General features: G+C 43.5%; 1 protein-coding gene across 2 annotated transcripts; it reads left to right on the forward strand.

Annotated features, from left to right (window-relative positions):
- Positions 1 to 11,896: 11,896 nt before the first annotated feature.
- Positions 11,897 to 101,434, forward strand: RFX4 (regulatory factor X4). Of its 2 annotated transcripts, none has more exons than XM_063133428.1 (18): positions 11,897 to 12,085; positions 43,343 to 43,429; positions 50,799 to 50,859; positions 58,228 to 58,351; positions 68,795 to 68,856; positions 71,863 to 72,076; positions 74,143 to 74,220; positions 75,984 to 76,147; positions 78,221 to 78,321; positions 81,074 to 81,132; positions 82,783 to 82,927; positions 84,171 to 84,265; positions 85,736 to 85,853; positions 87,653 to 87,772; positions 88,879 to 89,040; positions 91,942 to 92,104; positions 94,500 to 94,638; positions 101,113 to 101,434. In XM_063133428.1, exons 1-18 carry the CDS (start codon positions 12,043 to 12,045, stop codon positions 101,383 to 101,385), a joined length of 2,208 nt encoding a protein of 735 aa, XP_062989498.1. In that variant the 5' UTR covers positions 11,897 to 12,042; the 3' UTR covers positions 101,386 to 101,434. The 2 variants fall into 2 exon arrangements, with proteins under 2 accessions (XP_062989498.1, XP_062989499.1); XM_063133429.1 differs by having other exon boundaries at positions 91,990 to 92,104.
- Positions 101,435 to 102,335: the final 901 nt, after the last annotated feature.

Raw genomic sequence — 102,335 nt, forward strand, 5'->3', positions numbered from 1 at the left:
TGCTGCTAATATAAATTACATTGCATTAATGTAAATGACCCTCGGGCCTGACACCAATTTACAAATTGCCAATATCCGATGGATAATGGAGAAAGCCAGGGAGTTCCAGAAAAACATCTATTTCTGTTTTATTGACTATTCTAAAGCCTTTGACTGTGTGGATCATAACAAACTGTGGCAAGTTCTTGGTGGTACGGGGATACCAAGTCATCTTGTCCGCCTCCTGAGGAATCTGTATAACGAACAAGTAGCAACGGTAAGAACAGACCACGGAACAACGGACTGGTTTAAGATTGGGAAAGGAGTACGGCAGGGCTGTATACTCTCACCTTATCTATTTAACTTGTATGCAGAACACATCATGCGACGTGCTGGGCTTGACGAATCCAAGGCTGGAGTTAAAATTGCAGGAAGAAACATTAACAACCTCAGATATGCAGATGACACCACTTTGATGGCTGAAAGCGAGGAGGAGCTGAGGGGCCTTATGACAAAGGTGAAAGAAGAAAGTGCAAAAGCTGGGTTGCAGTTAAACCTCAAAAAAACCAAGATTATGGCAACCAGCTTGATTGACAACTGGCAAATAGAGGGAGAAAACGTGGAGGCAGTGACAGACTTTGTATTTCTGGGCGCAAAGATTACTGCAGATGCTGACTGCAGACAGGAAATCAGAAGACGTTTACTTCTTGGGAGGAGAGCAATGACAAATCTTGATAAAATAGTTAAGAGCAGAGACACCACACTGACAACAAAGGTCCGCATTGTTAAAGCAATGGTATTCCCCGTAGTAACCTATGGCTGCGAGAGCTGGACCATAAGGAAGGCTGAGCGAAGGAAGATAGACGCTTTTGAACTGGGGTGTTGGAGGAAAATTCTGAGAGTGCCTTGGACTGCAAGAAGATCAAACCAGTCCATACTCCAGGAAATAAAGCCAGACTGCTCACTTGAGGGAATGGTATTAAAGGCAAAACTGAAGTACTTTGGCCACATAATGAGAAGACAGGATACCCTGGAGAAGAGGCTGATGCTAGGGAAAGTGGAAGGCAAAAGGAAGAGGGGCCGACCAAGGGCAAGATGGATGGATGATATTCTGGAGGGGACAGACTTGACCTTGGGGGAGCTAGGGGTGGCAATGGCTGGCAGAAAGCTCTGGCGTGGGCTGGTCCATGAAGTCACGAAGAGTCTGAAATGACTGAACGAATAAACAACAACAGTGTCAAATGGGATCCTGCACATAGTGAGCTTTGTAATAGGACTGGACAATATTTTTACAGTCGCCACTTTAATGAGAAAAGCAACGATTCATCCACACTTGTCCCATTCAGAATGGGTGCTATAAATGCTGTTCCTGTGGCATAGTAGATAAAATGCATTGGCAGAAGCAGCAAAACTCAGCATGCTGCCTGTGGTGGAGAGGATGTCCACACAGAAGTAGGAAACTGATGCCCAACACCACCATTGGCTGGGCAGAGCGTCCTGCACAATGAGTGTAACAACAAAAAGGGAGCTCTGGGTGCTGTGCAGGATCTGGTTGAATGGGAAGAGTTTGCCATTGAGTGGGAATGATGGGAGTTGCATTGGGGGGTGCTGATGCCAGTGGGGTGGTGTATCTGCTCTGGGTTTCAGTCAAAGCCAATTCAGCCTGTCTTCCTCAGGCTGAAGTGAAGTAACTCCTTCAACCTTTCCTCATAGGTCTTGAGACCCCTCAATGTCTTTATCACCCTCCTCTGGAAACATTCTAGTTTCTTGATATATATAACTGCAGCGCCCAGAAATGGATCCAGATGAATCCTGACCAAAACAGAATAGGACAATACTGTTACTTCTCATGATCTGGGCACCATCCATCTATTGATGATGGAAAGACAGGTTGCTTACCTGTAACTGTAGTTCTTCTAGTGGTCATCTGTGCATTCACACATATGGGGCTCTGTGCCTGCACGGAGCTCGTTTCGGAAACTTCTATAGCTGAGGCAAACAGTTTTGGCGGGAACCCCTCCCCCCACCATCAATTGACTCTGGGTCCCCGCCCTTCTCAGTTCCTTGAGACCGAATTGCTGGCCTCTTAACCAGGAGAGAAAACACTTGGTATCGATGGCACATTAATATCAACACCAAAGTGGGGACGGTGGGTGGGTTGTGTGAATGCACAGATGACCACTTGAAGAACTACAGTTACAGGTAAGCAACCTGTCTTTCTTCTTCGTGGTCTCTGTGCATCACACATATGGGCGATTAACAAGCTTACTCCCTGATGGAGGGTAGGTGCAGCTCAATGTGCCATCTCAAGACAGAAGACAGAACTGCTTGCCTGAAATTGCAGTTTGTCCTGGTACAAACATCCAGACAGTAGTGTAGCCGCTCTACATAAGTCCAGGATCAACAGTCACTTGCCTCAGACTGTCAATGTTGAGGCAGTGAGTACCGAATGGGGTGTTACAAGACGATTGAGTTGTAAGCCCTCCAACTCGTAGGGCAGTTTAATAGCATTCACAATCCACACCACATGTTTGTGACAACAGTGATTGTCCTCATTTAATGACAACGTAACAGGAAAATGGTATTTTAGTCTTACAAAATTTGTCCAATGCAGCCTTGCAAAACAAGAGCTTGCCTTACCTCCCTTACCAACCTGCCCGGTCACTGAGGTCATCTGAGGGCCTGCTCCTGGTGGTTCCACCTAGATCCATCCTCTGATTGGAATCCACCAGGGGAAGAGCCTTCAGCGTGGTGGCGCCCCTCCTGTGAAATTCCCTGCCTCTGGAGGTCAGGCAGGCTCCAACCTTGTACTCCTTTCGGTGCCTCCTGAAAACATCTTTATTCCAAGAAGCCTTTCTTTAACATGCAGCCTTGGGTTTCTGTGTTGTTGTTTTTTGCTTCTTTTTAAATTTTGTTTTAACTGTTTTATTCTGCTTTTATTTTCATTTTTACCTTGTACACAGCTCCGAAATTTTTCAATGGGGAGCGGTATATAAATACTCTAAATAAATAAATAAATAAATAAATAAATAAATAAATAAATAAACTTTCACTGGAGTTGAAGGAAACCGGCAGAAGGTAGTAACTGAAAAAGAACCTTCCAAAAATGTAACCTGAAATCCAAGGTTGCCATTGGCTCAGATGGGTTTGATGTCCAGAGGGTGTAGCAAGACAGAAACTGCATGCTGGAATGAAACTTGGGCTCAGATAAAGCATCTGATACAGACGTATCGACGACTATTTCAGCCCTAGCATATAAGGAGTGTAAAGGTAAGTACATCCTTCAGGGTTGCTGAATGAGGTTGGAAGTCCTGAAGATCCGAGTATTTAGGGAAAAAACAAAACAAAATTCCATTTCATGGTAGATGATTTTTCTGTTGCCAGCTTACAGGCTGGGCGTGATATAGAATTGATCTCCTGTCAAAATTCATCATGGTATCAAGATTCTTCATGCGATGAGTCTTAGCATTTGTCGATCAAGATGTAAGGAAAAGAGGCTCAGTACTGATGGGAGTCGGAGGACCCTACTCTGTGATATCTTCAGAAGTAGAGTGAGGCATGGTTGTCTCAGCCACCGAGGGCTGACTATGATGTAGTCTGTGTTGACCAGATGATTTTTATTTATTTATTTAATTAATTTAATATATATATATATATATATATATATATATATATATATATATATATAATTTATTTATAGCGGTACTCATGAAATGAGAGGGGAAACGAGAGGAACAGGTAAATAGAGTCCTGGTCCACTCAATCTGGAATGCATCTCCTAGGGATTTTTTCTGATCTCTGCTCTCAAAAAAAACAGGTGACTAATCGTATTGTGAGGTGTCGCCAGAAGTCATAGAATCATAGAATAGCAGAGTTGGAAGGGGCCTACAAGGCCATCGAGTCCAACCCCCTGCTCAATGCAGGAATCCACCCTAAAGCATCCCTGACAGATGCTTGTCCAGCTGCCTCTTGAATGCCTCTAGTGTGGGGGAGCCCACAACCTCCCTAGGTAACTGATTCCATCTCCTATCTCTGGAGTCCCATATTCCTGAAAAAAACTGAGATAGAACCAACAAATTTGACTGCCACCTGTGTGTGTCCTTCTGAAGTCTGTTGAATGATTCCGCTAGACACTTGCCTCGTTCAGCCAAGTGTAGGACCGAAGCAAGATTCCCCTGCCGATGGTCCCATCGGAATCTTCATTGTCATTAGGGTAGATCCAGAAGAGTGGGTTATTCCTTCCTTGTTTATATACCACAACACACTGTGTTGTCTGTAAAAACTCATACTCTGTGGCCCGTCAGGTAGGTCTTAAAAGACTGGAGTGCCTTTTTTTTTAACCATGCAATATGGAATAGTTATAGTCGGAGTGAGTCTGGATTGCTCTGTGGTTACTATGAGGTCCAGAGAGGATTAGTCCCACTGCCTTCGATAGCATCTTCTAAGATGCTACTAGAAGCCAGTTGTCTAAATATGGGTAGACTTTCACCCTGTGCAGGCAAATATTTTGCAAATATTCAGGGGGCTGTGTTTAGGTCCAATGGAAGCACCCAAATTGGAACATATCGGTACCGATGATAAACCCAAGGTATCTCTGGTGAGTGTTCTGAATGGCTATATGGAAGTATGCATACTTTATGTGTATGGGGCAAAACATACTCCGTTCTGAGGAGCAGCATTAAGAAGGACAGTGTGTCATCTGTAATTTGCTGGTTCTGATGCAGGAAACGAGATGAGCATTGAGACTGTACAATCCTTCACCATCGAATGGTAGGTCCTCAATCTAGTTCACAGAGTGAGACCTGCTAATCATAGGTATGCATGCGAAGCGCCAGAGCGCACACCATCGCTCTCAACTCACAGCGAAGTGACGGGTCATGTAAAGTTGCTGACAAGAGGAAAAGTTGTTATCTGGACATCATAACTAGATAGTGTATGACTCTGGGGCCCAAAGCAGATGAATATGTTCGGTGGCCTGGTAGGTCCAACATATATGTTCTGAAAACTCCCCTTGGGATAACTGAACTAATATAGAATTGGAACATGGGTGCATAAAGAAAAAACCCAATGTCCATTACTGGACCTTATGTAAAGATTCTGCACTTTCCAATGTCAGAGCCATCAAAGAAGGGGCCTTCCAGGAATTTTTAACTGTCAGAAGCAGTGTTGGGAGGAAAATATCGACACTGGAGTTGGCTTCTCAGTACATACAGCATGAGATACAAAATCCTGCACTTTATTTACTTAGTTATGTGTCTCAATACCAAGCCTGGTCGTCCTCAATGACCGGGAAGTGGTATAAGTCCTCCAAAGGAGGTTCTGCCCTGTGTAGGTGATGCAGAAGAGAGCAATGTTGAGACCAACTGATAGTCCTCATCTTCCCCAAGTTGATCTCCTGATGCCCCATGGAATGGGGGTGGAATGGGGAAGAGCTAAGTAATTGTACTGATGCATTGTGGCTGTAACAGCTGAGCCGTGTGTATAGGTCGCAATGACAGCGATCTTGGCTGTACATGTCCCCATCATGGTACTGATGCCAGTATCCATGCTTGTATGGTATTCTCAGGAGACGTAGCCCATTTGACATTATGTCCCCTCCTCTCACAAGGGGGGGGGGCAAAAATGATGATGTCAGACATCATGGTAATAAAACTCTCTCCATTGAACGCAGAGCACTCAGAGCGTAGAGACTTTGCAGGGAGACCTTGAAATTGGTGGTTAGCCTGCAAGGGATATACTGCCTGACGTGGTGGACAGATGTCCATTGGCTTTAGAGGGGAGAGATATCACATCTCACCCTCTGACATTGAAGCTGCATGCAAGATGCCACTCTTGGTACCAAAGAAGCTGTACCAAAGAAGCTATTAATGTTATTGCCAATCTCAGTATCAAGGGTTCTAGCCTTAGTACTGAAGAAACCAGTTATGTTACTGTCAGTCTCAGTACCAAGAGTTCCAGCCTCGGTACCGAAGAAGCCAGTTATGTTACTGTCAGTCTCAGTACCAAGAGTTCCAGCCTCGGTACCGAAGAAGCCAGTTATATTACTATCAGTTTCAGTACCAAGAGTTCCAGCCTTGGTACCAAAGAAGCCAGTTATGTTATTGCCACTCTTGGTATCAAGAGTTCAGCTTCGGTACCGAAGAAGCCAGTTATACTATTGCCAGCCTTGGTACCAAGAAGCCAGTTATGTTATTGCCACTCTTGATATCAAGAGTTCCAGCCTCTGTACCAAAGAAGCTAGTTAAGTTATTGCCACTCTTGGTATCAAGAGTTCCAGCCTCTGTACCGAAGAAGCCAGTTATGTTATTGCCACTCTTGGTATCAAGAGTTCCAGCCTTGGTACTGAAGAAGCTACTTAAGTTATTGCCACTCTTGGTATCAAGAGTTCCAGCCTTGGTACCAAAGAAGCTACTTAAGTTATTGCCAGTCTCGGTATTGAGAGTTCTAGCCTTGGTACCGAAGAAGCCAGTTATGTTATTGCCACCCGTGGGCACTCTAACAGTAGTGGTTAGATCTGGCTTCGATACAGTAGCCTCGGCATGAGGCTTTTGTTGTTGTATGTCCCAAAGGCTTAAGTGACCTTAAGTGACCTGGCCTTCCTAGATATCTCTTTTGCTGCATAAGCAGCTAGAGAGCGTCCAGATTTCTGGAAGATTGGAACGACACATGGATAGAGTCGGGGTCCAAGGACACTGAGGGGACATAAGAAGCCTCTGCCACAATCGGCTACATAAAGCACATCAGAGAGTCCATGGCTTCTAGAGCTTTTCTCCGCAGAAATGCCCCAAGCAATCAGTCTCAGAAGCCTTAAGTGATCCAGCCTTCTTAGATATCTCTTTTGCTGCAAATACAGCTAGAGAGCGTCCAGTATTTGAAGAATGGAATGACCCATGGTTAGAGTCAGGGTCCAAGGACACTGAGGGGTCATAGGTTGAGGAGCTTCCGCTATGATTGGCTGCATCAATTGCTTTGAAGAATCTGTGGCTTCCAGAGCATTTCTCCTCAGAATCGCCCCAAGCGATCAGTCCCAGAAGGCTTAAGTGATCCGGCCTTCTTAGATATCTCTTTTGCTGCAGATACAGCTAGAGAGCATCCAGTATTTGAAGATCGGAATGACCCATGGCTAGAGTCAGGGTCCAAGGATGCCGAGGGGACATAGGTTGAGGAGCCTCTGCCATGAGTGGCTGCATCAATTGCTCTGAAGAATCCGTGGTTTCTAAAGCATTTTTCCTCAGAATCGCCATTATGTGCTTAGCCCTCAAAAAGGCTTAAGTGACAAGTCTCAATAATGCGAGCCTCTTCCAAACAAATCGGAGAAAATATCTGTCTTTTGGGGAAGTTTGCTGACACATCTTCAGGAAAACGAAAGTAAAAGAAAAAAGGCCTTAACAGCCATGCAATCCCTCCGTGATGCGATCCCAGGTCGCTGGAGGGTAAAATAGCAAAAGATACTAACAATAATAAATTAGACTTACCAAAAACTGAAAACAAACTAAAAAGAACTAAAAACCTCAGCACTCTAAAGTGTTCTCCTACGAGAAAGACAAAAGTTCCCAACAAGACATCCTTTCAGCAAGGCGGTTGAAAGAGAACTGAGGAGAAGGGCAGGGACCCAGAGTCAGTTGATGGTGGGGGGAGGGGTTCCCACCAAAACTGTTTGCCTCAGCTATAGAAGTTTCCGAAACGAGCTCCGTGCAGGCACAGAGACCCATATGCGTGATGCACAGAGACCACAAAGAAGAATCTAGAATTGCCTTAGAACCACAGTGCAGCAGTATCAGATGACCCCCACAGGAAAACACTTGCACGCCTCTCCAGAGGAATTTAAGCGAAAGGTCTATATTTGCTGTAGGTGGGGCAGGGGAGGGCCATAGTTCAGTAGTTGCGCATGAGTTTTGCATGCAAAGGTCCCAGATTCAATCCCTTCTATTTCCAGGTGAAGCTAAGCAAGACCTCTGCCTGGAACCCTGGACAGCTCTTACCAGCCAGTGTAGACCAGGGATTAGGAACTACTTCCACACTGAAATCCAAACTCACTTTTGGAGAACCTCTTAGGAGCCGCATTCCAAGGGTGGGTGGGGCCCAAGGCAAACAAAGTGGGTCTGAAAAAGACGGGGCCAGAAATGCAAAACCTACGGCCATATTGTCATTTAATGCTCTTATTGCCAGTAACTAAGCTGTAGGAGAGGCATTTTAGCCTATTAGAATGGGGGAGGGGGACTGCACAAAATCTGGGGAGTGGAAGGGTGTGTGACCAACTGGGGAAACATAGACAGCCAGATCTGGGCCCCAGGAATGGATGTGGCCCCAAGGCCTGAGGTTCCCCACCCCTGGTGTAGACAATATTTATTTACATGACATTTGTATACTGCTGAAACCAGATCCAGATCTGCTTTTCTGACTGGAGAGGAACAGAAGCCCCTCCCTCCACAGCCAGCACAGAACCCAAGGAGAAGGGGGCGGAGTCAAGGAGGAGAAGCCGGGGGGGGGGGGCAGGGAGGAAGCCTCCAAGGGTAGCATCTGGCCCACCAATGTAAGTTCCCCATCCTTGCTATATCCACTTACCTGAAAATAAGCCCCATTGAAATCAGTGTGAGTTCATTTTAAGCAGTCATGTAGAGGGTTGCACTACTAGTGTCTTATTTTTATTTGAACGTGTTTCTGTTCTTTCATTGTTTCAATTTCTTATGAGCATTGGAGGCTGTGACTCTGATGCCAGTGCGGCAGTCCGATCTGTAAATCAACTATCCAAGGTGTGGAGAGAGTTCTGACTGAAACCCAGAGCGGATTCACCAACTCACTGACATTGGAGCCAACAGCCTCCACTAGCTGTTGCACTCGTGTCCTGCTTGTGGGTCCCTGGTTCAACAGCTGGTCGGCCACTGCGTGAACAGAATGCTGGACTGGAGGTCTGATGGCTCTTCTGGTGTTCTTATGTTTTACTGTCCAGCAGCCTTCTCCAACTTGGTTGCTCTCAAGATGCATTGGATTATATCCCCCAACATCCTCAACCAGTATGACCATCGTGCTGCCTGGGGATTATGGGAAATGTAGTCTGACACATCTGAAGGGCAAGCAGGTTGGGAAAGGCGGCTGCACACTGGAGTACCCATAAAATATACACGCAATGTCTTGGGAATTTAGAGCCAGTGTGGTGTACTGGCTAAAGTGTCAGACTTGGAATCAGGAGATCTGTGTTCTAGTCCCCACTCAGCCATGGAAACTCACTGGGTGACTTTGGGGCAGTCACAGCCTCTCAGCCCAACCCCTCACAGGGTTGATGTGAGGATAAAATGAAGAAGAGGAGGAGGATTATGTATGCCACCTTGGGTTCCTTGGAGGAAAACAGGAGAGATAAAAATGTTATAAATCATCATCATCATCATCTCCAACGCTCTTTCTCCTCCTATGGTTTGTCCTGAATCCCTTCCTGTTTAAGCCCTGATCTCCAGTTTTTATCCACCTGTCTTACTGGGCCAGTGCCTGTGTGAGTTAGGCTGAGATTATAGAGGGCACCTTAGATGAATTTTGTCCACCAGCCCAGGCAGCTGCTAGCCCTCCGGATAGACCTAAGCGATGCTTCTGGTTTTTGAGTAAGCTTATCCAACAGGAGCTCCTGGGAACATTCAGCATCTACTTCCACCTTGATCTCAAGTGTTTTCTATCTCTGCTCTGTGATATTAGACTCCAGGGCCTCTCTCTCTCTCTCTCTCTCTCTCTCTCTCTCTCTCTCTCTCTCTCTCTCTCTCTCTCTCTCTCTCTCTCTCTCTCTCTCACACACACACACACACACACACACACACACACACACACATCACCCCCCCCTGCATTTTTAAAACCACCTCATTGGGATTTATTACCCAGACATCCCCTCTCAGTCTTTCTTCCAACTTCAGTTTTCCTACTTAACTTTGTATCCCATCCCCCGTGTCTTTGATCTGCACATTTTCTTGGGCCCCCCTTCTTCTTCTTCTTCTTCTTCTTCTTCTTCTTCTTCTTCTTCTTCTTCTTCTTCTTCTTCTTCTTCTTCTTCTTCTTCTTCTTCTTCTTCTCCTCCTCTTCCTCTTCCTCTTCCTCTTCCTCCTCCCCCATCCACCCTCTCCCTTTCACTCCTTTAAGTTTAAACAAACAAACAAATAAATAAATGGGGGGGGAACCAGTTGGCCACTCAAAATTACAGCAAGATTTTAATTGGGTGGGGGCAGGAACGTGTTGTAAATTTGCTAGGAACATTTCTGGATCCCTCTGAGGGTTTTCATATGTTGTATTAAGGCAGTACTGGGGGGTGGATGGCGTGTGTAGCGCTGTTTTTAGGGAAAGGGGAGGGGGAGAGAGAGAGAGAGAGAGAGAGAGTCTGGGGAAGGGAGAGGGGAGCACTCCCCCCCCTTTTCTTTTTTTTAAAGCACGTTGGCTCTGTCCATGGTCAAAGTAATTCAGCCGTAATCCCCCTTTCTCTTCCTCCCCTGGCGCTCTATTCATATTCTAATCACAGCTTTTCCTTCTCCAAAACCAGCCACTTTATCAGAGCCCCGGCTTTGCTCGGCGACTTACTTCCCCTCGCAGCACACAGAGCCGCCTTCGGGGAGGGGGGGGGGGGACCGCACAAACTTTTCCGCCAATCTTTGGCTCTCTCTTCTCTCTCTCTCTCCCCCCCCCCCGCCCCGCAATCCCAACACACACACACACCCCAATAACTCCTTACACGCTTCTCTGTCCGCCTCCATCTCCCGCACTTGCGAAGACGCCTGCAGAAAGTCTTCGGGAAAAGCCAAGGCGACCTTGCTCTGCCCGCCCGCCCGCTTTCTTCTTCCCGTCACTCGCGCCTTCCCCACGACTTCGAAAATCCTCTTGGAGATTATAGATCAGGCATCTTCCGTCTTCTCCCTTGCATCCCCCTTTTCCTACCACAGAAAGGAGGACCAAAAGAAGACACCCATCTATAAAAGATAGGCCCTTTTCGGGCGTCTTCACACGTTAGGCAGCAGCGAAACTCGAGTTTGCCCACCGACACAGGAAGCCACAGGCGATCTTTGCTCCCTGACAAGTGCATTGGCCTGATCCAGATGTTTGTGAACACGTTTGTGGATTCACGTTGGACATTTTTAGGTGTATACTTTAATATGTGCGTGGGCGTGCATAGATTCTTAGGTGCACGTCTAAAAACACCACGTGTGAATCCACTGGAACATATGCAGGAGGGAGAGGGGGAAAGAAGGGGGACCCCCTGCCCCAGAACGAACAGAGCTTCTAATACTCCCTGAGTTCTCCCCCAGGAGAGGGGGGAGGGGGAGGGGGGAAGAGGTCCGAGATGGCCTTTACATGCGCCCAGGAGTGCCCTAGAGAAGGAGCTCTAAGCCCATTTTGATCCCAGGCTGTAACCAGCCAAGAGCTGGCTGGGCGGCTGGCTGGGTGGTGGGAGAGGAGGGGGCGCCTCTGGGTGGGACTTCGCCCAAGACAAACGCTCCCTAATGGCAAGTGGGGAGGGGGAGGCAGCCGGGGGAGCGGGGGGAAATGTGGGCCTTGCGTAGATCTGAAGTCTCTCTCTCCCCCCCCCCACCCCTTTTGCTGGAGGAGCGCTTTTCTTATTCAAAATAGTGGCACAATGGGGTTCGCATTGAGCCTTGCCACATCCCCATCTGACTAGCAGCCATTCATCAGGCTGGTCGGCCTATCAATGACATTTCTCCCATCAGGGCTCCTATAAAATGACGCTTTTTCCCATGAAACATCCGCAAACATTTTGACGGCTCTGGCGTTGCCCTGCTGGATTTACTGAGGATCTCTCTCTCTTTCTCTCTCTTCTCCTCCTCCTCCCCCTTCCTTCTCTCTCTCTCTCTCTCTCTCTCCTCTCTCTCTCTCTTTTTTCTCGCTTTCTCCCCCCCACCTCTAACCTCCCCCCCCCACAGACCCTCACACACAGAGACCAGGCGTCCATCCCCCTCTTTCTTCTGCCTGCCCCTCTGAGCAAAGGGGGAACTCCAAAACCACCATCACCACTACCGCCACCACCACCCACTCCTACCCGAGGCTTTGGGGGGCTCCCGCACTGTCCATGGGAACAGCATGCATTGTGGGTTGCTGGAGGAACCTGACATGGATTCCACAGGTCAGTCCGAGCCGTCGGGGCGCCAAGAAAGCGCCACTGCTTTGGGCTACACTTGGCAAGGAGGGGACCAGGGTGTGTTCGTGTGGGTGTTTGGGGGGGGGGGGCGCCCCACGGGAAACCAGTGGCGCTCTTTCTTTCCTGGGGGCCGCGGGATCCCCCCACCCGCCCACCAAGGGCTGGCCCCAGCTTGGGCTGAGTCGTGTGTGGACGGGGACTGCGTGGCTGCACAACCCTGACCTGTCACTCGAGGCGGGGCGAGGGCTTGGACGGCCGGCCCCGATCCTCGGCACGTGGACCCAGGACGAGACCGACGGGGCTGACTTCCTCCCGAGGAAGGCGCCTGGGTTTGCAGCCGCCCTTCCCCACGTCCAAGTGGCGCGGATCGGGCTAGACAGCGCGCCCTCTTCGAACCCCTCAAAACCACTTTCAGGCTTCGAGCAGTTCAGGAGCGATTTTCTTGCGACGGCCTTCACGAGGCGGACCGGCCCGCGGGCTTGATTTGGACTCGGGGACGGGGGTGGCTGGGTTAGAATCGAGCCCGCGAGGGGAACTTGGCGGGGTGATTTGGTTTTAGGGGTGTTCGCTGCTGTTGCCGCTCCGGAGCCTTGCGTCGGGGCGCTTGGAGGACAGCTGTGGGCAGAGAGACCTGAGTGGACCGGGGGCTTCCTAGGCGGTTCCGTCCGGCTTCAGGCGTCTGGCTCAAGGCAGCCGTGTGTGCGGTTCTGGCCCGTTTAGCAGCTGATCGCCTTCTGGCCCGGAGGCCAGGGCTCGCTTGGGCCACAGCGCCCGGAGATCGCGGCCCTCCGCCTCTTGCCGTCCTCGGCCGGAGAAGGCTTTTCAGGCTGCGGCTCAGCTAGTCACGGGTGATTTTTAGTACAATTCGTAAATGCAAGCGGTCCTTTCTGGCCCAAGTCTCCCTTTCGGTTTCTGGACTGCCACTACCAGCTGTCGAGCAGTTACTTGGAAGTAAGCCCTCTTCAGTTATTGCTGTGGGGTCTTCCTTCCAGGTAAGTCTGCTCCGAATTTCAGTCTTAGTACCGCTCGTCGCCATTTACAGCGCACTCCTATTACTCGAGAGTAAGCCCCATGCAACTCGGCGGGGCTGACTTCTGAGTAAACGTGTATGGGATGGCACTGTTTGCTGCTATAGTTCGGAGTTCCGTCCTCTTCCCTTCCTCTGCGCCCCTCGAATTCTGTTTACAGTATCAAGATCAATAGATAGATAAAGAGAGCTAGAAGTTGTAGCCAGAATCCCCGTGTAAACGGGCCTAATCGCGCCGATGATGCTGGCATCTGGCACCAGGATCCGGAGTTCCTTTCTCGACTAGAGCCACGCGGTGAAGCCACCTGTGTCCCGGCCGGCTGCAAGGCTCGAGGCGACTTGGCTCCCACGGGGAGAGACATCACTTCTGGCCGCTCCGGGTCTCTGGGACGGACGCGCAACTGTGAAAGCCAAAGAAGCGAGGTCCCCGCTGAAAACTCAGCAGGTGCTTCCTGGCCAGAGAGATGGGGGCGGCGAGGGCCTCTCTTTTGCCTTAAACTTGGGTTGGGGGCGGGGGAGAATCTACCTGGGGGAGGGGGTACTTTTCCTCCTTTGTCGTTTCAGCACCACCACCATCACTACCACCCTAAACTGGTTTTCTTTGGGTTGTTTCCTTGGGAGGAAATGGATTTCTTCTGCTAGAGGTGTTTCGAGGAGCACAGCTTTCCAGAAACGCTGAAGTTTAAAGTTAGGGCCCAAGGTGAACTTTGGAAAGAAAAAGACGAGGAAAGTGACCGGAGAGGGGGCAAGGGGCGGGGGGGGAAGGGAGAGAAACGAACAGAGTTTGCAGTAGTCAGGTGGCTGGCTAGGAAACGCGGCTGCTTTGGCCACCCCGCCTAGGCCCGAGCGCGCGGCTTGTTGGCGGCGAGGTCAAGTGAAGCCGGAGGTGAAGGATCGGGCCCGCCGGGCAAGCCAGGCCGAGCCGGCAGCCCAAAGGCTTCTCCCGCCCTCCACCCGCGAGGAGGAAGTTTTCGCCGATGGAAGTTAGCCGGGATCTCTCTGTGTCTCTCTGATTTGGGAGCCCTTCGGGCGTAAAGACGCAGCCGCGATCGACGCGGCGGAGCTGAGCGGGGGTCGGATTCCGATGGAGCTCTCGGCGAAGCGCGAGAGGAAGGAAAACGAAAGGAAGGCTTCCCCCGTCCATTTGGGCGTGGTGGCCCCGGACATTTCGGTTCCGCAACGTTTAGGCGGGGGCGGGGAAGTCTAGGAGTGAGGGAGATAACATAATGATATGGCCAAACGTGCCTTCTACACCTATCATCATCATCATCATCATCATCATCATCATCATCATCATCATCATCACTCCTTTCTCGCTTGTGGTAAGAGATGGACATGACGGGCTTTGCCAAGTCAAGTTGTCTTAATGATGATGATGATGATAAATAATAGAATTCTGGTCAACCCACTGGGTGCGAGAAGAGAGAAGGGAGGAAGCTACGGTGTCCACGGAGGGCCTCCCCCCACTCTTCCAATGGCCAGGCCTCTGCTGGTTTTCTTGGGCCTCCTCTTCTCCGCTGAGAAATCCGCCCGGCAGGCAGGCAGGCTGGGCTTTCCAGGGCGCGATGCGAAGGCAAACCGCCCGCCCTGCATTCTCCCGCGGCATCGTCGGGGCAGGACTTCGGAGCCGGCGCGCAGGACCCCTCTCGGCCCAAGGGGCAACAGGGCCTCCAAAGGCCGCAGGGCTGGCTTCGCCCGCGTGGGCTCCGCGAAGCGAGGCGTCTTAGCATCGAAAGGAGGGCGGGCCGGGGAGGGGGGTTAAACCGTCAAGTCCAGGAGTTTTGAAATGACCCGGTGTGCCACGATCGAATAAGATGCCGTCTTTATTCTGAAGTACCCAGGACGGAGATTGGGAAGGAGCGGGGGGGGGGGGGGAGGTGTTGAGCCACTGAAAGTCTTTCTGTAAATCTTCCCTCCCCCCCGGCAAAACTAAAATTCCTCTCCCCCCCCCCCTCTCCTCGCCTTGGTGCTCGCTGGGCCGAGTCTTCCAGGGTAAGGCAGGCGATATGATCAGCCTTCTGCACCTTGCTTCGGCGAGTGTGGCGACGCCCATTGAATTCACTGGACCGCTGCTTTGCTCTTAAGGGACCCACGAGACCTCTGTGCCAAATTCCCCCAACCGAGCCGGGCTGCTGCGGCTGCTGTTGTGACCCTCAAAGTCAAAACAGGGAGGGGGGGGGAAGCAATCCAGGCCGGCTCTCTGAGAGATGGCAACGGGATTGATTAAGATAATATTAATCAGAAACCCCTTTCGCCTTGCTTAGCAGATGGCAGGGAAAGTGGGGCTTTTGGCGCGGCCCCATTCAGACACCTTCACCTCCTTTTCAGAGGACTTAATCCAATTAGGCTGCCCTCGGAGTTTCAGTTGTTATGTAAAGAATCCTTTTGCGTTTGGGGAGAAATATAGCTTCATTGGAAGCGAATGGTGATGAAGGGGAGGGGGGGAAAGAAATTTTATTTTTTCCTTGCATTTACATCTACCCCCACATATTTTTTATATATAAATAAATAAAATAGCGTAATGGGGAAATCAGCCGAAATAATGAACTAGAAATGTCCCTCGTTTACAGCACCTTTTGCATTACTTTTATAGCCACTTTTGCTCTAGGCATCTGCAACTTTCAGCCGGTTGCAAAGGGTGTGTTTGTGCGGGTTATTAAAATAGAATAAACCACCTGTGGCTTTAAAGAAAATGTTTCTTTAAACAAACTCTCTCTAAGCTCTCTAAAATTTCAGAAAGATGCTGAGAGAAGTTAACAAAACTTTGGTCACCGTCATCCTGTGTATGTCCTGTGGATGTCTACGTTCAATGAGACTTACTCCCAGGTATGTGCGCACAGGATATCACGCCTAAATCGGTATAAAACCAGGAGGCAACAGGTCGGAAGAGACGGCTGTCCAGCTCAGATGGATCAGGGGCTACTTTGAAATATGCAGATGGATTTGTATCTCGCTTTTAATTTTTAGGTTAGGGGTCCCTTTTTTTGTTTGGGATGGGTGGGTGGGGGGTTGTAAGGTTACAAACTTAAAATAAGGAGAAGGCAGGGAGCATCGATCCACATGCCCAGGCAGGTCCCTAAATTACTTCTCTGCCAAAGAAATTGTGGGAAAGGGAAGCGGAATCGATTTCTGTCGAACAGCGGGGAGCTGGGAGCTGAAGTCTAATTGAAATGGGCAAGTGGCGGGACTGAGCCAGGCAGCCGAACTGGTGGCCCTTGGCCCTACAGTGCTTCTGCAGCTCATCCACAGGATCCGGAAGCAAAAGAAAGCAGATCTACACCAAGAGGATATAACGTTTTGAAAACTGTATATGGGGTGTGTCCTGGGCCCCAACAGTTGCCACTACTGTTATAAACCATTTTAAAGCAGTAGTGTGGATCTTGCCCTGGAGGCAAATTTCTCCTAGTTTGATCGATTTGCCCCAAAACCTGTTTCGAACCCTGAGCTATGCACTGGAATGTGTGGGGTAGAAATGAAGGCAAATGTTCCCACTCAGTAATAAAATCAAGCCCCCAAACATCTGTGATTAGAAATCGAGGCCTCCAGGGTCAGTAGAGCAGTTAAGGGTGTAATCCTATGCATGTTTAGATGGGGGGTGGGGGAGTCCTGCAACTCCCAGTATTCCCCAGCCCTTGGGGTTGTAGGACTTCTTTCTGTCTAACCATGCAGAGAACTACCATAAGTAATTTTGGATGCTGGAATTAATGGTGTAATGGGCGTGATGGTGGTTGTTCTTTAGATGAGAATGTACTATGTCTTATTTGACTTCCAAATTTGGGAAGCAAGCCCTGTGGTGTTTGGGGGGCCCTCCTGATCATGCTGCTGAATGGGGTCTGGACTTTGGACCCAAGATCCTACCCTGACAGTGCCAGCCACTGTCAGTGCTTGAACCTCGACACCCACCTTTTTAAGCAGTGGAGGCTGGTGGCTCTGATATCAGTGGGGTGGTGAAACTGCTCCGGGTTTCAATCAGAACCAGTCAGAACTCTAAAAGAGCTATCCAAGGTACAGAGCTCCTTTAGAGTCTTGACTGGTTCTGACTGAAACCCAGAATGGATTTGCTGCCCCACTGACATTGGAGCCACCAGCCCCCACTGTTTTTGAGGCATTATGTTCTTGTAACGTAAAGCAGGCACTCCTGATGGTTCTGGATGGACCGGTGGTCTATTTGGCATCCACTTGGCTCCCTCCCTGTGGAACTCCCTGCCTGTTGATATCGAGCTGGGCACCGGCATTTTGTTTTCAGCGCCTCCTGAAGACATGTTTTTATTTCAACAAGCCTTCTCTGATTGACCAACCATGGTGTTATTGACATAATGTGATTTAAAATATCTTAATTCTGCATTTTGATCCTTATTACTGATCGGGTGTCTTGTTAGATATAGAAAGGATTATAAATCCTGTAAATAAATAACCTGTCATACGCTGAGGTTAGCAGCTTAGTTCTCTTTAATTGATCCCTTTTTCTTTCCCTTGTCCTCACCCAAACGTCTCTCTCTCTCTCTCTCTCTTGGCTAAAGAAAGTTAGAAAATTAGCAAAACCCAGCAAACAGCCAGCTTGGAGGTGGTGTTCATTCATTTCTTGACTTTCTAACTGGGGGTAAGATGAAGGCATTATGCCCCATTCAAAAATGAACCCCTCCATACCTCTTTGTTTTAATGGACAATGGAACAAATGGAAAACGAAGTGTGTGTGTGTGTGTGTGTCTGGAAGGGTGGGGAGTTGTTTATAGCCCTAATTAGCAAGCTGGTCCACCTCCCCAAAGAGGGAGCCATGATAATTAAAAAAGGATCTTAGCCAGTCAACCAGCCCAGCATGGACAGGCAAGTCATCTTTTCTCACGCTCTGCACCCTACCTCCATGCCGGCACAAATTTCATCCACTCCTCTGGCCAAACCTTTAACCTGTCAGATAAACCTGGCAGAGCCCAATGCCTTTACAACGTTATGGCAAATATCTCCTTCCCTTCGTTTAGGATATTGTCACTCTCTCTCTGTGTGTGTATAAATTCAGTGGCCCTGATAATAGAAAGAAAGCAGGGGAATGCATCTCTAGCTTGCACTCTGAAGATCGCTTTATGACATCTGCAAGGAAAGGGAATGGGGGGGTGCCCTGTTCCGGGTGTGTGTGTGTCGAGAATCTTGGTGGGGTTAATATGGGCTGCTTTAACAGCCCCAGGCATGGCCAAAGAGGCCATGGAGACTGGGAGGCCTGTAATTGTTTTACAACACAGGGATATATCCTGTGACCCAGGATTCATCTTTGCCAGGCCATGCTTCCTTTACGTCTGCTAAACTTTGCTTGGGCCGCAACTGAAGGGCCATGACTCGGGTATTCAACCCTGAGAGCAGCTGTGTTTGAAGAGCTCAGAAACTAAGAAAGCCGCGGTACCTTTCCGCAACCTTTAATGCTAGCTCTCCATGAAAAGGAAGGGGATCTTCTTTAACGAAGGGAGAGTGTGTATAATTTACAGGCCAATCCCTGCTAAGAAGGTGCCTTTATATATATATATATATATATATATATATATATATATATATTCTTTATATGTTTAATCCGCCCAATAGCAAGCATTCTGTAGGTGGATTACAAACAGTTAAAAGAATATCCAAAATCATAATGTTTAAAATACCCATTCTTTACCTCCCCACCCACCCCGGCTATGCCCAAGAATGGCAATTTTGTCAGCAACCTATATATGAACAGAAAGATGGACCTTTCTAAATGGTGAAATATTTGGATAATTTAATCCAAGGTGGAGTTTCTCCATCATCTTCCCCACTCCAGGCTGCTGGTTGGAGGCAAAAAGTATAAATGGCAATTCTAAATTCATGTCCTTTTGTGAGAGCTGGATCTTTTGGGCCTTCTTATTTCAGATCATTTCAGGACAAATGCTGGTCCTCCCCTCCTTTCTTTGTTTCTTTCATTGAAAAGTTTAACTATTTAAGGTCCACAGTGAGGAAAAGCTTGTTGTTAAAGAAGTTGTTGCTTTGCACTTGTGGCAAAAACATGAGAGTTGGGTAGGATCTACACTACGGCTTCCTAACAGTTTATGGCAGCATTGACAACTGTTGGGGCTCATGACACATCCCATATGTCATTTTCAAACCGCTTTCAAAGTGTTATATCCTACTTGATGTAGATCTAGCTTTGGTCATTTTGCATCACCAGCAGCCCTGGTTTCATCTTGACTGATTCTGTATTTTCTGTCATGTGTTTCCGTGTAGGTATTGTACAGATCATGTGTGCAGAATTGATAAATGAACAAGAGCATAGCTGCAAAACCATATAATGTTGGTTTATGTGTTCTTGAGGCTGATATACTGTTTTTTTTACCAATTTGACAGAGGACAGGGTCAGCACCTGTTGTGTGGGCCTGCTTAAATTGGTTTGAGTGATTCCCATTGATTTCCTGTCTGCAATGGCACCAATACAACTCCACTACTATGTGTGTTTGGTCAGAGGGTGGGTTGCAATCTCTTGATTATGTTTAAAGAGGGTATTCTCAAATGGGATTGGAGGTGGTGAGGCACTACTAGGGAGAGGAGGACAGGGCTCCTGTATCTTTCACAGTTTTCTAGAAAAAGGAATTTCAGCAGGTGTCATTTGTATGCATGCAGCACCTGGTGAAATTCCCTCTTCATCATAATAGTTAAAGGTGCAGGAGCTATACTAGAGTGACCAGATACAAAAGAGGGCAGGGCTCCTGAAACTTTAACTGTTGTGATGAAGAGGGAAGTTCACCAGGTGCTGCAGGCATAGAAATGACACCTGCTGAACTTCCCTTTTCTACATAACTGTTAAAGATACAGGAAACTGTCCTCCTTTTCATATGGTCACCCTAGGTACTACAAAATACTTTGCCTTCTGCCACTTGCCAGGTTTGTTTCCCCCCCCCCCCCCCTTAAGTTGCAATTTGTATTTGCACGGATTTTGTTACATGTGTTCTTATCTAAATGGTAGGGGAAGAAGCAAATAGGTTATGATTAAGAGAAACATTTGGCTCTGAAATCACGGCCAATCCAATAATAATAATAATAATAATAATAATAATAATAATAATAATAATAATAATAATAATAATAATTTATTTGTTACCCGCTTCTTTCTCTGGATCGAGGCAGGGTACAACACTAATAAAAACACCATGAAATACATACAACTAATTCAAACGTTTAAAACCAGTGCATCATTAAAAGCAGCACACCATTAAAAAAGTCATCTTAAAATTCAACTGGGTAGGCCTGCCAGAAGAGATCAGTCTTTTCAGAATATCCAGTGGAGCCAGTAGAAACGTTGTCCCCAGCGCCAGCCCTACCATTGGGCAGAGTGAGGTGACAGCCTCAGAAAGCTAATTTTGGTTGCCCGGAAAGGGCAGCAACTTGTTAGTTATGTAATTCATTATGATTGTATTTTTACTGCCGAGTTTTGGGGGTGGAGGAGGCCGTTGTGGGATTTGGGGCTTCAGGTACTTTTACCAGCCTTGGGTATTGCATGCCATGACTGGGGCTGGGGGGTGGGAGGGATGTTGAGATTTACTTTTCAACCTGAAGCAGCAAAATGTCTTGGGACGACCCTGTTTGTCCCAATGAGTTCTGGAAACAGCGGCTGACCTGTCAGTCTGATTCTGTTGTGCCAGCTCCTTTATGTAGAGTTCCCATTCATAGTGTTTGGAACCATTCTTATTTATTGTTATAATTTATTAAAAGTATTTATAAATTGCTTTTTTGCCCCCTAGGGCCCACAAAGCAATGTACTATTTAATACAATATGAACAAAGCAAAATAAAGGCAAAAATAAAACTTTCTTTTAAATTAGGCCGTTCTAAATTAGGCCATGATGCAGAATGGAGTGGTTCTGTATTGTACCCACTTGAAGAGTTGCAGCTGATGGTGGTGTGTGTTACAGTATATTTTGAAAGCTTCTGCATGTAATATACTAGAACATCGGGGAAAAGACTTAGCATAGCCCTCTCACCCATGGAGGCTGGTGGCTCCGATGTCAGTGAGGTGGCAAATCCACTCCAGGTTTCAGTCAGAACCAGCCGGAAGCCCCTTGGAAAACTTGTTTAGCATTCTGACTGATCCTGAATGAAAACTGGAGCACATTCACTGCCCCACTAACATCAAAACCACTAGCCTCCACTGCCTCTCATTAATGTGGCATGCAAGAAAACTTTTAAAAAATGTGTCAGAGCACTCAAAAATGTGATTTCCCCTCTCACACACACACCCTGCAGTCTGAAGTAGTACCATTCAGAATTCTACCACCTCATAACATAAAGAATGGTGCCAGAACTCACGTGACCGTTGACTAGTGTTGGCTTAGAATTTCATTTGATTAGGGATATACAAGAACTTAGCCAATTTCACAAATTTCTCCATAAATGAAATGGAAAGAACTTGAGATTTTTTAAAAAAAATGTTGGAAGACAGCAAAATGGGCAGATTTGTCCATCCAGGCAGAGATGTTTATGATGCTGAATTAGGGTGGCCACCATTTTCTTCTGACATCTTTAATAATTCTGTGGCAGACAGATTTGGCATGGCCCTTTCCATGTTAGGAATAGCTGTTCCGTATTGAATTTGGCCAGTGCAGATGGGTGAGAATTACATTCAGTTGATTGTTTGTTAAGAACTTATTAAAATTTGAGAGTTACTTCATGAATGGGATGGAAAGAGTTTGAGATTAATACACACACACACACACACACACACAGAAACACAATGTTGGAGTAAGCGAAACTGACAGATCCAGCTATACTTACATTCGACTTGGAAGCCAGCCATACCACCTGTAGATCTAGGCTGCTTTTTGCCTTACCAACAAGCGATGATGGCATTTGCATAAGCGACATCAATTTTTTTCGTTTTCTTTTTTTACGCTTTCTGCATATGAGAATGGGCAGCCCCCACTGCGGGGAAAAGTTTGAGTTCCAAGCTCCTTTGTCATTGCTGGATGGTAATGTATAAAGTGGCCCTTGGAAGCAAAGGAGAAATTGGTCTTTGTCATGAATGTGTCATTAAAATAGGCTCCAAGTCAAATTAAGCCCTGCTTCTGGATTTCAGTGACGCCCAATTCATATGACGGCTGTCTTTTTTCCCTTCATTGCTGACAAGATTATTCCCGTTGCCATTAATATTTTGCTGTGTTAGAACTGGAGCTGAAGCTAACTGAGTTGACATCATGCACATGATGGCACAGTTCATCTGAGTGCTTTATTATCAAAATTCATGCAATTCTACAGGGGATTGCAAAGGAGCTGTGCTTCTGGAAAACCAAAAGACTGTCCCTTTGCTAGAGAATTTAGTGTGAGTCCACCTAATTTCGTGCTTTTGAACTGAAACTCCATTATCCATTGAAATTTGTACTTCTCTGAATTTTGTGATGGAGTTTTCTAGTAAAAAAAATTCATACAAAAATGTGTATCTTAGCAGAAATACACACAAAAATGCATATATTTTTGAAAATAATATTCAGAAATGCATTATATTATTATTATTATTATTTATTTATATAGCACCATCAATGTACATAGTGCTGTACAGAGTAAAACAGTAAATAGCAAGACCCTGCCGCATAGGCTTACATTCTAATAAAATCATAATAAAACAATAAGGAGGGGAAGAGAATGCAAACAGGCACAGGGTAGGGTAAACAGGCACTGGGTAGGGTAAAACTAACAGTATAAAGTCAGAACAAAATCAGGTTTTAAAAGCTTTAGGAAAAAGAAAAGTTTTTAGCTGAGCTTTAAAAGCTGAGGTTGAACTTGTAGTTCTCAAATGTTCTGGAAGAGCGTTCCAGGCATAAGGGGCAGCAGAAGAAAATGGATGAAGCCGAGCAAGGGAAGTAGAGGCCCTTGGGCAGGCGAGAAACATGGCATCAGAGGAGCGAAGAGCACGAGCGGGGCAATAGTGTGAGATGAGAGAGGAGAGATAGGAAGGAGATTATTAGATATTATAATATAATTCTAATATTAGAATTATTTCCAAAAATATGCATATTAGGCAAGATTGAATACAAAAATGTATGTATTAGGAATATGTACAAAAATGTATATGAATTTACACGAGCGCTTAAAAAACAAAATCTCAAAGTTTGCTACAAACCAAGCTTAACTTTGGGGAAATGCTCAAAGTTTGCCAAGTTTTCCAAAGTTAAGTTTGGAAAAATAAGAACTGAGAGACATCAAAAGTGACAGATTCATTCATCCCTACTCTTCACCAGAAGCAATATCAGCACAGCAAATCAGCCTTGATTTCATTGAAATGAGGATCTAGTTCACAGAGACACTTTGGGGACATGTTTAACTTGTACTTGCATTTTTGAATGGGCGTATGGTGAAGATACTGTATGGTTCTTATGAATGTATTACAGTGACTGGATTTGCACAATCACTGCAGCCCATCAAGGCTTATTTGAGCCATGGTGGGTTGTGGCATGTACCAGTGACCATTTTAAATATTTAACTCCCAGCGGGAGGTTGCCATGGGTTGTTGTGTCACCCAAACAAGGGGGCAGGGCTTGTTTGATGGTTAAACAACCCTTAAATAATCCTACAACAAAACATGGGTTATTTGAGGCTTGTGTAATCCTCAAACAACCGCTAGTGGCCAGGTTCCTATAACACAAGAAACCATGGCAATCCCCCACCAAGGGTTCTATATTAAAAATGGCCACGGGTACACACTGCAACCCACTACAGCTTAGGTAAGCCATGGTGGGCTGCAGTGATTGTTCAAACTGGCTAAAAACCTGGTTTTTTTCTGTTTTAAAAAAATCTGATAGGATGTGTGGTGGTGGGTGAGCCCATTGTATTTTGGATCCTTTCCCAAAACCTTCCTATACCTAGATCTTTCAAAATATTGACTTGACGAAGGAGATGGAAGACTGTCACGAACGTTTTCTGTGTCTTATGAACGTCCAGGAGTCAGATGGCTTACTGCTACTGCAGATTCCCTCACAGACAGCTAGAGAAAAAGTTTACAAGGAAGCGTAAGTGCGGGAAAGGTTTCCATAGCCACAGCCCTGCTCCTATTAGTGGCATCTCCATGGTGATAGCAGGGAGTTGTATTTTGGGGGTGGGTATGAAGGGAAACAGCTGCTTGTAATTGTGGGTGGGAAGAAAGCAAAATATTATGAGTTTGCAGTTGTGCTTTAAACAGAGATTGGACGCAGGGGCACCAGGGGAGCGGCTGTGAGCCCACAACAAAGGGGGAAGGAGGGAGTAGAAGGCGCAAAGATCCAATGGAGCATGCGTTGTCCTCCCTCCGTGGACAATACGGGAGCCCCTGCCGCTTGCTGTGAAATAAAACCATCCAGAAGAGAAGAGAAGAAACCCTGCTGAACAGGTCCCAACAAATCATTCTTAATCACTCATTAACAATCCTGTCCAAACAAACTTGGGAAGGGCCCTGCATCATTCCTCCGGCCACCTCAGAGCGCAATATACACTCAGGCCAAATTATGACTCGTGTAGCTCGTTTCTTTTCATACATCCTCATGCTGTAGGTTTTATGTCCCAAAGCCCTTTTCCTCGAAATACTCACTGCTTTCTCTGTAGTTTAGCGAAGCTTAGTAAAGTTTCCGTTTATCGGGTCCCACTGAAAGAGGTTTAAAATGACAGGCAGTTTGACGGGGGAGGGGGGATGCGATATGCACTTATCTTTTAATAAGTCCCATCGAACTCAATGGGCTTCTGAACAGGCATGCCTTGGATTGTGCTGCTAGCTGCATTTAAAACAAGCCATGCTCATTACTTATCAAAGCACTGGGACACGGTTGATATTAACGGTGTCTGGTTTCTCTTAATCTACAATGTTGTAGATTAAGTGAAAGTTATCCTGCTAATATGAGAGGCACAATTTTGGATTTTAGTTAGAGACAGACAGACAAGATTCAGAGGAAGTTGTTTGTGGTTTTTTTAAAGCTTGTCTCTGGCATAATTTGCTACATCTTTATAGTTCTTCTTATTTAGAAAAAACTGAGAGTCTCCCAATTTGGGGGGAATTAAAAAGTTCAGGATTCAATGCAACCTTATTTACTATTCTGGGCTATTTGACTGGTATGAGTTTAATTATGTTTATGGGCCTTCTTTGTTAATATTCTTCTTTATGGATGTAATCTGGAAGTGAATTGATGCATTTACTTGGAATGAAGTAATCAAAGAATAACCTTAACTCAGTATAATATATTTTTTAAAAATATTAGAAATAATAATATAATAATATCATTTACTACTTCGTTCCATACCATCCTAGTCATTATGTCTATTTATTATGTCCTTTCATACATTCCCAGTCCTTTTGTTGATGCAAAGAAGCAATCTCAGTTTCAAATTGTTATACAATTTTGTAGCAGTGCCTGCTTAGTTCGAAGAATGAGATGATTTTATTGACTGCCCTAGTGCTTTGCAAGTAGCTTTTACTAGGCATGATTTCTGGCTGTATTCCTCTCACAAAGATAATATAATCTAGATATGTCATGACTATCTGGAATGTTTCATCTTACTGGCAGTAATTGCATATTGCTAAAACTGTCCTAAGTCTTGTTTTAGGAGTGCATCATGTTTGAACTCATCTTTACCATTCACCAGAATGCCAATGACGGCACATGTGTGGAAAAAAGACCACCCCTTTGCCACTTCTGTGCCCTTATTGGCAGTCCCTTCGAAGGCAGCATCAGATTGGTTCAACTGTCTGATACTCAAAAATTAAGAAGAAACATTTGTGGGGCAGCCGCCGCAGCTGACTGCTGTGTCATTTCCTTTTACTAGAGAGTCAAAAGGAAGAGGAGGAGCTGCAACTGTGCCTGGTACTCCCCACCCCCAGTAAAAATGGAAGGAGGGCTGGCAGGGCATAGGAAGTGGGGGCGTGTGAGAAGCAACTAGTCTGCAGTCTTCACAAACCTAGAAACTCCTCTGAACATTCTGATACAAAATTTAATAGATTCAGAATTAAGAGGATCATCTTGAACCCAGATAGCATCATCATATGGATTTGTGTCTTCTAGTAGAAACAACAATAATAATACCTTCTCTTGATCTTGAAAGACAGTAAAGTAGAATTAGCACTTTCTTCCTCCTTGGAGTAAGATCTATAGTTTCTGTAGCTAGCACAAACTTATTGAAATATGGTTTCCAGTGTTCCTAACAGAGTGGAAGATACCCTAACCCTCCCCCAAATGCCCAAATGCCCTCAAAATGCCATTTTCATGCTTTAGGCTATGGGGGAAATGTGCATTTTAGGCCAGTGTTGTTGTTTTTTACATATGTTTCGATGACCAAATTTACATAAAATTCTGGAAAGTAAAATAAAACCCGGTCCACAAGTCCATGGAATCCATGCGACTCAGAAAAAGCTGGTACAATGTATAATCTGCAGGTCATAGAAATCCGAACTCATTTGATTCTGTTGCGGATTTCTCTAACATTCCTAATGTCAATATCAACCTTTCTCCCAGGGAAAATAGCAGCTTGGATGGGAAGTGGGGAGCGGTTCACTGAGAATATGCTACATGAGGTAGGGATTAATGTCCCGTTCTCCATATGCCATGGTCCTGATCCCAATTCTCTCCCTGGCACCTGGGTCTGTTGTTTTGTTTTTAAAGTAAAAAACATTTTAAATGCATGCATGCATTCAATATATCACGCAATTTGGCCCTAAGAAGTAGATCCTTGAAAATTGCTTAGGGTCATCCACAGCAAATCCACAGTATTAACTTTTCAGCGACCTTTATCCCAACAAGCATTGCAAGACACCACCACCCTTTTCTCTCTCTCCATGCCTCTCTTTCTTCAACCTTCCTCATCCTGGTGCCCTACAGATGTTTTGTACTTCAACTCCCATCATTACTGATCCTTGGCCATGCTGATGGGAGTTGAAGTTCAAAACATCTAGAGGGCACTAGGTTGGGGAAGGGGACAACATAGGGTTGGCCCTTGTTTCCCTAATAATACTCTTAGGTTAGAAAGGCTTCTTGTGTTGGCAAGAAGTTAGTTTTCCAGGGGAATTGGACTATTATGAAGAAAGCACGGCTTTCAGCCCAGCACTCCAGCCTATCAAGATCACTTTGAAGTTTGTTTCTGTCTTCCAGGGTATTAGCTATCCCACCCAATTTTGTGTCATCTGCAAATTTGATCAGCGTTCCCTGCACCTCCTCGTCCAAATCATTAATAAAAATGTTGAAGAGCACTGGGCCCAGGACTGAGCCCTGCGGCACCCTTTAACGTGTTTAGTTCAACCATAAGCCATGAATCACCGTAGGTTTGGCTACTGATACACACTTACCAGGGAATAAATCCAATTGAGCTCAATGGTATAATAGCGGGGCATTATTTTTCTTGAAGATCTTCTACCCATGGTTTGGGAATCCATAGGTTGCTATGCTCACCAGTGCTGCAGTTATGGGGCAGGAGGAGACATTACTGGTTTCTGTCCAGATGTTGGTTGAGGTGCTGCTTCTAAAGTTGCTCAGACTGAAGGACCATCACCCTCTCTGGCCCTGATAGGGCTGGTGCTATGGCACAGGGAAGAAAAGGCACCAGCAGGAAGGTACCGACATCTTGCTGCTGAGTCCCTGGACTGAAGCCAGCTGTGCCTTACAATTGCTTCCCTTTGTGTTGCATTTTTCATACGTTACGTTGTTTATTAACATTTATATGCTACATTTATTATATACTTACTTGCTAAAAAAAAAAAAAAGCCACCAAGGCTATGAACAACAATTGTAAACATTAAAACATGGTCGTATGACCCAACATTACAGGTCATGTTTTGTTAAATTCATTCTGTCTGTGTTTTGCAGATTGACAGGCATCTTTCATTCCGTTATCCATTCATTGCTGGAATCAGATTTTTTTTTTTAACCAGAATGCGCATTTGCGCTAATGTGAATTGGTGCTCATGCGAATGAGCACAAATCCCTTCTCCCCAAATGTGCAAAACCAATCTGCAAGTCTGGAATCTACATGTTTCAGGAAGGGTCAGTCCACTGTGGGATCCGCAGGTCAGATTAATAGAAATTCGAACTCACCTGATTTTCTCCGTCATCCCTTCCGAACATAAGCAGAAGAGGAAGCTTTGGAAGGGTGCCAGTTTGCAAATGAAAGAAGCTGCCTTATATTCATACTATTTTCATGGTTAACACACATACAGTGAGTACACATTGGGCATGAGAGAGCAGTGGCAAGACTCATGCTTCATGTGTTCAAGTGCTTAATAATTGCTCCGTAATACAAAACTGGAACCAGCCCTCTCCCAGTCTCCTGCCAACTCTGCCCAGTTAAAGCAATGCTTCTCTCTGCTGATTTTTCTCTTTCACATCCCCCAAAATAATCTTCCCCGATGTGGTAACCTCCAGATGTGTTGGACTACAACTCCCAACATCCCCCAGCCAGCATGGTCCTTGGCCATGGCTGAGGAAGGCTGATTCTACAGGATAATATGGTGTCAATGGGTTCCTACTTTCCTTGTCATTATGTGAGTATAGTTGCAATCCTATGGTCCCTGGGAGAAGTCCCCAGGGTCCTTAGGATGTTTTGGATCTTCCTTTCTGAGGGGGGTGGGGAGAGAAGCCAGCTGATGGAGGGGGAGATCTAACCTCAGAACCGCACCCCCCCCAGCTGCTAGAGACACCTCCCCAACTCTTGTCTCCCTGAAATCAGAGCTCTGACATCAGTAGTTGGGGAGATCATTCCATAATTGGGGGGGGGGCACCAATGAGAAGGCCCTCCTGACGTGAGTCTGGCAGAGCTTTAGATATGGTAGATCTTCAGCCTTTGGTTGTCCTCTAATCTACTATGCCCAAGCACTTTTCCGCTAATGTAGTTTGGCCTTCAGCAATAGACTAATTTTAATTGTTTACCTTAACATAACCTAATATTCCCAAAGTGTTGATTTAGGTGCTGAAGAAAGTTCAGGGTCACTTTAAAAGAGTGGTGCTATGTAGGCCTACTCAGAAGTAATTCTCATTGAGTTTCATGTAAGTAGGCATATAATTGCACACTTAAAGTGGGACAGGCCATAGTTCAGTGTGATGGAGCACATGCTTTGCATGCTGAAGGTCCCAGGTTCAATCTCCAGTTTCTCCAGGTAGGAGAAGAAAAGGAATCCCACCTGAAACCTGGGAGAGCCACTGCCAGTCAGTCCCAAATGAGCCCACAGGTCCAAAAAGATTGTCCTAAATGTGGATGTAAGTGGGGGTGGGTGGGTGACCTTCACCAAGGCAGCCCAATGAAGACTGAGTGTGCTCAGCAGCCACGGAATGTTGGCCAACTATTGAAAAGGGGGAAATGGGTGGGAGGAGGAATGGGAGGAGGTATCCTGAACAAGCGCTCTCCACACTGCAACATTTTGTTGCAGGTCCCCCTTGTCATTTCCCCAGGACCAAAATAGCTTCCAAAAAGTAAGCAAGCTGTTCTCCGAACCTGTTTCTTTCTGACTAAAATTGGCCCTAGCCGCTTAGTCCAACAAAGCTTTAGCTGACTAATCTGCCCATTCAAATTTCATGCCTAAAAAAAAGAAAAGGAAAAGAAAGCGATGCAACTCAGGCTAATTACAGAGAGCCAAATATGGAGGTCTCTTGCTCATGATCCACTTTCAGTAGGCAGAAGCTGGCTCCAGAGCCGTTGTCATCCTTCCTTGAGACAAGTGCTGATGGGCTGCTATTGAATGAATGCATGAACAAGGTCAGTACTTCATGCGAGATATTACATTAATTTTTTTTAAAAAAAATCCCCCCATATCTGTATGAACAGCGAAGTATTGTTCGTCTTCTGACTGCTTCCCACTTCTCTTTCCATTTGCCTGTACCAAATTGGAACACCATCAGATTTGACCCTGAAACCCAGAGCAGCTGAGTAAACTGGCGATTAAAATTGTAGTTGGGACAAGAGCTGGTATAATGGATGTTTTGTGGCTGAGCGATTTGATAGATAACGGGGTGGGGGTGGGGGGAGGCAGTGTAATTGGTAATAATTACAGCAATTGAGCCTTATGGACTGCTTTCCAATACATACATCGGGCCAAAACAGACATTACATTACACCTATGTCTAGCAGCTATATCTTTTTAAAAAAGTGTTTACTATTATGAAGTTGCAGGGGCCTGGTGTGGATCTTAAAAGCCCCCCTAGCCCCCCCCACTGGGGTCCTGATCCAGATCGGGCCCTCTGTGCCTACTCAGGAGTATTGTGCGTGAATGGATGCACATGGCCAAAAAGCGTTCTTTCTCAAAAAATCTCACTGAGAATCTGTCTGCCTACCCATGTGTTTTCACTCACTCTCTTCTTGGTGGAATAGAAGGCAGAATTATGTAATGCATTCCCAGAATGCATTGCCAGCATGACAGTTCAAAACAAAGTTGTCTTGTACAGTGCAGACAATGTGTCTCGAAAGAAAGATTATCTTACATTGTCTGCAGTAGGATTCATTTATATTGTTTTTGTATATACTGTCTGTGGTTTTTATATCTTTTACATTTTTAATGTTTTAGTGTTTTAATCTTTTATAAACTGCACAGAGAACTCACCTCATTGAGACATACAATGTGGGCATGTCCGGTAGTGAGTTCTATTTTGGTTGGAAGTCATTGCTTGTATAAATTTTGTTCTTGAAAAAATTGTGATAATTGCAGATATTCATGCACTTTTCAATTACGTTCCTACAGCGACTAATGGCTAGAAAGCAAAAGTGGAACTTACACTTGCAAAGAGACTCATACTTTAAGCCTGGAAGGATAAACACCCACTACCTATCATTTAATGGTCTGACGATCTTACCAATCTTGCTACATTTGAATCTCTCTCCTGCAGCTATTGATTTAATATGGATGCTTATGTAGATACACAGACTATTGATATTACTGTATGTATTTGAAACAGAAGTGTCCATTCTTCCCTCTCCTTCGCTCTCTCCTTTTTATTAATGGTGTTGCGAATGATTATTGTGAATGGTTGTGCTTTTATGCCATGTTCTTTCTTTTCTCTTTTTGTTGATGGTTTCAACGCCCCTTTCTCTGGTATAATGGCAAAAGAAACTCTTTTTTTTGTAAAGCACCTCTAACTTTGGTCACCAGGCTTCTTTTGCGGCCGCTCCTGCAGCTTCCTCTAATGTGGTGCCCTCCAGATATTTTGCACTACCATTCCCACCGACCCCAATTTTTGTGCATGCTGGCTGGGGATGATGAGGATTGTAGTCCATATCATCTGGAGGGCACCAGAAACAATCAGATATAAAAGAAAGTAACAGCACAGCTTTCCCCAATGCGGCACAGCATTACATCGGGGAAGGCTAGACTACTAGTTTCATCACACCAGGGTTATACTGTGCAATCACTGCGAATTGCGTGCAAATGACTCCAAAGTTTTCCAGTTTATAATCTGCTTTGACTGTGAAGTACTCCCATTGATCCTGCTTTAATTGTGCTTCATATATAAAAGAACTGACCTATTTTAATACCTCTTTAGGAGCGAATCTTTTGTTGTTCTCCGAGTGGCCACTGGGGGCGCAGGAGGATGATTTGATATGTTTAAAGTACAAATTAAACAAATGCTTACATCTGCGTAAGTTTTAAAGATAAAGACATCAAAATTGGCACAGTAACAGATATTAAGGAGGGCTTTAAGCACACCAAATTTGAATCAGATTGGGTCATCCGTTTATTTTTTAAATGATTTTTTTACATTTCTCCCCCTTAAACTCTTTCCTGGTATGCAAAGGATCTTAGGAGCGCTACCGCCCGGGGTGTGATTTAGCTTTATGCTATGGGGATAATTGGAGGGAAACGGGTACGTGGGATGAAGCCCTACTACTCTGTTTATGCCAAATTTCTGGCACTCCCTGTAATGTAAACAAATGGGGGCATGTGCTAAGATGGGAGGAAGAGACTTCCAACTCCTTCCTTTGCCAACACAGCTCACCCGCAGGTCTCCACTGGTGGGTTTCTCTAGGGCCTAATCTACACCTGCCATTTATCCCAGAGTGGTCACAAGGTTGTCCCTGTGTGTCCAAATGACACACAGCTGATCCTGGGGTGAACCAGGGATGAGCACTCAGTTCTCCTGGGATAGCTGGGACTGTTTTTTCCCCATTTTTTTCCGCTGTCTTGGGACCACCCCAAGCTCCGTGGGTAGTATGGCTCTCCCTCCCGGGGTCCTCCTTCTTCCCCACAAGTAGCAGGACTCAGGAAACAGGCATGGAGCTGTGCAAGGGAGTCCACGGGCATCAGGGGTGAGGGGGAGAGCATTTTCGGCATCTTTGGGATGGCGCTTGGCGTCTTCCAATGCCAAGTTTGTTGTGTGTGTTTTTAAAAAATTTCTCAGCCTTGCGCAGGGTAATGCCTGCGCAATTTACTTCCGGGACAACTCACTGGCATGTGTCCCCTGAGGGATAATCCCGGAAGTGGAAAACTCTGTGATTGTCCCTCCCCACTCCTCAAAGGGCTGCAGGTGTAGATGAGCCCTAGGAATAAGCTCAGCGCATGTTCAGAACTAATGTTCATTTCTCATTAGAATGAGAACACCGGTCGAAGCATGATGTTCTAATTTAAGAAAAGCATCTGCATTTGTTTGTTTGTCTTGCCTGAATTGCCTTTGATGATAGCTCTCTCCATCTACTGGGTAGGCTGTCAGCTGTGCCAAGATCCAGCTACATCCATTTAGATAGGAACAATTAGTATCATTTCTCGCAAAAAGCTGCAGGAATCCTTTCTTATATTTACTTTCTTTTTTCATTGCGTCATCAAAATCCTGATGCAAAGATGGGCAGCCTGCTTAGGGATGATCTCTTAGAAACTCTCTTCTACATTAGCTGAAAATAAATGCTTAAAATAACAAAACAAAACAAAAAGAAGAAGAAAAGAGAAATGGGAGTTCCATCAACAGCAGAGTTTTGGCTGACAGTTGTATGGCCGGGCTTTACAAACTCTGTCTCTGCACTGCTGTCCTCAGTCTGATGGAGACAATAAACAGGCCTCTCATAACCTAAACTTTAAATTAAAAAATGGTGGTGGGTAAGGGCAACAAAATGCTTTCATTGCTGGGTGGCGATCTGGGGAGCTGAATTTTAATCACATGGGTGGCACAGCCTGCTCACCTCTCTCTCTTTCTCCCTCTTTGTTGGATCATTTCCATTTTGAGCTCAGTACACAGACCATCTATTGAGCAAGTCGTATTCAGCGGCAAGTATTATTCAAGACTAGATGCTTGTTTTGTTGAATCTAAAAGGGGGAAAAGTAAGAAGACTCCCTTCTTCCCTTTTTATGTTCTCTAGGCTGTCTTGCACTTCTCTCAGAGAAGAACTGAGCACCACAGTTTGAGAAACGTTAGCGTAGAGCCTTTTCAAAGGGGTTGAAAGGATGGTGCATGGCAGGAGGGGGCGGGGTAGATGGTGGGTGGACAGAGAATTGGACAAGAGAAGGAACTGCGTTGTCACTTTTGCTAGAATCCTTAATATTTATATATTGGAAAAGATGGAGAGTCTACAGTTTTTCTGTAATAGATGGAATTGCGTCTATATGGCGGTTGCTTTTTATAATAGACCTTTTGGGCATAACAACCTGTTGTGTGGACTGACCAGAGTGGCACTACAGTTTTCCCCATGTTCCCTCAAGCCAACGGCAGGATCTACACTATTGCTTTAAAATGGATCATAACAGTTTTGACATGCTCCATATACACTTTTCAAACCATTTTCAATGTGTTATATCCTGCTTGGTGTAGATCTGGCCAATAACAGGAATATTTGCAGGGCCCCTACAAGACATTTGCTGCCTGAGGTGAAACAGCAAATGGTGTCCCCTGCTCCCGCCAGTCAAGGTGCTTAGTACAATAGACTAGATAAGCTATTTTGGAACCTGAGACAGAAAATCCCACAAGCACCACCCCTCTCTCTGGTAGTAAAATAACAACAACAACAACAACAACAACAACACTAATAATTTGCTGTCTTTTCATGACTCCCAAAATCAGCTGCCTAAGGAAACCACCTCACTCACTCTGCTTAATGGTAGGACCATCCTGAGTCTATAAAGACAAAAACCATGGTGAAAAGATGTGCTGAGGTGCTGAATGCTACTTGCTTGCCAGGTGGATGTTTTTGGCAGCCTAAGCTACCCTGATTTCCATGAGGTGTAACTAGTTACTTTATCTACAAACTTTCCTCCCAACCTGCTATCCACCAGATGGTTTTTGGACTCCAACCCCCCCATACATGATCATGGCTGGCTGGGGATGATGGGAGTTGTGGTCCAAAACACTTGGAGGGCATCAAGTTGAGGAAGGCTGATCTAGACCCTCTGACTGTCACAAATCTGAGCCCACAAGAGTGTTTTTTGATTAGTTGCCACGGAGTTGCATCATGTGAGGAAAACATAACATTAGAACTGATAATTCCTGTGAATTTTTCAGGGAGAAATTGTGAGAATTTAAGATAAGAATTTAATTTATTATAATGGCCTACTGAGGCTTATTGACTGTTCCATAAATTCTTGGCCCGAGGCCTACAGAGGCCTTCATACTTTTTAATACTTTTTAATAGGCCTCTCTTCAGCCTGACTTTGTGGGCCAAACCTGAAATATCTCATGTCCACAGGATGGCATTTTAAACAGATCCTATGAGGAGATGCTGAAATCTAGAAAGTTGTGGAACTTTTATGTGCATACAGGTGTATGGCTTTAGATTTTTTGGCTCCACTCAGATCCAGGAGCTTTTGGCATGTATTATATGGCTAAATTTTCTCAGGATGAATTGGTGAGCAGAATTCAGTAGGAAGCTGTGATCCTGCCCATGAAACTATTACCTATTTTCTGCCCATACTGTTCTGTTCACTAAGTGCTGTGTGAATTCTGCAACTACCCTGCCAAATTTAGTACTGGGTGAAGTATTCAACCTTCTAAGAATTTCAGCACATTTACAGTTTTTAAGACTGGTGAAATCTCAGAAAGCAGGGGAATACTAGAGTCTTGTGGCACCTTCAAGACTGATAGACTTATTATGGCATAAGCATTTGTGAACTAGAGCCCACCACCTGATAACTCTAGGCCAGATCTACAGCTTGTGTCAAATCATTACAAAGATAGAATAAAAAGCAGGATATAACACTATGAAAGCACTATATGGAATGTGGCTTGTGCCCCAACAGTTATCAATGCACTTCAATACCGCTATAAAGCAGTAGTGTAGATCTAGAGCTCCATCACACCAGCATTTTATCGCACTCTCATCACGCCTGGTTTATGGTTTTGCAACGCAGTACTCACATGACATTGTCACTATCCTGCACTCATCTCATGTGTTCCCCTCCCTTTTCCATCTTATTTTAGAGTGGGGAAAGTCTGGTTTATTTCCTCCATGTGGGATTAAAGTTGAGATTAAACTACCTGAGCTGGTCGAATAGGCTTTTGCTGTGCCAAAATGCTTACAGGTCCCTCCCCTGTGCATTGGCATATCCCTTCAATGAACTCTTTACTTTGGATCGCTGGATCCAGAACCAAAGACATGGAACAATTCTCAGGTACAGAGGGAAAATAGAAAGAAAAGGCTCTTGTTAAAGCCAATTTGGCAAGCATCCATATTACTTATTCCTGCACATTCACCCCTCCCTCAAAAAAAAAAAAAAGAAATAAAACAATTTTATAGTCCCACACAGCTCTGCATCAGCAAAGTAAAGGATAAAACTTCCCTCCGTAAATGCACAGGGGTGGAGTAATGGAGAATCAGATCTCTCTCTCTCTCTCTCTCTCTCTCTCTCTGTGTTTATGGGGAGGAGGAATGGTTTGAAAGGGGAAAATATATTAAAAATCCTAAAAAAAATTAACCAATAAAGGGATTGGCTTCAAACATGGCAAGCCTAAAGCCCTACTTAAGAGCAACCATGCTGCTAAGTTTCATCTCTTTATCTTTAAAAATGAGGGAGCTGTAAGCATTTTGGTTAATTCCAATAGGCTACAATGAAGCGGTTACCCGAAAATACGGAGGTGGCCACGCCACGTCCATCACAACATCCATCAAGGACAAGAACCAATGAACTGGAGGGGGAAGGAGAAGTGGTGTGGTGGAGTGGGAGAGTGAATAAGCCACGAGATGAAATAGTGCAACAACATACGCAAGTGAAAGTGACCAGTGCTTGCTGTGCTAATGAAAAGGAGGTCAAAATCACGGATGCATATCAGGAAAAAAAGTAGGTGTTATGGAGCTCCTAGTCTTAGTTGCAGCAGGCCGGCATGGCTAGCTGTCTGGAAATAGAAACCGAAGAGATGGTCAAAATGAAGCTTTAATGTTTAAGTCACAGAAGCAGAATGAATTGTGTGAAATTAGCAAATATGTGCAAATTGTCTTACTACGCTTAATTTGCATATGCCACAGAACATTATTATTTATTGTTCTTTTGAAATATTTCTCATGTGAAAACGTATCCCAGCAGTGTACCACAATAAAAACCATTATACAAATATCGAATGTAAAGATACAGAAATAACGAAAGCATGCTAAATTATAATTGAGTACTTCGGTCACATGGCTGCAAAACTTTATTCTATTTTTTCCCCTTTATAGCATATCTTAAGCATATTCTTCTTTCTTTGTTTGAATTATACGCCCATGTCATTACTGTGCCAATCGGCTTTGTCTTTGGGCTCTGTGATGCACACATCAGAGAAAAGAAATGCACCACGTGAACCTCTAGTGAACCTTTCTGCCTTGTTTGCTGACAGTGACAGATAGTGTATCCAGTCCATTCAGACTTGTGTTTTAGGACTGTTCCTGCCTCCTTAACAGAGTTGATATATTTCCTCGGTGGAGGACTCCTGTGCCTTTAAGCATTTTGGAGGGCTGCTTTGCTATGCAATGCTGCAGTGTTCAGAAGGAGGCAACAGGTGGCAATTAACCCTGTAACCTTGGCAACCATGGTTGTTATAATTAGCAGGGGGTGGAAGAGCAGAGAATGTGTTGGCTGAGGGGCAAGAAAGGGGAGGCCCAAAGAACTACACTGTGAGGAGGAATAAGTTGGCCCCATATATGGGATGGAGGCTTCCCATGCAAGCATGGCCACTGAGTGGGAACATGGCTTGGCAACCCTTAAAAGAGCACATAGCATAACGTTTCAACAGGTGTTGTAGCCAGAGAAGCTCCATCTTTTCAGTTTTCCATTCTGTTTCAACAATATAGGGCCTCTGTTCCATACTGGATGCAGCAGGGTTATTCCTTCATATCTTAGAGAGGGCCAGTTGTCATGGGGACCTAAAGTATGAATTCTGGGGAAAATGGAATCTTTTGTAACCCCAAGCCGTGGCCTAGGCCTGTAGCCAATGACTAGTTCTCCCAAACATAGGGTGACCATATGAAAAGGAGGACAGGGCTCCTGTATCTTTAACAGTCGTATTGAAAAAGGAATTTCAGCAGGTGCCATTTGTATGCATGCAGCACCTGGTGAAATTCCCTCTTCATCACAACAGTTAAAGCTGCAGGAACCCTGCCCTCTTTTGTACCTGGTCACTCTAGTATAGCTCCTGCACCTTTAACTGTTATGATGAAGAGGGAATTTCACCAGGTGCTGCATGCATACAAATGGCACCTGCTGAAATTCCCTTTTCTATACAACTGTGAACGATACAGGAGCCCTGTCCTCCTTTTCATATGGTCACCCTACCCAAACAGTAAATGAGGGGGTAAATCCATACCTGCCTGGGCTGCAATACTTCAGGCTGCAGGTGTGGATTCATATGACGGAATGGCCCTCCATGATGGAAAATAATTCCAGCATCTAGAATGCTAGCACATCAGGGAGAAGGGGTCCAGCCCTAGCCTTCTGTCTTGATTAACTGCTTTTCCATGTGGAAGTATGGATGGAGGGACTGGAGGAGCATTCAGTCCTGTGAGACTCCACTTGTAGCCTAAAAGTGATACAGCCCAGACACAAGTTTATGAGCTAGGAACCAAGGAAGCTGCTAGCCCAGTATTGTTGACATCAACATGTAACAGCTCTCTGGGGTTTTAGGTGGGACTTTTTCCAGCCCTACATGGAGAAGCTGGGGATTGAACCTTGGACTTTCTTAATGCAAAGCATGTGCTCTACCACTGAGCTACAGTCCATCCCCAAGACACCATGTCTTATGCTGGTTTCCCGTCAACCTCCCCATCCCACCCTGCTACACTCCAGGCTATTTGCTGGAGTCCTGGTGAGTTTTTGTTTTGTTTTGTTTTACACAAAAAGGCAGACATATAGTAATCCAAGAGGTGTACTTTTCAGCAGGAAACTCATGTGAAGACTAGATATAGACCAGGAGCATGTATATTCCAGATAAGGAGCCAATGTGGTTGCTTTTCCTTCAAAATAAAAATGGCCCTCTGCCAGGTGCCTTATCTGAGGAAGGCTCAGAAGGTGGCAACAAAGAAGAGGGCCTTCTCAGTGGTGGCCCCCGAATTATGGAATGAACTCCTTGATGAGGCCTGCCTGCTGGCAACATAGTTATTTTTTTGGCACCAGGTTAAGACTTTCCTTTGCACTCAGAGATTTGGCAGCATATAATAAGGTTTTAAATAGGTCCTAGATTTTTATTATTGTTGTTTAAAATTATTTTAGATATATGTGTGTCTCTGTGTGGGCTGTTTATATGTTTGTATGTAAATGGTTTTTATAATGTCTTTTTAAGTTTTTGAATCTTGTAAACTGCCTAGAGAACTTTGGCTATAGGGTGGTATAGAAATGAAATGAAATTAATAACATAATATAACATAATGTGTCATCTGGCCATTAGATCCCTACAGTAAAGAGGAAATGACCCCTTTCATAGCGTCTCATCAGCCTTTCAGGAGAAGTTCTTCTCCACATTTCAGTGGAATTGCACAAAGAAGCACATTCCCTCTTATCACACGGGAATGAAGGAGCTGTGAGTTGCATATTTCCAGAGATATCAACTCCATCTTTTGCACATTACCGTGGAAGTACAAAAGGAGGCATCTGAATTCACTTATGCTTCCCATTCTGATCCTTCTTGTACCATCTGAAAGAGACTCAGAGCAATGTTCTGAGGAACTACCTTCAGTCATTAGTCTGCCTCAGGAGGAAAGGTGACCATGGAAAAATCTTCAAGAGGTGATTGGCTGTAGCAACCTGGTGCCCTCAAGATGTTTTGGACTTCAACTCCCATGAATCCCAGGCAGCATAGCCAATGGTCAGGAATATGGGGGTTGTAGTCCAAAACATCAGTTGGATACCAAGTGGAGAGAGTTGGTTGGAATGTTTTAACTCCAGTTGCAGCTGTTTGCTATGTGTGCTTCTGAATTTGCTGCTGATGTGTGCAAATTTTGTATAGAATACTGAAGTTTGTCTACATAATGTGTGTTGGAATTGGGAACTTAGTTTCATGACTCTTCCAATGAATACGGAAGTTTAAAATGATGAAAAAATAGTATTGTGAGAGATGAGATAAGGTGACAATAAAAGAATATAGACATATATGTAAAAATGCTTTCTGGTCTTAGAGAAATTAGTATCAAAGATAGTATCATATTTCTAGACCTCTTGGAAATCATTGGCTCATCTAGTTTATTTCTTACGATACTGTGCACCTCTTGCTCACTTGGTTTAAAGGAGGAGTTCCCAGCCAAACTGACTGCTGTCCCTTTCCACAATGAGCCTTTTGTTAATGATGGTGTTCTTCCTAGAATAGTCGGACTGTTCCATGTCATCACACCATTTTAGCCTATCAGAGGCTTCACTACCTCAAGCATAGTACAATATAGACTGATTACTAGAAAATCCAACCATATGGAATTTAAAAGAAAAGAAGTTGTTAAAATCTGCCTGTCTGCTTGTGTGAGTGAGTGAACAAGAGAGAAAGAGAGGATAGATAGATAGATACTCATTTGAAATATAGGTTTCAAAGTATCAACAGTCATTTTTATTTATTTATTTATTTATTTATTTAGTGCATTTCTAATCTTCACCAAAACTAATGTTCTCTGGGAGGATTACAATCAGTTAAACAATCAAAATGCCATTTTAAGAACATAAGAAGAGCCATGCTGGATCAGACCAAGGGTCCATCTAGCCCAGCACTCTGTTCTCACAGTGGCCAACCAGCCATCGGCTAGGGATGAACAACCAGGACATGGTGCAACATGGTTTCGAAGCCCCCATTTTCCTAGCTGACAAAAGCCCCCTGGACTTGTTCCTCCTCCTTCTCCTCCATCTACTTGTTCACTTGCCTCTCATAGAATCATAGAATAGCAGAGTTGGAAGGGGCCTATAAGGCCATTGTGGGAGAGCCCACAGCCTCCCTAGGTAACTGGTTCCATTCACTCTGGCTCAGACAGTGGTGAAAAGGAGGAGCAGTAGAGGCTACTGCCCATTTGCTCCTTGGATCTCTGGCCTGTCAAGCAAGCAAGTGGTAGCAATGATGAGAAAAAGGATAAGGAGCAATAGCAGCTGGTGATAATAATGGTGAGGAAATAGCCTCACTGAGGGCTCTTAAAAAACTGAACTCCAAAAGGAAGTTCAAACTGAGTCTGAAGCTCAAAATTAACCTGAATCTCCCATTCCTGCCTTATAATGAGGAAACACTTTGAGGGTTTGGGGGGGGGGGAAGTGATCATCCACAGCTTGTGACATTAACCAGTCAATATCTTAGAAGTCTCTAGAGATGGCAGAATGCAGGGCCTTGGAATAGTCAATAGGGAAGCTCCTTGTAGGAGAGCCTTCCTCTTGTTCAAGATGTAATTTTTGCCATAGCAGAAAAGGCCCTCCTCATGGTAGCCACCCACCTCACATCCTTTGACAGGCACTCACAGAGAAGGAGCCCTGATCTTAGGCTCCAGGCAGTTACATATGGGTGGAGGTGATCCTTCAGATAATCTGGCCTCAAGCCATTTAGGGCTTTGAATGTTGACATTACAGCCAGAGAAGCATCATTCACATCTTTGTACCAGGCAGGCTGGATTGCTGCTGAATGAACAAAGGCTAGACTCCTATGCTGATTACCTGGAAGTAAATCCCTCGGACATCAGTGAGTACACATGCATAGGACTGGACTATATCTCATTCCAAGGCTGGAAACCTTCAGGGCTGTACTGGCCAAGCACAGTGCATGGCTAGGTCACGGATGCTCAGGACCACAGACAGCTCACTGTGGGCCTGATGATTATGGTTACCATTCAGGTGCTCCAGGAATAGTGTACTCTAGTCCAAATTGTGAGTTTAAATAGACCTTAGAAATAGATTGGGGTTAGATTTGAGGGGACCCTGGCAAAGGGTCCTCTGGGGGGGTCAATACCACCCTGGTGCCCCCCGAGGTGAGCTTAAGAAAGGCATGAGGGTGGGTGGTGGTGAGAACTGCCGTCTTCACTTCTCTGGAATGCCTCTGAGCCCCGCTACATCAGAAGCCAGAAAAATTCTGCCTACAATTGCTTCACTTTCTTCATAGTGCTTTGCTGAGCACAGACACCTAAGTTTAGAAAAATAATGAAAGGGATGATGAGGATTGGTGTCAGCCACAGTGGGGCCCTAAAGTTTGCCCATCATGCTGAGTGCTGGTGCCAGACTTGGGAGCCCTACATTAAGCTGGGTATCTCAAGGTCCTCCCCCTGAGATGGAGATTGCTTGGGCCTATAGAGGCTGTACCCTATCTAGAGGTGCTGGTCAAAGCAGAGCTGGGGGGGACTTCCTGCTGCCCATGGACATGATCATCACAGATTGCAGATGGCTCTGGTGTTGAGTCCTCTGAGTCATAGGAAGGGGGGATATCTCCTTATTCAGAGCAGATGGAGGGTGTAGCTGGGCCCTGGAGTCCCCTCTGGCAGGACGGCCGGTTTGAGGCCCAAGCATGTTTAGACAGTGATGAGTAAAAGCAGCTTGCATTCTGCAAGCATACTTCTGGCTAGTTCTGGCTGCAAATACTCCCCCCCCCCCAATTCGTATTCAAGCCTAATGAAAGAGTGCAAAGGGAAAGCAGAACTCCCAAAGCCCAACTTCCTCTCCCTTGTGAGCTGCCCATACATCAATCTTTCAGCTGGAATGCTGGCTGCTATCATGATGTAAATTTTATGTGTCATGTTTTGAATGTTACACCCCATTTAACACCTTTCTTTTCCTTTTAGCAATCCTGTCCCTTGGATCACATTTCTGCTAAATTCCAGCTTCCTTGCTAGGGCTGGAGTGCCACATAACAATTTCTAGAGAGAAATGTACAGATGTTCTATTTAGTCATCATAGGGTCTTATTCCATGCATGTATCAAATAACTTTTAGGTACCCTAACAATTCAAAGGGCCAATCTTACCATTGGGCTGAGTGAAGCAGCTGTCTCATGTAGCTGATTTAAGTGTCATGAAAAGGCAGCAAATGTTAGTTATTTAATTTATTATTACTGTATTTTTTATAGAGGGAAGGGGAGAGGTGCCTGTGAGATTTTCTGTAAAAAATAACTTGGTTGATCTTGGGTATAGAATCATAGAATCACAGAATAGCAGAGTTGGAAGGGGCCTATAAGGCCATCGAGTCCAACCCCCTGCTCAATGCAGGAATCCACCCTAAAGCATCCCTGACAAATGGTTGGTTGTCCAGCTGCCTCTTGAATGCCTCTAGTATAGAATCATAGAATAGCATGATCTACCTTGATGTGTGTGTGTGTGTGTGTATTTCAGGCAGCAAAATGTCTTGGACTGAAGGTATTTAATTAATTATTACTGTATTTTTATTGCCAGGTTTGGGAAGGGGTGCCTGTGAGATTTTCTGCCAAAATAACTTGGCTAGCATTGGGTACTCTCTACCTTGATGTGTGTGTGGGGGGAGGAGTTGGGGTTCAAGTAGCAAAAGGTATTGTACTGATCCTGCTGATACCCCACCCCCGGTGAATGAGTCAGTTCCAGATGGTTTTATATCCATAATAGTATGTCAGATTACCATGTTTTACAATGCCAAACCAAAATATTCTTTAGAAAAAGTTTGGCCTAAGAATTTTCATATACACAGACTAGAAAACTATTTTGTAGATTTTCATTTGCTGCTACTAAGTAAGTCATCTTATATTTTCACTATGATCTTCTGATGCAGGTCACTATTATTATTTGCTGAGGAGAAACTGAGGCTGAGAACAACCAATTTGCCTAGGAAGTAACTAGGACTAGGGCAAGTGTATGACTTGAACCCAGCTTCATTTACTGTAGAAATCTGATGAAAGAATATCCAAATTTTAAAAACTTTTAAATTTTTATTTTGCAGAGAGTTGGATTGAAAGATGCCTCAGTGAAAGTGAAAACAAACGTTATTCCAGTCATACATCCCTGGGGAATGTGTCTAATGATGAAAGTAAGTATACACCGTTTTCTGTAGAGGATCTTAGCTTACCATTACTAGAAAGTACCTTTGGGCAATATAATCTTAAACTGTTCCCAGAATAGAGGGGCATCCACCACCCACTCACACATCCAAGCAGGGCTATAGCTAGAGAGCCAATGACAGCAGAAGCTGCCGAAAGTACAATTTTATTTATTTTAATATAGTTATACAATGTATAAGCTGCCCTATAATTGAAATTCTCTGAATAGCTTTCAGGCTTTCAGGATGAGATTGCCCTCTCTATCCTTCCTTTCCAGGGTTGCCTGTAGACCATTCTCAACTTCTCCCACAGGCTGAACAGGTTTATGAAATGGCTGGCAAACGGAATGTTTGTTGATTGAAATAACAGGATGTTCACTTAAAATCCAGAGGTGGGAAAAATACGGTATTCTAGAACTGTAATTGTAATTTTTGCTCAAAATCTGAAGGAGGGGCATGCACAAATATTTAAAAATAGGGCCCAGAAACTACACATAGGAAATGAAGAATTGTACGTATCTACTTACAATCTGATGTCCACGTAGCACAAGTAGAGAACAGGTGAACCTCAGTTAAAGGTGCCTGCAGAACAATTGCCCATAATAACTCCAGGAAAGAACAAACTTAAATCAGACTGATCAGGAAAAATGTCTTTCCAACTCCCACATACTTTCACCTGCCAGACAGATCCCATTCATGAGCAGAACAAAACCTCTTCATCTAGGTTACGTAACTGCAGGTACCCACACTCATAGATATTAAGAAACCATTTACGTTAACAGTTGTGGTTAACATATCAAATTGCAAAGTGTACACACAATGGTCTTGGTAAAATTAAGCCCATGAAATATATAAGATATGCATTTACTCAGGGGAGCAGCTTGCTGTGGTTGACTCAGAAGCCCCAGCCATTCGTTCCACATATCTTTCTCCCCACCCATTTATTTTCATGAAATGTCCATATTTGTGTGGAAAGCAGTGGCCTGCCTACTCTGGTTTTTTTATTCATAAACTATTTGGCTTTTAGGCTACCCCCCGCCCCGGCCAAATGTTACTTCAGTTGTGGAATCCTACCTAGTCTTCCTTTCTGTGACAGAGGGCCATATTAGGGCAATGGGCCTTCAGAACCATCATTCAAAATTCCCTCAACATTGTCTATGTATTATACATGGTAAAACAAAAGCTGTGTTTTGTAAGATGGCATTTAGTCATATCATGTAGTAAAATGACAGAGAATTAAATTTAGTAAGTTCCTTTATGACAGAAGACCATAGCTACCCTTGAATCTTGGTTCTTGTTAGAATTTCTTTCTATCTATCTTTTTTCTTTCTTTCTTTTTCTTTTTTTTTACCTCAGAGTTACTTAGGTATCAGAGGCATTAGTAAAATCATACCTATGTCAAGATGGATGTTCACAGAGCAGCATGTAAACTTTTGAGCTCCACAGAATACTTTATCAGGCTGGATGTAAAATTATTATTAATAATAATAATTAATTAATTTCATTTATATACCACCCAATAGCTGAAGCTGTTGGGCGATTCACAACTATATAAAGATAAAACAGCATAAAAGAGAATTAAATACAAAATTTAAAACAATTTAAGCAGCTAAAAACAATTACAGCAAAAATTCTAAACGTGTTCAAATAGCTAGGATAGATACTGCATCATATGTCATTAAATGCCTGGAAGTAGAGGACAGTCTTAATCTTGCACTAAAGAGATGACAGTGTTGACGCCAGGCCGGCCTCAGTGGAGATGCCATTCTATAGTTACCTTCCAATATAGGTAACAAAGAGCATCATCAGAAGGGGGGAAATCACATTTCCCTACTGTCACTTTGCCTCCTGCTTCTGCCCCACAATAGGGACAAACAACTTCCTCTTTCTTTACCGGAGGAAGAAAGAGGAAGCAAACAACGGCAACGTGGCCCATTCAGTGGGCATTTTGATCACACTACTTCTCCTGCACACAGCAGGAAATGGCAGCAAGTTTTGTTACAGCCCCATAGATCGGATTTTCTGGGTCTTTTTTGCAATGGAAAAATTAGAAGGAGCGAGAAATGCATAGGAGGCAGACGGAGTTGTGGAAAGGACCCCCGAAAATCCATGAGTGGCCAGTAATGAGTGTGCTATAAAAGCTTCATCTGATGATGCTCAAGGAAGTTTCTTAGTGAGGGCTGAGTATTAAATGGTAGTGCACAGTTAGGATGGTAATGGATGAAAAATGTGATCCGTAGTTACTGAAAACTACTACTAGCAATTCCATTATTTGAAGCAGAAGGGATATCTTTAAGGCTGTTCCATTTTATAATAGCTCTGAGTTTGACAACAAGCCCTCTGAGGTGCTATATTGGGATGTGTTTTTCCTCCGTATAGCTGTATGCCTCTGTCTTCAGTGAAAGTATGTGGGTATGAAATAAAAGAGACCTCCTCTTGTTGACTGTGATTTATCATGCGATTTTATTGTTGTATTTTTAAATTTTTCATTATGAGCTACCTGGTGGGCTGTCAGGCAAGATATAAATGTAAAAAAAAGAAGACAAAAAAGTAGCTTAAAACATGTTCATCAGGACCCTGACATGGGCATTTTGGAGGCACAGGAGCACAACAATGAAAATACTATTTAAACCTCAGTAGGTGGTGATGAGTATGATAGCTTCATCCCACGTACCTGTTTCCCTTGAATTATCCCCTACAGTGCTAAGCTGTCGGTGTTGTTGTTGTTGTTGCTAGCTAAATCACACCCCGGGTGGCAGCGCTCCTAAGATCCTTTGCATACCAGGAAATGGGTTTAAGGGGGGGAAAGTAAAAAATCATAAAAAATCAATGGATGACTCAATCTGATTCAAATTTGCTATGCTTAAAGCTCTCCTTAATATCTATTACTGTGCCAATTTTGATGTATTTATCTTTAAAATTTACGCAGATGTAAGCATTTCTTTAATTTTTCTTTAAACATATCAAATCCTGCTCCTGTACCCCCAGTGGCCACTCAGAAAACAACAAATGATTTGCTCCAAAAGTAGTACCAAAATAGGTCAGGTCTTTTGCCTTTGAAGCACAATTAAAGCAGGATGCATGGGAGTACTTCACAGTCAAAGCAGATTATAAACTGGTAAACTTCAGAGTACTTCACAATAAAAGCAGATTATAAACTGGAAAACTTCAGAGTTCTTTGCACGCAATTTGCAGTGATTGCACAGTATAACCCTGGTGTAATAAAGCTCTGAATCTTCTTAGCAGTAATATGGCGTGAGATTTATGGGTGGGTGTATATGTGTGTTTTACACTTTAGCTTGATTTCATAGCTCTTGTTTCTTTATAACATAATCCTGTGTATGTTTTTTCAGAAAAAAGTCCAACTGAATTCAATAGGGCTTCCTCAGAAGTCAGTGAGCATAGGATTGCAGCCTTAAATGTGTGGGTTTCAAGTTGAGGTTATATTTGCGGTGCAGCTAGTCAAAATCCAGGTCCCCCACAGCCCAAATGTTAGGGGGCAAATGACCACCCAGAGAGTTGCACTTGATGAAGGTATCAGGGTAGCAGACACAAATTCCATTTTATTCCTGAAGACATGATGTTGCTATGATTTAAGTGAGGTTAAAATGCAAAATGGAGCATGATCAGGGAATCATTTAAAAACAAAAATCAGGGCTTGCTAGTTGTAGAGCATGGGATCGTGTTGACAGAGGCTGGGAAGATAATAGCTAGATCTGTACTTCCCAACTGAGGTAGTACACAATGCTGGGTCTAAAATTGCCTATCTGTCCTTCTGGGCGAGGCAAAATATTAAGAGAAAATAGATAAACCAAAAATCTCAGGCTCTTACATGTGCTTTTGGCAACAGTCTCAAGGGCCAATTCCATGTTTGTACATCACTTGATAATTTATTGCTGAATGTGTGTATTCTATTAAAAAGCAATGTCTCTCAGGCAATTTAAAAGTGATATAAAATTTTTGTCTGTGGTGCTTTCTTTGTGATGGCTCATTCACAGAGAGAAGTAAGCCTATATGCACCAGTTGTTGGGGAACATGGGTGGGAGGGTGTTGCTGCACCTGTGTTCTGCTTGTGGTTCCTGTCTGACAGCAGGTTGGCCACTGTGTGAACAGAGAGCTGGACTAGATGGACCCTTGGTCTGACCCAGCAGGGCTCTTCTTATGTTCTTAGAAGTCAAACGTAGCAGGCTGCAGCCCTCCAAAATAATCTTTGTTAAGTTTCTTTTTTATGAGGAAAGATTACAGTCATTGGGGCTTATTTAATTTAGAAAAAAAATCCTATGCAAGTTTAGACAGAAAAAAGGCCTACAACTCCCAGCATGCCCCCCAGGCTTGGGCATAATAGAAGGTTGTATAATTATGCATGGTATGAAGAAAAGTAAATAATTTTTCTCCCTCTCTCATAATACCAGAACTCAGGGTCATCTAAAGTGGCAGGAGATTGAGGACAGACAACACTTAAACTTCTTCACACAGTGCATAATTAATTGATGGAACTCTTTGCCACAAGTTGTGGACATGGTCACCAACTTAATGGTTTTAAAGGGGGATTAGACAACTTAATAGAGTTTAAGTCTATCATGATTAGCAACTAGTCATGATGGCTGGCTCCTCCTTCCAGGATCAGAGTCAGCAGGCCACTGAATACCAGCTGCAAGGAAACATCAACAGGAGAGAGCTATTGTCTTCATGTAGACTTTCAAATGTCAGTTGGTTGTCAGTAGATGTAAATGCAAATTTTGTAGATGTAAATTTTGAACTGCAGATGCTCATCCTGACAGCCTCCATAACCAGGTCCTCAAGGAGAGTACAAAATTGCAGACAGCTGTGTTGATCCATATCAACAAACCAATTCTAGCCATTTTCATCTCCACCAGGAACATGTCTCTTGTAAAGCCAATGGTTCTTCATTGCCCATTCAAGACAAGGCCATCCCAAAACACTTTGCATTACAACAGGGCACATATATTGTTAAGAACATAAGAAGGGCCATGCTGGATCAGACCAAGGGCCCATCTGGTCCAGCACACTGTGTTCACACAGTGGCTGCCCAGCTGTCGGCCAGGGACTCAGAAAGCAGGACGTGGTACAACAGCACCCTCCCACCCATGTTCCCCACCAACTGGTGCACACAGGCTTACTGCCTCGGATACTGGAGGTAGCACATATCCATCAGGGCTAGTAGCCATTGATAGAGCTCTCCTGTTGCTGGGAAAATCCATCCCCTGCCCACCACCTCCCCCAGCTACTGTGGGGATTGCTGCTAGCCTCAGAGGGCACAGAGGAATCTGGGGATAGGTGAGTGGAAGATGAGGCAGTGTCCCTGCCAATAAAAAAATGTGCCAGCATTGCCTCTCCGTGAGCTCTGGCTCTGCAACACCACTGCTGGTTAGCCACTGTGCGGAAAAGAATAATGTTCTAGATAAATTGTTGGTTGGATCTAGCACATTTTTTCTTATGTTATTTTTAATAAGAAGGTAAGTAATCAAGTAGGGCATGTGAAGCTTCCCCCTACCCCAGCTGGTTCTTCCCCTCCCTGCCCTGTCTGTTATTGTGATTTTAGATTTTAAGCCATATGGCAGATTGTCTTGTTTTGTTTTATTTTGTACAGCACCATGAACATTGATGGCGCTTTATAAATCAATCAATAAATCAATAACAACAACAACACTGCAGTAATAACAGCAATAATTAGAACACCCAGCCCTATTTTTTTCTTCTTCATATCTTTGCACTGAATGTAGAGGTTCTCCCATAATAGCCATTTTAAAAATATCTCAAACAAATGCTGGGCTAATATTTGGTCACAAGTCATCTCTGTAGTTACTTCCTGGGTGCCTTTGAATTGCTGAACTGATGTCAGTCCTGGTGTTATGTGGTGATAAAGGCTTAATACTTCTACCATGTTGAAGCAACTGGATCTGGGTTGTGGGCTTGTATGACAGTTCATCTCAGCCCTGTTAAGAAGCTCCTTTGCAATTTTATTTTATTTATTATTTATTTGTTACATTTATGTCTCACCTTTCCTCCAAGGAGCCCAAAGTGGCATACATGATCCTCCTCTTTTCCATTTTATCCTCACAAAACCCTGTGTGGTATGTTAGGCTAAGAGTTGGTGACTGGCCCAAAGTCACCCAGTGAGCTGCATGGCTAAGTGGTGACCAGAACCTGGGTCTCCCAAGTCCCAGTCCAACGCTCTAACCGCTGTGCCACAGTGGCTCTCTTCTGATCCATTCTTCTGCTTTGTTCACCTGACAACTAGCCACACTGGCTGTATATGGGTAACCAGATTCAGCCTATTGGTTTCTTGGGGTGATGTCAAGACTTCTGTTCAGCTGATGTCAACTCACTGTCCTTTGTGATATCATTGGCTCAGTAGTCTGAGCTGAGGTGGTGGTGCTGGACTTTGAAAAAGAATTTTAGCTATATAGTTGCAGTTTGGTATATGTTAATGACAAAGCTGCAGGCTGTTGATGTTGCCCTGGCCTCCGCAATGGCTGTGAATGGAAAAGGGGAAGGGGATCAGATGCATAAATCAGACCCAGGTAACAACCCCCCTGCCCATTCTATCCCTTTACCTTATCTCTCACTATAGTTTTGTTGTGAGGAAGGAAGTGGGGCAGTGTTTGTTCATCAGATACATCCTTAGGCTTGGTAGGCCTCAGAAGGAGGACAGTTCCATCACCACCAACCCCTGAGCATCTGACCCACGCACAGGCCATAGCTAGATGGGGCAAAATCCCGGGGCGATGCCCAGGATCATATCTGTGCATCCACATGACGCACAGGGGATCCTGGGATCAGGGAAGGATGATCCCTCCCTTGCCCTGGGATCCGCCTTCACCTCAATCCTCTCCGCCACGCTCCGCCGGCCCCCCAATCCTCTTCGCCTCCGCCTTAAGGGCAGGCGAAGCCCCCCGCTCCGCTCCTGCTTCTCCGGTCCGATTAGAAGCGGAGCACATCCCTAATATAAACGCAATAATAAATACATAAATAAATAAAATCATGTGGATTCCACAGTCACCAGGGGTGCTTCCTGACAGAGGGGTCCTAGTGCTGCCAGTTAGGAGACATTGTGCAACTGTTCCATCTTTTCTTACTTAACAGATTTTCTGCAGTGAGAAGAAAGATGAAAGAAGCAGTGGGAAAACACGGGAGGGTTACAGGTGGAAGATGTCGTCATCTAGACCCCTTGTAAAATTCTGTATGTAAGGCAAGGCAGTGGCACATTAAAAGCCTCATCTGGAAGCAACCCAGGCAAAGTTTGAGCTGATTCCAGTGGAATTCCCACATCCCCTTGTCCAAGTGCTTTAGCAGTTCAGCTGAAAGTATGTCCCCATATATTGTTTTCTCTCAACAGATGAGGAGAAAGAGAATAACAGAGCATCCAAACCACATTCTACTCCAGCTACACTGCAATGGTAAGATTCAGTTTTTTGAAAGAATTTTTTTAAAGGAGAGTTATATCAATATCCTTTAGTATTTTCAGGCTACCCATGCTTATACTGAAAGAAGCAAACACATGAAAGAGCCATAAATATATGGGAATGTTTTTAATGGTGTTGCAGTGTTCTGGATCACCAAATTGTATTAATATCCTGTCAGAATTCACTTTCTGAGGTTCTCTGATTTCTTTTTCATTTTTTTTTTATATAAATTTTTATTTTCCAATACTTAAACATACATCAATACAATTAAAAGAAAAACAACATAATACATAAACTCTAAGTAACATTTATATCATATATTCTCGCTTAATCTATTTAACATAATCATACTTAACATAAATGTGCACCCCCCACCTCGGGATCTCATTCCTGTTTCCAAAATCTCATAGTATCTTCTGCTGGTGGCTTCCCACTTCCCTTAGAAAACACAAATATTAGGAACTTTTTCCAAATTCCCTCAAAATCATTCGTTTTTGCTAAACCTCTTCTCACTTTAATATTACACGTCAGTTTATCATTAATAGCAATATCCCATACTTCTTTATACCATTCTTCAATACAATAATCACCTTGAATCTTCCAGTTCCTAGCTAGAATTAACCTTGCTGCTGTCAGCAAATTCGTTATCAATTCCTTAATTTCTTTACATTTAAAATCTTCTTGTAGTGAGAGTAATGCAACTCTTGGTGTTTGTTCTATTTTCATTCCAACAATTTCTTCAATTTCTGAGAACACCATCTTCCACAACTTTTGCACATATTTACATTCCCACCACATATGTAGATGTGTTCCTTTTTCATCACAACCTCTCCAACAATTTGCTGAATGCTGATTATTAATCTTATTTAATCTAACTGGGGTTAGGTAACACCTCCATATAATTTTATTTCTTTTTCATTTTTAAAACCTAGTTTCTGGTCCTTATGGTTATAAAGATATGTTAGGAAGTATCTGTGCAATGCCTGGTGAGATTTCAGAAGCCAGACAAGTGGCTGAATAAGATATCTATGATTTAGGACAAGCATAACACTCTGCTGCTCCCTAAGACTAGCAAAATTAGCACAAAGCAGACAACAGTAATATATATATAAATCTGTGCTAAATTATATCTATCTCTGGTAGCCACCCACTTAGAGCTTCTCTACACAAGTGATTTATTGCATATTTATGATTGGTCACTCATGGAAGTTTGTGGCACCTTTACATGACATCACCTAACTCCAGGACATCTCCTGTGCTTCCCCCTTTATCCCGCTTTCAAAAAGTTTGGAAATAAACAGTAATAAAAGTTAATGGTGCCATATCGGTAGTGTGTAATGCTGACAAAGCTCTATAATACAGCAACTAGATGGTGCTGTTTCATTATTTATTTATTTATTTAGCACCAACAATGTACTTGATGCTGTACAGAATATACAAATAAAACATTGAACACATAGAGCATTGATGAGAAAGGATGTTTTCAATTCCGAATCACGCCTTCTCTATCTAAACCTGGAAAGACTCTGGAAGAAGAAAGCTTAGTATGGGCGTGGGATCTTTGCTTAATGTATAGAGAAGCTCTTAGGGAGTGTTCCTATGGTCCCTAGACAGGATCTCTAGGGACCATAGGTTAGTGTAGATTTCCTGATCCAAGGTCAAAGTCAACCATTCTGGCTGGCCTCTAAGGTTGGGAACTCAACCTCAGAGAAGGGGGAAATGGGTGCTTTGGTAGACAGGGAGTGGAGGAGACTGGAGGGGCCAGGATTCGAGCAATCCTGAGCCTCTGCCCACCTCCTTCCCTCCCCTTCTGTAGCCCATCTAGTGAAAAATGCAGGGCTGGAGGAGAGGGAGGCAAAGATTGTCTCTGCCGCTCCTCATACCCTGCATTGGATCATCATAAGCCTTCTAGTTCAGGGGCTTACGATCATCAAGGGTGCAACCTATAGGATTGTGCCTTTAATCTCCGAAGGCAAAGACCTCGGAAGAAGCACTTAATTACTGAGGCAGCCCATGTGGTCTTCCTATAGTCCAGCCATGTTAGCTGATTGCTAATATTTTCCAAGCATTCAAATCATTGTTAGTTTTTGTTAGTTATAGCTGCTTTTCCCCCACCAGCTATTTATTTATGTATTTATTTATTTATTTTATTACATTTATAATGGGAAGCTAGTCCCATTATCCCCCACCTACGTCGGAAAAGGAGGTTTGCTCTATCTTTCCTGCAATTTAACGGTCTCTGCAGATAGTTTGTTGTTAGCCAAGAAGTCACAGCTAATTGGATCATAGAGCTCTGCTCCCAGAAGAGAACAAGCAAATGCTGGCAGTATTACCCTTTCAAACATTTTTCCAGCATCCTCAGTTGCAGAGATTAGTAAATCCCTAAACCCCTGGGATACTCTGCTCTGCCGGAATGCAGCTGCTATTTGCCGTTGCATCCCAGATATCTGAGAGAGGCAAAAAGCCAAATTATACCATCCAGGCCACTCTCCTCACCAGTGCTACTGCTTCCTGGGGGGGGGATCTACACTACAGCTTTAAAGCGCTTTAAAGTGCTTTATAACAGTTTTGACAACTGTTGGAGCCCAGGACACACTGCATATACAGTTTTCAAAACGTTTTCAAAGTGCTTTAAAGCGCTTTAAAAGCAATAGTGTAGATCCCCCGCTGCTAATTGCTCTTTCCTGCATCTCACGCCCTCTCTTTTTCTTTCCCCATACAACTCTCATTTCGGCCTGTTGCAATGGAAATTCATATTCTCCATTCAGGGCTATTTCAGATCATAGTTTTTTAAAAGGACACATTTGCATTTTGTTCCTAGTTACTCCCTGTAGTCGAGACCCAACCAGGCTCTGTAGGTGCTTGGGAATCCTTTGGACCAGAAACTCACATCTCTGGGCTGTAGGGCCTGGCGTGGATGGTGGAAGTAGGCAGGCAGGTGAAAGGGCGGCCCAACATTCCACCTGTGCCTCTCTTTTCCCCTTCCTAATTTGCCATTGTGTCCTCTTCATCCAGGCATTGCAATTCGCCTGGATGTAGAGGTGTTGTCACTGGTGTGGTGACAGCAGTTGCAAAGGAGAAAGGAGGAGGCAGAATGGTGTAGCGGTAGCTGCCATGGTGCACCTACTTGCCCATGCTGCATTTTGGGCTAGCTGCAGTGGTCACATACCTGTCCCACATTTTAAGAATGCTGGTGGAAGGCAGCAGCAGTAGCCATAGGCCCCATATCAGGCTGCACTACATTTCAAGACAAGGATGAGCGGAGCTCATGAGGCTCAAGTTAACCACATTAATGGGAGTGGGAGCAGGGGATGTGTGTGTGAGAGAGAGGGAGATTAGAAACTGAGATTTAAGCAAATGAAAGGCAAGAAAGTGGTGGTGAGGATTGCTTGTATTTGCATGTGTGAGAGGAAGAGAGAGAGAGAGAGACTACTGCTTTATAGTGCTAGTGAAGTGCATTGATAACTTTTGGAACACATTACAATTCTATACACTGCTATGGTAGTGTTATTTCCTACTTTTTATTTCACATTCTCCAAAATACCACAACAAATGTCATTGTGTGTCCTACTACGTATAAATGTGCAAGAGGGATATATTGTTACCATGATGGGATCGTAATGATATGACACAAGGTATAGATTTGTCCAGAGAGAAGGGGGTATTTCTATGTCTGTGGTTGCTTCCCTCTTTGGGGCGAGTTCCCATGCATGGATTTTGAACTGGGTACCATGGATCCACTGGATCTTGGACTTGGCTCACTTTGTGACCTTGTGTGAACTCTTCATGGGTTTTTGAGTTCTACCCAGGAATTCATTGCTTGTTCAACAAGCATCGTTTGTTTGAGTAATGCACTTTTAATTCTTGCTTGTGACATATTTAGAGACTGGAGTAGGTTAAGTTACTCTGTATTGGCCTGATATCATGCATGTATTGTTTGCTGACAGGAGTTCTGTAACTTTATGAAATAGTTGTTTGAGCTGGATTGTCGGAGTATTGACCCAGGGCTCTGCTCCTTTACCACTAGGCTCTGTAGGTCAGTTTCTGAAGAAATTATGCAACTTTTACACACTGTGGACACTTAAGATGATTGTGTGATATGCGTCTAAAGTCAATGGTATTTCCCTTTAGCAATCCATTTTAAAGATTTCCAAAAGATGAGAGAAGGCACAACAAAAATACAAAAACTGGTGAAGTGAGGCCCAATGGTATTTGGAGTTCACGTATTTTAACAGATCATATCAGAGTAGTGTAACTAATTCCATTGGAAAAGGGCAGGGAAGAGAATGCTTTAATCTAGCTCAGGCCTGCATAGCTTCTGACCCACCAAGCCAAACATAATAGCCCAGCAGTCATGTATTATGGATGACAGGTCAAAAAAGAGGGAAACGCGTTCTGAGGATGCAAAACAGCTTTATTGACAAGAAGCCTGACATGTTTCGTCTGTCCTTTATCTTAAGGCCTTCTTCAGGGGGCTGTTACATCCTGAAGAAGGCCTTAAAGTAAAGGACAGTCTGATACGTGTAGGACTTCTTGTCAATAAATCTGTTTTGCATCCTCAGAACGTGTTTCCCTCCTTTGTGATCTACTTTGGATTCTCATCTCCTTCTGGTTCTTCTAGGCGACAACCCAACATATTTTGCATTCCCAGTGCAAACAGCAAAACAGGAAGTCCCGTCTGGAGAGTTGTGTTTGCTTTGGTGGGACTCACAGGTTCTGCAGCCTAATCTAAATGGACATCTCTGCATAGAAAAGAAGGGACCGCTGTACCTGAATTTATTGAAAACATTTGTTAGTTTTATAATGTTGTGAAATATGCTTCAATGCAGTAAGGAGCTTCAAATATCATATTGCTTTTTAAGGACATTCTTCTACTTCTGATAGTAATAATTGTCCGAATTCATTACCTTTTCACAATAGAGTAGGCTAGAGCTGAATTCAAAATATGACAAAGTTCTCTCTCTCTCTCTAAAAAATAGAGAGGTAAAAATATAAAAGATATCGTGCAAGATGGGGTTTCTGATCATTAAAAAAATGTTCAGGTATAATGGAATATTGTTCAGAGTCAGACTAATGACTCTGTGAAAGAAAAGGGGGAAAGAGGAGGGAAATTCACCAGATATGATGAAGAGAAATAATTAACAGCCTTTCTTTCTATCCTGTCTTGTTCAGAGAAACTGACATGCCAATTAGCAGCTACAGCATACAAGCGAAGTCTCTGCACTTTGAAAAGGCGTTTTGTTGATGTCCATGAATTTGGGGGAAGATGCAGCAATGATATTCTTGTAGAGGGGGAAAAAGGGGAAGAATAGATGCTCCTCTTAGGAACTGATTCTATTCATCCTACCAAATATCTTATTAAAATAGTTTGCAGAGACAAATTACCATCATAACTCTAATAGCAGGGTGGGGAAATCCCAAAACAAGGTTGGCAGACATACATTAGCTTCTCTAACATAGTGTGCTGCTTACGAAAGTGTTTACGAAAGTATGTATTTGCAAATCCAGATTTGCTGAGCTAATATTATTTATAGCAATGCATTTAACAATAAGCAGAATGTGTTTCAGACCTCAGTTCAATAAGATTTTATACAACTGTTCTGAGCAAAACCATTGACATTCTTAGAACGGATCACACATTCTATTTAGGCATGCTTTGAAGTCCTATGCTAAACTGGAAATGTTAAAACAGTTGGAATGGATTAGAAAACTGGGATTCGAAGATTATGGCAACCAGCTTGATTAATAACTGGCAAATAGAGGGAGAAAACGTGGAGGCAGTGACAGACTTTGTATTTCTGGGCGCAAAGATTACTGCAGACGCTGACTGCAGACAGGAAATCAGAAGACGTTTACTTCTTGGGAGGAGAGCAATGACAAATCTCGATAAAATAGTTAAGAGCAGAGACACCACACTGACAACAAAGGTCCGCATAGTTAAAGCAATGGTATTCCCCGTAGTAACCTATGGCTGCGAGAGCTGGACCATAAGGAAAGCTGAGTGAGGGAAGATAGACGCTTTTGAACTGTCGTGCTGGAGGAAAATTCTGAGAGTGCCTTGGACTGCAAGAAGATCAAACCAGTCCATACTCCAGGAAATAAAGCCAGACTGCTCACTTGAGGGAATGGTATTAAAGGCAAAACTGAAGTACTTTGGCCACATAATGAGAAGACAGGATACCCTGGAGAAGAGGCTGATGCTAGGGAAAGTGGAAGGCAAAAGGAAGAGGGGCCGACCAAGGGCAAGATGGATGGATGATATTCTGGAGGTGACAGACTTGACCTTGGGGGAGCTAGGGGTGGCAACGGTTGGCAGAAAGCTCTGGCGTGGTCTGGTCCATGAAGTCACGAAGAGTCGGAAACGACTGAATGAATAAACAACAAAAAATTGCTAATTGGTATAAAATGTACATGCCTTGATCCAGCTATGGTGATGCACGTGTATCCTCTTGTGGGTTGGCAAACCCATATGCAATTGGATGCTTCATAAGAATGTAAAAACATAAGAAGAGCCTGCTGGATCAGACCATGGGTCCATCTAGTCCAGCATTCTGTTCACACAGTGGCCAATGAGCTATTGACCCACAAGCAGGGCACGGTGCAACAATACCCTCCCACCCATGTTCCCCTAAAACTGGTGTATATAGGCTTATTGTCTCTGATACTGGAGATAGCATACAGCCATCAGGACTAGTAGCCCTTGATAGCGTTCTCCTCCAGGAATTTATCCAACATCCTTTTAAAGCCATCCAAATTGGTGGCCATCACCACATCTTGTGGTAACAAATTCCATAGTTTTACTACATGCTGTGTGAATAAGTACATTATTATTATTATTATTATTATTATTATTATTAATAATAATAATAATAATAATAATGGTAAGTACTTCATTTTATCTGTCCTGAATCTCCCACCAATCAGTTTCATGGGATGACCCTCTGTTCTAGTATTATGGGAGAGGGAGAAAAATGTCTCCCTAAACATTTTCTTCACACCATGCATGATTTTATACACCTCTATCATATCTCCCTTTGCTTGCCTTTTCTCCAAGCTAAACAATCCAAGATGTTGTAATTTTCTCTTACAGGGGAGATGCTCCATCCTCTTGATCATTTTTATTGCATTTTTCTGCACTTTGACTTTTTCTGCACAGTTGACTTTTGTCTATATGAATAGTCAGATCGTGTATTTCAAAACAGAACAGGTGACCGAAAAATATATTTCATGTGGCTAATTTTTAAAAATAAAGTAAACAAAGTTAAAATGTAATGGTCAGCCTTTAAATTTGCAGATATGGATGTTGAAATACAGGGCAACCAACATATTTGTAGTTTCCTGTGTTTGATCATTGTTTTTAAGGCTGGAGGAGAACTATGAGATTGCAGAAGGGGTTTGCATTCCTCGAAGCGCCCTCTACATGCACTACTTGGACTTCTGTGAGAAAAATGACACACAACCCGTCAATGCTGCCAGCTTTGGAAAGGTGAGTTTAAATACCAAGACTGTCTCGCTACAAGATCTCACTCAAGCGAAGTTTTGGGATTTGCAAGATAATGGCTATAGAATAAACATTCTTTACACATATTGGCTGCCATCCAAAGAGGAAGAAGAAAACTATTGGGAGAAAACTGTGCATATGATTTATTTTGATCATTTCACTGCTGTATCTTGATTAAGTCAAAAACTTACTTTATTTTGGATTTACCTAAGGGTTGATGAAGATATTAATTATTTGTGACATTGAAAGTGTACCATAAAGAGAGTGCATGTTTCAGTCCTATGTTCTAGTTATGTTTGTTTTGAAAGGCATTCTTAGAATACTTAGTACTTCTTGTCTTTTTCTATGTATTGTTTTGAGTGCTAACTATAAAATGTCAAATATCTGGCACCAAATACTGGATATTGTACATCAGAGATCATACATCAAATGTTGAACATCAGGCACCAAATATGACATATTTGATAGACAGTCAATACTAGAATGCATAGGAATTTGTTCCAATTAGTTAGAAGTAAAATTGTAACTTGTTCATTTTAGTACATAACACGCACACACAATTTCAACAAACACAAAAGTTCCTCAACCAGCCACAATAGCCACAAGTTCTTTCTTCACCCACAATCCCCCCTTTTCCTCCCCTTCTATCCAATCCCCTGCTAAGGGAAATACTGAATCCAGTTACATTTTGAGTGTCATTACATAAGGGAAAACTGTGTTTCCTTACTGTCGCTTCTCCGCCCCTGTGCTTGTCCTTCATTACTTCCTCTTGTGACCGAAGGAGAAAGAGGAAGTAAACAAAGACCATGTGGCCCATTCATGGCGTTTTATTCATGCCGCTTTTCCTGCACAGAGCAGGAGATCGCGGCACATTTCATTTAAAAAAAAAATAAAGTCGGATTAAAAGGGGTCTATTTTGTGATGGGAAAATGAGCGGGAGGTGCGTGGGAGGCAAACGTTGTCTAAAGGATGCACCCTCATCCATAACTGGCCAGTAGCGAGTGTGCAATAAAATGCTTGTCTGATGAACCTCTTTGTGTAACAATGACCAGTGAAGTAACAGAAATATATATTTAATAAGTAAATAAACTTTCCCCTAGAATGCAGGGAAAGTTTACACATTTTAAAAGAAAACGGAACTCTCATACACACACACACACACACACACACACACACACACACACACACACCATGGATCATGCAGTTTCAGGGGATTATATCATGATAAAATCCTACCAAATTGCATGATCCATGGCTTTGATCTGCATGCTCCTAGATGGATTTTTTTGGAAATGTGTTACATAAATAAACAGCTCCCCACATGAAATAGCATGTTCTTTTCCCTGAATTTGATTGACATGTATTTATTTTTTGATTATATTTCTGTCCTGCTCTTTCTCCAAGGAGCTCAAAATAGGTTATATTAAATTTCCTTTTGGAAGGTTATGGGCTTTTTAACTGTTGTTTGAGAGGAATTTCCCTTAACATGTTGGAGGGGGTGAGGGGTTTAAGAAACATACAAGTTTTTAAGACTTCACTAAATGCTTTGGACCAACCAGCATCTTCCATCTTGATTAGAGAATGAACAGAAATGGAAATTGGTTTTGCATTTTGTACTAGAGAAGAATCTGGATGAAATAATTGGAAAGTGTAAAGTTCACAGCTCATGGGAGTATGGGGGTGACTGAAAAGGAATATACAATGAGAATGCCAGAGATAGAGAATTTTGGAATGCTTTCCACCCAGAGGCACAGCTGGTGCTGAGGTTGGCTTTATTTTGGTGCTAAGTTGTGCCTATCTCTTGCTGGACATAGCTGATAGTCACAATAGCTAAATGAAATCTTTTAAGTCCAGTGTGTTCTGATCTGTTCATATCTGATACGTTCATATCTTGCCAAAAGGCAAGAGAGGCAGCAAGCAAGGCAATCCTGTGTTTGCAGCACCACAGAGAGCTCCAAGTGTGGAAACTGCTCCTACAAGGGCTGGGGTGGACTGAAGCTTTCATGCCTGGGTTTCCCATCCACCCCTCCCAAAGTTCCATCCACTTGCACAAAGGATGCTGATTCTTAAAAGGCCAGATGCCTGGTCTGGAGACTGATAGGTCTCCTCTGCTTGGTGGTCTTCTGCTTAGTACATTTCCTGCATCACTGGGCAAGCATGGCAGTGCAGGGGGCACTTGGCTCCTCAGGTTCAGGGGATGGTAAGTGTCTCGTTTGGTGGCCTCCTGCTCAGTGGCTCTGGCTCAGTTCAGGAACCTGGTTCAGCTCTTCAACCAGAGGCTCAGCACTTCACCTGCCTCCTCCCAGCTTCAGGCCAGGCCATGATGGCACAGAGGCAGCATTTGCCTAGATATACCAGTTATTAGAAGGTAAGCAACAGTGGAGAGCTATGGCCTATATCCTGGATGTATCTGGTTGGCCATGTAGGAAACGGGATGCTAGAGTAGATGAACCTTTGGTGTGATCAGCCTACATAGCAATTGCTGCCATTATGTAAACAATCTTTCCCCAACCTGGCACCCTCCAGATGAGTTGGACTACAATTCCCATCATCCCCAACCAGATGTGTGCTGAATGGGGACAATGGGAATTGTAGTCTAACACATCTGGGGGTGCCTGGCTGGGAATGGATGATGTAAACCCTTCTTCTTCTTCTTCTTCTTCTTCTTCTTCTTCTTCTTCTTCTTCTTCTTCTTCTTCTTCTTCTAAAAATGTTCTTAGTTCTTGGAAGGCTGCCTCCTACTTTGCTGTTCAGAAATGAATATGACTATCCCATAGTCCAAAACAATTCTCCATCCTCTACATGGGCACTGGCTATTGCCACTGCTGCTTGATGGTGGCTCGCACTAAGAGGGATCCAAGTTTTATCATTCTCTGGATCTTCTCCAAGGGTGCAATTTGGTGCATATAGACATTTTGATAAAGTTCCATCGAATCACTAGGGCCTAACCTTTAACTGTTAGCTGGATTTAACATTTGATGGTTCAAGGACATCATTCTTTTCTGTTCGTTGTAGTTTATTTATTGAATCAAATTATTAAATAAAATTATATCTAAACAGTTTACAAAACCAAAAACCAACATGCTTCTTAATAAATACAAAACCTCATCAGATAAAATGTTTAAAATATTTTAAAAACAAACTTAAAAACACATTAAGTACTTCCAAAAGAGTGTAGTCGGGGTGAACTGGGATGCTTCATTTTGCTTTAGGTCTGTTGAGGAAATATCCTACTTTGGGAGTGGAGCCGTACGTTGTGAATGACAACAGCCCTCCCCCACAAAAAGCCCAGAAAATGCCTTTTTTCCCACAGCCCCTAGGAGCCCCCATCTCTGTCTGCACAAACTGAAAGAGAGAGGGGTGGGATTAATGTGTAATTAAAGAGAATTTGGAAGGCTGAGATGTTGCGGAATGTTAGATCAGTAGCTGGAACAGCATGTGGTGTTCTTTAGGTAGGCTTCATTGAATCCGTACAAAAAGAGAGAGAGAGAAAGAAAGAGAGACTGCTTGCCTGTCTACTCATTTATCAAATAGCTAGCCTGAACTTTCACAGCTCCACAAAAGTGTTTTTCTGTTTGCTGATTTTTCCCCCCTTTGCTCCAGAAATTAAACCAGAATGGCTAGTGAAATTCACGCTTCTGTGACATTCTTTTCTACATGGGCTGTTCTCGACAAGGCTCATGAACCAATACAAGTTGGTTTCCTGCTATGAAAAAAGGAGAAGAAATAAGTAGTAAAAGTGGAGGGGTAAATGGAAGTGGTATTGTGCGATGTTTTCATTTTTGCATAGAATGTTGGGTCATCAGTCATTGCATGGGCCTTTATTGATGCTGTTGTTTGTAAGAGAAAGAAAGTGATAAAAACTAAAAGATGCAAAAGATTATCTTAATCCAGTGCAGCAAGGTAAATCCCTATGTGTTTCAAACTAAATAGTTCTGCTGGGGAATTTTTAAAAAAACCTGAACAGTTTATGAAGCATGTATTGTTTGTTTGTTCTCTGTTTGAAACATGCAATGGATTCTTTTTCAAGATTGGCCCATCTTATTAAAATAATATTTTGCACCATTTGGCTTTTGCCTTTTTCTTTCTCTAGTGTTGTTGGTGTGGCCATCTTCATAGGCAGGCTTGTCACCTGTGGTAGAACTTAAGATATTCCTGCAAGTGTTCTCAGTACATTGACACTTTTCTCCTTCTGTATTTATGAACGGGGTTTTTTTATTTGAGAATGGAAAAATTCATAATCTAGGAACTAGAATAGTTACAGACCAAGTAACACAACCACCCTCTTCTCTGTAAAAAGTCTGTGCAGTTCAGCTAAATTGAATAATAGTTGCATGCATTCTACATGATTTGCATATCATGTAAATGATGCTAAGTTTTCTTTGAGTATGATTGGTGGATATTTTGCTCTAGTTATATTTATACCCCACTCTTCAGCCAAATAGATTCCTAGAGCAACTCACAAAGATCAGAAATAAGACATAAGAGAAGGTTTTCCATATTTGATACTTTCAAGTATAAAGGATTTGTGCCAAACCCTTGAAAAATCTTTCCATGCATATTTAATATTCATGATAAATGGAATCCATTTATCGACATGATTGAAAAAGAATTTAGTGATACTAAATATTCCTCATTTGGGCTTCTTTCAGCATGCCTTCCCAAGGTCTCTTGTACTATATATCTAATCTCTTCCTTGTAAGTCTTTGTTATGCTTGCCATGAGACAAAATGAAAGTTGTTATTACATTTTGTACTGTTTGCCACATGCTTATGTAAAATAATATTACATATCTGTTGTGGCTTTAATTTGAAGTTTTTTTCAGTAAAAAAAATTAAATAATAGAAGATAATCATGCAAGTGGGGAACAATGGATTTTTGTCACTTCGCTTAGAACCTTTAGCCATGATTTATCTACCACATTTTCAAGCTTATTTCGGCAGCAATTTGGGACTCTAAAAACAAACAAAAGGAGTACAAGCAGGATTCTAAGGATGCTGTTTAGCCAGAGCCATATCCAAGAGCTGTGCTTGCTGTATCAGTGCACCCAACACCCCACAAGCCAGAGGGACACAAGGGCAAAACTTCATGCTCATCAGTGTTGATTCCTAGATGGCACAGTGTCTGTAGCTGTAGTGCTGATCAAGTTATGTTAGCACTCCTTTGAACTACCTATGGTGGAGAGTTAATCTTTGAGGTACCTCCTGTTCAGCTGCCTCGGTTGGCACTGGGATGGCTGGAGAAATGACTACCTGGACATTTCCTGCTTAACAAACTCCTTGGTGTACCTGACATTCAAGATTTACCTTGCAGTGCAAGGTGGGGAAACCAGTACTCTTGATGGCTTTCTGTAAAGGTTGCTTCACATATTGTGCAATCAACTGGTATGCTTGTCCACTTTCCTGGTTCAGGAAGGCTTTGCAATGGAGTTTAGAGCTCAGAGGGTGTTGTTGCTTTAGCAATGAAGTTCAAACTAAGGGCTTATATAGGAGCTAGAGTCTCCACCCCTTCCTGGTTTTCAGCCAAGCCCTGATCTGGGAGGCTCCTTGTTTGTGCACCCCACCCTCCTCCCAAGTAGAATGACATGCAACTAGATGGGCACTTTGCTAACAGCCCTGAAGTTTCTGGCTAGCACATAATGTCCTGTGGTCCTCCTGAGAGTGATAAGGGAGGCAGCTGAGAACTGGCTGGGAATCCAGGCAACTGGCATGGTGACCTCCAGTCCTGTGGCTCTCATGTCAAGCGCCGAAGGCTTCTCAGGATCACTGGGGTGTGGGGGAGTCTGCTGGGATATTCTGCTCCCCCGATCATCCTCCAAGGAGATCCATGGTCCTAGATCTGGGAAGGGCTGAACCCTGAGAATATTACATCTATACCAATCTGCCCCAACTTGGTGCCCTTGAGATGTTTTGGACTTCAACTCCCATCAGCCCCAGCCACCATTGCCAGTGGTCCAGGATCCTGGGAGTTGTAGTCCAAAACATCTCAAGGGCATGAGGTTGGGGAAGGCTGATCTATACTATGTATATATGTAGGGATGTTTAAGAAATTAAGAGTGGTCTTGCTGGATCAAACCAAAGGTCCATCTCTTTGCTATGTGATGCTGAACTTTGGTGTGATTTGAGAAAAGAGAGGGGGGGACTTCAGTTCACTTACTTAAGATTGCTCACAATTTTATGAACTTCTATCACGTCGCCCTTTCTTAATTATATTTTTTAATAAGTGAAGCATATAACTTTCATTGTAGTACTTTCCAAGGAGCTGTTGATCATTTTCAGGATCTTGATCATTTTCTGTACTTTTTCCAGTTCTATTTTATCCTTCTTGAGATATTTATTTATTATATTTCTATACTGCCTAATAGCTTAAGATCGCTGGATGATTCAGAACAATTAAAATCATAAAATACAGCACAATAAAATGCAATATAAAAGTTTAAAAATTTAAAACTACAGTATGAAATAAAAATAAAAACCAAACTAAACACTAGCAGTGCAAAGATTTAAAATACAGGAACAAATTTAAAATAACAGATGGAGCAATTGTAACTACATGGTGTGCTAAATGTGGCTGCCCTATAGAGTTACGCAATGGTATTTTCATACTTTCAGTTTTGTTTTGTTCCTGTTTCCTTAAAAACTACCACAGCACAGTGAGCTTTCCCTATGGATTGTCTCATTCTGCCTCAAGGCCACTGGTATAGTGGTAAACTTTGAAGTGTCTGACTTTAAACAAGCATTTTATAGCACACTTGTTACTGGCAACACATGAATGTTTGCAGGTCATTCTAATGATGCTGTCAGCCTCCTGTGCATCTCCCGCTCAATATTCCCATTCTAGCACTAAAAATAAAATCTCAGAAAACCCAACACTTCTAGGATAAATTAATATTTGTTGGGCTTTCCTGCCATATGCAGGCAAAGTAGCGCTATAAAATGCCCACTAGAGGGTGCTGTCCCATTCAACTGCATTGAGGCTGTATAAGCCATGTGCTCGCTGCTCTTCCTGCTCTCTCCCTCTGTGTAATTACAGCTCATTGCAGAAACAGAAGAGATGCAGGAAGCAAAGCCACGGTAAGGTAATTACCTCCCGGTCTGAAGGAGGTCTTTGTGGGTGTGTCTCTCTCTGTGTATATATACACACACACACATACCACCCCAAGAAGAGCAATACATAATATAATACCCAATTTATTAGCATCCTCAGAACGGCAATTCCTATGTATAGTTACTTGGAAGTAAGCTCAACCCACTGATGCTTATGTCAGACTGCATAAGTTCAACTTGTAAAACTAATTGAGCTTTAACAAAAGGTCTTCAGCCAACTGAAATGCAACCTTTAACTTTTAATTAGAAATGTAAGCAATTATGCAAGGAAGTGTTACCATTTAAACTGCTAGTGTGAAGAAAGGCTGCCTTCAGAAAAAAAAGAACAGTATCAAGCCTCTGTTTGATTATTTTCCTCATTCACTGATTTCCTCTATGCTAATCTTTCAAAAGCATTAGTAAATGTTGAATACTCATTATTACCGCACTCATTCCTTGCACACGGAGGGTCAGTCAGTTACTCTGACATTTCAGCAGATGATGTCATGGTTCCTATTTTGAAGAAAAAAAGGGGGGAAGCTCCCCGGGTCCCCTTTCCGGGATGTGATGTCCTGTTCTGTGGTTCCTTCAGGCTCACAGGCAAGAACAAGACAGTAAGACCTTGGATAGCTCCAAGTGGGTCTTGCTGGCTATTCTTGCTCTCCTACTAGGACAATATGAAGATGTTGTCTCAGCAAGGAGCTAAAGCCAGCTGAAGCCTTATGTAGGCTGAAAAGACCTGTAGTCTGGCTCGATTGTTAAAGGACCCTCACCTAATTCTGTAGCTTGAGACTTCTGCAAGGTTGGGAACATGGAAATTCTGCTGGGGACACAGAATCCCAGGACAATAGTAGGGCTAGTCCTCAGGTTGATAGGGCCCTGAATTAGGCACTGACTGTGCTACCCCATGGAAGTAGCCTCATCAGAGTCCCCTGCTTGTCAGGGATAGTTTAGGCACTGCCATGGGGTCTTGTAGGGGGTTTTAAGCTAAGTTTTAATTAGAGGTAATCTTGAAGACTTTGAGTCTGTTTGGTCTGTGGAATGTTAGAATCTGTGTGAGTTGTTCTCTGTCAGTGTTCTCAGAGCAGGAATGGGGGAGTTGCCCTACTCCCGCAGCCACCTGCTTGTTTTGGCCTTGGCAGAAAAGCTTGTCTGTGAGAACTTGATAGGGAAAGGGTGGGGGTTTGCAGAAGAATCACCCAGATTGAAGCATCACCTTGGTGGGCGGAACAGTACCACCCTATTTGGACAGGGGCATTGCTGAAAGGCCAAAAGCTCCTGTCTGTCAAGTGGTCTGGACAAGGCCTACAACTCACTTTTTAAGCTGGTGCAAAGGTGAGAAGCCTTTGCTAGGAACATCGGGTCTGCATTCCTGGAAAACCTCCCTGTTTGGATACATCATTGTCTGAGTCTCTGGGGACACTCTGCACATGATCCCTCCTAAGTGGAACTTACTAAGAACTTGCCATGAAAAGTACTGTGAGGCTTGAACTCTTGTTTGCTGTGGATTGTGTCTTTGTTTGTCATCAGCTCAGTATACCGGCAGACTTGGATTGATCATTGATCAATCCCAGTCTGCCAGGACTCGTGTGGCAAGGAGTTGACTGTGCAAAAGCAGTGGCATGGAGCTCCTTGTGTTTGAGGGTTTACCTTTCCCCCAGATCTTGTTTACGTCTGACCATTTTGCCTGAAGTTACCAACATATGATCCGAGGTTGGACTAGCTCTCTTTGGGTGGACTAGCTCTCTTTGTTAGGCCTTTCAAGAATTTTCTCATTTGATTGCCTGAGGGATCATGTCAGGAATCCTCCTCCCACCTTGTCTGGATTTGGAACCCATGTATGGACTGGCCTTCCCTTGTGTTCAGAACTATGGAGATGGCAACAGGGAAACCATGTTGATGAGGATCTCGTTACAGTAGTAGTGTTTAAGTTTTGACTGTTGTGGAATTTCTTGGAGCTTTTAGCAACTGACCATCAGCTATATGATTTCTGAAGTGTGTAACCATTAAGCTTTTGCCATGGGATTTCCTGCAATAAAGAGGACTCACTGATTTGGGTGTCCCATATCAGTTTGCCAGAATGTGTGCATTCTAACAAAGAGCATTCTAACATTACAATGAAATGTAGCAAATACATATTAAAAACATAGAATATTAAAGCTACATACAGCAAACAAAAAGAGCAATAGATTAGTTAAATAAGCGTCAGCAAAACAATTGCAATTCAGCAGTTCAGAGGATCCCAAATGCCTTCTGAAATATTTTTAAAAAGAGTTTCCACCAAAATGCTCTCAGAGGGGGAGTAGCATATAAAATCCCTGGAGAAAGAGAGTTCCAGAGCTTTGGTGCCACCATGAAAAGGGCACTGTTTCAGATGACTTACCACCATATTGAAAGTCAGTGTGGTGTAATGGTTAAGAGTGTTGGACTGGGAGTCGGGAGATCTGGGTTCTAGTCCCCACTCTGCCATGGAAGCTCACTGGGTAACTTTGGGCCAGTCACACACTCTCAGCCCAACGTACCCCACAAGGTTGCTGTTGTGAGGATAACATGGAGAGGAGGATGACTATAAGCTCCATCCAACGAGCATTTTATTGCACGCTCATTACTGGGCACTCATGAAGTTTGCTCAGGTCCCTCACATGATGTGTCTGCCTCCCGTGTGTCTTCCGCCCCTTCTGACCTTCCTTGCATGACCAAAAAAAACCCTCATTAAGTCTGATAGGTTTTTTAAACTCAGAATTGCTGCTCTCTCCTGCTGTGTGCAGGAGAAGCAGCGCCATCAGAGCAGCGGACTCAATGGGCCTCGTGCTCGTTGGGTACTTCCTCTTTTGAAAGAGGAAGTAACTTGAGGGAGGAAAACATGGGTGGAGAAGCTAGGTAGGGAGTGTGTTAACCCCGGTGTGATGGAGCTTTATGTAAAGTATGCTGCCTTGGGTTCCTTGGAGGAAAAAAGGTGGGATAAAAATGCAATAAACAAACAAACAAACATATTTGAGTCAGTGAAGGGACCCAAAACAGGCTCTTTTCAGCTTATTTCAAATGGTAAAGAGACTTGAAGCAGCTCTTACTAAACAATTGGTAGTTTTTCCGCTATGCCAGTGAGTTGCCTGCTCTTACACATACTGGCCCATATTGGCAACAAGGGCTAGCTTCTTTAAGTGCTCCTGCCATGGAGTGGTGAGTCATAGAATGTGACCATAAGACTGTGATTTTACCTTTCCAAACTATTTTATTTTTGCCTCCTACTTTCCTTCCGCCCCCAAAAGCAACCCATTGTTAAATATACATGATGGGCAGAGGCCTTATTTTTAACTTGCTGACATGTGAATATTATTTGCAGATAATAAGGCAACAGTTTCCACAGTTAACCACAAGAAGACTTGGAACCAGAGGCCAGTCAAAGTAAGCAATAATGTGTGTTTCATAATCACGAAAAGGCTAAGTATGATATAGAATATTAACTGGGGGCTTTTCTGTTAAGTTGCTATTGGAAAATGCTTCTGTACGGAGACAGGAAAAAACAAGCAATTTCGATTTTCCATAGGGCCAATAAATAGTATTGGCTCTTTTGTTCCATGCAACATGTTCACCCTTCACATGTTAAGGTGAACACCCACAGGGCTTGTGCAAAACATTCACTGGCAGATTAAATAGGAGAGGGGGACTCAGTGCCTTTCCTGGAGGACGTTGGGAGGCAGCTGCAGGTGCACTGGGGTTGCTGTCTCAGCACTGTGCAAGCACCTGGCTGCTGTATAGATGGATGTGGATCAGAGGGCATCAGGAGGAGGAGGAGGATGCAGAAGCACCTGTAGTGCTACCTCAGCACTGTGTGCAAGTGTTTGGCAAATGAATTGATAGCATCAGGCACTGCTGCCAACTCATCAGCTATACACCTGTACACAGTGCTGAAGTAGCACTACAGGTGCTTCCTCCTCCTCTTCCTCCTTCTGATGCCCTCTGAAAAGGCCTGAATCCCCAACCCCTATTCAGTGACACTCAGTAGCAAAAGCTGCTAGTTCAGCAGACTGCCATGGGAACTACAGCTAGTGTATGCTTAGGACAGAAGTGCAGAACTTCATGCCGGGCGGGGGGGGGGAAGCAGATCTAAACCTCCTGGGGTCCCAAACTGCCCCCCCCGGGGGGCTCCCCAGATGGTCATGCCCCTTTTCCCTGACCACCAATAGTTTGGTAGTTGTCTGGCTTTTATGCAGCCCACCCCCAGTTCTAAAAGGTTGAAACACCTCTCCTAAGGCTCAGTTATCAGCAGTAAGCTAAAATATGCAGGTATTTTGGCCCTGCCCATTTTGTCTTTGGTCCTGCCCCTTTTGAGTGCTGACCTGTGCACCACTGGATTGTGCCCCTCAAGAGCTTCTCCAAAATGGAATTCAGCCCTTTGGCTCAAAAAAAGACTCAACATCCTTGATTTAGGATTCTGCTGTGGCCCTCAGACTGCTCTTAAAGGCAGAGAATCTAGGGTGACCATATGGAAAGGAGGACAGGGCTCCTGTATCTTTATCAGATGCATAGAAAAGGGAATTTCAGCAGGTGTCATTTGTATGCATGCAGCACCTGGTGAAATTCCCTCTTCATCACAACAGATAAAGCTGCAGGTGCCCTGCCCTCTTTTAAATCTGGTCACTCTAGTATAGCTCCTGCAGCTTTAACTGGTGTGGTGAAGAGGGAATTTCATCAAGTGCTGCATGCATGCAAACAACACCTGCTGAAATTCCCTTTCTAATACAACTGTTAAAGATACAGGAGCCCTGTCCCCCTTTCCATATGGTTACCGTAGAGAAGTAGGGCCTGTTGTTTAATGCTGCGTCCTACTCCCACAGGTGACCTGGAAGCACCATGCATTACCTTCTGGAAGTTGATGAAGACTTTCCTTTTTAGGAAGGCATTTCATGTGTAACTTGTTGTTTTACTTTGCAATCCTGTACCCACTTACCTGGGAATAAGTCCCACTGAACTCAACAGGACTTGATTCTGAGTAGACTTGCTTAGGATTGTGCTGTTAATTGATTTCTATGTATTGAATGTTTTAAATATTTTGATTGCTGTTGCATTTGTGGTTTTCTGAAGCTGGTCTTTGTGTTTTATTTTATGTTGTTGTTGTTGTTGTTGTTGTTGTTTATTCAATTTATACCCCGTCTATCTTCAAAATACCTTAGGCAGAATACAAAGTTAAAACAATTTAACAAGGTAAAATCAACCAATCAAATATCATAGGTAGCATAAAAATGTTAAAGACAATTTAAAAAGCTAAAACAATCGATACAACATAAAGCATAAAAACAATATGTAACAGTCAGCAATAAAAGTCTAAAAAGGGAAGGCCTGCCAGAATAGTAGAGTCTTTAATGCCTGCTTAAAGGCATTCAAAGAAGTCAGCAGGCACATTTCAACCGGCAGGTCACTCCACTGCTGTTGGGTGGCTGGCAGAGGAAAAGGTCCTCTGGCTTGTGACTGCCAATCTCACATTAGGCAGTCGGAGTAGATGACCCTCCAAGGACCTTAAGTGGTGGGCTGGAACATGGGGAGGAGGCGCTCGCTATGGTGCCTTGGACCTAGACCATGTGTAGGGCTTTAAACGTAAGGAGCAGCACTTTATAGTTTGCCCAGAAAGGAATTGGCAGCTAGTGTAAAGTTTTTAAAACCCGTGTTATATGGTCTCCACGGGATGTCTCGGAGACCAACCTGGCCACCATATTTCATACCAGTTTAAGTTTTAAATTGGAAGGATGATTTTAATTGGATAGTTGGAAGCTGTTTAGAACTCTTTGGAAATAAAGCTAGGTATAAACGTTTTAAAATTAAAATAAATAAAATAGTGGTCGGTCTTTCATGGCCCTTCTGCCTAGCATTGGTACAGACCATTGACTAGGGGCAAAAGGAACATAGGAACATTAGAAGCTGCCTTATACTGAGTCAGACCTTTGTCCATCTAGCCCAGTATTATCAACACTGACTGGCAGCAACGGCTCTCCAGGGTTTCAAGCAGGAAAAATTACCTGAAAATGCTGGGGACAGAACCTGCGACCTTCTGCATGCAATGCATGTGCTCTATCAGACTGAGCCACAGCCCCTCCCTGTACAGTCAATACAACTTTGCACATGACTTTGCTTATAATGAAGATCTGGGTAATGAGCTTCCTTGGGCAGCAGGTAGAAGCACTCAGCTGTGCCCCGTTCGGCAGTCCTTAGGATGTTACTTCAGCAGGACTAAGTCTTGTTAACAGCTTGGAACATCACGTTTACGTTCTGTTGCTAAATTTGCACTCATGCATTAAGTTCTAAATTGGCACAAAATCTGTTTGGTTAGCAGTTTCTCCTTTCTAGCCATACTGAGTGAATAATTTCCTTCATTGTCAAAGTAAAAAAATAAAAACGTGTGTTTTAACATTTCAGGTACCATTACTATGGCATTGCAGTAAAAGAAAGCTCCCAGTATTATGACGTGATGTATTCTAAGAAAGGAGCAGCCTGGGTCAATGAAACAGGAAAAAAAGAAGTAACCAAACAGACAGTGGCGTATTCACCACGATCCAAGCTTGGGACGTTGTTGCCAGAATTTCCAAATGTCAAAGATCTAAATCTGCCAGCCAGCTTGCCAGAGGAGAAGGTGACTCTAGTGACATATTCATTGGCTTGCCTTGCTTTTTGCTTTTTTCCTTGGCTGATGAAAGGTTGACCTAATGTACGGGGGGAAATCACCCCTTGAGGAGACTTGAGTTTAAGAATGCTCTGGCTTTATTTAGGAGGGACTTAATTGCTCACTGCACCAGAAACAAATATTTCCTCCCCTAACTTGCAACCTGTATGTGATGGCGGCTTTCTTCCCATTAAGCATGATGTAGCATAGCTGTGATTGAATCTCCCCACATTTCTTTGGTTATGAACAGCCTAAGGGGGAATGTAGATCAGGGCCACAGGACAGGGGGTTATTTATTTATTTATTTATTTATTTAGCTAGCACCAACAATGTACTTCTACCCAATGTCATTTCCCTGACTTAAATTGCTGCCCAAAGTTGCTAGTAGCTTCTGGGGAATGGGGTGGTGGTCAGGCAGACCGGGAGAAAAGTACAAGTTGGGTACATGTTTCCCACCACCACCAGCATTCTTCTCTGTGGCTTATATCAAGTTTGGGGGGTTATTTAATTTGGGAGAATCGCCCAGAGAGAGCTTCCTGCTCCTACCCCTGCACTGTGGACCTGATCTACCACCACACCTACAGCTGCTTTAATTACAGGGGGAAAAGAATGTCAGGAGACCCAAATCACAGATCTCCAATATCGTGTGTCATCAAACGAGCTTTTATCCCACACTTGCAACTGGCCAGTTACGGATCTTCACGGGCATTTTCGATGATGCAGTGATCCTGCCGCAAATCTCCTGCTCCATTTCCTGGTTTTCACATTTTAAAATAAGCCTCAGAAAATCCGAATTCTTGAAATAAGTTGGAATTTGTTGGGATTTCCTGCTGTGTGCAGAAAAGTTCTGTTATAAAGGGCGCTGTTCCAATTATTCTGTAGGGATCACGTGGTCTCTGCACATTGCCCCATGTAATTTGAGCTCATTCCTGATGCGGAAGTGAAGCAGAGAATAGAGCAACTATACATGATGGTAGGGAAACATGATTTCTGCCCCTTCTGATAATCCTCAGTTCTAGTTTGGCATGTAGGTGACTATAAAAAAGTCACTTATTTGAGGGCTAGATTATTATCTGTATTATTATTATTATTATTATTATTATTATTATTATTATTATCATCATCAGATATTTGTTTTTATCTAGAGGAGGGACAAGAGGGTTTTCACCTTTGGAGATATTTTTGCTATTTGTCCTATCCTGACTTCAAATGGAAGCCTAGGCGGCAAGAGGAGAATCTCACCCAGGCGTAATCAGTCAGACATGGTAGCAGGAAACAAGTCATATTGGCAAGAGAGATCTAAATGGGACCCAACTCAGCTCTTATGTCAGGAGCAGAGAACTGTGGTGTTCCAGATGTTGTTGGACTCCAACTCCTATCAGCCTTAGCCAACATGGCCAATGTTCAGGGATAATGGAAATTGACATCAACTGCCCTGTGGGAAGGAAGAAGGAACGAGGAAACTCCAATTGGATGGCCACCCCACACAGGGCCAATGGACATCAGATACTGACTCCTGCTCAAGTGGAGCTGGCTATGTTGTTCAATTTAGGTTTTTGATCATGAGCTTCTTGCTGTATCTGTGTTTTATAAATATTTTAAACTACTTTGAAGACTCTAGTTGACAAATGGGATATAAATCTACTAAATAAATAAATAGGAATCCAACAACAACTGGAGGACCACACGTTCTTCAACCCTGCCTCATATACTCCCTAGGCCACTGTCACACTATCGATGGAATGTGGCTTGGGGCTGCAGTTTGTATCTGGGAGCCCTAACACAAAGGTCTCTGGCTCAGTGATGTCTGGCTTAAGGTTGCTAGGATTTGGGCCCAGTGTTAGCGCCCATGCATATTGCCTTCACAGTCTGGGCCCTTCTCACTTAGCTAGCCCTTCACCCCATGTGCTAATGGTCTGGTCTCTGCTTGGAGTTTTTGGGGTCATGACAAGGTTAGATTAAAGCAAAATAAAATAAAATACCAGTGTTTTAAATTAGGTAATTCTTTTTAAAATCTTCTTTTTTCTCTCTGCCAGGTATCTACATTTATTATGATGTACAGAACACACTGTCAGAGGATACTTGACACCGTAATAAGAGCCAACTTTGATGAGGTTTGTAGAGAAACAAAGGTTTTCACAGGCAATATTTATTTATTTATTTATTTATTTATTTATTACATTTTTATACCGCCCAATAGCCAAAGCTATTGGGCGGTATAAAATAATAATAATCTGCACTGTATTGCACTTATGGGTGGTTAGTGAAGCTTCTGCTATTGATTTGCTGAGCTGTTGTGATAGTTCAGAATGTCCATTTTCTCTGGGCACTAAACCATCTGGGACCTAGATTCTATGACAAGAGGGGAGTTGTCAGTGCAGTAGGGATTAAAACCCCACCACAGGATGGTGGAGTGCCAACTAAACGTTCTTCTAACTACAAATAGCAGAGCTATGCGTGTTTGGCTTACTTACTTTAAGTGTGCACAGTCCTGATTGAAGAGGGGAGATTTAAGCTTCCTCACTCCCATTTTCAGCCCCAAATCTCCAACTCAAGGTTAAGGGGGAAAAAACAATCTCCACTGGAATCCAAGCTCTTCACTTACTCTAGAGTAAAACAGGAAGCAAAGACAAGGGGGCTGTCTTCACGGCACTGAGTTGGTGCCACTCCACTGCCAAACCCTGTAGTATCGCTGGTGCAGAGTCCTGGCAGGACATACATATGAAGGGAGGCAGTGCAGGCTTTCTGGTGGCCATTAGGCTCGCTGAGCCCACCCCCAGCTTCCGGCAATAAATGGCAGGTCGCCTTCCACCTGGGAATGTCCCTGGAACAGCGCCCGAGCGAGGGCAGATGGGGAAGAACTGCACTGACCTCACTCGGGCAGGAAAAGTCAGGGTAAATCCCTGACTTTTCTGCTCTACATCTTCAGCTCTTTGTCCTGGGGTGGCTCCAAATGGGTGGCTGCATCACATAACTAACGCAGCGTGGATTCAGAGCCACCTCGGGGCAAAGGCAACATATAGACAGCCCCGTAGTTGCTAGCTACATCTTTAAAGTAAAATCTGCTTTGGGTCTCTCTCTCTCTTTAAGCTCCATCCGCCAAGTGTTTTACTGCACTCTTGGTACTGGGCACTCAGGGATTACTCACATGATGTCGTCTGCCTCTTGCGCATCTTCTGCCCCTTCTGGCCTTTGTTGTGCCACAACACACACACACACACACACCCAGAGAAAGTCTGGTTGCTGCTCTCTCCTGAATGGGGCTAATTACTTCCTGTTTTCAGGAAGCGACGTCAGAGTGGCGACAGAGAAGGGACAGGAGCCTTGCATTTGACCTAGATGTGATGGAGCTCGATGTCTCTCTCTCTCTCCCCCCCCCCCCGCCCACCCAGTGGGTTGCTGAGGCAGGGCAAAACTGCTATCATCGGAAGTCTGAGCTGATCACTTGAAAAGAGCTCTGGAAACTAGACTGAGGGCCAGCTGCAGCCCCCGGGCATCAGACTACCTGGCCCTGCTCTATTTATTAGGCCAGGGGGTGTTGAATTCACCTCCAGGGCTGAATTCAGTTTTGGGGAAGCTCTCACCATTTCACTGGTGGGCAGGCCCAAAGACAAGAAAGGTGGGATCACAAAAGCAAACAAACCCAGCATATTTTAGCTTCAAGCTCTTATTGCCAGTAACGAAGCCAGAGGAAAGGCCTTTCAAATCTTGGGGAAGGGCTGGGGCTGGAAATGGGGCATAGCCATCTAGAGAAACACGGGGGGAGGGGTCAGGACTGGGATGCAGCGAGCCTCATTTGGCCCCTGGTTCTGATTTAGACAATAAAAATATTGCAAAAGAAATTCCATTCATTTCTAATGTCTTGGTGCACATCTAGGTTCAAAGTTTTCTTCTACACTTTTGGCAAGGGATGCCGCCTCACATGCTTCCTGTCCTGGGTTCTTCTACAGTAGTAAATATAGTTGGAGTTTGTGATTCGATATTGTATAAAGCTATTTCTGGAGTCTTGATGCCAACGGTGTTGCAGGCATTGCCTGATAGGTGAGTATGTTTTATTATCCCTGCAGGTTTGTGTTCACAAGCATCTATAAGCTTAAACAAGCCATGGAAGGGAAACTGACATTTATGAATGACGTTAGCGTGATTATTACATGCCACCATCCAAATGAGTCTGAGAGGTTGCTCCAGACAGAGATCAAAGCAAAAGTAAAGAAAAGGTGGAGCTTGTACATTCAAAGGTCAGCATAGCTGTCTAAATGCTCAGAAAAGCCCCAGGGTGGGTGTGCAGTGGCACAGCATTGATTCTATGACACCGCTGCAATTGCAAACCCACCCCGGGGCTTCCTGCCGAAGCTGTGGAGAAAAATGTCGGGGCCTTACCCTGTCAAGACAGCCCCTTGCCTCAGTCCAGAGTCACAGTGGAGGCATGGTTGGGCGGTGCCTGGTGGGAGGCGACCTGCGATTGGTCACCTTACATCAGGAAGTGGGCGGGGGCAGCTCTGGTCCCCAGATGGCCACCCAGAAACCCTGTGCTCCCTTCTCGGTGTCAGGATTACCCGATGCCACCCTGGGGGAGGAAGAGTGCAGGGCTTGAGAGGGAGGTGGCACCAATCCAGCACTTTGAAGACACACCCCAGGTTTTACAAGCAAAATGGTGATAGGGTTTAAATATTCAGTACCTTCATTTTTGCATTGCCCTCTCATTCCTGCTTTTGACTCTTCTGATACGCTATACCCTAGAACTGGAACAATTGATACTTCTCTGTCTATAAAGCAACTTTCCTTTTGATTCTTCCCTGAAATCTCTGCTCACATAGCTTCACCTCTTCCACACTCACTGTCTCCTGGTAATTAACATAAACTCTATTCCAGCTGTCCCCAACTTGGAGCCCTCCAGAAGTCTTGGACTGCAACTCATCTAATCCCCATTGGCCCTGCTGGCTGGGGATGATAAGGGTTGTAATCCAACACATCTGAAGGATGCCATCACGTTGGGGAAGGCGGCTCTACTTTGCCGTTCCTGAACATTGGCCCCTGTATTCTACTTCCACCCCTGCACTGCCCATCGAATTTGGATTGTGAGCTCTCTTGCCAGTGATGGTGGGGCCCAAACTACGTGCTGTGTGAAAATGCATGAATTGAGATGATAGTCCGATGGGCCATGTGCGACGAGGAAAAATCACTTCCGGTGCAAGTGATCAGGAACAGGGATATAGCGAGTAAGGAAAAGTTCACTTAGTTCTTTGCCCACCTGCTGTGTTTTCCTGCTCCAAATCACCTGCTCAAAGCAGCATTTCCCCTTGCCATGTTTTATCTCTGTCTTTTACATTCACATGGAGATAGATATCTCTAAGAGAAAATTCTCAGCAGCCTCACCAAAGTGCAAGTGCCTGGAATTGTGGGTGGGGCAAGATGGAGGGAAATCCATGAAAATTCATCTAAATAATATCTCTATAGTTTGTAGTGTAAAAATACCCTTTGTGCCTTGCAGGCCATATGCATTAATAGTGGAAGTGGTGGTAATGGCAGTATCTAGAGCAGCCTTCCCCAATCTGGTTCCCTCCAGATATTTTGGACTAGAACTCCCAGCATTCCTGACCATTGGCTATGCTAGCTGGGGCTGATGGGAGTTGACGTTCAAAACATCTCAAGAAAGATGTTTTACTCAGGTTGGTAAAAGCTGATCGTATATGATAGTTGTCATAAGTGAAGTTTTAAACGAGGAATTACTACTTTGTAGGATTATCACTTTCTAAACTGTGTCTGATTTCCTGTCTTACTTTACTGCCGTACTTTTAAAGATGCACAAATGGTTGTTCAATTCAGCACTTAAGCATACAGATATGTATTTTGTGTGCTTTAGTGCACAAATAAGATTCTATGTCTTAGGCGTCTGTTTTATAACACATTAGCACAATCCTGTGCATATATATTTGGAAGTAAGTCTCATTGAGTTCAGTGGGGTGAATAGGATGCAGCCTCAAAATCTACAAATTCCTCTACAGGCTAAGGGTGGGTGAGGTGGGGTGAGCCATTGGGCTTTTCTGCCTGCAGGCAAGAATGCAAAGACAGAAGCCTCAGACTACACTTCTGAAGGGGTGCTTTTCTTTCCAGTTTGACGCAGGTGATCCGCAAGTTTGCCAAACAGCTGGATGAGTGGCTAAAAGTAGCTCTCCATGACTTGCCAGAAAACCTACGAAATATCAAGTTTGAATGTACGTATTGCATAATCTCTTACTTTGGGCAGGAAAAGAATATGCTGCTATCTAATATTGGTGACACACTATGGGGTCCGGGCTCCCTGGTTTGGTTTCAGATCCTGAGTCAGACTCTGAGCCAGAACTATAAGAAGCCCAATAATTTAAGGGTGCTTTCCTATGAGTGGTGCCCTCAGGAGACTGAAGCCTCCAAACTTGGAGGCTTTCATGTATTCAATACCCTGCTGGGATGAAGCCAGCAGGGCAGAAGGAGTGGCTGAGATGATCTTTGCCTTCTCATCCTCCAATCATTGCATTTTTCGCTAGATGGGCTTTTTTGCCCATCTAGCGATGGTGCTTCAAAGGGGGAGGGCAGGCGGTTGGAAGAGGCTCAGGATATCTCATATCCTGGCTTCTTCAGTCTCCTCCCCTCCATGCCCACTGGAACACTCCCCTTTCCCCCTCTCCGAGGTTGATTTTCTGACTTTGGAGGCCAGCTGGTGCAGTTCTTTCCATGCCAACAACAGGAGTTGGATCTACGGGTCCCTCTTCTGAGGTCAGAGAACTGTCCATGTGCTCCAACCTATGGCCTTATATGGCCCATCAGAAAATGTCTAGGGGACATAGGATTGCTCCCTAATAGTAGCAACAACAGAATTACTTTTTGCTCCCTAAGTTAGTCTGCTGAAATAAAGAAAGCTTGGAGTATCCGGGAAATGACATTTATCTGAAAGGGCTGTGTGAGCTCTGTTCATTTCTGGTACTGAAAACAATTCCTGGGTCAGAGTGTGCACAGAGGCAAACTTGTTCATTAATTCTAAGTCTATGCACCAGGCTCTGGATGGTGGATCTTGGGGTTCTAGTAAAAAAACAAAGTAGACCTGAGAAGCCTCCCTACAATATTCTGTCTGTCCTTATGCCATCCCCATGAGTGCGAGTAACCTTATATCACTTGGCATAGCATTGGAAATCAGATGATGAATTAATTAATTGATAAGTCTTCTGGCTTTGTGCCACAAGCTGAACATTCTCTTCATTGATGACCTGGACATCATTTTAACAAATCCAAACCCATTAAACAACTCTTCAGACTTTGGACTTTTTAAATACAGCTTGAGGCCCTTTGCTCAGAAAAGGTGCCAGAGTTGAAAATGGAGGCAATCAAATTACCTTATCTCCACGGGAAAGAGCACTACACTCTTTCAGGCTGATTTGTAGATGCCTGCAGTGCACATCACCTATTGATAAAGCCCACTTTATTTCATGGCTCTCAATCCTTCTTTCATAAGTGCTAAATTCCACATCACAAAGTTTTAGGGGTTTTTTTTAAGGGAGAGAATGGGAGGGAGATGAAAAGGGGAAGGTTAACTCATTTAGGAAAAGGATTAAGAATTGATGAGCATGAAAAATTAAAAGCACTTTTTGTTGAGGAGACTGAGAACATAAACTACTCAATAATATTTCTGTAACTTATTTATTTATATGTCATAGGGTGCAAATAAATGAGCTTTGCGAGTGATTTTAGTAAAGAAGAATTGCACCCGGAGAAAATAACGTGGGATGTTTTCCTTTTCATTGAGTAATTCAGTACTGAGAGTTTGCCATAGCAAAAATCTATTATGATATTAGGCCAATGAATTTTATTTAGTTGCTGTTGACTTATTCAGCTGTAGATCAGTACAAATTGGTATAATATGAAACACCCCGTTCTGTTTGATTTCATCTGCAGAACTCTTGAATTCATCAAGGCCTTAAGCACCAGTAAATGTTTACTTATATGTTGCTTAAAAGAATTTGAAAAACTAATAATAGAGCTACATTACTAGGGCTTATTGCAGGCAAACTGAAAATATGGATATATGGTGACATATACATAGTAGTTGTTGGAGTGGATTTTACTGTATGCAAAATTTCTTTAACTTTATGCTTGCATATATGGGCCCACATTTCAGAATATTTGCATTATTATTATTATAGTTAGTAGCTCCAAAGCAGAGAAATGTAGGCTGCAGTCCTGTACACATTTACTTGGGAGTAAGCCTCATTGAACTCAGTGGGACACATTTCTGAGTATACCTGCATAGGATTGAGCTGTTAGTCACACTTAAAAATCATCAGGACAGGTTACTCACAACTAACTTACAGAATAAGCCTAAGTGGTGATGGTGGTGGAGAGTTACAAGGCGGACAATTCACCACTTCAAAGCTCTGCCAGAATGGGAAGGAATATGGGAGGGTAAAGTGACTTAAGGCAAAATCCTATGCACGTTTAGACAGAAAAAAGTCATATACCTCTCAGCAATCCCTAGCCATGCATAAGATTGCACCCTAAACCAGCCTCAGGGTGACAGAGTTTGTGGGCCCTATCAAGTGTCATGCCAAGGCAGTGTGGGGACTTTGGGTCAGCTGGATTTCTCTTCTCAACATTATTAATTTCAGTGGGACATCCCCCTTGCGCCATTGAAAATTAGTTGTGCTAATATGGTTTCCAAAAGCGTTCCTTAATAAAAGGTCAAAAATACCCCTTTCTCAAGACTAAGGCACATAAAATTACTAAAATATCTACAGGCTAATACAATAAATGGATATAATGATTCACATGGTCATCCAGTTGAAGACATGCTGGTGATCTGACAAAAAGGTGTGTGTGTGTTTAACAAACCTGGGATGGTGCTCACATTACCAACACAGAAAATATGATATGTTTTATTTGCTTGCCATCAAAATAATCTATCTAGTTTACTACATAAAATGCCTCCTTCTTTGGCAGTATCCAGAAGGTTTTCTCAAATTCTTCGGAGGCAGACATCATTAAACCATCTTTGCCAGGTATTTTGTTACTGTTTTGTCATCTTATGATCAATTGATTCTTCATTTTGTAGCTGCATAAATACATGTATTTTAATTGTTCCCATGTTAAACTCTTTGGGCAGTATCCAATATTGATGCTGCGCTCCAGCAATTTCTGTTGCACTAGCAGGACCCACTGTAGGCACAACAGGAATGAGGCCCTTCCAACAGCAACCCTGAAAATGAGTGAAAACACTCATTTCCTGAATGGAAGGAGTCAGCAGAAACTAGTGGTGTGGCTTGTTCCTGATTGCTACAGGATCCGCTAGCTTCCCATTCCACTAGCAGTGGGTCCTGCTAGCATGTGGGTAGCATTTCATATTGCCCTTTGCATACAATCCAAACATCAGATAAATTTGATACATTGTACATTGGTTTAAAAATGTATTCAGAGTTAGAATACTCATAAGAGGAAAGGCACATAGAGGGGCTGTTCACACAACACACTAACCCAAGTTGTTATGCAAGTTGTTATGAACCATGGGTAGTTTATTGAACCTTGGGTTATCATGTTGTCTGAACACAGCCAGGGCGGCTTGTTAACCATGCAGTGTGGCTTATTTTTTTCAAAAAGCCATCTTGAGAACCCATGGTTTGTTGTTGGGTTGTTCAGGGTGGTTTACAAGCCACACTGCATGGTTAACAAGCCGCCTTGGCTGTGTTCAGACAACACGATAAGCCAACCTGTGGAAAATGTGCTGCAGTCAGACAACAAGCTAACCCATGCTAATCAACAAACAACCCACAGTTCAAAACAACCCATACTCAACCATTGAGAGTGGGTTAATGTGTTGTGTGACAGCCTCATAGAATGTCCTACGAAATTTCTGTTATGGAGAATCTTCTCTCTTTGGCTGTGGTTGCATCCCACAGAACAAGCTGCAGTATCCTGTTGGGTCACCAGGAGTTTGGGTAGAGTATAATCTCTACAGATCTGGGCAGGGCCAGGACAAGAGCAAGAGCCATCCACAGGAACTAGAAAGAGCAATGGCTACCAAAGCTCATTTCCCCTAACTTCCCCATGTTTTCTGCTCCAGGTTAAGTAAATATTGAGGGAAATTCCCCCTCCTTTCTGATTCTTTCACATGTTCTGGGGCAGGGCCATTGTCCTGGTGCTGAACATGTGTTTCTGGTGCTGTGCAAATTAAAAGGTGCCTCACTTCCATGTGTAGGGTATGCAATGATTTTGGTTGCCTCTCTCTGCATGAAATTGAAGAGATAAATTCACGGTGTGAGGATTTTATCACTTCAGAAGCGAAGGTATGGATTATCCTTCGATGTGTCTGAACGAGTAAGGCCCCTGGCATGCACAGATCAAAGAGGAGGACTTAGACTTCTGGTGTGTGCTTGTTCTTGAACCTATGTGGCTAAAGAAAAGGCCCTTTTCTTTCCAAGCGAAAAATACCATAGAACAAGCCTAGGGAGAATAGTAACATTAGCCCCTGTGATTGGGTTCTATAATTTGTGGGGACTGATCATGGATGCCTGTATAAACCCACGACGCTTCCAGGAGAGAGCCAAGGGGACAATCAACTTAGTGGGACTTGCCAAGGGAGCGTGTAAAGGGATAAAGTCTATTTTTTAAGCTAATAAACCATAAGCTAATGACTTGTTTGGATTGGATTATAGGCATCAAGGACTGTGATCCATAGTGCAGACATTACATTCCAAATGCTGGAAGACTGGAGGAATGTTGATCTTAACAGCATTACCAAACAAACGCTGTATACCATGGAAGACTCGCGGGAGGAGCACAGGAAACTTATAATACACTGTAAGGATATAAAAACGACAGCCATGACAAAGGCAGCTCTGGGCCTCCAAATTGCTTTGACATCAGCAGGACTTCTCCTCCCCATGTTCTAATCCATTGATTAAAAGTGCAAAAGATGCCAAGGGATCTGTTAGTGGGAAAATCTTCTGGAAAGACCAGCTTGGCTTAACCCTTTCCCATCCTGCTGTTGGTCCACTCAGCATTTCTCCCCACTCCCAGCTGTTTTCCCACCTGCATGGGAAAAGATACAAGAGTGAGGCATTTAGGTATTTGCTCAAGAGGGCAGGGCTCCTGTAGCTTTAACTGTTATAATGAAGAAGGGAATTTCACCAGATGCTGCATGCATACAAATGACACCTGCTGAAATTCTCTTTTCTGTGCAACTGATAAAGATACAGGAGCTCAGTTCTCCTTTTCATATAGTCACCCTATTAATAATGAATAGCGAACTATTTCCTAAGAAGCCCTTACATTATTTATGGTACAATCCAATGCATATCTATTCATAAGTACATCCTATTAAGTTTAATGCAACTTACCCCTAAATAAGTATGCATAGAATTGCAGTCTAAATGACCTAAAAGCGATTTCTAAAAGTATTATTTATGCAACTGGAGACTGATCTACACCTTGGGTCAAATCATTACGATCCCATCATGACAACGCTATATCCCTCTTGCGCATTTATACATTGTAGGACACACAATGATATTTGTTGTGGTATTTTGGATAATGTGGAATAAAAAGCAGGAAATAACACTATGAAAGCAATATATGAAATGTGTAATGGGCCCCAACAGTTATCAGTGCACTTCAATACCACTATAAAGCTGTATCTGGTCACTCTAGTACAGCTTCTGTAGCTTTAACTGTTGTGATGAAGAGGGAATTTCACTAGGTGCTGCAACTGTTAAAGATACAGGAGCCATGTCCTCCTTTTCATATGGTCACCTTACTTATAGGCAGGCACTGCTGAAAAATGTAACTGAAAATATAGTCTTTCCCCCCATTTCAACATCTATATTTAAAAACAAACATTGATTTTAATTGGATTGACAAAGACCAAGTGGAGGGGAAGCAGATACAGCAAATGGTTTTTGATTAAATAGTTAAGCAAGTTATGCAAAGTGTTGAAGCAAACTAGGAGAGCCCTAGTACTTGGCTTGAGATTTTCTTACTTTTTCTTCAACAATGAAAACAATAATAATTAATTATCTGGATCATTGGGTTTTTATTTTGCTAGTATACCAGGAGTTCGATCATCTTCTGGAAGAGCAATCGCCCATTGAATCATATGTAGAATGGCTGGATTCCATGGTGGACAGATGTGTTGTGAAGGTCAGTAAGAAAGAAAAAAGGGGGGGGGGAAGAGCTAGGAGGTGATCATGAGCAGTGCGATCAAAAAGCTCAATGTGTGGAGCTTTGTGTCCATCACTTGGTTAATTAATTCCTCTCTAAAAACTGGAGTTGAGGACAGAATTCCAAATTATGTCACACATTTGTCAAAGTGGACCATTGAAACATGGGAAGCATCCTTGTATTGAATGGGACCATTGGTCCATTATCTCCACCAGGAGTGTCAAACCTCAGGCATTTGGGCCAAATCCGTTTTCCCCAGATAGCTATGACTGTTTCCCCTTTCTCCAAACCCATTGAGGGTTTTGTGGTTTCTTGGCTTTTGTTATTGCCAATAACTAAGCTTTAGGAGAGGCATCCCATGGAATTCACCAATTGAACAGTACTTTAGTTCTTCAGTATTTTGTCCCAATTTTTTTACTTCTAGTCACAATTTTAGGTTCAAATGCTTATTTTCAGTGCTTGTTTTCAGGCCTTGCTGTACTAGATCTGAGTAATTGGTAATAAATACTTCACGACACAATTTTATCTTGTAGATTATGAATTATTTGAGAGTGCAAGGTTAACATTTACTCTCTGCTAAAACAGAAAGGACAAATTGGCGGAGTGTGTGTGGAATCCTGAAATTGACTAGTTTAATATGTGCAAATAATAAAGATGTTACTGAAATAGTTTGATTTCTTTTATTGCACTGATAATGCTGTGTAAGTACTAGTAAACAAGAAATACTAGCAACTATTGCAGATCCTGATTAAGGATTCTGGTAGGGTGACCATATGGAAAGGAGGACATGGCTCCTGTATCTTTAACAGTTGCATGGAAAAGGGAATTTCAGCAGGTGTCATTTGTAAGCATGCAGCACCTGGTGAAATTCCCTCTTCATCACAACAGTTAAAGCTACAGGAGCGCTACTGTCTTTTATATCTGATCAAGAGGACAGGGCTCCTGCAGCTTTAACTGTTGTGCTAAATAGGGAATTTTACCAGGTGCTGCATGTTGCCTGCTGAAATTCCCTTTTCTATAGAACTTTTAAAGATACAGGACCCCTGTCCTCCTTTTCATAAGGTCACTCTAGATTCTGGGGCTCCAAGCAATGAAATTTTCGGATACACCACTTACCTAAGGCTGTGACGCAGTGATGGGCCATTTTGGCGCTCCAGATCTTTTGGCTTACAATTCCCATTATTCCTCACCATTGGCTATGCTGGCTAGTGCTGATGAGAGTTCAATGACAAAAAATCTGGAGGGCCACGAATTGCTCACCCCTATTGTAATCCTATACACACTTACCTGGGAGTAAGTCTGAATTCAGTGGGGCTTCCTTCTGAATAGACATGGATAGGATTTTGCTGTTGGATATAGTTGGACTTAATTATCCAGAGAAGATGGAAGAATATAAACAGTGCACAGTGAAGATGCATCTGTATCACATCTGTTTCTTTTTATTGGCAGGTAGCTGCTAAGAGACAAGGTTCTTTGAAGAAAGTAGCTCAGCAGTTCCTCTTGATGTGGTCTTGTTTTGGTACAAGAGTTATTCGGGATATGACTTTGCACAGCGCCCCCAGCTTTGGTACTTTTCCTTTAATATCTAGATATAGAGTGTCATCAGATGAGCATTTTATCGCACGCTCATTACTGGCCACTCATGGTTTTTCGCAGGTCCTTTTGATGATGCTGTCCACCTCCCGCAGTCTCTTGCTCCTTTTGGTCTTTCTTCCGTCATAAAATAAGACAGAAAATAATCCGATTTTTTGGCTATTGCGAAACTTGCTGTCATTTCCTGCTGTGTGCAGGAGAAGCAGCATGATAATAACACTCACTGAATGGACCACGTGGCCGTTGCTTGCTTCCTCTTTCTTCCTTGTGTGAAGAAAGAGGAAGCTGTTTGTCTCTCCATGGACTGCATGTTCTGGTCTGCCTAGTGGAGGCTGGTGGCTCCAAGGTCAATGGGGCGATGAATCCGCTCCAGGTTTCAATCATAGAATCATATCATAGAATCATAGAATAGCAGAGTTGGAAGGGAGTTGAAAGGAGAAGGAGGAACAAGGCCATCAAGTCCAACCCCCTACTCAATTCAGGGATCCACCTTAAAGCATACCTGACAGATGGTTGTCCAGCTGCCTCTTGAATGCCTCTAGTGTGGGAGAGCCCACAACCTCCCTAGGTAACTGATTCCATTGTCGTACTGCTCTAACAGTCAGGAAGTTTTTTCTGATGTCCAGCTGGAATCTTGCTTCCTTTAACTTGAGCCCGTTATTCCATGTCCTGCACTCTGGGAGGATTGAGAAGAGATCAATCAGAACCAGTCAGAACGCTAAAGGCCCACTGACATCAGAGCCACCAGCCTCCACTGGTTCTGCCAGCTAAGAAACAGAAGGAACAACAACAACCAAGGCAATGCTTCCATCTGTTTCCCCACCCTCTCTTTTTCAGGTAGCTGGCTAAAAGTAGACATTTTTCTCCAGCCGGGTATAAAAGGGAGGAGATATTGCTGGAAAAGAAGGATAGGCAGTTCTTACCTGGAGGGAACATACCTGTTCACACAGTGGTGGCCAGTGAAGTAGTTTTACCATAGGAAGAGACAGGAATTGCTGACCCTAGCAGAAACTGGAGAGGTGGCAAGGCGTGCTGAGGGAGCACTTGTCCATGCATATGGTTGATGATTGGCTAGCCACCCTCTCTGACTAATGACAGCAGAGGCAAAACAAAAACCCTGCTTGATTTAACTTGATTTAAAAGCATTCATATCAGAACCCAATCCTGAAGTAGAAGTCCATCTTCCAATGTTCAGTCAAACAACAATAACCATTTTCATATGCCTCAGATCTTTGTTTACTGAAATATAACAAAATAAAATAATAGATGGGCAAACTAATAGCATGGTTACTAACTTTGCCCGCAATTTGTAATTGCTGTAAAGGTCATTCTACCGAGTCAGGTAAATTTGCTTAAAGAGACTTAAGACACAATGAACCAGAAATTAATTCTGGCTGTATAAATTCAGGTATGATACAAACCAAAGCAAACCAAAATTCCACTTCCTCTCACCTGATCCTAATCGTGTTTACTTGGGATGCAGATCTCCGCGATCACAGTGGGACTTGCTCCCATAAAATGTGCTTGGGGTTAGACTTACTGTGAAGTGATCAATAGCAGAACTACATAGGCAGGATCTACACTACTGCTTTAAAATGATTTATAACAGTAGTGACAACTGTTGGGGATCAGGACATACTCCAGATATGGTTTTCAAAACGTTTTCAGAGTGTCATATTCTGCTTGGTGTAGATCTCGCTATAGTGCCAATAGGGTTATAAAAGCAATACATATTCCATGAATTCTGTTTGACTTACATTATTTTATCATCAGGCTCTTTTCACCTTATTCACCTGATGTTTGATGATTACGTATTGTACCTGTTAGAATCGCTCCATTGTCAGGAGAGAGCCAACGAGTTGATGAGGGCCATGAAAGGAGAAGGAGGAACAGGTAAGCTGCTTCTCTTGCAAATGCATCATAAGTAGCCACAAATGGCCCATGAAATCCATACAGCCACCGTTATCCTTGGAAAAATTATCACAGTGGGGGGACCTACCCATGACTTCATGGTCTTGTGGTGGGAGGGCCTTTATATGGCCATGTGTATTACTTCAACTCTGAAGCATACAGCTAGCATTTCTCTCTGCTGCCACACCCAGCTGCCATCCTATGCTTTACCACTAGTTCTACACTCCTGATATGTTAGAACAAGAACTAAACTGTTTGCCAACCCTGATTTTTAAAAAATAAATACTTTGAGCACGTGCATTTTAAATTCACTTACATCATAGCACCATCATGACTACAGGAATAAAATGGAGTTTGCTTCTGCTGCCCTCATCACTTGCCACTCTCTGAGTGGTCACTTATGGGGCCCTGGATCGTAGCCCCAAGTTCCAGCCCTACCTATACCATGGGTGTGGGAACACCCTCTTTCAACCTGGCCGCATTCCAGTTGTGAGCAGGGGCAAAGGTAGAAGGAGTTGGGTCAAAATACTGAAAATACCAGCATATTGAATCTTAAACCTCCTACTGCCAATAACTAAGCCTTACTATAGGCAATTTCAATTACTGCCAATAACTAAGCCTTACTATAGGCATTTTTAGAAGGGATTAAAACTGCACAAAAGCCGGGAAAACACCCAATGACTAATGGCTGGGGGGGAGGTGGGGGGACCAGGGGAAGGGGCGTGACCATCGGGAATCCCAGGAGGCCAATTTGGGAGCCTAGGAGCACCAGATTTGTTCCATTGGCTGAGGTTCCCCACTCCTGCTTTAAGGAAAGGAGCCAGTGTGGTGTAAAGTGTTGGACTGGGAATCAGGAGATCCGGGTTCTAGTCCCCACTTGGCCATGGAAACCCACTTGGTGACTTTGGGCCAGTCACAAACTCTCAGCCCAACCTACCTCACAGGGTTGTTGTCGTGAGGATAAAATGGAGAGGAGGAGGATTGTTCCTTGGAGGGAAAAAGGCGGGATATAAATGCAATAATAAATAAATAAAGGGAAAAGAAAAGCAAGAGAGTCATTTTAGCATCTGTTTTTTGTCTCACTGCAGTAGAAGTACGCGAAGAGATCATACTGACAGAACCTGTTCCTCCAAGCCCCTCCCCAGTGCCTTTCTCTCCAACAAAATCTGCCACCTCGGTGGATGTGCCCTCTGCACCCTCGCCTGTAAGCAATCAGTCCCCGGAGTATGTTGGCATAGCAACTACAACAGGTTGGTATAGCTAAGGATGACGGATTGCTGATGCACTTTTCAAAGAATAGCACCCATCTAAAACTGCAGTGTGTGTGTGTGTGGAGGGAGGTGGAGGTGGTGGACGTATTTGTCAATGTATTAGTGCCCCCACAACTTGATTATGGAATGATCTTACCAATGAGATCATTCCTGGCACCAGCATTGTTATCTTTTTAGTGCCGGGTTAAGATCTTTCTCTACTCTCAGACATTTGGCAGCTTATGATAAGGTTTTTAATCAGGTCCTGGGATGTCTTACTGTTGATTGTTAAATTGTTTAAATATGTATGTGCATGCATGTGTATTATCTGTTTATATGTCTATCTGTCATTTTATATTATGTGCAGTATTGCTTCTTTACGTTTATAAATCTTTGTAAACCACCCAGAAAGCTTTGGCTATTGGGCGCTATAGAATGAAATGAAGTTTCACATTTTCCTAACCTTTTCATCCAGTTCCTGCATCAGTTTGCAAAGCTTTTAAAAAATTGTATGCATTTTCATGAGCGTTTCTCCTAAAATGTGCATTTTTATGCAAATTTGCATAACATATCCATTTCCTAATTTCCTAATCTAATGCATTTTTGTACATGATTTCAACTAATATACACATTTTTATGCACACTTTCCCCTAATATACACATTTTATATGTATTTTTGTTGGAGAACTGCATCACAAAATTCGGAAAAGTGTGAATATCAAAGTATAGCTGCTTTTTGGTTTGTGTATTGGTTCGGGAAGTGCAAAATAGGTAACTGCACTGAAATGCAAACAAAACAAATTTCTCACCCGTGCCTACTTCTGTCAGAGAACTTGTAAAGCCACTCACAGTAAGGGTGGATGGCACTGGGCTAGACAGACCAATAATTTGACTGAGTTATGAGGGCTTCATATGTTACATTACTGAAATAATGGATACGATGTTGCAGTGGAGGCTGGTGGCTCTGATGGCAACAACCGTGGCTTAGCGTGTTGTCTGAACAGGGTCTATATTTTAAAGATGTAATCTTTGTAAAAACAACAACAACAACAACAATCCAGAAAGCTTTAATAAATAAAATGAAGCAAAATGATGTGTTTTGAAAACTTGGGAGTGTTATATAACTTATTACTAATATTGCTCCAGGTAAGTGTAAAACTGTGAATACCTTTGTATAACTCTGAAACTAATCAGATTTCATTCCTAATGGATCACCCTTCTCTTCTTTGGGGCTTCATCAAGCCAATAGCAGCATTAACCCTATAGGTTAACTATCAAGTGTGGCAAATTACAATCTCTGTGGACTTTCAGTGGTCAGACACAAAAAAGCAATTAAACCATTGAGTTTTACATGATAGCACACTTCATAAAAGCAAAGCATTCATAAATTGCTCTGCAGTAAAACATCTGGCAAGACACGGCCATCGTTTTCTTTACATCTTTTTGTTTCAACTATTGTGTGCTGAAAAGCGATAATTAGGCCTTAATTCTTTTTAAATTACAAAAGCTTGATTAATGATTGCTCAAACATCAGTACTGTAACAAAAGCAGTGGCTATATAACCATAGGTTGCCTCTCCCAATGCTCTCTAAAAGGCCAGGATTACTCATTTGCCAGCACTGTTGTGCTTTGAAGCGCACAAGTCCTCTCACAGGAACTGTAAAACCTTGCCAATAGATAACTAATAATTTCACTGCCTACTTATCTATGCGCCTTCTTGTTAGTAGGCAGAAAACATGGTAAAAATACGTTACAGGGCAAGTCCTGAAAGCACACTTGGGAAGTAAATTCTACTCAAATCAATGAAACTTGGAACCAAAGCACACATTACGTGTTTCTTCTTTTTTAAAACTCTAGAGTAAGTGAACTGAATCAGGACCTTGATGTGGGGAATAGGAGAGCTTTGGACCCTATCTGGATTGGGGGCTGCTTGCACCTGTTGTATATGTTGTCAAATAGTAATCTATTTGTTTCGTAAGACCCTTGCACTTACTCTAGAGTAAAAAACAACAACATAGTCATTAGCTTCATTTTTAAAGGAATGTGTGCTTCGTGTCTTCTTTCCAAATTTTATTTATTTATTTATTAAAACATTTGTATCCTGCCCTATATCACTGGGATCTCAGGGCAATGTGCAGATAAAATCAGAACAATGTAAACATAAATATAAAGAGCTAAAAAAAAGTATTAAATTGTTAAATTAAAAAGAGTAGTTTTTTTAAAAACAACAACAAAAACAATTAACAATAAAAACAATGAAAACTATGTGTGACCATGGAGAATTTAGCCCTCAAAAGCTTTGATAAAGAGCCATGTTTTAACTTGGCACTGAAATGAAGCCAGTGTTGGTGCCAGTCAGGCCTCCAAGGGAAGGGTATTCCACAACCAGGGTGCCACAACAGAGAAAGCCCTCTCCCATGTCCCACCATAATGTATGCCTTGCATTGGTGGGATGCAGACGAGGGTGCGTTAGAATCTATGTGCCAGTGATGTAAAAGTGGTTAGGATCTATGTGCCAGTGGTGTTGAGCAATCACTCCCCAAATTTGCTGAAATTAGGATGACCATATGGAAAGGAGGACAGGGCTCCTGTATCTTTAACAGTAGTATAGAAAAGAGAATTTCAGCAGGTGTCATTTGTATGCATGCAGCACCTGGCGAAATTCCCTCTTCATCACAACAGTTAAAGCTGCAGGAGCCCTGCCCTCTTTTGTATCTGTTCACTGTAGTGTAGCACCTGGTTTTGTTTATGAACATTGTTTATGTTCATAGCAACACATAATCCACATTTGGTGACATTCAGCCACTGCCACACACTGTGGAGGCTACATCTTTGTATTTTAGTGGATGTGGAGCTTCATAACATACTTGAAAGCTAACGGGATCTTTCCATTTTATGCAGGGGCCATGCAGTCTTATACATGGTCTCTCACATACACTGTAACCACAGCTGCTGGGTCACCTGCTGAAAACTCCCAACAACTGCCTTGTATGAGAAATCCTCATGTAACTCCTTCGTCTGTGACACACAGGATACCTGTTTATCCCCACAGAGAAGAACATGGGTAAGTCACTTGCTACCTTGTTAGTTTGCTGCATTGATTTGTTTGTTTTGGATTAGCCAATGCGTAGAGCAGAAGTGTAGAAGCCCTTTCAGCCTGAGGGCTGAATTCAATTTTGGGAACATCTCAGTATTGCATTCGGTGGGGGGGGGGGGAGAAAAAGGGGGGTGGGAACAAAATAACAAATAAAACAGCATATTTTAGCTTAAAGCTCTTACTGCCGGTTACTAAGCCTTAGCAGAGGCATTTGAGCCTTTGAGAATGGGGGTGGGGGGAACCTTGCATAACACAGGAACCCCAAATGATCAGTGGTTGAGGAAGAGGTGGGGGCAAGGGTAGGGTGACCATATGGAAAGGAGGACAGGGCTCTTGCATCTTTGACAGTTGTGTAGAAAAGGGAATTTCAGCAGGTGTCATTTGTATGCATGCAGCACCTGGTGAAATTCCCTCTTCATCACAACAGTTAAAGCTGCAGGAGCCCTGCCCTCTTTTGTACCCAGTCAAGAGGGAATTGTTCTGTTTTAAAGGAGGCCAGAAAAAAGCTGTAATAAACCCTTAATGGTGCGAAATCAGTAGCATGTAACGCTGGCATTGAGCTGTGAAGTTTCCAAGGAAGGGAGGAAGGATTTTAAACTGAGGGAAAAGAGAGTAAATGCCTCCCTGCAACAAAGGGAGGCAGATCGGATCCCCATGTGTCTACTCAGAAGTAAGTCCCATTGTGTTCAATGAGGTTTACTCCAAGTAACTTACAGCACAATCTGATTTCTACTCAGAATTAAGTCCCGGCTTTCCTGGGGGCTGCAAGGAAACAGACAAAAGAAAACTGCCCCTCTCCACTCCTTTGCACACATGCTAGGGAGAGAGGGAGATGTTCCCTCAATTCAACTGTGCCTGCCACTTAAAGGAGCACTGGGAAGCAGCAGGGTCTTCTGCCTTGTCACCCCTCTTCTCTCATGTAGTCCAACTCATATCAATTGCGCCAAAGAACCAGGACACACAACAGCACTGAGTAAACCATAGGATTTCCATTAAGGTAGTGACGCTCTTAGACACCATTAAGAGCACCAGAATGGTAGCGCGACCGATCTGACCAAGGAGCAGAGCCCACCAGGAAGTTCTCCTGGGCAAGCTTCTAATGGTCGTTTCAGAACGTAAGAAAAAACACGCTTGAGCAGACCAAAGGTCCATGTATCTAGCAACCTGCTTCCTACAGTGGCCAATGGGATGCCTATGATGCCACAGCAAGACACGAAGACAAAAGCCATCACTTGCTGTTGCTTCCCAACAACTGGTACCATCAGCACTGGTGCAGTTGGGTAATTTTAGACTCCAGACTTAATGGTCCTATGGGGGATCCCTCTTTAGATAGTAATATTTAACATTTGTCTTATTTCAAATGTGATAAGCCAACCCTCTTTCATCTGGGGCACTTTTGCTCATTCTGCTGAGTGGGGTCTTGATTTTCTGCCCCCAACATCCTGTCCTTATGACACAAGTGACAAGCACACGAGACATTCCTGATGGGTTCTGCCCCTGTTAATTAGTGATGGAATGGTGGTGCTACCATTCTGACTTTCCACCAGTGGGGGCTGGTGGCTCCAATGTCATGGTGTGATGAATCCACTCTGGGTTTCAGTCAGAACTCTAAAGGAGCTATCCAAGGTTCTGAACCTATTTTGAGGATAGGGTTTAGAATCTTGAATAGGTCTTTTAGAGTTCTGACTGGTTCTGATTGAAACCCAGGGCGGATTTACCTCTCCATGACATTGGAGTCACCAGCCTCCATTGCTTTCTTAGGCCAGCCCTGATTAGTTTGGGTAGTATCTAATAGGCTCCATGGACACACGGCACACCTCGCTGCCCCTGGTCCATGCACATGCAGCCTCACCAGCCCACGTCCGTGTGTGACTTCGACAACTCGCAGCTGTAATATCATGCTTCTGCGAACAATCGCTGACCTGTGCGAAGACCCACATTTCCACAGGGGTGGGTGACCTGCCCCTTCTGGAAACTAGTGTTTTTGTGTGTGTCAGGGCTTGCCCCTGGAAGTGCGATATTGCAGCCGCGCATAGACCGGGGCCTGGTAGGGCTGCCTGAATGTGTAAAACCTATTGGATACTACCATTTGCTTCCAGATTTCAGTCATGTGACACGGTGCCGGAAACCAGCAGAAACCTTCACCTGTAGGAAAAACAACAGTCTGGTAAGATAAAAGTGATATTCATGGAGATGTTCAATAGCCCCAAAGTGGATGGTGCTTAAAAAAAAAAAAAGCAACAATAGCAACAAAGCTAGCATTACACTTCTAGGTAAAAATACAACACACGTTTTTAGTGAGGTACAGATGAGGTACAGGATTTGTTTGTATGAATGCTAAGCATCTTCTATGTCTTTTTAGGTACACAGGGAGCTATAACTATGGTAGCTATGGAAACCAGCACCCCCACCCAATGCAGAGTCAGTATCCATCTTTACCGCACGACAGCACTATTTCTGCACCACTTCATTATTCGGCTTATCACAGAAGCTCGTCACAGGTCAGTTCTTCTCCTTGCATGTTCATCCTGTCGCTCTGTGGGTTAAATCAAACCTTCTCCATTTGGCATTGCATGTTTGACTGCCCCTAGTTTAGTACACTGAGATTCTATAAGACAACTTTTGTTTTACAGGGGAACTCCCCAATTCTATTTATTTAAAAAGCAAAAGTCGTGTGGATTCATAAGAAACATTCCAAAGTATTGCCCAACCGTGAACGTTGGAAATTTTATTCATTTAAGATCTTATTCCCCCCACCACCACACACACTTTTAAATAGGATTTTTCCATGGCCGCTTACAAAATTAATGTTTGTAGTTTCTATAGTGGCTTACTGCTCCTTATGAGGAGACAAATTGCCCCTGTGAAAGAAATGTCATTTCCATTCATTTTAACAGGGCATGCACAAGAGAACTTCAAGTCAATTGTACTCCTTAGCCCTTGGAGGCTGGGTATTCCCCATTTCTAGGTCAAAAGAGCTCATTTTCCATTTTTAAAAAAATGCACACCAAGACTATCCGCCATCTTGAAGCAACCCTATCTGTCATGTAAGAATGGGATATCACCCATGATACTAGATATGTGAACCCCGAGTTTCCTATGTTCCTATAGTAAAACTACGGATGGCCACCAATTTGGATGGCTTTAAAAGTGGCTTGGATAAATTCCTGGAGGAGAAGGCCATCAATGGCTATTAATCCTGATGGCTTTGTGCTACCTCCAGTATCAGTGGCAGTAAGCCTATAAACACCAGTGGGAGGGTGTTTTGCACTCATGTCCTGTTTGTGAGTTTCCTGTCAACAGCTGGTTGGCCACTGTGTGAACAGAATGCTGGACTAGATGGACTCTTGGTCTGATCCATCATGGCTGGACTACAACTCCTATCATGGTGGGAGCTGTACTCCAGCACATCTAGAGAACACTAAGCAGTCCATTGTAGGTTTCTCTGATCTCCCTGATATGTAGAACATATAGATAATCTTTAAACATATGGTATGTCCTGATACATCAAGTAAGACTGCCATTTTTTCTTTTAACTGGGCCTCCTCCTGGCCCTTTATCAGCAGCATCTTGACAGATAGCAATTTCACAACTGCAGCTTCTTCTGGCTTTGGGTTAAGTGGTGGGAGAAACTTCACTTGCTAAGAGGGACATCCTATGGTCCTTGGCCGAGCATCCCAGGGACCATAGGATGGCTTGGATTACCCCCTCCCAGGTCAGAAGCAGCACTCCAACCTTGGAAGGGAGAGTTGGAGATCTGACCCCTGCCCCTGTCTCTGCCTGCTTGCAGCTGGAATGGAGAGAATGGCCTCTACAAGGTCAGAAAATCTACCTCGGAGAGGGAGGCAAGGGGGCGTTCTGATGGATGTGAAGGGGGGGAGCAGAGAGGCCAGGATACAATTGATCCTGAGTCTCCTTCAGCCTCCTTCCATCCCCCTCTGAAGTGCCTTCACTAAACTGGTTGAAAAGCAATCTTGGAAGCCTTCGGGATTGGAGGCTTCCTGCCAGCAAGGCCACAAGCCATAGGACTGTGCCTTAAACAACTGCATGTCCAGCTGCTATTAAAGCAGTCTTCCCCAACCTGACCATTGGCTATTCTGATTGGTGCTGATGGGAGTTGAAACCCAAAACATCTGGAGGGCACCATATTGGGGAAGGCTGTATTAAAGGCACAGGGATGGAGCCAAATGGCAATCCATACACCCAGGAACAAAAGATCTGGTGAAGCTGAAGATATAAGCCATGTACACCTCGAGCAATGAGGTTATAAAAAGGAGGCAATGTGTCAACATTCCAGGAAAGAACTTATTCGTAGGTATAATTCAACATCACTCTTAAAGTCACCAGTAGAATTTCCATTGATTTTTATCTGGGTTGCAGCCGTGTTCATGCCTTTAAAGAGGCACTTAAAACACTTTTCAGTGGCCCCAGCGTATATTAAATGAGACATGGACAAACATTAGAAATAGAAAAGAAATACTGGTATACATCTATTAATTTAAAATCTGTGCTAAGTACACCCTGATCTTATCATACAGTTTTCCGGGTAGCTAATTTGCAGCTTTTCTGAAGGCAGCTGAAATACTTTGCAGCACAACGAAACTGAGAATTTTAAGAGTACGTTTTGATGTATGCTATAGAGGGCTGTAGTGCGCTTTCTCAAGTGTGAGTAAAACCCAGCATAAAGTTAGAGCTACATTCATAAGGAAAATATTTTGCTGTTTGAACAGAGACACCTTTCACCTCTTTGCATAATCAGCCAGCAAGCTGAAGGGCAAGAATAAAGAGATTATTCTTCAGCCTGACTCTTAGGGAACTCAAGATTCATTGGGTGGAGGAATCACTTAAAATAGTATTTTCTAAAATAATAACGGAAAGAAACAGAGCTAATTTTAATATTTTTTTTCAGGGGGGGGGGAGAGAAAGGGCCTTAACAATAATCGGCTTTAAAGTCACCCCAACTTAAAGGGGGTTAGTGTTTCTTGTCAGGTTTCAACGGCGTGGTGGTGGCAAGTGAGTTGACCCAGAAAATGGTAATTTCCTGTCAAGGGCTTTCCAACAAACGTTGCCTTTATATCTGGCAAAGATCACTAGGCCCCAGTGTTTTGAGATCAGCGTGCTTAAGCACTCTTCATTAAACCGGATGCAAAGTGTGAAAGGTGACTCAGGCAGCTCGGGCAGGCATCCGCGCAGATGGCGAAGCGTTGGACACTCCAACAAGGCTGAATAGATGCTACATTGGTTGAGTTAATAGTCAGGCAGGGGCCAAGGCGGACTTTAAAAATATTGTCTCTCAATGGTCTCTTCACTGGAAGGAAAAAGAAGTCACTGACTCATTTGCAATTAGCTGACCTACCATTACAAATCTTTCCATGCTGGGGATTCAGACATCACAGATTTTATTGTAAAAATACTAGATATTTGGGGGTCTGTATTATTTGCAAGCAATTATTCTTTTTTATATTCATGACACATTCATAAACACAGCTGCATCTGGGGATGGGGGGTGTTTGGCCACACAGAGAAGCGACACACTGGATCCCTGTGTGTGTGTGTGTGTGTGTGTGTGTGTGTGTGTGTGTGTGTGTCCGCCCGCCCCACCGCCTTGTTTTTTGCAGTCATTTATCAGCCCTCCCTTTCTGGTCAGGCCTGGGTGCCTTGGAATGCTAATGAAAAGTGGAAAGGCAAATCTGTGCGCTACGGCAACGCATTAGGAAGTCTGCTCACCAGTGTGCCAAATGGCACTGCCCATGAGAAGGAAGAAAGGGGGTTCATGACTATCCTGGGCCTTTATAGGGTTAGGGCACAACCCTATGCATGTTTAGAGAGAGAAAAGTCCTACAACTCTGGGGAATGGCTGGGGAGTGCTGGGAGTTGTAGGACCTTTTTCTGTCTATACATGCATGGGATTACGCTCTTATTTGGCCTTTGTCAACTAAGCCTCTGCCTTTAACTTTTATTTGGCACTGGTTAGGCCTCATCTTCAGTATTGCGTCCAGTTCTGGGCACCACATTTCAAGAAGGAGGCAGACAAGCTGGAGCATGTTCAGAGGAGGGCAGCAAGGATGATCAGGGGTCTGGAAAAAAGTCCTTTGAGGAGAGACTGAAAGAACTGGGCATGTTTAGCCTGGAGAAGAGAAGATTGAGGGGAGACATGATGGCACTCTTCAAATACTTAAAAGGTTGTCACACAGAGGAGGGCCAGGATCTCTTCTCGATCATCCCAGAGTGTAGGACACTGATTAATGGGCTCAAGTTACAGGAAGCCAGATTCCGGCTGGACATCAGGAAAAACGTCCTGACTGTTAGAGCAGTACAACAATGGAACCAGTTACCTAGGGAGGTTGTGGGCTCTCCCACACTAGCGGCATTCAAGAGGCAACTGGACAGCCATCTGTCAGGTATGCTTTAAGGTAGATTCCTGGAATGAGCAGGGGATTGGACTCAATGGCCTTATAGGCCTCTTCCAACTCTACTATTCTATGATTCTAACTTTCTGCATTGCCCTTTTTTGTAATTCACATTCATGACCACAAGGTGCAGTTATGGCCACTACGATGGCTTTAAAAGGGTCTAAACAAATTTATGGAGAGCATATATATAGGGCAGTATCCAAAAGTGTCATTCCACAAATTCAAGTAGTGCTAGCAGAGCTCCACTGAATCTTTCCATTACACAAGTGGTTACACTAATGTAATGCAGAACCGGCTGCATAATGGATTGTGCATAATGTACAACTGATTGCACCTTGGACTTTGCAAGCATAATGCTCATCCGGTTGCACAATGAGTTGTGCAAGGGTAATGCATAAGTACTTACACAATGGGTTATGCAACCATTTGCACAACTTTAGTTGGATTCTCTTCTTACGCATAGTTCAGAACCTATTTTCTGTTAGTGCAACATCACTTCCACTAGCGGAATGACACAGTTGGATACTGCCCATAGAGCAATAAAATATATACTATATCAAGCTGTATAGAACACCATACTATCCACGTTGAGCAAATAAAAAACAGGTTAACTGAACTCTCAATTTAACTGCAACAGAAAAAAATTGCAGCAACATTTCCTTTAATTACAGGAATGGTGCTGGCAGCTTTCTGCTCTCGACTGGGGCACTGTATTCACTAAAATATGGTTATAAAGCCTTACACAGCTTAAGACTGCATACCTAGTGGATCACCTCTCCTAACATGAACCTACCTGTATGCACGGAGGATGGTAAAAAGGGAGAGGGCCTTCTCAGTGGTAGCCCTCCCAAGCTCCAATTGTGGAATGCTCTGCCCAGCGAGATTAGCCTGGGATCAACATTGCCATCTTTTCAGCACCAGGTTGAGTCTTTCCTCTACATATGATGAGGCTTTAACTTTTGATCTGGTTGTTTTATCAGGTCTTGGTATTTTATTGTGGATCATTTTTAGCTATTTTAAATTATTATTATTTTTTAAATGTTTTAATCCCTGCCGTAAGTTGATTTGGGGCTTTTTCTGAGAAAGGAGTCTAATAATAACAACAACAGCAGCAGCAGCATTAGAGCATCATCACTTCTGTGTTGTCCTTGCAATAAAAAGGAAACTCAGCCCAAAATAAGCACTTTTCACTGCCATTGATTGCAGTGGGAGAGATCTTTTTTCTCTGAATTTTTAAAAAGCATGCTCAAGGCTGAGTGCTTTCTTTTGTGGTCAGCAAGAGACAGTTTTAGTTCTTTAAAAGATTTTTACATTTAAAAAAAAAGTAGAACACACACACACTTCAATGCCAACCACAAAGAATCTTTTCCTTGTGCATTTACGTGCATAAACCCAGTTTTTAAATGGAAAAGAACTGCATAAAAAGTTCCCTGAGACTCCCATACAATGAGGCTTGCACTTGCGCCCTCATCCTTTCCGTTTGATTGTTTATCCTGGTACAGTTGCAGGATTAGGGCTTGAAATTACGGGAGTGCTAAGCAAGGGCGCAGAAGTGCCCTTGATGGATCTTAAAAATGCAACAGCCATGCCAAGCATCCGTTGCTGGAGAAGGAAGCGAGAGAAGGATTCTCTCCTGTCTCCCAGCTAGAGCCAGGTTTAGTATTAATGTTAAGATATTTATTATTATTAGGTGTTTGATGGCTTGAGGGAAGGGTGGGCTTGTTGCTTGCCCATCTAAGCCTTGGGCCGCCTCTGACGTCCGTTTCATGTTTCTTGTGACTTTGGACTGCGCCCTGTTAAAAGTGAGGAGGTCTTGACAGAATCCCTGTTTGAGTCTTGGCACTACAAAAGGCTTGACCCAGCTTCAATTTCTCTCATATATATATATATATATATATATATATATATATATATATATATTCGCTAGAGTGACCATATGGAAAGGAGTACAGGACTCCTGTAGCTTTAACAGTTGTATTGAAAAGGGAATTTCATCAGCTGTCATTTCTGTGCATGCAGCTGCTGGTGAAATTCCTTCGTCATAACTGTTAAAGCTGCAAGAGTCCTGCCCTCTTTTATATCACACTGGGCAGGGCTCCTGCAGCTTTAACTGTTGTGAACAGGGAATTTCGCCAGTGGCTGCATGCATAGAAATGACACCTGCTGAAATTCCCTTTTCTATACAACTCTTAAAGATAAAGGAGCCCAGTCCTCCTTTCCATATGGTCACCCTAAGATAATCCTTAATCAGGACCTGCAATAGTTGCTAGTATTTCTTATTTACTATTACTATTATTATTATTATTATTATTATTATTATTTATTTATATATTTATTTATATAGCACCATCAATGTACATGGTGCTGTACAGATTATACACAGTAAATAGCAAGACCCTGCCGCATAGGCTTACAATCTAATAATACTAGTACTTATACTGCTTTATCAATGCAATAAAAATAATCAAACTAACATTTCAGCCCTGTCCTCCTTTCCATATGGTCACTGTAAATATGCGTGTGTGTGCCTAACCTTTTAACAATGTGATTTCATGTCTTTAGTACCCGTTCAACAGCCCATCTTCACGGATGGAACCCTGTTTGATGAGCAGCACCCCAAGACTGCATCCAACCCCGGTGACCCCCCGCTGGCCAGAGCTCCCCTCGGCGAATGCTTGCTACACAAGTCCACCCATGCACTCCACAAGATACGGAAACTCCAGTGACATGTACACACCATTGACCACGCGGAGAAATTCTGAATATGAACACATGCAACACTTTCCTGGCTTTGCCTACATCAATGGGGAAGCCACCACAGGATGGGCAAAATAAAAATGTCTGGTAATAGTAATCTACCTTATATATTTAATAAAGACAGACAAAAACAAAACATTTTTATGCCTGACTGGTAGATTAATGCAAGTCTTACGTGGGCAGTTTTAACAGCCATGAAGATGGAAAAGATCCTGCACATGTGACTATAAACATGGCATGCTGACGACCAGTTCAATGGTTCCTCCACCCAAGCGTGTTTTTACTACTGCTATAAGGCATGATGTAGGCCAAGGTGTGCCTTTTATTTTGGTGTTCTCTCCAGATGTCACCAAATTGGCCTGAGTTAGTTACCAACTTGCCAACCCTTGGATGTTGCTATATCTGAATGGATTTGCCTCTTCGTAAACATGGCAGTTGCAATTTCGCCTGTGTTGCAGCAGCCTAGGCTCCTCAGAGAATCACAGAGATATTAAGAAGTTGAAACTGATCCAGTCCAATCCTCTGTCAAAGTACAGCCAGTCCTCCACTCATTAACCCACAGCTGCACCAAACTATCATGAAGATTTCTCTCATTTTCCTATTTTTAGCCCCAATTTGTAATCAGAGCCATGTGGAGTCTGCATTTCTAACGTCACACTGCGCAAGGACAGAAATGGAGAAATCAGGAGCACCAAAACCTTGGCTTTCATTTTCAAAGGATGTTTCTAGCCCCTGAGGATATGAAGGTAGGCCTGGTAATGTGTGGGAAATGGTAGGGAAATGTCAGAGGTAGGAGGATACAGGATTTCCCATGGCCAGAGATCGAGGCTTCAGTGTGCTGTAGAGCATCTTGCCATTCCGTGTAAGTAGCACCTAGCATAGTGCAGCACAACCTTTCCCAACCTGCTCCCCTCCGAATGTGTTGAACTGCAACTCCCATCATTCCCAGCCAGCATGACCAATCGGAGAAGTTTGGTGTTGCAATTAGGAGCATTAACTAAGAACCCCCCAATTACAATTTTGTCAAT

The sequence above is a fragment of the Elgaria multicarinata genome, chromosome 9 (genome assembly GCF_023053635.1).
Source record: "Elgaria multicarinata webbii isolate HBS135686 ecotype San Diego chromosome 9, rElgMul1.1.pri, whole genome shotgun sequence".
NCBI classification, from domain to species: domain Eukaryota; kingdom Metazoa; phylum Chordata; class Lepidosauria; order Squamata; family Anguidae; genus Elgaria; species Elgaria multicarinata.

Bases quoted from the DNA above. Each gene is read 5' to 3' on its own strand.
- RFX4 (XM_063133428.1), top strand. From the start codon at position 12,043: ATGCATTGTGGGTTGCTGGAGGAACCTGACATGGATTCCACAG. The intron at 76,148-78,220 runs GTGAGTATGTTT...TTTTCTTTCCAG, and splicing joins TTGCAGGCATTGCCTGATAG to TTTGACGCAGGTGATCCGCA. The intron at 81,133-82,782 runs GTATTTTGTTAC...ATTGGATTATAG, and splicing joins CATTAAACCATCTTTGCCAG to GCATCAAGGACTGTGATCCA.